The 141,820-nt window shown below is 45.5% G+C and overlaps 7 protein-coding genes across 19 annotated transcripts; 1 reads left to right on the top strand and 6 right to left on the bottom strand.

The window, feature by feature from the left end:
• Positions 1-31,705: 31,705 nt before the first annotated feature.
• Positions 31,706-33,149, bottom strand: LOC121136636 (N-acetyltransferase 8-like). Of its 3 annotated transcripts, XM_040737332.1 has the most exons (3): positions 33,131-33,149; positions 32,923-33,023; positions 31,706-32,565 (listed from the first exon to the last, which is right to left on the bottom strand). In XM_040737332.1, exon 3 carries the CDS (start codon positions 32,491-32,493, stop codon positions 31,810-31,812), a length of 684 nt encoding a protein of 227 aa, XP_040593266.1. In that variant the 5' UTR covers positions 32,494-32,565; positions 32,923-33,023; positions 33,131-33,149; the 3' UTR covers positions 31,706-31,809. The 3 variants fall into 3 exon arrangements, with proteins under 3 accessions (XP_040593266.1, XP_040593265.1, XP_040593267.1); XM_040737331.1 differs by lacking the exon at positions 33,131-33,149 and having other exon boundaries at positions 32,923-33,115; XM_040737333.1 differs by lacking the exons at positions 32,923-33,023; positions 33,131-33,149 and adding an exon at positions 32,644-32,722.
• Positions 33,150-38,472: 5,323 nt separating this feature from the next.
• On the bottom strand, positions 38,473-45,232 carry LOC121136634 (N-acetyltransferase 8-like). 4 transcript variants are annotated; one of them, XM_040737329.1, is made up of 4 exons: positions 43,715-45,184; positions 39,898-40,007; positions 39,690-39,790; positions 38,473-39,332 (listed from the first exon to the last, which is right to left on the bottom strand). In XM_040737329.1, the coding sequence occupies exon 4, from the start codon at positions 39,258-39,260 to the stop codon at positions 38,577-38,579; it is 684 nt and encodes a 227-aa protein (XP_040593263.1). In that variant the 5' UTR covers positions 39,261-39,332; positions 39,690-39,790; positions 39,898-40,007; positions 43,715-45,184; the 3' UTR covers positions 38,473-38,576. The 4 variants fall into 4 exon arrangements, 3 of the variants coding, with proteins under 3 accessions (XP_040593263.1, XP_040593262.1, XP_040593264.1); XM_040737328.1 differs by lacking the exon at positions 39,898-40,007; XR_005873677.1 differs by lacking the exon at positions 39,898-40,007 and having other exon boundaries at positions 39,093-39,230; positions 43,715-45,232.
• A 6,885-nt stretch (positions 45,233-52,117) lies between these two features.
• Positions 52,118-95,409, bottom strand: LOC101829335 (N-acetyltransferase 8-like). Of its 3 annotated transcripts, XM_005071219.4 has the most exons (3): positions 74,271-74,377; positions 53,576-55,387; positions 52,118-52,955 (listed from the first exon to the last, which is right to left on the bottom strand). In XM_005071219.4, exon 3 carries the CDS (start codon positions 52,881-52,883, stop codon positions 52,200-52,202), a length of 684 nt encoding a protein of 227 aa, XP_005071276.1. In that variant the 5' UTR covers positions 52,884-52,955; positions 53,576-55,387; positions 74,271-74,377; the 3' UTR covers positions 52,118-52,199. The 3 variants fall into 3 exon arrangements, with proteins under 3 accessions (XP_005071276.1, XP_012969603.1, XP_012969602.1); XM_013114149.2 differs by lacking the exons at positions 53,576-55,387; positions 74,271-74,377 and adding an exon at positions 95,290-95,409; XM_013114148.3 differs by lacking the exon at positions 53,576-55,387 and having other exon boundaries at positions 74,271-74,390.
• Positions 72,585-74,397, bottom strand: LOC101829072 (N-acetyltransferase family 8 member 2). The gene is made up of 2 exons (XM_040737334.1): positions 74,271-74,397; positions 72,585-73,954 (listed from the first exon to the last, which is right to left on the bottom strand). The coding sequence occupies exon 2, from the start codon at positions 73,879-73,881 to the stop codon at positions 73,201-73,203; it is 681 nt and encodes a 226-aa protein (XP_040593268.1). The 5' UTR covers positions 73,882-73,954; positions 74,271-74,397; the 3' UTR covers positions 72,585-73,200.
• On the bottom strand, positions 88,643-95,421 carry LOC101837324 (probable N-acetyltransferase CML1). 2 transcript variants are annotated; one of them, XM_040737327.1, is made up of 3 exons: positions 95,290-95,421; positions 89,874-90,560; positions 88,643-88,930 (listed from the first exon to the last, which is right to left on the bottom strand). In XM_040737327.1, the coding sequence occupies exons 2-3, from the start codon at positions 90,515-90,517 to the stop codon at positions 88,900-88,902; spliced, it is 675 nt and encodes a 224-aa protein (XP_040593261.1). In that variant the 5' UTR covers positions 90,518-90,560; positions 95,290-95,421; the 3' UTR covers positions 88,643-88,899. The 2 variants fall into 2 exon arrangements, with proteins under 2 accessions (XP_040593261.1, XP_040593260.1); XM_040737326.1 differs by having other exon boundaries at positions 88,643-90,560.
• A 1-nt stretch (position 95,422) lies between these two features.
• Positions 95,423-107,631, top strand: Tprkb (TP53RK binding protein). 4 transcript variants are annotated; one of them, XM_005071060.4, is made up of 5 exons: positions 95,423-95,526; positions 101,726-101,888; positions 104,569-104,691; positions 106,156-106,332; positions 107,314-107,631. In XM_005071060.4, exons 2-5 carry the CDS (start codon positions 101,748-101,750, stop codon positions 107,398-107,400), a joined length of 528 nt encoding a protein of 175 aa, XP_005071117.1. In that variant the 5' UTR covers positions 95,423-95,526; positions 101,726-101,747; the 3' UTR covers positions 107,401-107,631. The 4 variants fall into 4 exon arrangements, with proteins under 4 accessions (XP_005071117.1, XP_012969605.1, XP_040593269.1 ...); XM_013114151.3 differs by having other exon boundaries at positions 95,452-95,526; positions 101,729-101,888; XM_040737335.1 differs by lacking the exon at positions 95,423-95,526 and adding an exon at positions 95,697-96,783.
• An 8,711-nt stretch (positions 107,632-116,342) lies between these two features.
• Positions 116,343-136,763, bottom strand: Dusp11 (dual specificity phosphatase 11). Of its 2 annotated transcripts, none has more exons than XM_040737318.1 (9): positions 136,537-136,763; positions 134,391-134,466; positions 133,653-133,784; positions 128,175-128,298; positions 127,075-127,135; positions 125,555-125,601; positions 125,067-125,142; positions 124,171-124,350; positions 116,343-121,686 (listed from the first exon to the last, which is right to left on the bottom strand). In XM_040737318.1, exons 1-9 carry the CDS (start codon positions 136,635-136,637, stop codon positions 121,503-121,505), a joined length of 981 nt encoding a protein of 326 aa, XP_040593252.1. In that variant the 5' UTR covers positions 136,638-136,763; the 3' UTR covers positions 116,343-121,502. The 2 variants fall into 2 exon arrangements, with proteins under 2 accessions (XP_040593252.1, XP_040593253.1); XM_040737319.1 differs by lacking the exon at positions 136,537-136,763 and adding an exon at positions 135,991-136,427.
• Between the last annotated feature and the right edge of the window lie 5,057 nt (positions 136,764-141,820).

Genomic DNA, 141,820 nt, shown 5'->3' with positions numbered 1-141,820 from the left:
ACCAACCCTCATACCAGGATTCAAATTTCTTCTGACGAACAGTCAGCCTCTCCTTGAGTTTATCCAGAGTTTTGGTTACTACCCCAGTCTTGTCTGCATAAAAACAACATTCCTCTTTGAGGGCGGCACATAAGCCTCCCTCTCTAAGAAATAGGAAGTCTAGTCCTCTTCTATTCTGTAGGACCACTTCGGATAATGAAACCAAAGAGTCCTTAAGGGCTCTAACTGATTTTTCTAAGGCCTGTAGATCCTCATTCATGGCTGCCTGGAGCTGCGTATTCTGATTGCCCTGAAGTAAGGCAGTGGTCCCGGTCCCTATACCAGCCGCTATCCCCCCCAATTCCCAAAAGAAGGGCTAATGCTACTGAAATAGGTTCCCTTTTGAATCGATAATGATTCTCAAAGTATCCTAGCACAGTCTCTGAGGAGTGGTAGGCAATGTGGGGCCATAGCTGGACAAGTACACAATAATCAGCTGTTATGTTAAGAACCGAGACTGAGACACAAGGAGTCAGTCCTGTATTGCAGGCCCAATAAGTCCCATTAGGGCCAGTCAGGTAAGAGTTGCTGGGAGTTTCTGAGACTGTACGGTTACACAGTTTTTGAGACGATGTGGGAATATTTCCAAGACATAATCCTTGTCCAGTCACCTGGGGCAGAGTTAGTTTATGATTAGGTGTTTCGCTGCATCGGGAAGGGGGAGATGTATAGCTGATAAGGTCAGAGTCCAATGCCAAGCCCTCATAATAAGGCGGAGCCGCTGTCAAGCAGAGCCAACAATCCTCCGCCTTATCAGGATGGGTTTCATTTAGGGCTTGGTGGGCTGCTCTGATTAAGTTTAATAGGCTACCAGTAGAGCCAAGCTTTGGTCTAAGGGATAGAGTGGTACAACTATGCCTGGTAGCATGGGTAGGAGGGGTGGTGACAGATGGCAAGGGGTTAGGCTTGTGACTAGGGAGGCTCTGGAATAGCCTATCCTGTTGGTCACAGAGTTTGGCCCAATAGAGGCCACAGATGTGGGGGTTATGGTTCTGGAGATTAGAAATGTGGCTGCGGGGTCCATTCCAGTACGATATAGCCGTAGCCACCAGGCCTTGGGGGCATCCCATGCTGACTGTTTAGCGGCCTCCATAAAAGTAATTATTAGGGGGTTGCATCTTCCTTCAGGGGTGCTACCCTGGAGTTTGGAACTTGAATCATAGCATGGTCCACAATCCTGTCCCCCGCAAGTCCAGGGGCCATCTCCATTATACCCCGGGATAGTTCCTCGCTGGAGGGTGATTAAGTCCCAGGAGGAAGTGGGTTTCCAATAGGTGGTCCCGGTGGTCTCACATCCCCATTCAGCGCAATACCCATCTCCTGGTCCACCACATCTATGTTGGAGCTCTTTATCATGGTTATGCCCTGGGCAAACATATATGTAAAGTTTGCGTGTGGATATGCACCAGCCCACGTGCCAACAGCCATAGCTGGGGAAGAGCTCTTGTTCTGAGGGATCCCATCGCTCACCCACTAGGTCGCAAAGATCTACATACAAAGGGGGAGAGGTTGCATTTATGACACCCCGCGTGGTAGTGGAGTTAGCGATTGCCCCGGTGTCCTGATTGATAATCTTCCAAGTTATTTTATATACGGCATGGGGGCTCCCTAGTGCATCATCAACAGCAGTAATAGGATCAAGCATATTATTGGTGTATTAATCTTATCTTTAAAGGGTTTTGAGAGCGTTGGAGCCTCCATGACTCTGGATTTCGTTGGGCTGGCGTATCGGTGCAGTGTTCTGATCGGGCGGACTTAACGTGTGAGGCGTGGACCCAGGCCACAATGCCGTCTACTTTCACCGCCGTTGGGGTAGTCAGAAGTACAGTATAGGGTCCCTTCCAGCAAGGTTCTAGGTTCTTGATCTGGTGTCTCCGGACCCAGACGGTGTCACCGATCTTAAAGGGATGAGGTATGGAGAGTGATTCTATCCCTTCCAGACCTCCTGTTGCACCAACTGCAGGGTCTGCAGATGGGCCTGCAGGGAAGGGGAAGTGGCAAAATCAGAAATATCAGTATCAAAGAAGGTGATGGCAGGAGCTGGAGCCCCATAAAAATTTTCAAATGGGGTCAGACCATGTGGGTCAGGCCAGGTGTGTTTCTGGCCCGGTATAAGGCTAGAGGCAGGAGTTGTACCCAGTCTTTAGAGCCAGTTTCAAGTGATAATTTGGTTAAGACCCCCTTAATTGTTCTATTCATCCTTTCTACCTGACCTGAACTTTGGGGTCTGTAAGCACAATGTAATTTCCAATCAATCCCCAAAAGCTTGGCCACCAACTGACTCACCTGGGAGACAAAGGCAGGCCTGTTATCCGACCCTAATACCTGTGGCATCCCGTATCTGGGGAAGATTTCTTCCAGAAGCTTCTTGGTGACCATTTTCGCGGTTTCGTGTTTGGTGGGGAAGGCCTCCACCCATCCGAGAAAGTATCTACAAAGACTAGTAGATATCTGTAACCATACATCCCAGGCTTGATTTCCGTAAAATCGACCTCCCAATGATTCCCAGGGCGATGACCTCTGAGGCGCTTTCCTTGACCAATTTTGGTATTCCCTGAATTGACCTGAGCACAGACCCTGCAATTTTCAGTTACTTGTTGCAGCAGCATGTCTTTCTGTGGCAGGTACATGTTCATGGTTCCCCGTTCTAATAGGGTTTTCATCTTTTGCTTGCTCAAGTGGGTTAACTTATGGAGGCTTTCAATTAACTCCTTAGCTGCCTTTATGGGTATTACAGTCTCTCCTTGGTGGGTCCAGCAATTGCGGACTGAGTCATAGTCAGCTCCTAATCTCTGGACGAGGTCTAGGTCCTCGTCCATATAATCCCAGTCAGGGACTGATTTGCCAGTTGGCACGGCGACAATTAACAGTTGAGGCCCCAGCGCCGCCTGCTTGGCTGCCTTGTCAACTCGGTGATTTCCCATGGCCTCGGGGCTGTCCCCTTTTTGATGCCCGAGACAGTGTATTATGCTTAATTTCTTTTGGAGAAATAATGCTTTTAAAAGGGCTAGAATTTCATTTTTATTCTTGATCTCTTTGCCTTCTGAAGTTAAAAGTCCTCTCCTCTTGTATATCTCCCCATGTATATAGCTGTAGCAAAGGCATACCGGCTATCGGTGTAAGCATTGAGCTTCTTACCTGCTGCCATCTGGAGTGCTTGAGTTAAGGCGATCAATTCTGCACTGAGCGGAGGTGCCAGCTGGAAGTGCGCTGGCCCAGATTACCTGGGCGGCGTCCGCTACTGCTGCTCCTGCCCACCGCTCTCCATTCAGTAGATAGCTGCTGCCATCCGTATACCAGGTGAAGTCCGCATCTTTAAGCGGCTGATCGGTCAGATCAGGCCAAGTTCCGTGCGTTTCCGCAAGGATCGGTTGGCAGTCGTGGAATGTGGTCCCTACTGGCAAGGGCAGCAGGGTTGCCGGGTTGAGGGTGACGACTGGCCCAAACTGGATCCTGTCAGGATCCAGGAGCAGCAACTGGTAGTGGGTCAGTCGAGCTTTGGACAGCCATCGGTGGGGAGGCTGGCAGACCAGAGACTCAATGGTGTGCAGTGCCAGGATATTTAATGGTTGTCCCAAGGTTAATTTAGAGGCATTTTTGGTGAGAATAGCAATAGTGGCTACCATCCTCAGGCATGGAGGCCACCCTGATGCAACTGGGTCCAGCTTTTTTGATAAGTATGCAATAGGGCGCCTCCAGGGTCTGAGTCTTTGCGTCAAAACTCCTTTAGCAAAGCCCTGCCTCTCATTGGCATAGAGTTCGAAAGGCTTAGTTATGTCGGGCAGGCCCAGGGACGGGGAGGAAAGCAAAGCTTGTTTAATGTCATCAAAGGCCTGTTGGTGTTCCTCAGCCCAAACGAAAGGGGTATCTGATTTGGTTAGCTTGTAAAGGGGTGCTGCTATTTCAGCGAACCCTGGAATCCATAGCCGGCAAAACCCGGCTGTCCCCAGAAATTCCCGCAACTGGCAGGAGCTTTGGGGTGCTGGGATGCGGGATATGGTCTCCTTGCGTGTGGCGGTTAGCCATCGCTGACCGTTTTGAAGTTCATACCCCAAATAAGTAACTTTTCCCCAACAGATCTGATCTTTCTTTGAGGAAGCTCGGTATCCCAACTGCCCCAGGGTCAATAGGAGAGCCTTGGTACCTGCATGACAGTTCTCCTCGTTGGCTTCCAGGAACACCCTTTGTTTTTCTCCCGAAGTTAAGAGTGCCTGTAAAAGCTGCTGACAATCGTCCCATGTGGGTTGGTGGGTTATAAGGATCGATTCAATCAGGTTCGTGAGAACCACTGGATCCTTGGAAAAAGGGGGATTGTGAGATTTCCAATTATATAAGTCAGAAGCGGAAAAAGGCCAATACTGGTATTGGTTCCCCCGGCCCCCCGTTTGGCGCAAGGGGAAAGCTCTAGAGGTTCCCCCTGACTGGTTGAGTTCCCTTTTCCCTCTCAGCCTCCCGGCTACTGGAGAGTCTGACTCCTCCTCACCCAGTGTGGGGGTGGTGTTATTAGGGCTTTCTCCTTCCCCCTTCCCCCGAACAGCTTGGGTGGGAAGTGGTTGAGCTGGCTGATACGGTGGTGGTTCCTCGGTGAGCAAGTCTATGAGGACTGCATCATCTGGGGGTAGCACAGGTTTAGACTTAAGGGGTTTAGAAGGGGACTTCTTCTCTAGGACTGGATAGAGATGATGATCTGGAGCCAGGACAGGGACCAAGGGTGAAGAAGGGGGGGAGGAGCTGACAGTTTCTCCGAGACCACCTTCAGAGGAGGTCGGAGAGTCACAAATGGGGCTGCCCATGTCGGGGGGCCTGTAGCCAAATTTCCCAAATAACAATGTATGCTATCTGGTTCAGGTGTCCATGAGGTGCCTTATCGAAGACCCGATCCTAAGCCTGTAAGATAATTTCTAGGTTAAAGGTTCCATCCCGTGGCCAGCCCACATCGAAGGTTGGCCATTCAGATGTGGAGTAAAATTGCCATTTTTTCTTTTTGACGTTCATTGACTGGTTAGAGGCACAGATCTGCACTTCATTCCAGTGATCTAAGGTAAGGCTCAGAGGGGTGATTATGGTTTGTCCCATACTTGAATCAGAAAACTCAGAACACAAAGACAAGCTGACAGACAAGACAAATAACACAATTAAGCCACTCACGACCAGACATGCTGGGTGCTTTCGGTGGAGAACCAAAAGTAAATATTCAGACGGGCCAACGTATCCATCGGATACGTAATGAGCTCCAAACAGTTGAGCTCCTGGATCCCTGGCACATCTGCCAGGGTGGCAGGGGAGAAGTCTGAGCTCGTCATCTCCTTCTCTTTTTTTTTTTTTTTTTTTGTTTTTGGTTTTTCGAGACAGGGTTTCTCTGTATTGTTTTGGAGGCTGTCCTGGAACTCACTCTGTAGACCAGGCTGGCCTCGAACTCACAGAGATCTGCCTGCCTCTGCCTCCCGAGGGCTGGGATTAAAGGCGTGTGCCACCATCGCCCGGCCGTCAGCTCCTTCTCAAGCCACCCTAATTACAGAATGACTATGTAGTCAACCTTTCGAATGCTGCACAGAGACCGATCAACATACATATACATAACAAAGAACAAAGTGGACAGGGTGCTGGCTAGCTTACCTCCTGGTGGCACTGGCAGCTCTGGGGCAAAAATCTCGGTGGGACCTCCAAATGGAAAACCTCGACACCGTAGCACCGGGCACCAAACCAATCCCTCTGCCCAAGAACGGGGCCAGACCACTGGATGCAAAAGCAAGAGGTGGTTTATTGAGTACACAGGCACCTGCAGATGCTACTGCAACTTTTTGCTTTTTGGGAAACCCACCACCCAGCTCCCAAAAAAATCACAAATGGAGGCTTATTCTTAGTTATGAATGCCTGGCCTTAGCTTGGCTTGTTTCTTTCCAGTTTTTCTTAGATTATCCTGACTGCCTTTTCCTTTTTTAACTTCTGTATATCTTACTTTCACTCTGACTTCATTTCTGGCTGGATGGCTGGCCCCTGCTGTTCTCCTCTCTTTGTTCTCTCTTAGCTTATCCCTTTCCTCATTTACTCTTCTTTTGATACTCACTGCTGCCAGCCCCACCTATTTTTCTCTCTCCTGCCTCGGTATTGGCTGTTCAGTTCTTTATTAGACCATCAGGTGTTTTAGACAAGCACAGTAACAGCTTCACGGTGTTAAACAAAAGCAACATAAATAAAAGTAACAAATCTTAAAATAATGTGGGAACAACAGACCTTGGCTGGAGACCCACTTCCCCATCAGCCTGGGAGCAGGCAGCTGTAAGACAATGTTTACTAAAAACATGTTTACTAAAACATGTTTACTAAAAACATGTTTACTGAAAACAATCTGGTGTCCATAAGATATGTTTACCAGAGCAATAAGTTCCTGAAAAGGGCACGCCCATGGGAATGCCCTGACCTCGACCTTTTCCAAAGACTAACCGTCTCTTCCTGACCTGCCCACCGCCGCCTCTGGGGTCACAGAGAATCAGCCAGGGGTAAGGAAGGGAGCAGAAGCTTTTCTTGAGGGAAGCCTTTCTTGGGAAGTTTTCTTGAGCCTTCTTGGGGCCTGCTTAAAGTTTTCTTGCACTGCCGAGTGGTCTCTGTGTCATCAGTCCTGACACCCTCCGCACATTCTCAGATACAGGCTGCACAGTGGGTTTGGCAATTGGAGGTCCCACTGGGATCTTGAAAGTGAGGTAAATGGAGGGGGTTGTCCCTTTTGCCAGCGAGGGATGGATTGGGGAGAGTAAGAAAAGCAACGATGGGGAATAGTTCTGGGAAGCTTGAATTACAGTATCAAGTAAAAAAGTTACTTGAAGAACAGGGGACTACAGTCAAGACTAAAACCCTAGAAGGCTTTCTAAAATGGATTGAATAAGCCAGTCCATGGTTCGTTACTGGGGGAAGCTTAAGTATCCCAGATTGGGAGGAGGTTCGCTGTGATCTTCATCGACATTTACAAAAAGAGGGATCTGAGTCCTTGCCCCCATCCACATTCTCCTTATGGAGATTAGTGAGGGGTGCACTTTTGACAGATAAGGTTCGCCACTGCCAGGTAGTTCAGGCCACAAAAGAGGCTTTTTCAGAGTTACAAGAGACTGAAATCCTTTGGGTCTTCCCTCAAGGTCCAAAAAGGATTGGGTCATATCATAGGAGGAGTCCTTTTTTTCAGAGTATGGAGGAGGGTTTCTCTCCCTGTCCTGTCTTTTCTTTATTTGAGTCTTTTTTAGTGCTTTTTTAAGGGCCCTGATCTCAGCAAGTAACTGTTCCTAGTCAGGGTCTGAGATACTTTCATTTTCTAGGTCTGACAGAGAAGGATATAACTGATTCTGACCGGAGTCCTTCTTTTTGGGTCATGCCCCGAGATCTCTACTTGTTTTTTTGTTGTTGCTAAGAGACTCCTCCTCATCCTCACTAACAATGGAGCCTCTAGTTTCGGGCAGGGTCTCTTCAGATGATTCATCCTCATTCTCTGCCCCTGAACTGAGGGAGGCTGGAGTCTCAGTCTCTTGTAACTCTGAAAAAGCCTCTTTTGTGGCCTGAACAAATCTGGGATACTTAAGCTTTCCCCAGTAACAAACCATGGACTCAATCGGTCAGGTAGCAGAAAGAATATTTGGGGGCATTGGGCCTGCGATGCCAGTCATCAAGCAGATGGCTTTTGAAAATGCAAATAAGTACTGTAAGGAAGCCCTTCACCCCTATTGCAACAAAAGTTTAAATGACTACATCTGGATCTGTAGGGACATTGATGGGAACTTCATCCAGTGTTAGCTGCTGCTATTCGACCCCAAGTGGGGAAAGAAAGACCTAATCAGGGAGGGAAAAAACATGTTTCAGCTGTGGTAGGGAGGGACAGTTCCATAGAGAGTGCCCTCAAAATAGTACTACCAGTCTCAAGAGACCTGGTTTATGCCCTCATTGCCGAAGGGGATATCATTGGGCCAATGACTGCCACTCTAAAACTGACCGGGAGGGCAATTTCCTTCCTGCTAATATAATCAGGGAAACTGGAAGAGGGACCCGCCCCAGGGCCCCAAAACCGATGTGTACGGAGCAATGATCCCTGCTCCAGGCAGTGGCAGGAATCATTTTCTCCCCCAGAGCAACCCCTTCATACCTCAGACCTCCTTAGAGCCACCTCAGGGAGTGAAGGATTGGACCTCAGTCCCTCCGCCAGGGCAATCCTAACACCCAAAATGGGGATCCAGGCCCTCCCTACTGGGGTGCATGGACCATTGCCCCCAGGCATGTTCGGACTACTCTTGGGACAGTCCAGTACTATCCTTCGAGGCACCCTGGTGTTATAGACCAGGATAGTGAGGGAGAGATTAAACTAATGACATCAGTGGCCAGTGGGGTTGTTGCCATCCCAGCAGGAGAATGGATTGCTCAGTTGCTCCTCCTCCCTACAGCTCCTTGTTAGGCTCGAAAAATTAAAGGGAATAGGGGCAACCAAGGTTTTGGAAGTACCGGCCCAGCAGTATTTTGGGTAGCCACCATTGCGAACCACCCCCAGCTTACATTAAGGATAGAAAGCAAGTCCTTCTAGGGCGTTTTAGATTTGAGGGAGGATGTTTATGTCCTCTCAGACAAATTCTGGCTCCCTGCCTGGCCTAAACAAGAAGGGACAGCGACCCTCCAGGGAATAGGACAGGCTGTGCCGCAAAAAAGCCTCAGAATTATAAAGTGGCAAGACTCTGAGGGCCACACAGGGCTTTTTCAACCATATGTTATATCTAGCTTCCCTATTAACCTCTGGGGATGGGACCTCCTGCAAGAAATGGGAGTGGTCCTCACTACCCAGGCACTCAAGTCCAAAAACAGGGCCCCCCAGATGATGCAAGGGATGGGCTGGTGTCCAGGGAGGGGACTAGGTAAACTAGAACAAGAAGGTTTGCCCGGTGGCATCCCTCCCTTTGGATACCAGGACTCCAGGGGATAGGAAGGGTTTTGGTCATTTTTGATGAGTGTCACTGTGTCATTAATCCTGATACCCTCTGCACATTCTCGGAAACAGGCTATGCAGCAGGCGCGGCAAAATAATATTCCACCACATCCCATAGTCTATAAGAGTCTATTCTGAGATTAATGCAATCTACTAACTATAATCCCCTATAAAATCAAAATTAAAAGAAAGATCACATACTTCCAACTTATATATTACCATTCCAAAATATAGGAAATGGAAGATAGTGAGAAAACACTGGACCAAATCAGCACAGAAAACCATCTGGGAAAACCTCCATGTCTGATGTCAAAGCATGCTTCACATCTCCAAGTCCTTTTATATGTGTTGACTGCAACACACTTCTTTCTCTTGGGCTGGTTCTACTCCCTGCGGGCAGCTCTTCGTGGCATGCCTCCCATGGCTCTGGCATCTCCAACTTCTTGGGGTCTCCAATGAGATCCAGGCTTTAGTTTCACAGCTTCTCTCTAGGCCACCCCTGCCACACACCTGGCCTCAGCAACTTTCTTTAGTTGCAGAAGGAGATTTCATAGTCAATTTCTTCTATCCTTGATTCTAAAGCCAGAACCACATGGCCAAAGATGCCAAATTCTGCTGCTTCCTGAGGCTAGAACATGACCCCACTGTTCAATTACATCTTCACCAGCTTTCTGTTCTCCATGGTTTCCTTCACTGCCTAAGCTTGGCTGTCCTGAAATTTGCTCTGAGGACCAGGTGGCCTTGAACTCAGAGATCTGATTGCTTCTGTCTCTTGAGTATTTGGATTAAAGGTGTGAGCTACAACACCAGGTTCTAAGCCTTTCTTTAATTCCTTTTCACAAGGTGGAAACTTAGCTGGGTGGGGTCTTACCCTGAGGTCACCATTCCTTTTATGTCACTTAGTAATTAGTTTATCTCCTTGAACACAAGGTTTACTCCATTCCATTTCCTGGTGCCCCCTTTCTCCTCAATCTGTACATTTTGTGTTTTCCTTGCTCAGTTCCCTCCATATATGTATATGTATTTGTGTGTGTGTGTGTGTGTGTGTGTGTGTGTATATATATATATATATATATATATATATATATATATGAGTGACCACTAATAACCACACGACAGAGTCTATATTTAGGCTGTATTGAGATAGATTTCCTCTCCCAACAGAATCAATCTAAATCTCTTCAATTTAGCCTCAGGCAGACTCTTCATACAAGGGCAAAATGCAGCCACATTCTTTACCAAAACACGACAAGAACAATCTCTAGGCAACACACTAAAATTCTTCCTCTCTGAAACCTCTTGATCCAGACCCCTGCAGTTCAAATCATTCTCAGCACCACTATCTTTCACATTTACATGAGGATAGTCCACTAAGCCATGCTTGAAGCATTCCAATGCTTTCCTAATCCAAAATCCCCAATCCATATTCCTTCAAACAAAAGCATGGTCAGGCTTTACCCCAGTCCCTGGTGCCAACTTCTGTCTTAGGGTTTTATTGCTTGACCACAGCAACTCTTATAAAGGAAAAGACTTAACTGGGTCTGGCTTACAGCTAAGAGGATTAGTTCATTATCATCATGGAAGGAAACATGGTAGTATGCATGCAGGCAGATATGGTGCTGGAGAAGGAGCTGAGAATTTTACAAGTTGATCTGCAGGTAGCAAAAGGAGACTGTACCATACCAGGCATATCTTGAGCATATGAGACCTCAAGGCCCAGCAGACAGAGACATACTTTCTCCAACAAGGCAATACCTAATCCTTCCCACTTACAATAGTGCCACTCCCTGTGGACCAGGCACTCAAACACATGAGTCTGTGGTGCAATACCTATTCAAACCACCACAACCCACTATTACTTATATAGTATATATCAGAGAATATAGAAGAATAGAAAGTATCCACAAAAGTGAATCATTGACAGGTGCTAGGGGATATTAGAATTTATTGTATCACTTAGTATGAGATATGTGTTCATTTCAATGGGGGGTGCCAGATTGCAAAGTGCATTGTTAGAAGGAAGATGTATGTATGAAAGATCCCTACCCAGGATCCCCTAGGAAAAGAAAAGCAAGGCCAGGCCGTTGCCTAATGAAAAAACCCAGACCAGGTGCCTCGCCCAGCTGGCAGGATATCAAACAGGATCTGTGGTCACCAGAGCAGTCATGGGACCCGGATAATAATTGCTGAAGCGTGCTGGGGTCTTTCATGAGGTAATACCAGGAAACTTAGTCTGTGGGAACTACCCCTACCCCCAAGATAAGCCAATGAAATGCCTGTTGCTATGCTGATACTTATGTAACCATTAAAACTCTATAAATATTGTGCTCCCTGCAAGCCCGGTATGCTCTGCACCCGAGTTGCAGTAGCATCCGCAGGTGCCTGTGTACTCAATAAATCACCTCTTGCATTTGCAGCCAGTGGTCTGGCCCCGGTTCTTGGGCAGAGGGTTCGGTTCAGTGCCCGGCGCTTTGATGCCGAGGTCTTTCATTGGAGGTTCCACCGAGATTTCTGCCCCAGAACCACCAGTGCCACCGGGAGGTAAACTAGCCGGCACCCTGTCTGCTTTGTTCTTTGTTATATGTATGTATGCTGATCTGTCTCTGTGCAGCATTCAAAAGGTTGGCTACGTAGTCATTCAGTAATTAGGGTGGCTTGAGAAGGGGCTGACGAGCCCAGACTTCTCCCCTGCCACTCTGGCAGACGTGCCAGGGATCCGGGAGCTCAATTGTTTGGAGCTCATGGGCCTGAAAAGGGAAAAACAGGACCACTACTCCTGTTGACCCGTCTGAGTATTTATTTTCGGTTCTCCGCTGAAAGCGCACAGCGTGTCTGGTCATGAGTTGCTTAATTGTGTTATTTGTCTTGTTCGTCTACTTGTCTTTGTATTTTGAGTTTTCTGATTCAAGCATGGGACAAACCATAACCACCCCTTTGAGTCTTACTTTATATCACTTAGGCAGATTTGTGCCTCTAACCAGTATAAACTGCACATCTGAGTGGCCAACCTTCAATGTGGGCTGGCCACGGGATGGGACCTTTAACCTAAAAATTATCTTACAGGTTTAGGATCGGGTCTTTGACAAGGGACCCCATGGACACCTGGACCAGATAGCATACATTGTTATTTGGGAAAATTTGGCTACAGAACCCCGACATGGGCAGCCCTGTTTGTGACTCTCCTATCTCCTCCAAAGGCAGTCTCAGAGAAAACCGTCGGCTCCTCCCCTCCCCCTTCTTCACCCTTGGTCCCTGTCCCAGCTCCAGATCATCATCTACCCCCAGATGATGCTCTTCTCATAGACTTTTTAAATCTTGCAAGGGGAAAACTACAAATAACAAGTTTTGTAAAGTTAATTTAAATTTGTTAATAGGTTTTCATGTTCAGGATAAATAATTTTTCAACCCTGGATGACTATCCTTACAACAGTCTGTTGATAAGATAACTTTCACATTAAGACAGCTGTTGCATGCCAAGTTTTTTATATGTATGTACAATTGGTTGTGTATCTAATATGCCCCAGGTTCAGTAAATAAACAATTCTTTTTATAAGTTGGTCCTATGGCTGAGGACTTTGGCCAAGCCTAGCTAGTCACTGGCCCATCTTATCCCTCTGTCTCTGTTCTTGCCTGCCTATACACGTGGTGCAGGTCAGCGGTCTTCTCTTGCTGCCCTGAACACATGACATGTTGGGCAAAAGTCCCTCCCGCTATGTGCCATGGGTTAGAGCATGCTGCAGCAGGGTCTCCTATCCCTGAGCATGCAGTGAGGCAGCTGCTCTGTTCTCCAGCTGCTGCTGCAGCCCTCACAGCTGAGCCTGCTCCATCCTCACCTGCCTGCCTTTGAGGTGTGCAGGATGTGAGGATGGGGTCTCTCTCTCTCTCTCTCTCTCTCTCTCTCTCTCTCTCTCTCTCTCTCTCTCTCTCTCTCTCTCTCTGCCCCACGCACATGGCATGCTGGCAAAGGAGCCATCTGCCAGCTTTTCCCTCCACCAGAGCTCCCTGCTCAAGCACACAGGGCTGGAGCAGGTAAGCCATTTGGCCAGATCCAGTCTTTCCACAGAGACAGAATGGCCTTAAAGTTATAACTACAAGAAAAAAAGAAAAATGTAAACTGTTTACTATGATGTTTCATTTCTACAAATGCTAAATTTTAAAAATTGATCTCTCAAAAATTATGTATGCTTGTTTTGTTAAAAAGTTCTATCTGTATTTTCTGTCATAATCTAAGTTTTATTACAAGCATAGAGCTAAAACAAAAAGTGGTGCAGGTCGCCACCATTTTACAGTCAGTCACATGCCAAGCTGGCCACATGGCTGGCTGGTAGACATTTTACTAAAGTTAAAAGAGATACCTGATCCACCATCTTGACTAAAGGTGACCACATGGAAGTTATGAGGTATCATCCTATCAACAAGTTTTTATTCAGATTTAAAATGTTAATGCTTTTATACACAGGAATGCTAAGTTTTATAATTTAACAGTCACCCAGATAATAATGATTTTAAAGGCCTAAAATACATTTTAATTTTTAATATTAAAAAACATTAAGGGATTTCAGAACAGTTTTTAAAATGTTTTTAATTTATAAGGTTAAAGATATTTATACTGTTAAAATGTTTAAAGCTAGACCTGACAACATAAAATTCTAGTTTTATAAAGGTTAATAAAGTTTATACTTTCAACAGTTAAGCTTAAGGCAGACAAACCTCTAATACTTCAGAGACCTGCAGAACATGGCATTTAAAATGTTATTTTAAAATTTTATAATATCAGACAGACTGCCAGATCCTAACAGTGACCCAAAGTCTCCAAAGAAGATTACGAGGCACCCAGGTCCCTGCACCTGGATTGTGTTGACGATGACCAGTGAGCAAGATGCTCAAAGGTGACACCTGCTGCTGCCAGGACCTGGCCCAAAATGTGGACAAAGCTGCTGGACACTGGAAAATTGATTGCACCCATTTTGCCGAGACAAAACAAGGTCAGTCTTTTCCATGTCCCTCTTCCACAGAGAGAAAGAAAACTCACCTTACAGGCCTGGTAAAGATTGATGCTGTTCCTGATACTTGTGCCTCCAGTGCTAGTAGAGGAGACTTGGGTATGGCTGTATATGGACTGGTACCTGGCACTTTTTAATAGATTCAGAGACTGTATAAAATTTATTCTTCTCAGATCTTTAAAAGTATTAATGGTTGTCAGTTTGACATCAGGCAGCCAAATCCACAAGACTATAGTCAGCTTGGAAGCTCATTTTATTTATGTAAAAATCAAGCCTTAATATGTCTCAATAAGGATCAAAGGATGTAAATACTTGTTCAATCACAAGCTCAAGGTTTTTAGGTTTATTTTGGTTATCATCTAAGTATAAACTTAAAGGGCTTTTCATCAGGCCAAAGATACCTCTGTCCAATTCATACCTGGCTCCCTGGACAGAAGACAAATGTACACTACTAGCCCAAATCTGTAGTTTCTGCTAGGACAAAATACAGATACCCAGATATCTGCTTTTTCTACAATGTAGATTTCAGTACCAATTGATAATGCTAATGTACCTATAACCTTTATGTCCTTTTGTATAACAAAATTTACATAGGCCTCAGAGGATCAAAAGTCATACAGCTTGGATCCACTTCTCACAGGTCAAAGAGGACTCCAGATAAGTACAGCCAGTTATCCCACCTGTCTGTTCCTGAGAATGAGATTTTCTCTCCTGGTCATGGGATTCCTGACCTTCCTGATCACTAATACTATGGGTCTAAAGAGTTCCAATTAAATACATAAGTTTTAACTTCTGTTCCCAGTTTTAAACATGTCTTAAACAGGTTTCCACTTCTGGCAAACACATCTGAACATCAGTTGCTGTCCACAGCCTGCTCCTAAAGACTGCGAGCCCTAGACTTGCTGTGGATGTGAACCAGTTCAGCTGATGTGGACACCCCCTGTCTCTTCAACACAGTCTGCCAATCAGCTGCTCCTGGATAGATACCCCATTGCCTGAATTCCCTTTTTGCTTTTGACTTGCATTTCAGCCTTCTTGGGTCCCCTAACTGCGCCCCACAGACAGCAAGAAGTAGCATGGGAAGGAATACATCACCCTCTTTTCCCTGGCTGAGATGCTATGTCAAAAGAAAAAATTTCCCTTACATAGGAAACAGTATAATAAGAGAGGGAGGCATATGTGCCACTCTCAAAGAGGAATGTTGTTTTTATGTAGACAAGACTGGGGTAGTAACTGAAACTCTGGATAAACTCAAGGAGAGGCTGACTGTTCATCAAAAAAATTTTTAAATCCCAACAATACTGGTATGAGGGTTGGTTTAACAAATCCCCCTGGTTCGCTGCACTAGTCTCTACTCTTATGGGCCTCCTAACCTTTGGGCCCTGCATTCTCAAACAATAATTCAAGCCTTAGTCCTAACTCAACAATACCAGCCCTCAAACAGACAGAACCATAAGTAAACCTTAAGTAGAGAGGGCTAGACAATAGGTATAAGATTCTACCTATGCACAAGAACAAGGGGGAATGAAAGATCCCTACCCAGGACCCCCTAGGAAAAGAAAAGCAAGGCCAGGCTGTTGCCTAATGAAAAAACCCAGACCAGGTGCCTCGCCCAGCTGGCAGGATGTCAAACAGGATCTGTGGTCACCAGAGCAGTCATGGGACCCGGATAATAATTGCTGAAGCGTGCCAGGGTCTTTTATGTGGCAATACCAGGACACCTAGTCCTTGGCAACTACCCCTGCCCCCAGTTGTGTCTATGATCACCATAGTAGTCATGGGACCCGGATAATAATTGCTGAAGCGTGCTGGGGTCTTTCATGAGGTAATACCAGGAAACTTAGTCCGTGGGAACTACCCCTGCCCCGAAGATGAGCCAATGAAATGCCTGTTGCTATGCTGATACTTATGTAACCATTAAGACTCTATAAATATTGTGCTCCTGCAAGCCCGGTATGCTCTGCACCCGAGTTACAGTAGCATCCGCAGGCACCTGTGTACTCAATAAATCACCTCTTGCATTTGCAGCCAGTGGTCTGGCCCTGGTTCTTGGGCAGAGGGTTTGGTCCAGTGCCCGGCGCTTTGATGCTGAGGTCTTTCATGTATAGTTCAAACCAAGTGGAGTCCCAGGTTGCTGAACTGTTTCCTATGCTTACCCACCTCAGTAGAAATGACCACAGAAAAGCTTGTCATGATTATCTTTGTGTTGGATGGCCCACCAATAGGACTAAGTTTTCCAGAGACTTAAGAAACAGGCTAATGCAGCAGAGCCCTTAGAAAGGGTATGGGGCTTCAGTAGTGTTGCTGAGTCCCTGGTAGGACATGATTTTTTTACATGATAGAAGAGGTTTTGAGCCTGGCATTGGTGGCACACGTCTTTAATCCCAGCACTCGGGAGGCAGAGGCAGGCGGATCTCTGTGAGTTCGAGGCCAGCCTGGTCTACAAGAGCTAGTTCCAGGACAGGCTCCAAAACAATACAGAGAAACCCTGTCTCGAAATACCACAAAAAAAAAAAAAAAAAGAAGAAGAAGAACAAGAGGTTTTGGTGGATCTGAATGATTTAAATTGGCATGTAAATAGAATTGAAAATGAAATTAAGTAATGATCAGGGAAAAGAAAATTAGGTAAAAGAATCTTTCTTGATCAGTTTAGTATAAATAGGGAAGGAATTGTGTTAAGTTGTAATGTGTAAGGAAAAGGTTGGACAAACAGAAGCTTTGTTTGTGAGCTTCTGGAGTACCCTTAAGCTGTACCCAGTCAAGTAGGTAAGCTACCCATGCTGAGTTTAATAAGGGTGAAGAGATGCAAGGTAGTCCCAGGAAAGCATCTGAAGATGAGGCAAAAATGTCTCACGCAGAACAGCTATGGGTGGTAGAGGACCCTTGCCACACATACACAATTCCTGGCGTTACACATAGCACTGTGCTTTTAAGAAAAACATTGTTAAAAAACAGTGGAATGTTTTTGAGTTGTATTAAACCATATGGAGTGTTTGAAAACCAGCTTAGCAGCTGACTCGTCAGAATAACTGGAACTTTTGAGGCTGAACATTCAGAGTGCTTGTGCACCTGCTGCAAACAAAGCTTCATCACATAGTTCTAACATTTGAGTGTCTTAGAGACTTTCTAAGTATCTGGAAGAACAAGAAAAAGAGAAGTAAGCCGGGCGTTGGTGGCTCAGGCCTTTAATCCCAGAAGCAGGAGGCAGAAGCAGGCAGATCTCTGTGAGTTCGAGGCCAGCCTGGTCTACAGAGTGAGTTCCAGGACAGGCTCCAAAATAATACAGAGAAACCCTGTCTCAAAAAACCAAAAAAAAACCCAGAAGTAATTTAAAGAAGGTGCCTGTGTTGGTAAAAAGATACTACCAGGAGCCACAAATTCGTTGAGTAAAGACCCCAATGTAAAGATTTGGTTACCATTCTATAAAATATTGACCATGAAAGTCTCTGAATTCCTATTTAAGACAGGCTAACAGGATCTGGAGAGACGGTTCAGGAGTTAAGAGCACTTGTCCTTGTAGAGGACCTGGGTTTTGGACACAGCACCCATATGGCTGTTTGTAACCTCTTCTGACCTCTGAGGACACAAGACACACTCATGGTTCATATACATACATGAAGGCAAAATAATCAGACATACAAAAATAACCTAAGAATGTTTTTTAAATGATAGACTATTGTCATTGCTGTTTATTTCATGCCAAAAGTAGACAGTAAGCCACCCTTGCTGAATGTACTGTGTGGTTTTGTTATAGAACACGGGAAAATCAGGCTGGAACTAAGCTGAAAAATGTCCCTTCAAGATTTCATTTCCAGATACAAGCTGCTATACAGGCTGCAGGAGGTCACTTGTTACCTATAATTCTGTTATTAGAATTATAGGCAAAATACACTTGATTGTAATGAGTCTTTTTTTCTGTCCCACCAGCCAGATCTCAAATAATGACATGAAAACTCATGGCTAGTTATGAATGCTTGGCCTTAGCTTAGGCTTGTTTTTAACCAGCTTTTATAACTTAAGTTAACCAATTTCTGTTAATCTATGCTCTGTCACGTACCCCTCTTCCTGCTTCTTCCATATCTCCTGGCATCTCCCATGCACCTATATTTCTCCTTCTCTTCCTTTCTCTCCCCAGAAACCCTGCCTATACCTCTCGACTAGTTATTGGCTATTCAGCTTTTTATTACAACCAATTGCAGCAATACATTTCACACAGTGTACAATATCTCATATTTCCCCACTTTTTGTCTAAATGAAGAGGAAATGTTTTAACTCTAAAATTGGGAGAAATTACTCTGTTATCTATCTTACGTTGATGAGTCTAAAGTTTTATAGCTAAACCATTTTTATAATAACTCATATTACCATCCTAAAATATTTTTTAGACTTTAAAATGTGTTCTTAGATAAACAACTTAAGCTTTTATGTTTTTCAGCCTTATACATTTTATAGCTCTTATGTAAGTTTCTTTTTGAATTTGGTTTGGTTGTGCTCTCTCTCTCTCTCTCTCTCTCTCTCTCTCTCTCTCTCTCTCTCTCTCTCTCTGGTGTTTTGAAACAGGGCTTCTTAATGTATATCTGGCCATCCTGAAACTCACTCTGTAAATCAGGCTGGTCTCAAGTTCAGAAATTTGCTTGCCTCTGCCTCCTGAATGCTTGGATTAAAGGAGTGAGCCGCCACTGCTCTTGTTTTTAATTTGGTAACAAGGAAAACTGTAAAACTGTAACTATCCAGTCTTAAACCCCCTTAAAGACTTGAGAAGGATATAGTACCTGAGAAAACAGGAAGTATAGAACAAATTCCAAAACTGTAGAAAAAAACAAAGACAGCTTGCTCCCTATACAGTTATCCAAGATTCCTCTGCAACACTGGAGGATTCATCTTTGGCCTACACACCTAGGATATTTGACAGACTTTTTTATGAAGCAGGAATTTTGAAGGACTGTCCTGTCTATTCTTGGCAAAGTTCAGCAGTAACTTTCTTTTGTGTCCTGCATGTTCAATTTGGACAGCATACTGTTAGCAGTCAAAACCAGGGCAGTCTCTTGCCCAGTAATTAACCTTAGCACAATGAATGTAAACTCCATTTGGAGGTTCTTTGATACCCATCATCCATTTTTTTTAAATAAATTGATGCTGCCATGAACAGAGGAGTCTCACTGTTATGAAAAGCCTTATGTTATTAAAACATGTTAATCACCATATTCTGTGGGTCTCTCAAGTGCTTGAATGCCATTTATTTAAACCATATCTCTGTTTGACCTTGAAAACATATGTAACACGACTACAAAGTTTGATTGTTATTTGTAGTGCCTGCATTACAACACTTCTCACGATTCGGACAAAGGACCTGAGGATTTAAATAAAGACAAGACAGCATGTCATTCTTGCAAGGAGAATGCCATTTATTGCAACAACAAGGGAGAATTATAGATGGGCAGTGGTGGTGCACGCCTTTAATCCCAGCACTCAGGAGGCAGAGGCAGGAGGTTCTTTGTGAGTTCGAGACCAGACTGGTCTACAAGAGCTAGTTCCAGGACAGCCTCCAAAGCCACAGAGAAACCCTGTCTCGAAAAATCAAAAAAAAGGAGAGGGAAGCGTTATATACCAGTCAGCAGGCATGGTGGAAAACTACTGTGGTCAGAAGTTCATGTTCCCAGGCCCCTCCAGCAATAAGGATGGGCAGATAACAGAAACAAGAAGTATTTGCTAGATAAGCTCCTAGTCACAAGCTGGTCAGCAGATTCCTATGGGGGAAGGACCCAACAGATACCCCTTTTTTATATATAAACAAAAAAAGCATCTGTCTTAGGTTGCCCGAGATGTCAACATCTGCTTTACCTGTCATTGAAAAGCCTGCCCAGACCCCGCAGACCCTCTATATTAGGTTAACAGATGTCCCCCGAGACTTACCTGTCATTGATTGCACATTTGTCTTGCAGGCTCAGCCAGGCCTGTACTGAGGGTCATCTGCTGCCAAAGAAAGCATGATTTGCTTTGTTTGAAAATGGCACTGGGCTTGTGGCCTTCCCATGTGGCAAAGGCAGGCTAAGGCTAAAGCTGCAGCACCCAGGGCCGTAATCCCGAGGACTAGCAAACCACTCCATTCCTGAATTAATCTAGCTGTCAGCTGTAGTACCTTTAAGAGGGAGTATCCCAAAAGGGGAGGCACCCTGGTCTCAAAAGTCTTAATTTGGGAAATTTAAGACAGGAATTTGCTTATTAGGATTTAAAGTGCCCAATGGTACTAGAGAATTGATATTATTTTGGGAACTTAAGGCAGAGGCAACTATCCAGTGTGACTGCGGTGGCAACTGACTGAGAGATAGAGAAGCCAGAGACTGTAGCTGCCCTAGCAGCAACACCAATAACAGCCACAGTGGCCTCTGTGATGTCAAAGTCTCTCTCGTGTTGTGTAAGGATGAGCTGGTTCTCTCTCAAGTGTTCTGCTGGCATAGGCACAATACCAGGATCACGACCCAAGGCTGATATTTCACCATTCCAACAGCTTCCCAAGCGGCATGCTGACATCAGGACAGGCAGGTTCCTCACGAAGGCCCAATCGGTCTTCTGATGTCTGTTGTGTCAAATACTGAGAAGGGGCTTTTGCCACTCATCACAGCCCATGCTAGTGTCCAGCTGTTCTAACTGGGTCATTTTTCCCCAAAGGGAAAAACTGGCAAAATGAATTCTGTGTTTCAAGGTATGTCAAGGGCAAACTGCTAGTCATCCAGTTCATTGTCGGCTCCGGGATGAAAACTCATGGTTTTGGGAAGTCAATGCAGTAGGCCTGTTGAGAAACTGGAAATCCAAACTGACTGTTTCCTGTCTTCCTCGGACTGTAGATTCTATGACTCCAAGGGTCAGGAACACGGGTTCAGCGGATCTCACTCAAACTGGCTTGGGCAGGCTCCCAGCATCTCAGGTCCAGTTTTTCTCTGCTTCATGCATCTCACCAAACATTCCGGCAGCCATCAAGTTTTATTCTTTTCCTGCAAGAAAACACAAACATGCCCTTGACTCCAAATTCGGGCAGAATTGGGTCTTCTCCACTGTCCAGTGCATGGATGTCTCCATTTGACCTGAGCAAAAGTCACTCAAGTTCCATCATGCCAGAATCTGTCTGCAGCAGATTGCTCGTTGGCATCCACATTTAAAAAATTAAAATGAAGAGTGCATGACTTAATGGATCATGTGGAGACTGGGGACATTACTCCCCGCTCTTTTTATCTTTTGAAGTTACATTTTCAAGGAGCTATGAGCCTGCTCCATAATTCCTTGTACAGAAGCTTTTAAAGCCTTGAGTGGTATAGGCGGGACCATTGTTGGTTCCCTCTCTGGTATTGCCATGTCTGTTGTGCTACCTACCAGCCACAGGCTGTGTCCAGCTGGCCGAATGCGGCTATGACTGCCTGAGATGCCCTGGTTGCCGCTGCAAGCACCAAGCCAGCAGGTCTGAAAGCCTTTCTGACACTTTGGATGAAAACTCAACACTGCCCTTGGAAACTGGGGTCTCTACTGCCAGTCTCTTTGAGACTGACCTGGCTCATCTGTCTGCTCTTAAACCCCAGATTGAGCAGAAACAGGCAGAGACCACTACCACCCAGCCTAGAGTCCCCAAAAGGACTAAGCAATGACAGTATTAGGGTGTGGTGGCTTTTCCAGTTTGTGCAGTGGCCGTCAAGAAACCTGAATACCTATCAACTGCCATGTGTACATATTTAAACTTGTCAAATTCTGCAGTACAAGTAACAACCATTTGTCAAAAATAACTAGAAAGTAGGCCATGAGGGCTCACTTTTAAATTATTTACAGATAAATACTGTGGACATACCTCATTGTTTGACAATTTTGATGAGCAGTCTCTCTAAACCAAATTGCTTAGACTTCTGCTATTCTGATGATGAAAGTTATGAGACAGAGCTCTCACTACCTGAGATAAAGTGACAAATTTTGTTAATCTATCTGCTGACTCGTTCCCTTTATCCAGTGGGCCGGGAAGGTTTAAATGAGCTCTCATGTCACCCACAAGACGAGGCAATTTTCTTAGATGAATTGTATTTTGAATTTGCTCAAATAATATTCTAATCTGATTATTGCCAATTCCTATGCATTGAACTGTATCTATTACTTGAAGAGCTTTAAAAACATAATGATTATCAGTACACAAATCAAATAAATCATTTACTAGAAGTTGAAAAACCATTGTGACAGCCGATAAGTCGACTATCTGAGCTAAAGCGTAGTTGTTTGCTCCATGTACGTTTTTATCATCTATAACATAAGCTGCTCTTCTATTTGAGGAACCATCAGTAAAAAGTAGCATAGCTTTTCTTATAGGACTATTATTTACTATTTTTGGAAATATAAAAGGATGCATTAGCTCAATCTGTAACAGCCTATGAGCTGCAAAGTGATTATCAATTCTACCTGAAAATTGAGCAAAAGCAATTTCCCATGAATCACTGTTTTGAAACAACCAATAAACTTGTTGCTTGGTATAAGGAATATGTATCATACTTGGTTCTATGCCAAAATATCTCCTAGATTCCATATGGCATTTCTGTATTATATACATGACTGCTTCAAAATAAGGATTTAACACTTTGGCTGGGGAGATGACATAAGCTTCCCATGGTTTTGCGCTGTTAATATAGCTTCTGTTGATGTTGGATTACACTTTGTAATTGAAGAAGAACTTGTCTACCATCTTTAGTTAACTGTCTAGGTGAATTGGGATCACTATCTCCTTTTAGAATCTCATTAAAAGGTTTTATATCACCAGTAGATGCCCTTAAAAAGGGACGTAACCAGGGCTGGAGAAATGGCTCAGTGGTTAAGAGCACTGGCTGTTCTTCCAGAGGTCCTGAGTTCAATTCCCAGCAACTACATGGTGGCTCACAACCATCTGTAATGAGATCTGATGCCTTCTTCTGGCCTGTCTGCATACATAATAAATAAATAAATCTTTAAAAAAAAAGGGGGACGTAACCACTGAATATTTACCAACAACTTCTGAAAATCACTCAAAGATTACAAAATATCTTTTCTAATTTCTAATTATTGAGGCTTAATTTCTTTAGGCTATAACATATGTCCCAAATAACTTTTGAAAATTACTTAAAGTTTGTGAGTAGTATTTTCTAATCCAGCCTGAAGGCCTCATTTGCATCTTAGCTGACATGGCCTAATTTGCATTTCCACTGACACCTTTGTGGGTGGGGTCTAACAGGGCCGCAGTTCCCTGAGGCAGCTTCTCAAAAACTTTTTTCAAATCATGCATTAACTTCTATTCTCTAGATTTTCTTTTTTAACCATAAAGATTTAGGAGGATCTCTGTATCTTCTCCTCTGCTAAACTGTATAGAATCATCCATATAGACTCCCTGTGTTCTTAGGCCATGTTGCAGGCTTCTGCTATTTTTTCACCAATTGGCTCTGAGGACTCAAATTGCCAATCTTTCCTGTTAAGACACTGACTGGCTGGATGCTCCTTTTAGCTATATCCAAAGCAATTTAGGTGGCTTTTAAAACTGTATTTGAAGCAATTTAAGTATCTTTTTAGTCGTATCCAAAGCAATCCGAGTAGTTCACATTCATGCATTTACAATCACATTTCATATTTACTGGTGTGGCCACACCATACACACATCTCTCATCTCTCCTTTTGCCTAGGTTATGATTAGTTTGTTGAAATGAAACATCCTTAATTGAAATCTCTTGTAACACAGCAGCTATAGCCGATCCTTGAATCATGTGCATCCAAAATCTGAACAAATCCAAACTTATCCATGTTGTCTTTCTTCCTCTATAAGGTCTTAAAACAGTTTCTGACTGGCTGTATTGAGAGCATTTTCTAAATATTTGGCTGGGTGTCAGCCGTGGCAGCAGCTCTCAAGGATGTGAGCTTCCTAGGTTTTGGCCTTGGTCTTCCTTGCCTTTGCCATCTGGGCCTGGGTTGGCCTGTTGTAGGTCATCTGGGCCTGGGTTGGCCTGTTGTCAGTCATCTGGGCCTGGGTTGGCCTGTTGTCAGTCATCTGGGCCTGGGTTGGCCTGTTGTCAGTCATCTGGGCCTGGGTTGGCCTGTTGTCAGTCATCTGGGCCTGGGTTGGCCTGTTGTAGGTCATCTGGGCCTGGGTTGGCCTGTTGTAGGTCATCTGTGACTGATTTCCTCTCCTGCATCTCTGGCACCAACCTGGTCCCCGATTTTCTCCTCTGTTAGGACACTGTCTAATCATGTGCCCTTTCTAACCACATCCAAAGTAACCTCTAGAAGGCTCTGTGCCTCTCTTCCTCCCTATGTCTTACTTTCTCTGTAGGAATAACGTATCCTTAACTGAAATTCTTGCCGGCCTGATATCTGAACAAATCTTAATAAACTCATCTGTGTCACTTTCCTTTCTACAAGGTCTTAGCGCAGCCTGGCATGCTGCGTTCTCATAAACTAGTTGTCTCAATCAAAAGTTCAACACCTATATCTCTCATTAGTCTGGATGATGCCCACATTAGCCTAGAGACAAAATTCTGAAATAACTCCTCAGGTCCTTGCCTGCTGTTTATACAGCCTTTAGCCTGTGTCCCAGAGGCTGAAGGCTTGTTCCAAGTTCTCTTAGCAGCCGCAACAATCTGTGTATACACTGCTATCTCCAAACCCAACTGCTGATCTACATCCTCGTGTTGCCCTTCTGTGTCGAGCACCTCACAAGAAACGGGAAGGTTTGCGGCTCCACTCTCCTCAGTTGTGATCTGACACTGCTCTGTAAATTCTGCTTTCCACAACAAATAGCTCCCTTCTGGTAGGCAGGCCTCGGCTCCCAGTTTCTAGTCTTCTGGGAGTAAAGCTTCTACAGCAATGTTCTCTATTAGTGTCTGGGCAAAAGCTGCTGAATACGAGCCATCTTTGGTCCCTGGAGTTGTTTAAATGGCAGTGGTGTACACACCCCGCCTATGATTCCCTGAGCATCCCTAGGTCTATCATAGGAAATGTCTGGAATCTCTGTACATCTTATCCTTTGTCCACTGCTTCTTTAACACTAGCTTGCATTGGAGACACCTGACCCACTTCGACTGTCTGCCAAGACTTGAGGGTGTGCCTGTACCTTAGGCTGATCTATGCTTGATATTGTCGTAGACAAAAAGAACGTTTCTCTGATCTAAGGAAACCTACAAAGTTCTTATCTCCTGTGAGAGCACTTCCACTAAATCTTTCAAGCCTCTTAGCCTCTGTTGAATTTTACCACTAGGTTTGTGCCTCTCTGTATTTTTAGTCAAAAATGAGGGAGGTAAAGAATCTCCATGCTGATACTTAGTAACTCTCTCTTCATACTCATCCCAATCTCTCTGCCCGGTATGTTCTTTACCGTCTAGCCGCTCCTCAGTAGGTGCGGAGGTTTCTGTCACACTGCTAACCAGCTCAGGGGTGGATATTTCTGCTGTTTTCACATATGTGCAGTCAAGCCTTCCTTTCCCCAAGCCCCAGTGCCGCTCTGATACAGCTGCAATGGTGACTTCTGCGAGAGGGGAAGATGCTTTCAGAACTTTTAAACTCTAAAATTTCCTGTACTGGCCTCTGCTTTACTTCAGTTCTCCTGGCTATTAAAATATACCCAAGTAAATATGCAATCATGTGACTAATAATTTTTTGTCTCATATCCCTAATTATATACATTTTCACTCTCAAGGTTAAAATAAAATCTTTAGCTGTTTTTTGCTTAATATTGGTACCTTGTCTCTTTAGCAATTCTTTTATCAATACACCCCTAGAATCTGAGGTACCCATTTTCCAATATACCCTCATAAATCCTTACCTGTGGGCAGCCTCCGAGGGCAATCCCCCTTTCTTTCCCAACCTTGGTGTTGTACGAACACCTGGAGATTTAACTTGGTACCTGTAACTTGGTACCCCTTTTCAGTTCACTCTCATAACCTCCAAGGGCGATCTCTCAGGACGTCCTTGCTTTCCTGATCTTGGTGGGATCTCCATTTGTAGCACCTGCATTGCAACACTTCTCACGGATTCAGGCGAAGGGCCTGAGGATTTAAATAAAGACAAGAGACAGCGGGTGATTCATGCAAGGAGAATGCCGTTTATTGCAACAAGAGGGGAGCATTATATACCAGTGAGCAGGCATGGAGGCAAACTACCAAGGTCAGAAGTTCATGTTCCCAGGCCCCTCCGGCAATAAGGATGGACAGATAACAAGAACTTGCATTCAGGTCTTATCAGAAGAAGGGAAACAAGAAGTATTTGCTAGATAATCTCCTAGTCACAAGCTGGTCAGCAGATTCCTATGGGGGAAGGGCCCAACAGTTATTTATTACTAACTACTAACCTGTCTTTTTTATTATCCTAAATAGATTTCATGGACTAAAACTTTACCTTACATCTTTAAATGAGCTATATAAATACAATACCTTAAACAAGACTAGAAACACATATCCACTATAACAAAAAATAACCTCAAAACTTACATATACAAAAAATTCATACCAATGTAAAATATTTGAGACTAGTACTTGTTCAAAAGTAGACTCAACAATCTACCCTTTTATCCACCATTTTATTCTATAGTCCCCCTTTTCCCTTCAGAAATAGGTCCCTGAATCTAATCTCCTTTGTTCACCTTTTTTCCAGACTGTAAGCAATAATAAATTGTAATCAAGTCTCCAAAACAATGACAAACATCCATGACCCACTGAATGACAAAAACCAAGCACCCTACCTCTTGGGAATGTGGGCGTTGTATTCGCTAGCCTGCTTCCTGTTCTCTGTGAGTGACGGCATCTTAATGGAACCTGAGAAAATTAAAATAATGGTCAAGTCCTGGGAAAACTAACCATAACATTTGTTGTCTAGTTTCTGTGCAATGGGAAAGTGCAAGGCTTATCTGTAGTCCTAACTAGAATAGTCTGCGAAGCTGGACATCTCAGTCAGCAGCCTTAAAGGTGTTCTGGATGCAGGATTCTGGGGAAACTGCAACAGAGGCACTCTGGGAGACTCAAACACCCGGACCACCCATTTTCATTGGTATCTGGTTCCCTAATTCTGACAATGCATAAATCTTTGATGGTAACATGCATATCTACATTAACACATGTATGGAATGTGTAGTGTGCACAAGTCAGCTAAAGATGTTTTCTGTGCTATATTTGAGCAGGTGAAAGGCACCTATTAACTTTGTAAGTCTTTTTGGATCGTATAACCAAACATATATCCATATGAAAGAATGGCATGTAATAAGTAATGGGACTCTGTAGCCAACAAAATTTATCATGTCTCATCCAGTCTCAGAGATGTTCCCATGTAGAGGGATCAGCATACACATCACCTGCCTTGTAGTTTTTCTTGGTTTCCTTTCTCATGTCTATAGTCAAGATTTTCAGGAGGTTCCCCAATCAAATCTGATCTTTGCTAGTTTTGAAGACAACTCTTTGTTTCCTGTAAAAGCAAAGGCACACAAATACAAATGTCTATGGAGACAAAAACATACTTCTATTTGCCAAAAGCTGGAAAATAAGTAACATCGGTTTGCCAGAGGATATTGGGCAGTGGCCTCTGGAGTTAATTCCTGGCAGCTATAGAGGAGGAACTCTTAGATATGGTTGACATGATTTGCAGGTGTGAACTATCTTTTTTAGTTCTTTTATAGGAATCATTGTGAATCTATTATGCAGTCCCCTCCAATTGACATGGGTCATATCATGTAATTGAGTGGCTTCATGTAGAGTTAGTGCCTCTGGGGTGGTCACTGTTCTATCTGCCCATAAGGAACCCTGGGAGGCTGGAGTGCCCCTGAAGATGCTGAAAGTCAATTGGTGCCTCTCAACTTTCTAGAAGGGCCTTACGAGGCACCATGAAGGGGGATATAGGGTTATTATCTAACTGAATGTGTGCTTGTGGAATATGGGGAAGTAAGTTAACCAAATAGAGTCTATCTGAAAAAAGATTGCAGGGCTCAGAGATGTTCTGTAATGCCACCATCACAGCAAGTGTTTCCTTATATTGGGCAGAAACTTGGCAGGGTTGAAATCTTTGGTGGCTTGGTGTTGCTTGGTATCCTCTAAAGGCAACATAGGCAGAGCCTGCTCAGCCCCCATCAGTGAAGATGTTAATGGTGTCCAGGATGGGCTCGGATAGAAACAAGGAAGGTATCTTAAGGGGAGAGTCTCTGTAAAAAAGAGGAGCCCATTTGGATGACCCATAGTGGCAATCAATACCCCCCATAAATCCTTATAAGGTGGGCATTAGCCAGAGCAAGCCATTCAACATCCGCCACCTGGAAGAGGAATAGTGTCACTGGGCTTGGGTCCTGCCCTTTATGATGGCGTCAGTGAGCTGATCTGCTAGAGAATAGATCCAGGGTATTCCAACGGCTCCCCCTCCTGGTTTAGAACCACTGTAATCAGGGAAGCTCCAGCAAACAGCCAGAGGGACAAGGGCCTAGTCATCGAATACCTCCTTAGAGAGCATCTGTCCAAGGCCTTCTAAAAGACAAGGAGGATCTCATGGTGTTCCTTTGTCATGGTTATACTATCATGAGGCACCTTGTCCTTTAGCAGGGCACACAGGAGTACCAGGTCTTCTGTGGGGATAGACACCCAAGGTCTCAGCCAATTAATCTCCCCCAGTCAGTGCTGGAGCTGGGTCAGTGTCATAGATTCAGGCACCTCCAGAACAGGCTTAAGTGGGCTAGTCTGTGTCAGCGTGAGGCATGATCCAAGTACTTGGAAGGGGACTCCTTTTGGACTCTTTCTGGGACAACAGTAAAGCCCCCTTTTTTAAGCAATTGGAGCACTTGTGTCACAAAGTCCTTCAGATATGCTGGATCCTGATGTCCCAAAATTAAATCATACATAATCAGACATTATTGAATCCTTTGACTTTATCATAGGCCTTAAGAGAGTAGCAAGATACTGTTGACAGAAAACCAGGCTATTAGTCATTCCTTTTGGTAGTACTACCCATTTAAAAGGTTAATCAGGTTTGGAATAATTAAGTGAAGGAACACAGAAGGCAAATTTATCACAGTCCTCTGGATGTAGCAGTGTAGAAAAGAAGCAATCCTTAGTATCAATTACTATAAATGTATGTTCTGTGGGAATAGCAGGAGTCTAGGGCATGCCCCTTAAGTGGGTGCCCACTAGTTCCATCCTCTCATTTATCTTGTGCAAATCCCGGAGCATGCGCCAAGCCCCAGACTCATAGAAAGGCAAATATGTCCCAGCCTTAATTGTTCATCCAGGACCTGGTGGAGTGCTAGCAGCTTAGATTTAGTAAGCAGCCACTGCTCCACCCATATGGTTTTCCCAGTGCCCATCTAACAGGTGGCACTCGAGGAGCAGTGGCCCTTATGATTGGGGGTACCCGGATAGAACTCTCAGGTTCCCCCCTGTAGTTGTCGAGCTTGAAAAAAATCCTCCTCTGTGATCCCCTTTAGGTCCTTTCCCACCCTTTGTGCCTCTTTCTCATAAAAAGCCCGATGATCTGTGGTCTCAACAACATCCATTTGGCCTAGCAAGCCCTGTCCCAGCAAATTGTCAGTAAGGCCTTTGACCACTAATGGGTGTATCTTTCCCTGGTCCCTGTCGGTGCTGGTCCAGCGCATTAGGGCCACTGTTCCTCTTGATTGGGAGTTACTTCCCACCCCCAAAACCAAGGGCCCAATTGCAAGCCTCCAGGTAGAAAGTACGTCCTCCTCCAGGAGTACTGTCCTATCTTTCCCTCTGTCTACCAAACAGTGAAACTTCTTACTGCCTATAAAAAACGGTCATTTTTGGGTGAAAGTCCTCCGATCAAGGGGACAGTCCAGTAGGCTTGTGTTGTCGGGGTATGAGACTTCCAATCCTGCCTTTAGAGAGGCTTCCTCCCTTTTTTAATGGGGCCGGAGGCTGTCCCCCTCTAGTTTAAAGGCTTCCCCTCCAGGTCACATTTTGATCTATAGTCCTTCTTCCAATGGTGTCCCTTCCTGCACCAAGGGCATGGGGTGGAGGGGGCCTTAGCCCCTCAAGGGGTGGGTGTTGAGGACAGTCTTTATAAAACGCCCCTCCTGCCCACATCTAAAGCATGTCCCTTTTCCCAGCGGCCTCAAGGACCCTTGACGCTGGGTTGCCATGGCCTGTAAGGCCAGGGCCAGAGACTGGGACTGGTGTTGCTGGGTACCTACATCTTGGGAGGCTATCACCCATCTGCTCAGGGAACTGTCTTTTAATCCCACGTAGGCCATTCTATGGTTCCCATTCATCCCTTCCCATACCAGCAGTCTGAGAAATTGTTCACTGAGGTCTCTGAGCAGCAGCTCGCGCCAAACGCTCTGTCTATAAACTCTGGCAAAGGCTTGCGGGGTTTCTGCCTTACCTCAGCTATGGCAAACTCAGCAGGCCCATCATCCAGTTTAGCCCAGGAGTTCACCCCAGCCTGCCTCACCTGATCTCTGCTTGCTGAACCCCCGTGGAATGACCGTCTCGCGTTCCTGACAGCATAGCATAGGTAGTAGGGATGAGGGGGTTACTTGCCTCAGCTCACATGCTACATTCCTCCTTATAAAAGGCATACAATGTGATAAACTGAGAACTAGGGAAGACTGCCTAGCCACATCCAGCCAGTCCTTGGGGACACACGGATATGTCCTGCAACAGGATTTGTGCCCAAGGAGAATTAGGACCATCCTCCACCATGGCCTTGTGGAGCTCTTTAAGATCCTTGGCCTCCCAAGGATAACAGTTTAGAGACCTGCCTGGCCTAGAGGCTGAGTTTGCCCAGTAGGCTTGGGGCACCCTAATTGCATCCTCCTGTCCCTCCTTGATTGGATAGGCCTCTGCATAAACCAGGCCCCTAGGTCTTGAGCATCATAGGGGTCCAGGTTCCGCAGATTTTCCCTGAGGGTGCAATAGGGGGCCCCAGCTTCCTTATTCCTGGGAGTATAAGGCAGGGGTCTGGAGTTATCTGGGGTAGATGGTTTGGTCCATTCTTCCTCTGCCTCATCTTTGGTAGACCTCTCTGGTCCTTCTCCTTTCTTACTGAAAATAGAGTTACCCATACTAAGGGTCTCACCGTGAGAGACCACTTGGCTTCAGCCGAGGTTTACATCCTTCATGCTCCAGGTTCAGGTGCCAGATGCAGGGTCTTAGCCCAACCACAGAAGGCTGAGCTGGGTCGAAGGAAAGGTAAGTACACTGCTTGCCCATTTCCTAGCCTCCCAGGATCCTGGATTCAAACGGATGCAGCAGGAAGTCTAGTCAAGCAGAAACTCGTTTATTAGCACACAGCAAGCATCTTTTGAAGCAAAAACAACAGGGCAGGAAAACAGCCAGCCAGGGCTTTTAAAGGTCAAGCCTACCACACGCCTAAACATCCTACCCTTTACCTAGTGAAGAGGAGCTGTTCATGTAGTGACCTCATCTGGTTCAATCTATGCAACCAACCATCTCTTTTGTGAACAAATCAGGACTCACCCATCTGACTTCCAGTGAGCACCATCTTTGACTAGCTCATGTGCCCTACAATTATGGACCCACTACCTCCCCAACACATGGCCTGCAGAGACACACACTGGTTCACAGACTAACGCTAGCCAGTGCCGCAGGGACTGCACATGCTAGTCAGGACGGACAGGTAAACTACCCCATTGCATCAATGGCCACTGCTGCCTCTCTGCAGTAAGCACTTCATAGCCCTGGTTCTTTACCTACCATCAAAGAGACGGGAATAACAATGAAAATGACAAAGGCACTTTTATAGTTTGTTCACTACAATATCAGAGTTGCTGCTTCCACAGCACAGTGAGCTGGAGGCTGACAGATACACAGAGGAGGAAGGTCACAGCTCACGTTCCTGAGCAGAGGGGAGTGGGTAGATAAAATGAATCACAGAGATATCCACAAGCCATGTGAGCGTGTTCATGAAGGATTCGCCTGTCTTCTGGAAACCCATGCTGTAGTAGAGGCTCACAGCATCTCGCTGCACAAGGCCAGTCTCAAGGACAACGTCGCTGTAGCCCTGGTCCCGTGCAAACTGGAGGACAGTTCTGACCAGTGCTTTCGCTATGCCCTGTCCTCGATGCTGTGAGGACACAGACAGGCGAAAGAGCTGTAGCTGCTTCCTCCCCAGTGGGGGATCCTTGACTGGCAGACCCCCGACTATGCCCACCACCTGGCCCCCAGACTCAGCCACCCAGAAACCTGAACCACACACACTCAAGTAGGACTTGGTGATGTCAGCCATGTCTGTGTGCAAACATTCAGACACATACTTTTTCCAGGGATAACTAGCAAGGAGCTGCAAAAATCCAAACAGGAAGAAGTTGCATAAAACAGCCAGCATCCAGGATCCAGACACCAGGACTGTGGCAAGAGGCACTCCAATTAAGAGCAGGATGGTCCGGGGCAGCGTCAGCAGGTGGCGGAAGGCATTGGGGATGTGCTCCTTCAGGCCCCTGGAGAACAAGTCCACGACCTGGTCATAATCTCTCTCCTGGAAGGGGCAAATGTGAAAAGAAGCCATGGGAGAACTTGGTCTCAAGTCTCAGCGTCCACAAGAGATGCCCCGATCTTCTTGTATTGCTTCCTTATAGCCCTACATAGGGAGCCAGAAGAGGGCAAATGAGTTTCCCAAACCTCCACTCACCACCCAGCTCCCAGCCTCCAGACTCACAGGTGCTCATTTCCACTGTCACCCAGGAGGCAGCAAAACACCAACACTGGGGCACAGTGTTGGTTTCCAGAACATTATACCCCTGGCTCCTCCCCTGGCCAGTCATGTGACCCTAGACATGCCAACCTCTCTGAGCCTGTGTGCCTTCATCTACAGATCAGGGTAAAGTAACTCCTGGGCTCCAGGGCAATGCTGAGGATTTAGTACAGCGAGCTTGATGCAGCACAGGCTTGCACAGCCCCTTCCCCCCCTCCAGTCTTCAGGACATTGTGATGGTACCTCATGGAAGGAAGATGTGCTGTCCCCAGCTGTGTCTCCTCTTCAGGATTCATGAATTTCAGAATCCCTTGTTCCCACGGCAGGTGTCAGCAAACACTCCCCTAGTTAGGAAGATGTAATCCACTAAGAAGCAAAGGTCAAGCCCCAAAGCACACTACCCTTGAACACCCAGGAAGGCCGTGCACTCTAGACCCAGAGAGAAACCAACCGTGTCTCTCTGTCCTCTTCGCTGCTGCCACAGTGGAGTGTCCAGGATGGCATCTGGAACCCGCTAAGACGAGTTCCACCTCGGGGAACAGAGCCAGGCTGCCGCCCTATTGGCTGGCTCCTGGATAATCATAAACCAGAGTCAAGAGCTGGCAAGTGACAGGAGAGAGCCTTTGTCCATTCACTTTGCCATCCCCATAGGATTGGCATGGAGAAGAAGCTCGACCCAGGATGGTCCTTAATCTGTGGAAGGCTGCCATCTCTCTTCCTGATTTCTTCATGCTACACCATCCCTCACCCAGGATACTTGGCCCTGCCTCTAGCCTAAGACACACCTGTTAGGTGAACCTTGGGATAGTGAGCTCACATAGGTAGTGTTGGGTCCCAGCCCCCATGGGGTATCTGTGCGTGACCCTCGGGACATTCAACATGGGGGCTGGAGGGCATCTAGGAGAAAGATGGGGGACAGGAGATACAAAAAATGGACGCCAAGACAGGATTTTGATCAAGGGGACAACTTTATTTCATCTAACTGCAGATTCTAACGTTCACTTCTTCCCTCCATCGTACAAGCCTATGCCCTAGTGACTAGGCACATAAGCCACAGGCCTGTTTTCTCAGAACTTGCATCCTATCTTTTTTTTTTTTTTTTTTTGGCTTTTCGAGACAGGGTTTCTCTGTGGCTTTGGAGGCTGTCCTGGAACTCGCTTGGTAATCCAGGCTGGTCTCGAACTCACAGAGATCCGCCTGCCTCTGCCTCCCGAGTGCTGGGATTAAAGGTGTGCGCCACCAACGCTTGGCACTTGCATCCTATCTTAAGAGGTGGTATTTCAACAATGTTACCTGGAGCCATGTCTTCTCTATGAGGACGTGATAATGCTATGGCTGAATTATGGCAAAGGCCCCCGACATCTCTGTGAGTTACTTGTTAGCCAATAACCACAGGTGCATCCTGTTTTCTAGTCCTGGTTTACAGCCCCAGACCTGCCCTACTGTCATCAACATCTAATTATGAAAACACGGCCTCTTATACCTGGGGTTTTTCAACTGTGTTGTAAGTCTGTATATATGGCTGCTCCCTCCTTGCAATAAACACATGTGCACTCACGCGCATGCGCACACATACATTCTCTTAGCACAAATGGCTGGACATCTTGTCTTTCATTTAAATCTCCAGGCTTTCACCCAATACATTAGACTCACTACTAGTTCAGGAGCCACAAGTGGAGGCCCCCTGGATCAGGAAAGGAAGAGGACCCCGAGAGATGGCCCTTGGAGGCTGGCCAGCAAATATGGATTTATTGAGAGTGAATTGAAGATAGGTACCTCAAATTCTAAGAATAGAATTGTTAAAGAAACAAGGTATTGGTATTAACCAAAAGACAGCTAAAGATTTCACTTTAACTTTGGAAAAGACAACTCCATGGTTTTTACACGCAGGAGGCAGAGGCAAGCAGATCTCTGTGATTTCAAGGCCAGCCTGGTGTACAGAGTGAAAGAAATAGAGTAATAGTAATAAATAAATAAATAAATAAATAATATAAATAAGCCATGTAAAGTTGGAAGATACACAGAGAGTCTGGATACTGTATGCTATTGTGTTGGTTTTGAATTGTTTGACAGTTGAGGAAATAGCAACAACTGCTGAAAGAAATGCTGCTGGATTAATCCAATTTATATATTTTAAAAATGCCTTGACTTCAAATTTTAAGTGTAAGAATATGTTACTTTGGAAGAGAGATTTTATTTGTGTTTCCACATAAAATGAAATGCTGTGTATTCCTTCCAGACTAATAACTGTTTTATGAAGCAAGACTCCCTGAAGCAGTGGCCCAGGTGATATAAACTTCAAAATAGCTGAGACAAGGCAGCCTTGCAGACCACTACAGCTAGGGTTTCTGAATTTTTTTAGCATCCCCATGGTATTTCAGCAGCCCCAAACAATGGGAAGCGGTTTGGAGAAAACAACACCCACATTCCCAAATTTGTTTATAAATGTTTGTCTTCATTTACATGGGGTTGGTTATAAATGGTTAATGATTATAGTTGGTAGGCCATTTAATCAATGAATTGGCTGGGTCCCTTTTTCTGGGCCTTGTAGCCATAGGACTTACTATCATATGCTTCATTTGGGTAAGACACCTTAGTGCTAGACAAGGTCAGGCTCAGTTTATCAGTCAAGGCCACAGAGAATCCTTCAGCTCAACTATGGTTGAGGCTACAGAAAAGTTAGGCAGCCAATGATGGGCAAGACTAAGGGGATGCCAGCCAACCTAAGACAGGAGGGTCATGCAGCCTGGGTGATTTCTCCATTGATGGGTAAGGTTGGTGTTAACATCCTAGTCACCTAAGACAGGCGCTAATTCATATATAAAGAAGGGGGAGATAGAAATCTCATTGGCTGGCACCTGGATGTCTGATAATCATGAACCTGGGGTGAAGAAGCTGAGTTGTGACCAAGTAGGGGCCAAAGTCCAGCTGATTTTGTGAACCCCACAGAATGAACCTGGGAGGGAAAGGGGGATCTAGGGCAGCTCACGGTTCCTCACCTTCATGGGAAGCTGTGACTCATCTCCTTGTCCCTTTCAGCCTACAGCCTTTGTCCTGTCACATTTGGGCCTCTCTGACGCCCATCTTGATCTCTACATGCACCTGCCGGGAGGAAACTAGAAACTGAACCACTCATCTGAGCTCACTTGTGGAAAGCAAGAATCCGGGTCTATGGGCTCAGGAACAGGAGCCTCATCACTGAGAGTCTCCCTCCAAGTTGTGCCTGCTCCTGGGCAATGGGTCCTGGTGGTCCTTGCTGACCTTCTGTCCCCTTTCTCACCAAGACGCCCTCATGCAATCACCCTCTTCTTAGTCCCAGCATAAGACAGACTTGGACAAGGGTATCTGCATGAACTCTAGGATGCTCAGAGTTTGAGCATCACACCCCATGCCCACCTCTGTGGGCACACAGCACTGTTTAAAATGCTGACTGTGTTGAGATGGTGCACAGGTTAATGGCCTCAGATATTTAATGTGAGAGTCAAAAAAGTTCCACCTACTGGAGACCATTCTTATCCAAACCAGCACCATTGACGAATTTTTGTTTTGTCTTAAAGGAAATTAAAACTCATTAGGGCCAAAACAAACAAAAACAGCCTGAAAACTAGATCAAGCTGAAGGGCAGGACCTGGCTTCCCCTGCCCTCTGTCTCTAGTGTTCTGTGTTCACTCGAGTTTCTGAAAACCCAGTTGATGGGGGAAGTCCTATGTATTTGTCAATAAAGCACTGTTGGGCCGATAGGGAACCAAGATAGGTGGGACTAGGAGTTCAGGAGAACTCTGGGAAGGAGAAACACCGGGAGTCAAGATGTAACGCCATGGGGTAGGAAGCCCGGAAACCTCTCCGGTAAGAGAAATACTTAGATTAACAATTATGTGGTAATTACTTAAGTCAGAGCTAGCCAGTAAGAAACAAGCATGGCCAACAGCTTCATAATTAATATAGCCTCCTGTGTGTTTATTTGGGACTGATGGGGCTCTAGAACCAGGCTGGCGGGAAGGCTTCTCTCAAAGGAAAAGGCTTCCCTTTACACCCAGTAGTCTAACTCCCCAGATGACTCGAAGGTGGGTGGACTGTGGACTCTTCTGTTTACTGAGCACAGTGTGAGCCTCCTTCCACCAAGCTCTCCTGCTACAGTCAAAGCTGTAGCTTCCCAGTTCCCTCTGGTCAGGGCCAGTGACTTTTAGCAGGTCAGTCTTAAGTTCATTTGTATTTTCTGAGGACAGGCAGTGTGCATTTGTCATCTTACAAATGTTCAGTCCCAGTGACACCAGGGTGATGGAGATTCAAGCCATTGTGATCTCAGGTAGCTGGTACTGCAAAGTATTGATGTCCTATCTGGCTGCTTTGTTTTCTGCTCTTCAGCTTGAACTCCAATATCTGTCGCTGGGTTTAATATCCATGCTGCCCCTGGCCCTGATGTATCCATATCAACGAGGAACTGGAGCTGTCGCTGTTGTTCCATAGAATTCCAGTCTCTCTGTCATCTCACTGTGGAAGTGTCTTGCCTTGCTGCCCTTCTCTATAGCTGCCATTTGGTCCCCACTCTCCAGGGCCCATGTGTGTCCTACATTTTAAGAGCATTTCCTTGCTATTGGACATGTATTTCCAGGGATCATTAGACGGTGCCTGGTGCCCATGGAGAAGAGAGCACCATCCCCTGACTGGAGTTAATGTAAGCCACCGTGTGGGTACTGGGAATTGAACCCTGGTGGTCTGCAAGAACAGCCAATGCTCTTACCCATTGAGCCATCTCTCTATGCCCATTTCTCCATGTCTCTGGAGCTGACCCTGGAAGACCTGATCTTAGTGCATGAGGAGAGCAGGAGGGACTTGGGGAGGGCATATCGTACACCTCCCTGACACAGGTCTGTCTTGAGAGGCCTACATTTGAATATGAAGCTGATCTAGACTTCGAGCGTCAATAAGTTACTTGGTTTGGACAGTAGCCTGGGTGGAATGGACAGGGAGTGGGCATGGATGGCTGAGTTGCCAGATAAGCACAGGGTAGGCTGGCCTAAAGGACGGGGTGGGGTGGACCTCAAGAGGTGACTGTAGGCTTGTTGCAAGGTAGTGAAAAGCAGAGCATCGTGTGAGAGGCCCAGAGTGGGGTCCATAGTCCCAGGTAATAAATTACTTGGGTTTAAAACCATTCCATGTAGCTAAGGAACTTCCCGAAGATAGATGGATCTGTGACAAGGACACCGAGCAGGATTACAGTCAATAATCAAATCCCTTGCAATGAAATGACAGGCTGAAAAGTAGCCCTGGTGCGTCCTGGATGTCACAAGTGATTGTATGACACAAACCTGGACAACTGTGATCTCAGGTTCAATCTGGGCTGGAGAAATGCAATGAGAGACTCCAGACACCTATGGTGGTGGAGATGAAATGGCAAGCAGTCTGGCAGGCATTAGTATGGAGCCATATCCTACTCAGTACTGTATTGGAAGTTTGTAGGATGGAATGATCAGGCCTGGGGAACCAACGTGTCTTGAGCCCCCAGACCTTGAGATGCATGATGTGTCCAGCCTCAGCTGCAAGAAGTGGTAGGAGTGAAATTGATCTCCAGTCCCACTTCCTTGTTCTGGACCCACAACCCCCCAACACATGGCCTGCAGAGACACACACTGGTTCACAGACTAACGCTAGCCAGTGCCGCAGGGACTACACATGCTAGTCAGGACGGACAGGTAAACTACCCCATTGCATCAATGGCCACTGCTGCCTCTCTGCAGTAAGCACTTCATAGCCCTGGTTCTTTACCTACCATCAAAGAGACGGGAATAACAATGAAAATGACAAAGGCACTTTTATAGTTTGTTCACTACAATATCAGAGTTGCTGCTTCCACAGCACAGTGAGCTGGAGGCTGACAGATACACAGAGGAGGAAGGTCACAGCTCACGTTCCTGAGCAGAGGGGAGTGGGTAGATAAAATGAATCACAGAGATATCCACAAGCCATGTGAGCGTGTTCATGAAGGATTCGCCTGTCTTCTGGAAACCCATGCTGTAGTAGAGGCTCACAGCATCTCGCTGCACAAGGCCAGTCTCAAGGACAACGTCGCTGTAGCCCTGGTCCCGTGCAAACTGGAGGACAGTTCTGACCAGTGCTTTCGCTATGCCCTGTCCTCGATGCTGTGAGGACACAGACAGGCGAAAGAGCTGTAGCTGCTTCCTCCCCAGTGGGGGATCCTTGACTGGCAGACCCCCGACTATGCCCACCACCTGGCCCCCAGACTCAGCCACCCAGAAACCTGAACCACACACACTCAAGTAGGACTTGGTGATGTCAGCCATGTCTGTGTGCAAACATTCAGACACATACTTTTTCCAGGGATAACTAGCAAGGAGCTGCAAAAATCCAAACAGGAAGAAGTTGCATAAAACAGCCAGCATCCAGGATCCAGACACCAGGACTGTGGCAAGAGGCACTCCAATTAAGAGCAGGATGGTCCGGGGCAGCGTCAGCAGGTGGCGGAAGGCATTGGGGATGTGCTCCTTCAGGCCCCTGGAGAACAAGTCCACGACCTGGTCATAATCTCTCTCCTGGAAGGGGCGAATGTGAAAAGAAGCCATGGGAGAACTTGGTCTCAAGTCTCAGCGTCCACAAGAGATGCCCCGATCTTCTTGTATTGCTTCCTTATAGCCCTACATAGGGAGCCAGAAGAGGGCAAATGAGTTTCCCAAACCTCCACTCACCACCCAGCTCCCAGCCTCCAGACTCACAGGTGCTCATTTCCACTGTCACCCAGGAGGCAGCAAAACACCAACACTAAGGCACAGTGTTGGTTTCCAGAACATTATACCCCTGACTCCTCCCCTGGCCAGTCATGTGACCCTAGGCATGCCAACCTCTCTGAGCCTGTGTGCCTTCATCTACAGATCAGGGTAAAGTAACTCCTGGGCTCCAGGGCAATGCTGAGGATTTAGTACAGCGAGCTTGATGCAGCACAGGCTTGCACAGCCCCTTCCCCCCCTCCAGTCTTCAGGACATTGTGATGGTACCTCATGGAAGGAAGATGTGCTGTCCCCAGCTGTGTCTCCTCTTCAGGATTCATGAATTTCAGAATCCCTTGTTCCCACGGCAGGTGTCAGCAAACACTCCCCTAGTTAGGAAGATGTAATCCACTAAGAAGCAAAGGTCAAGCCCCAAAGCACACTACCCTTGAACACCCAGGAAGGCCGTGCACTCTAGACCCAGAGAGAAACCAACCGTGTCTCTCTGTCCTCTTCCCTGCTGCCGCAGTGGAGTGTCCAGGATGGCATCTAAGATGAGTTCCACCTCGGGGAACAGAGCCAGGCTGCCGCCCTATTGGCTGGCTCCTGGATAATCATAAACCAGAGTCAAGAGCTGGCAAGTGACAGGAGAGAGCCTTTGTCCATTCACTTTGCCATCCCCATAGGATTGGCATGGAGAAGAAGCTCGACCCAGGATGGTCCTTAATCTGTGGAAGGCTGCCATCTCTCTTCCTGATTTCTTCATGCTACACCATCCCTCACCCAGGATACTTGGCCCTGCCTCTAGCCTAAGACACATCTGTTAGGTGAACCTTGGGACAATGTAACTCACTCTGGGTTCACATGAGTAGAGGTCTCATTGGCTGGCACCTGGATGTTTGATAATCATGAACCTGGAGTGAAGAAGCTGAGTTGCGACCAGGTAGGGGCCAAAGTCCAGCTGATTTTGTGAACCCACATAATGAACCTAGGAGGGATAGGGGGATCTAGGACAGCTCAAAGTTCCTCACCTTCATGGGAAGCTGTGACTCATCTCCTTGTCCCTTTCAGCCTACAGCCTTTGTCCTGTCACATTTGGGCCTCTCTGACGCCCATCTTGATCTCTACATGCACCTGCTGGGAGGAAACTAGAAACTGAACCACTCATCTGAGCTCACTTGTGGAAAGCAAGAATCTGGGTCTACCTGGGCGTTGGTGGCGCACGCCTTTAATCCCAGCACTCGGGAGGCAGAGGGAGGCGGATCACTGTGAGTTCAAGGCCAGCCTGGTCTACCAAGCGAGTTCCAGGACAGCCTCCAAAGCCACAGGGAAACCCTGTCTCGAAAAACCAAAAAAAAAAAAAAAAAAAAAAAAAAGAATCCGGTCTATGGGCTCAGGAACAGGAGCCTCATCACTGAGAGTCTCCCTCCAAGTTGTGCCTGCTCCTGGGCAATGGGTCCTGGTGGTCCTTGCTGACCTTCTGTCCCCTTTCTCACCAAGACGCCCTCATGCAATCACCCTCTTCTTAGTCCCAGCATAAGACAGACTTGGACAAGGGTATCTGCATGAACTCTAGGATGCTCAGAGTTTGAGCATCACACCCCATCCCCACCTCTGTGGGCACACAGCACTGTTTAAAATGCTGACTGTGTTGAGATGGTGCACAGGCTAACGGCTTCAGATATTTAATGTGAGAGCCAAAAAAGTTCCACCGACTGGAGACCATTCTTTTTTTTTAATTTATTTTTAAGTTTAAATTTAGATTAGGAACAAGGTTGCTTCACAAGTCAGTTTCAGATCCCTCTCCGTTTCCTTCCCCTCCTCCCGTGCCCTCCCACCTACCCCCCCAATATCCCCTCATTTCCTCAGGAAGGGTGAGGCCCTCCATGGGTGTGTCCATAGTCTGTCATTTCATCCAGGGCAGGGCCTAGACCCTTTCCCAAGAGTTCAGGGTGAGAGTGCCTCTCACATTGTTGGATGGGAGTCCAAAGTTCGTGTGTATACTCGGGATGAGTACTGATCTGCTGCCCAAGGCTCAATAGATTACCTAGGCCTTGGAGACCATTCTTATCCAAACCAGCACCATTGATGAAATTTTTTGTCTTAAAGGAAATTAAAACTCATTAGGGCAAAACAAACAAAAACAACCTGAAAACCAGATCAAGCTGATGGCAGGGGCTTGTTGACTTCTCCTGCCCTCTGTCTCTAGAGTTCTTGCTCCCACCTATCTTGTTCAGGTGATTGTGGGATGGACAGTTAATAGGACTTCAATTTTACCTTAACATCCACAGTTATCTTCTTGGAAGATTATGATGCTCTGACATGGTCTGGAGCTAGATGCAACAGAGACTCTGTCTCTCCTTCTGGCCTGCACTAAACATGTCACCCATGCGCCCTAGCAGCCCTTCCTCAGGCCCTTTCCTCACTCCTACAGTGTGACCACCCTGTTCATACTGACAGCAGTGTCCACAGTAAGAAGCTGTGGGAAGATCTAAACCTCTCTCCCTTTCATGGTGTTAGAATAACAAGCAGAGACTGACTCTCCAAACACAAGTCAAGTTCATGGGGACTCGCAGGGCATTGCAATGGTGTGTGTTATGGCACACAGTGCCCGCTTTCCAATGACCAGAGGAAATAAAGAGGAGGATTACACAACACTTTTACATAACCTTCCTTGGCAACAAAGATAGAATTTGAGAGGGATCAAGGAACAGCATCTAGAACAACACCACTCCCACAGTGAACTGGGCAGAGGTGGTACAAGATTAGGGTGAGCTTTGGGCAAGATGTGGCTCTAGTTGGGTCTCTGGTGAGTATTCCTAGCATTGGGGCTCACATCTCTCCTATGCAATCAACCATCTTTCTTTGCTGACCCATTCATCTGGTGAGGAATTAACTGAGGTGAGTCTGGTAGATTGTGACAACTTGCACAACATTCCTGGGATTTACTGACCCATCTGTGTCATGTGCACAGTTGAGTGCAGTAGAGGACTCTCACAGGGATGTGGGCTGGGGATGGGCTTAGTTCTTTCTGTCTGACCTTTGGTCTCAGTTCCTACAGTGCAAACTTCAGGTAAGCCCCATCCAAGATTGGGACAGAATCCATCTGGAAGAGGCTGGCTGGACAGGCTTCCCTGCCTCCTGGGAGCTGATAAATTCTTCCTGGCCTGAGTTTCTAATGATCTGGAGTTGAAGTCAGGTGTGCATTGGGGAGAACAGGACCCCCACATAGCCACCCTTGGGAGTCCGGAATACAAAAACAGAGCAGAGAAGGTGCAGCAGTCCTGTGTTTTCTCACTGCTGGGAGCATCCTCACCCCCACTCTGCTGAGCTGAAGTCCACTGTTCATAGTTTTAGGTTGTCAAAGACCCATTAACTCTAGCCAGACTCCGCATCTCTAGTGAAGTTGTTACGCCAAATTTGAGGGTCACTTTCTGGACCGAATCATTAAGATCTGTGATACCAAAAAGGCTCAGTTCATTTGATCTTTTACTGGTTTTGACCCCCCCCAAGTGGGTCTTTTTTTGCCTCTTGGAATTGTGGAACAGATACGGTTGTGTGTCAACTGAGCATTTTAAGCATGTGCCCTTTTGAGAAATCCTATTTGATTTCCTGATTTATGGTTTGATGGTAGGATCTATATTGTCCCTGCCTCAGACGCCACACAGCCAAGCGAAATGATGAGGGTGGAGTTGGAGGAGATAAAGACATCACAAAGGAAGCCCTCTAGTGAATGTCTTCAGCTCCCAGGACCCTTTTCCACATGGGTAGTTGTGGAAGCAGCTCCCCCTGGCTCTGGAGACTGTTCCCCAGTCCCTGAGAACACAGCACACACACGGGTTTGGTCTTGGGCTTTTTGAAATCTTCTCCTTCTTCTTCTTAGATGCTAAATGTTCTCAGGACAGGTACCGATCTGTGTTCTGACAGCGGCTGCTCCTTGTTTTTTGTCTCTGTAAGCCGGGGTAACCTGGGCTACACCCAAGCTTTCAGCAAGGTCTGGTCTAGATCTCCAGGTTTTGCCTCAGTTCTCCTGGCTCAATTCCTGTTTTTCCCCCACGGACTTTTGGGCAGACTGAGGGACCACAGAGTCTTCCTGCTGCTCTTAACCCACCACGTGACCCGAAAGCACAGTCTCCTCGTGCACACACGGGTGCCAGACCTGGGCAACACAGGCCTCTTCTGTTGCCCTCCAGAAAGAGCTGAGCTGGCCATACTGAAGTATAATTTGGTCCCAGACCTCTTGGAGGATGCGCCACCCAAACAACCTAAAACTGATCTTATGTTTCCAGAAAAACCCAAATCATGTCACTTACCTTGAGGACTGAAGATGCTTAGTATCCTCTTCCGGGTTGAACAGACCACAGGCAATATGGCAGCTGGTGTCGGGGACAAGGCTTTCAGGAACGCAGGGCTAAATAAACAATGACTGCCACGAAGCAAGTTGGAGAAAGGAATGTGTCTGGTTCAAGAACTGGCAATCCTCTGCCCTTGAAGAGTCCGTGCACCGGAGAGGCCTTCTGCACACTTGCCCGACTCTAGGGACTGAGGAGCTCGTTCCCTGGCCTCTGAAGTCCCCAGAGAACTTCACTGAGGGCAAGAGGAAGGCCACTTTGTCCCAACCAACTCCCAAGAACCTGCAACGCTGTGATCGCCGCCCTTGTACTCTAAGGCTTAAAGGTGGGAAGCTGCCATGTCAGGGTCACCTCCAGGCAGTCTCTGGTAGGTCTCCTGCTGCGTCTCCAGAACTTCCTTTCAGGCCCAGAGGCGCCTGGGTTATGGGGGAGTCGGCTGCAGTAAAAAGTACTCAACACATGGTGGCGCTCTTCACAAAGAAGACGAACTGCCCTTCCGAGCTGCTCCTGCTCTGGGATGCCAGTGTGGGAAGAACTGTTTCCTTTTGCATTTTTCTCAGGAAATGCCTTTAATGCTACCTCTATTTCCAGACGATGAATAGGCTTTAAGATTGAATAGACAGGTTACAAAGAAAATTCAAGTTACCGACAAGGGTCCACATTCACAACTTCCTGTAGAGAAGCAATGGGTAGGTGTTGTGCTGGCGCTTGACATCACTATAGAAAAAGTTGAAAACATTAGGAAGTAGTTTATTATCGCAAATTAGCCTGTCAGTGGACTTGCAGAAGGAAGGTTGCTAGAAAAGTGTGATATGGATGAAGGAATTGAACCTATAGGCAAAAACCTGCGAGAGAATGTGGCATTGTGATTTTGGAGACCATTGCAAAAGCAATACAAACATCGTTTCAACTCTGTTCTGCAGGTTGTGTAAGAATAAATGCAGCGACTAAGAGATGGCTCAGTGTTTGCCATGCAAGTGTGAAGACAGGAGTTTGGATGCCTAAAACCCACATAAAAGCTGGGCAAGCATGCTGGCTGACAAAAATCCCAGAATTCAGGAGGCAAGGGACCCCCAAAACAAGCTGGCCAGCCAGAACAGCCAAACCGATCAGCTCCAAGGTCAATTAGGGACTCTGCCTTGATAATTAAAGGTGAAAGAGATTGAGACACGTGTCTGAAAGACTCTGGCCCAGTCTAACAGGCAGCTGAAAGCTGAGGCTTATGGAAAATTCCGTTCCTCCACAGCTGCATAGTCATTGCCTATCAAAAGGAAGCTCAGCCCAAGGACACAGGCTGCCTGGTGGCAAACACAAAGATATCTGTGGGCGGCCGGACGGCCCGCTCAGCAAGGTTGAGCAAACACAAAGATATCTATGGTCGACCAGATGGCCCGCTCAGCAAGGTTGAGCAAACACAGAAACCGATTGTTCCTCGGACAGGGCCAAGACTAGAGTTCCAAGAAAAACCTCAATTGCCCCGAACCCTAGCCTCATTTAAATTGTCCAATCAGGGTCCTGTTACTAAGCTTCTCACTTCTGTCCTGCGCTTTTTGCTATAAAAGAACCTCTGAGTCCCCAGCTCGGCGCGCTCAGTTCCCTGAGACTGAGATGCCCGGGTACCCGTGTGTTACCAATAAAAGCCTCTTGCTGTTGCATCCAAGTTCGTGGTCTCGCTGTTCCTTGGGTACGGGTCTCCCTTCCGTGAAAGCATCTCTTCGGGGGTCTTTCAGTGTCAACTTCAAGCCTCACATGCATGCACACACATGTGCACAATCACCTGCATACACATGCCAGGTGAGCTTGATAGTTTACCTGTAATCCTGGTGTGTGAGCAGCAGAGATGGGATCCCAAGATTGAGCTAGCTAGGTAGATTCCCCAAATCAGCCAACCCCAGGTTCAAGTGAGAGAGTCTGCCTCAGCACACAAGACAGTGTTGTGGAATAATCTTTTTGTACACCGTGTAGAAGTACCACTCTGACTAGTTTAATAAAAAGTTGAACGGCCAATCCTAGGCAGGATTTCCAAGCACAGAGGATGCTAGAAAGAAAGGCAGAGATTCCAGGAGACACAGAGGATGCAGAGCAAGCAGGATGGGCAGTAGGGAGATGAGGCAATAAAGTCACAAAGCAGAAAGGAAATTAATAGAAATGGTTAAGTTATAAGCGCTATTTAGGAACAAACCTAAGCTATCAGCCAAGCTTTCATAATTAATAATAAGTCTTTGTGTCATGATTTGGGAGTTGGCTGGTGGAACAAAGAAAGACTCCATACAAGACAGAGTGTAATTGAAAAAAAAAAAAGGCATCTAAGGATGCCAACATCTGGCCATGCCCACACACGTGTGTCTATGCATGCACTCCTGAATGCACTAGACATTCAAAAATAAAACAAAATACCACACAGACAGCTCTGGGTAAACACAGTGGGTCACAAGATAAACTAAAAAAGATGTGGTTCTGGGGAAGGGACTTGTGGGGAGGAGGGAAGGTCGGTAAGACTGAAGGGAAATAAAAGAGGGTAGGAGGAAAGAATAATCAGAATAAACTACATACATGCGAGAAAATTGCCAAAAACATAAGCCTAATTAATCTTTTTTAAAGCACAGCATAAAACCTGGAGATCCAGACCAGACCATGCTGAAAGCATGGGGGTAGCCCAGGTTACCCCGGTTTACAGAGACAGAAAACAAGGAGCTACCGCTGTCAGGACACAGGTCAGGGCGTGTCCTGAGCATATTAAAATTTGAGGCCTGCCCCCTTCTGAAAAGAAACAGATGAGGAGTGGATGGGGGAGGGGTGGCGTGGAAGTGGGGCAAGGAATGGGAGGAGGAGAGAGGGGAAACTTCAGTAGGGATGTAAAATAAATAATTTTAAAAGATTAAAAATAAAGAATAAAAACAAATAAGTTACTCAGAAAAAAAATACTTTTAAAGGAGGAACAAGAGTGGATTTTATTAACGTTTCCAGGTGTATTGAGATTTAGCCTCTGAAGAACACTTCTTTCTTTCTTCCTCTCTCATATATTACATTCTGACTGCAATTTCCCCTTCCTCCATTCCTCCCAGTCCCCTGAACCTCCCCTCTCCCCCTGGTCCACCGCTCCTCCTTCGGAAAAGAGCAGACCTCCCAGGTACATCAACCAAACACGGCATAACAAGTTACAAGACTAGATACAAACATTCATGTCAAGACTGGAGAGGCAACCCCGTAGGAGGAAACCCACGCAGGCTCCGCAGTTGTCACTTCAATCTCTGTGAGCTCCTATGAACCCTGCTTAGTTGGTTCTGTGAGTCATGTTCTTATGGTGTCCTTGACCCCTCTCACTCCTACAATCCTTTCCTGCCTCTCCCAAAGGATTCACTGAGCTCCCTCTGATATTTGGCCGTGGGTCCGTATCTGCATTTACCCCCATCAGTTGCTGGATGAAGCCTCTTTGCTGACGATGGGGCTAGGCTCCAGTCTGTGAACATAGTAGGGTGTCTGAAGCACACTTTCAATGATGCCTTCACCTTAAGATTTAGAAATACTTGACCTACTTGGCTGGGTGTGGTGGTTCACGCGTTTAGTTCCAGCACTCTAGTCCCAGAACTTGGGAGGCAAAGGCAGGCAAATCCGAGTTCAAGGCTAGCCTCAGAGAAACCCTGTCTTGAAACAGTTCCCACCCCCCCAAAAAGATTTAGAAATACTTTATATTAAAGTTCCATCTTCCCTCCCTCCTGGGAAACTTCAATTACCATGGACTTTTCAAAAAGAACCATAAAAGGCTTCCGGTGTACAGCTGAGATCTCCGACTGCTTCTAAGCACCTCCCCCCTTACCTCCACCCTTCCCCTTCCCTCCCCTCTGGTCTTTCTAGTTCAACTCCTTTGCTAGGATTATTTTGCTAGGCTGAGAGCATGCCAAGAGGAAACCTTTCATGAAACAATTGTGAATAGCACAGTTCATTCCAAGCAGAGGCTGAGTTTAGGACTGCAGCTTCCCTTGAATAGATTTCTGTGTCATGATGTGCATTTTAATGACATCTTGGTTCACAATAACAACAGCCCAGGGATGCCTCTACTGTGAAATGTTTGAATTTTTCCAGATTGTTCCCTAAAGACAACTTTGTAAGCCTGCCTGGTTGTTCATGGTTTATTTTTTTCTCTCATTGGACTTTATCATTGTTTACTAGTCTAAAGAGTTCTCAAGAAGCCCCCCAAAGACCACCAGTCATGATGCAGTCAGCAAGAGCATTTATTATACCATAAGCACGTGGGATCAGATACCTATACAAAATGGTGACAACCCCAAGGGAATGTGTAAGCTCCTTTTAAGCTATGGGAGTTTTAAAAGCAGTGTGACCATTCTACTTATAATTGGCCTGCATAAGTGGCAATAATATTAGTATGTTTCTAATTGGCTAGGCTTAGCAGGGGTTGGCTAAGGCTATAGGTTTTACATTATTGGGCAAGTCCCAGGCTTTGAATTACTTGGTTATCACACGTGGTGGGAAGGGGCGTTGGTGATTGACTGTCCCTTGTTTGTGAACTGCGGCATGTTTCTTAACTGAGTTATCAGGGGCCTGTCATATGTCATATGCCTGGCCCTCTCAAAAGTAGCATTGCCAAATAATTCCTAATTTTCCAGTAAATAATAATAATCACAATAATAAAGAAATGTAGTTAGAATTTTTGTGAAGTTCTAGGCCAGCCTTAGTTATTAGAGTAGCTTTAGCGTTGTTCCTCCTTATTCCAAATGTGGCAGTGGTTTCTTTTTTTAAATTTTCTATCCTCTTCAATTTTTACTCAATTCAAGATCTTAAGATATGAAAGCTAGACACTGGGATTTCTGCCTAGCAGGCATTTTTGTGCTACTTGTTTATTATTATAATTTTCATTGTACATCAAAAGGACATGGCTACCTTCTGTTAAATATGTACTTAGTAGATATCAAAAAAAGAACTAGGAAAAACTGAATTTGTATGCCTCTGTGGGTGGGAAAGGACACTCCCTGTAGCCATATGGTTGTTGGATGAATATCCCAGTGTGAAAGTGAGGTATAGGTTAGGAGGTCTGTGAGTCTCCACACAATACAGGCTATTGCCACTGCTGTAAAGAGAAGCCTTTTCCTTGAGAGAAGCCTTCCCATCAGCCTGGTTCTAGAGCCGCATCAGTCCCAAATAAACACACAGTAGGCTATATTAATTATGAAGCTGTTGGCCTTGCTTGTTTCTTACTGGCTAGCTCTGACTTAAGTAATTACCCCATAATTGTTAATCTAAGTATTTCTCTTACCGGAGAACTTTCCGGGCTTCCTACCCCATGGCGTTACATCTTGACTCTCTGTGTTTCTTCTTCCCAGAGTCTTCCTGGACTCCTAGTCCCACTTATCTAGATTCCTATTGGCTCAACAGTGCTTTATTGACATAATCACAGGACTTCCTCAACACACTGCGATTGGTTACATATTAAAACTAGATAGTGAGTCCCTATTGCTGAAGATTTTGCACATTTCTTGTAAAAAAGACATGGAAAAAGTCAGGGCGAATTGAAGTTTCCTTCCCTTCTGGTTAACATTTATAGTGTCAGAAAAGGGCTGTTCAAGACTGGGGGAGAATTGTCACAAATGGCCTTGTTATCAGCACATGACCTGCTAGTTAGTTCTGCTGGTATGATAGTGGCAGGGCTGTGGGTACAACTAACTGCTTTCTGGTTGGATGTAAAGCCAACTTCACAGGGGAGAACCCAGGTTTGGTACTATAAGTGAGCAAAACCCTTTGGCAGGGGAGTCACACACAGGCTTTGGAGGGGAGTCTACTGCTATTGTGTTAATTTGATGTACATGTCTATCAAATGGTCTTCTAAGTATCCATACCCAAAGCATGCAGCTTCTGTCAATCACTGTTGTGAAGAGGAATTTCTCATTTTTTCAGTGGACAGTGGTTACTGTGGAGACTCATAGCTAACCAAATTGCTAAGAAAATGTGTACTACTCTTGGTCTATACTATTGACATCTACATTTCTCTAGTACATGGCTCAGGGAACATTTCGAGAGTTGTTGTGTTTGGATGTAAGAGCTGGAGGAAGAGGTGGAATGTTGTGTAATTACTTACTCCAGATTGGAACATTCCCTTGCTCGAGTGAAAGAGACACTCCCAAAACTGTCAAGAAAGCTGAAAGTCTCAAAAGTCCCTTCCCCAGGGTTACTTAAGCAGTTAATGATTACTTGTGGTTAGGAGCATTTCGATGATGTAGCTTCTTACAGGTTGCTCCAAGAACCCAGTGATGCAGACTCCATAGTCATTACCCATGTCAAGGACTGATGTGGGATGTCCATCTGTATATATGTTTCTCTTATTGGTTGATGAATAAAACACTGATTGGCAGGAAGTATAGGCAGGGCTACCAGAATTCTGGGGAGAAGATGCAGAGAGGGGCTGCCATATAACCACCAAAGGAGTAACAGTTCCGGGCATTCTCCAGTAAGTCAAGACCATGTGGAGATACATAGTTTAATAGAAATGGGTTAATAATTAAGAGAGAACTAGACAGTAAGAAGCCTAAGCTATCAGCCAAATAATTTATAATTAATATATAGTCTCTGTGTGTTTATTTGGGGCTAAATGGCTGTGGGACCAAGTGGGACAGAAACTCCATCTACAAAGGTGGGCTTTCAGTCTTCCACAATGAAATAAGTAAGCCATCACCTGTGCTGCCATAAACAATTCTGACGAATTCCTTGCCTTATCAAGATAGACTAGGGGAGTCATTTGTTTTCTTTATCATTGGTGTGATATATGGAGGTAAAGATACCATTGTTCTACGTCTTCCCCAAACAGAGACCCTGGCCCTAATTAGGAGCTCACCAGTGAGAAGCTGGAGTTCGCATGGGGTTACCATGAGCCCAGGACTCCCATAATCTCACAATAAAAAGTTGTTGTTGTCCCAGTTACCCCATCTATACCTGTCGTCAGGTTCTGCCTCTTCCGTCTGAGCAGTTGACTTGACATAGCCTGGATCCATCTTCTGACAGAGTCTCAGTTGAGGGACTGCCTAGATCAGGCTGATTTGAGGGCACATCTGTGAAGGACTCTCTTAATTTATGGTGGATGAGGGAGGACTGAGCCTACTGTGAGCAGCAACAGTCCTAGACAGGTGGGCCTGTGCTGAATAAGAAAACTAGCTGAGCATGAGTGAGGAACCAGCTAGTGATGGGGAAGTCCTGTGTATATGTCAATAAACCATTGTTGGCCAATAGGGAAGCAAGATAGGTGGGACTAGGAGTTGAGGAGGATTCTGGGAAAGAGAGACACAGGCAGACATCATGTAGCCACCATTGAAGTAAGAGAAATACTTAGATTAACAATTATGAGTTAAATACTTAAGTCAGAGCTAGCCAGTAAGAAACAAGCAAATGGCTAACAGCTTCATAATTAATATAGCCTTCTGTGTGTTCATTTGGGACTTATACAACTCTGGAACCAGGCTGGCAGGAAGGCTGCACTCTACATGATATCAAGCAGCAGCCTCTATGGTCCCTGCTGTACTTCCTCGCTGTGAGTAAGTTCCCTAGTTAGAGCTGACACTGCAAGGGCTAGCAAGCACTCCTGCCTTGAGTTCCTGGCCTGACTTCCCTCAATGATGGACTGTGGCCTCAAAGTGTAAAATGAAATAAGCCCTTTCTTCCCCTAAGCTGTTTTTGGTACAGTATTTTTACCACAGCAACAGAAAAACACACAAGAACAGGTTTACAGAATCCAGAGTCCATGTGTGTTCTAGGTGAGGAAAAAACTATTTCTGCACTATTGTATACACATTACAAGGACAGCAACTACCTGAAAACACCCCTTGTTTGTCCCCAAGTGCTTCTGGCATTGCTGTTGTAATCAGCAGGCCTTCTGGGTTAAGGATGTCCAGTGTGAGACAGTGTCAGACCTGTATTAGCATGTCAGTGCTAGAGATGAAGTTGCAGAAATGACGAACAGTCTGGAAAACACCAGCACACAGCTCTGTCTTAATTCATCCATGAACCTTGTAGGATGGCATGGTCAAGCCTGAAGCACCTAAATTTCTGGAGTCCCTAGTCTTGGCACTGAGACAACTCCAGCCTCGGATCACAAGGTCAATAAATCTAGGACCCTCTAATCTCAAACCTTCTTTCTGGACCCACAGAAACACTCCATACATGGCCTCTACTCAGTCATGTTGGCCCACGAGACTGGGTCTAGTCAGTGTCAGCATGGGCCACACATGCTGGTCAGGCCATGAAACTACCCCCACTGCATCAGTGGTCACTGATAGCCCTCTGCAGGAAGTAGATTTTGGAAGAAATGGATCACTCCATTGTCTCTGTTCTTCACCCTCCATCAAATATACAGGATTCCAATGAGCGTGACAAATATGGCTTTATGATCCACTGCAACATTAGGATTTGCTTGTGATAGCACAGTGAACTAGAGGAAATTAGATCAAAACTCAAGTTCCTGACCCGAAGGGAGTGGATAACTGAAATGAATTGAAGGGACAGTTAGTAGCTTCGCTACTGTGTTGAAGAAGGACGTGCCTGTCTTCTGGAAGCCCATGCCCTTGTAGAGGGTTACAGCATCATGCATCAGCATAGAGGTACGCAAAACGACGTCACTGTAGCCCTGGTTCCGTGCAAACTGGAGGACAGCTCTGATCAGCGCTTTCGCTATGCCCTGTCCTCGGTGCTGTGAGGACACAGACAGGTGGAAGAGCAGCAGCTGCTTCCTCTTTAATGAGGCATCCTGGACTGGCCGAGCAGCCGCCAAGCCTACTACCTGGCCCTCAGTCTCAGCCACCAAGAAGCAGGAGCCAAGGTCACTGAGGTAGGACTTGGTGATGTCAGCCAGGTCTGTGTGTAAACACATGTTCACAAACTTCTTCAAGGGCTGTCTGGCAAGGAGCCACAGTAACAGGAGTAGAAAGAAGATGCACATAATGGCCAGCATCCAAGAGCCTGACACTAGGACCAGGGCAGTGGGCATCCCAAGTAAGACCAGGAGGGTTCGGGGCAGCATCAATGCATGGTAGAATGAGGTAGGGATGTGCTCCTCCATGCCCCTAGAGAACAAGTCCAGGACCTGTTTGTGGTCTCTCTCCTGGTACTGGCGGATGTGATGAGGAGTCATGAAGAGTCTTCTGGGTCTCAAATTTGCATCCACAAGGGACAGCCAGACATGCCAGCACACCACCCCTAAGCTCTGCAGAAGAGAAAGAAAACCACGTGAGTCCTCCGAGTCCTTTCAACCATGCTCCAGGCCTCCTAGGAGCCATGTAAAATTTACACTTGTGTGTTTTCTAGTGTCACCCAGGAAGCAATAGGGCATCACTGGAACCAAGTATGAAGGCACTAACCCTGACCACTCCCTTGGATTCTCCCTCAGTTTCTCCCTCTACATCTTTGTGATTTAGTCATGCCGTTCACCTCTGGGAGTCTTTATGCCTTCCTCTGTAGAATACAATAAATAACACTCGGTTTCCTGCCTAATTGTGAGGATTTAATATGGTGGCCTGTGTATATTTCGTGTGTTTATAGTCCCTTCCCCACTGCTCTCCTTACTCAGTTACAGACTCTCTGAAGTTTTGGTGCCCCGAGACAGTTCCCTGTGGCAGGAAGCCTGGTATCAGGCTGTTTCCTCTTCACGGTCCATGCATTACACAATCCTGTGCTCCCAAGCACAAGTTTCAGAGAAACGTCTTCCCTCTGATTACAAGATTTAATTTAGTGAAAAATAACAGCTCAAGCCAAAACCATGCCTTCCCCCAGTGAGTCCCCAGGAAGGTTGAGGAACTCCAGGCCCACAGAGAACCCCAGCCTTACCTCCCTGTTCTTTCACCTGATAGCACAGAGCAGAGGATCCCAGGACACTGTAGACTCCACAATCAGAAGAACCTGCCAGGACCTGCCCCTCCTCCAGGCAGAAAACTTGGCTGGTGTCTCATTGGCTGGCTCCAGGGTAATCATAAACCACAGGCCATGAACTAGAATATGACAGGGGAGAAAGGGCCTGTCCACGCACTTTGTGATCCCCATGGAGCTAATCTGGGAGGAAAAGCAGGTCTGATGTGATCCCCGGGTCCTTAGCTTTGTGAGAGACCCCCCCTTCCTGATTTACTCAAGCCACACTGTCTCACACAAGCACACTTGGCCCTCTCTGAGGACATCCTGGTGCCATGTGAACACATTTTGGGCAACAGTGCAACTCACCCTGAGCTCACATGAACAAGAGTCCAGGTCCATTGGCTCAGCAGCAAAGTCCTCTGTGGCATAGTTTCTCCCTGTCTAAGCTTGCCTGCACCTGTTCTAGAACAAGGAATGCTTGAGGTCTGCAGTAGCTCTGGGTCTTCTCCTTCAACTACCATGTGGCTTTTCCTGCTATGCTGCCTTTTCAGCCCCAGAAGTGCCACCTTCCAGATGACAGGCCCTAGACAATGGCCAGGTGTGTTAGCTCTGGGGGCTACTGAGAGCCAGGAAGACTACTCATCCATGTCACATATCTTAGCTGAGTTGTCCTGGTAAAGGCAATGCTCCTCCTCTGTCCCCAGCCATGACCTTCAGGCTTGTGGAGGTCCTGCTGTCCCCTCCCATGACTCTCTGCACAGGTGGAGAGGAGGCTAGACAGAGTTCTTACTTAGAAGGAGTTTCACAGGAGCTTTGGGGCCAAGGAAGAGTGAGACACTCTCACTGCAGTGACAGGGACAGGGACCGGGGAGGGGTGGATAATGCTGTAAAGTCGGGAGATGGGAAGGATGGTTGGTGTCCTGAGCAGTGAGGGCAGCTGGTCAGAAGCAGGGATGCTTCTGAGGCAGGACCAAGGCACAGGGTAAGGGTGGTCTGCAAGGGAAGGAATGGCTGGTACTCGTAGAGACCCGGTTATACAGGACCCACATGCCCGCCAAGTAGTACAGACATCACATTCCAGATGCACGCGAGGCTGTGATTATGCTTTTGGTTGGGATGATAAATGACAGCTGCAGTGGTGAAACCACATTTGTCTTTATTCACTTGGAACACGTGTCAGTCATGGCAGAAAAAGGTGCTGTGCATACAGGTGTGTGGATGGTTCTAGCAAGACAAGGGTCCCCCAGCGTGCAGGCTGCATGCTGCATGCTGTGGTCAACAAGATGACCTAGAAATTAACACTCAGGGCTGCCTCCCAAGAGGAACCGTGGTACAGAGCTGAGTTGGGGGCAAGTTCAAAGGATATTTTTTCATTGCTAAAGGGTCTAGTTTGCCCACAATGTTGTGGACCTAGTGGCTTTCTTGTTTGCAAGGGAGCCTTGTTCAGTGTTGGCTAAGACATCAGCAAAGGTAGTGTGTCTTCTGGTCTGTCCATCGAGACACAGGTCAGACAGTGAAATCTCTGCAACCTTGAGGTGCACCGGGGGAAGAAGTGACAAGAGTCAGCACCACCAGACAGCAATGAGCAGGGGGCTGGCCTCAGAGATGCAGAGAGGGCACAGCAGAATGCCTTAGCTCACGTAGGGAGCGGCAGGGATGGTCTGGAAGTGCCGCCTGCAGATTCTTCATGACAAACCAGAGACTGGAACCCAGGTCCTTCCTGGTGGAGGCTGTGGCGATTCAGGGTGTTTATCTTCAAGATAGGGTTCCAGGTTAACCATTCTCATGATGCTTGTGAGAAAAGTGGGTGTTAGTGTAACAGTTTCCAACACAGGGTGTTTACAGGGAAGCAACATAATGAAATGCTGCAAAGGGAGGAGAAATACTCCACTTGCCAGGAGCAACCCAGGAACTTCAGGAAGTCCCTAAAACTGACCAGATTGACTACTGAGAGACTCAGGCCTCAGCACAAAGACCTGAGCAGGATGCAGCCCCACCCCAGTCAGTGGGACTCAAGGTCTCTCCTGCTCTGCTGTTGCATCAGATGGACAGAGAGGTTCAAGTTAACTCGCAATAAAGACTCTCTGGCCAGGCGTTGGTGGCACACGCCTTTAATCCCAGCACTTGGGAGGCAGAGGCAGGCGGATCTCTGTGAGTTCGAGGCCAGCCTGGTCTACAAGAGCTAGTTCCAGGACAGCCTCCAAAGCCACAGAGAAACCCTGTCTCGGAAAAAAAAAAACTCTCTGTTTTTGCACTGGATCAGTTCTCTTGGTGGTCTTTTAGGGGTTCAGGCTTTGGCACAACATTTGGGTGCTCATTCTGGATCCCCAAGCCTACCATGATCACCATCTACTGAGTCTTGAAGCACCAACTATCAAGTACTTTCTCAATTCCCCAGGCAAGCTCTGTACTCTGTTTCTGGTTTATGACTATTGGAGCTCCTTCTGTGAAGACTGTTTAAGATCTAGGCAGACACGCTGGAGGATCACAGGCTAGGAGACCAGGGGATACCCCAGGACCCCACTGGTGGGCCAGGGTACCCTTCTGGGGGGCATTGAATCCCCCTAGTTCCTTTGCAGGAACTGAGTGGGTGGTGGCTGCATACCGTTAAACCGGTGTCTAACTTTCATGTCTGTACATGGCTGCCTGTTGTCTGTTAATTGTGTGTGCATCTTTGTGTTTGTCCTGTTTATGTGTTTGGAACATCCTGAAATCATGGGCCAGATGTCCAATCGACCTCCCACCCCCCCTAAGCCTCTTCCTTGACCATTTTAAAGATTTTAAAGATTTCAGAGACCATGCTCAATGATGGGAACACATAAAGGCCAGCTGACTCCAGAACCTCTGTGAACTAGAGTGGCCACCCTTTAGACTAACTGGCCCACAGAAAGCACTTTTAACCTATCTGTCATTAGCAGGGCTGAGATATCATCTACGGATGGCCTGGACACTCAGACCAGGTTTCCTACATCAGGGAGGACCTGGTTGCAGACTGCCCCCATCCCGACCCCACCCAGCCCCCATCACCTCAGTTAAAGCCATTTACTCACAACCAACTCAAGGGACCCTCAAAAGTGTTCACCTTAGGAGATACCAAAAGCATCCCCCAAGGATCCCAAGCCCAAAACTGCCCTGGTTCTCCAAGGGAGATTGGATGAAGACCTCCTAACCACACCCCCACCATATCTTCTTCCCCCTCCTATTCAACCCCAGTCTGGGCGCTATCTCCTAATATCACCAAACACTCCAGGGGAGGCTGAGCCCATCCACGGAAGAACACTCCGGGAAGGTACTGCCTATGAGGCAGACTCTGCTGCCCTACCCCTTCATGCGATCAAGGCAATGAGGTTTATCTGTACTGGCCCTTTGCCACTGCTGACCTGTACAGTTGGAAAAAAAACGAGAACACCATTTTCTAATAACCCTACGGGTCTTATTAAACTTTCGGATTCTGTCACTTTCACTCATCAGCCTACATGGGACGACTGCCAGCAGCTCCTAAAGATCCTTTTCACTACAGAAGAAAAAGTGAACATTACTGTTGAGGCCCGGAAGTTGGTTTCAGGCAATGACATCCCATGGCCAACAAGGCCCAGATTGATGCAGGCTTCCCTTTGACTGACCCCCAATGGAATTTCAATTCACCAGAAGGTAGGGAGTACCTCAAGGTCTATTGCCAGATTCTAATGAGGGGTCTCCAGGCAGCTGCTAAGTACGCAACTAATTTGGCTAAACTTTATAGTGTTAAGCAGGAGGTTAATAAATCACCATCAGCCTACCTTGAGATTAATGGAGGCTTTTAGGGCATACTCTCCCATGGACCCAGAGACAGCCAACCATAGGTTAGCAATGGTCCCAGCTTTTGTCAAACAAGCAGCACCAGATATTAGAAAAAAAAGCCCCAAAAGATAGATGGCTTAGATGGTAAGTCGACAAATGACTTGATGAAGATAGCAGCTAAGGTATATAATAATAGAGAGACTCCTGAAGAAAGACAAGCCAGACTGAGGATAGAAAACAAAAAAGAAAGACAGGAGAGGATTAGAGCAGTAGAAAGGAAAAAGGAACTAAGAGCCACAGCGGCTACAGATGAAAAATGGGCTCACAACATGGTTTGAATACTGTTAGCAGCATCGGCTGCAGATCCAGAGAAAAAGCGAAAACAAACTCCAATGCCTGGTCCAGTTCAGGACCTAAGAGGAGTCAATAAATGAGTCATTGACATTAACTTCACAGTGCCAACCCTTATATATTACTGAACTCATTGTCTCCCAGCCTAGAGTGATACGCTAGACTTAAGATGCCTCTAGCTTACCACTTGTAGTTGGAGGTTTCTGTCCCACCTTGTCCCACAGTCGTTTTGTCCCAAATAAACACACAGAGGCTTATGTTAAATATAAACTGTTTGGCCAATAGCTAAGGTTTCTTATTGGTTAGTTTTTTCTTAATTATTAACCCATTTCTATTACTCTATGTATCTTCAAGTGCCTTGGCTTACTGGAGAATGCCTGGACATCCTATCCTGGCAGTCTCCTTGACTCTGCCTACTACCTTTCTCGATCCTTGTTTGGATTTCTTTCCTGGCTATATCCTGGCTGCCCATGATGCTTTACTCATCAACCAATAAGAGAAGCATATATTTACAACACACAGAAAGACATCCCTCATCAACCACTGGCTCCTCAGAGCCAAGCCTACTTCACCTTTGAATGCCATGACCCTGAAAAAGGAGTCAACAAACAGCTGACCAGGACCCAACTGTCCCAGGGGTTCAAGAACTCACCCATCATATTGATGAGGCACTCCATGAGGACTTGGGGGCCTTTTGGACTGAACACCCCAGGATCCCTCCTATAACATGCAGATGACCTCCTGATTGCCCCTGCCACTGAAGATGACTGCAAGGTAGGGACAAGGGACTTGCTTCAGACTCTGGGAACTCTGGAGTATCAGATTTCAACCAAAAAGGCACAGATCTGCCAGGAAAAAGTGACATATCTAGGTCATATTCTAAGAGTGGTATTGGGGAAGTCTTATGCCAATAAAGCACTGTCTGGCCAATAGGAATCTAGATAGGTGGGACTAGGAGTCCAGGAGGACTCTGGGAAGGAGAAACACAAAGAGAGTCAAGATGTAATGCCATGGGTGTAGGAAGCCCGGAACCATTCTCCGGTAAGAGAAATACTTAGATTAACAATTATGGGGTAATTACTTAAGTCAGAGCTAGCCAGTAAGAAACAAAGGCCAACAGCTTCATAATTAATATAGCCTACTGTGTGTTTTTTTGGGACTGATGTGGCTCTGGAATTAGGCTGGCGGGAAGGCTTCTCTCAAAGAAAAAGCTTCTCTTAACACAGAGTGGGGCCACGCTGGCTGCAAGAGGCAGGCAAAGAAACTCTGTTAAAAAATGCCTACTCCAACCAACAGGAGGCAGGTTAGAGTTCCTGGGATCAGCTGGCTTCTGTTGTCTCTGGATCCCAGGCTTTGCCAAAATGGCAAAGCCCCTATATGGAGCCACTTAGGAAGGCCAGCCCTTTGAATGGACGGGTGAACAGCAGCGAGGGTTTGCCCAGATTAAAGTGGTCCTATTGTCAGTTCCAGCACTAGGACTTCCCGATATCGCAAAGCCCTTCTGCCTATATGTAGAAGAAAATAAAGGAGTAGCTAAAGGAGTCCTAACCCAGAGGCTTAGACCATGGCGATGGCCAGTGGCTTACCTCTCAAAAACACTGGACCCTGTTGCCTCAGGGTAGCCCCATGCTTGAGAATCAAAGCAGTCATTGCCTTGCTTGTCAAAGATGCAGACAAGCTCACCCTAAGGCAAGAACTGGCTGTGACAGCACCTGATGCAGTAGAAGGAATCCTCCAGCAGCCTCCCAAGCACTGGTTGAGCAGTGCAAGTATGATCCACTACCAGACTCTCCTCTTTAACAGCCTGTGCATATGTTTCTCCTCATCAATGGCCCTAAAGCTGGCCACCCTGCTCCCTGACCCAGACTTGGATCAACCAATTCATGACTGCTCTGAGATACTCAGCCGAAGCCCCGGGACGTGGCCCGATTGGAGAGGCCAAGCAATGCCAGAAGCTGAATTCACCTGGCACACTAACTGGAGCAGTTTTGTCAAAGACAGACAAAGGAATGTGGGCACAGCGGTGGTGATGGAGGGAGAGGACATTTGGGCTGAGGCTCTGCCCCCAGGAATGTCAGCCCTGGCCAAGGTTTTATAATTAGCAGAAAGTAAAGACTTACTGTACATAAGGAGAGCTGCTATGCATTTGCCACAGAACACATGTGTGGTGCTACAAATCAAGAAAGGGGGATTCTGACAGCCCAGGGAAAGACTGAAAAATAAGCAGAAACCCTGGACTTGCTGAAAGCCCTATGGCTCCTGGCTAAGCTGGCAACCATTCATTGTCCAGGACATCAAAAAGGGGACTCCATAGTTGCTTGGAGAAATCAGTGGGCAGACAAGGCCACTAGGGTGACTGCAGAACAAGTTGTCTCAATACTATCGCTATAGCTGCCACACTTGGGTCCCCGAGAGCTGACAGACAAACTGGCATATACTGCAGAGGATGTGACCCTCATCCACAGCCTATGGACCTGGCCACCCAAAAGGCAATAAGAATGGTGGCTAACAGGAAGTGGAGACTAATCCTGCCTGACAAAATGCCAACACACTTGTCTAGACATAGCCACTAAGTTACCCACCTGGGCCCCTAAAAGACTGAGGACCTGCTCAAATGGTCTCATTTCAAGGTATTTGGCCTCTGAGACAAGGTAGAACAGGTAGACTCTAAGTGCCTGGCTTACAAACTAACCAACACCAAGCCCTCTGGAGGGAACCTGGGGTGTGGGTGAGAGGAGACTGCCCTGGGCCTCACTGGGAGACTGATTACACTGAAGTAAAGTCAGGAAAATATGGCACAAATATCTGTTTTATAGATACCTTTTTAGGCTTTCCCTGCCAAACATGAAGCTTCCCAGAGGATGATCAAGAAGTTACTTGAGGACATCATTCCCAGGTATGGTATCCCCATTCTGATTGACTTGGACAGTGGACTGGCTTTGCAGCACAGGTAACTCAGGGTGTACCTAAAATACCTGGGGCAGATTGGAAATTGTGTTGTGCCTATAGGCCTAAGAGTTCTGGCTAGGTAGAGAGCATGAATCAGACCCTAAAAGAGACCCTTACCAAATTAATCTTGGAAACTAGCAGTGACTGGGTGGCTCTCCTCTCCTTTGCCCTACATCGGGTGCAAAACTCCCCTTACACCCTCGGGCTTACACAACTTGAGATCATGTTTGGTTGACCCCCTTCCATCCTCCCCAACTTGTGGTCTGACTTACTGAGTTTAATGATGTAAACTTGCTTGCCTCCTTAAACACAGCAGTCTCAGTGTTCAATGATATCTGGCTGAGGTTGCAACAGGTATACATCAGTTCTAGCCTGGAGACTGGGTCTGTGTCAGGAGACACCAACACAAGACCCTAGAACCTTCCTGAAAAGGGTCCCATGTCGTGATCCCGACCACCCCCACTGCAATCAAGGTTGATGGAATCGCCGCCTGGGTACATTACCCCCATACCCACATGGCTAATCCAAAATCGACAAAGCCACCAAAACCAGCCTCAGAAAACACTGGGCCTCACTGGAATTGGACTGTAAAACCTGGCCCTAACAACTCTCTGAGACTCAAACTTAAGGTCAGATCTCCCAATGACTATGCCAATACCCACTCTGCTCCTTGTCATACTAATGCTAGACAGGGCCACCAGTAGCCTAAACATCAACCCCTAAACCTTACTTGGCAGCTCTTAGGCACCCATGGAGACCTGTCCAAACAGATTTCTTTTTCTTTTCTTTCTTTTTTTTTTCCTGTATTGCTTTGGAGGTTGTCCTGGAACTCGCTCTGTAGACCAGGCTGACCTTGAACTCACAGAGATCTGCCTGCCTCTGCCTCCCAAGTGCTGGGATTAAAGGTGTGAGCCACGGATGCCCAGCCCAAACAGGTTTCTAAGGTAAAATATGGGGTATTAGCATATGCTATGGGGCCCTCCCAGGAGCCATATTAATACTTCAGTTGATAGCCATGGCCCCTGTCCCCTAGGGGGTCAGGGTCCCAAAAGATAGGGCCCAACAAAATACTGGCTCAACCCTACCGCCCTTTTCCCCCAACAAAGCAGCGGATGCCCCCATGCTGACTCAGTCTCTCCATCAGGTTTCTACATCCCTAGACACACTGGGTTCCCCACCACATTGCCTGCTCCAGTCAAACTAGAACCAGACCCCCATCTTGGGGTTGCTGAGGCCTCTTACCAGGTCCTGAAAGCTACTAAATCAGATCTTTCTCACTCTTATTGGTTGTGCCTTGATATCATCCCCCCCCCCATGAAGGGATAGCCACAAAGGAAAACTATACATAATTTGACCAGCCCTCTCAATGTCATTGACAACAAAAGGAGAAAGCCAGGCTCGTGTTACAGTTAGTCGTGGGATTTGGCCTTTGCCTAGGGACCATACCTCATACCTATAAACCTCTATGCAACCAGACGGTCCAGACACCCCCCTAACAGGTATCTCTTACCCTTGGAAGGAAGTGACGACTGGTGGACACGTTCCTCCAGGCTGGCCCCCTGGGTTCGTGGGCAAGTTCTAAGTTGAACTAAGGACTTTGCATACTAGTATACCTGGTCCCAAATATAATTTATCATACAGAGAGATATACCAAAGACTAAAGGGACACACAACATGACTGAAAAGGGAACCTATAACCACCCTCAGGTTAGGCATCCTCCTGAGCCTTGAGATGGCCAGTGCAGGAACTGGGATACCATCTTTGGCAATGCAAGGCAAATATTACAGTAATTTATGAACTACCATTGACCTAGACATAAAAAGGCAAGAAAACACCATCACCCACCTACAGGATTCACTAACTCCCTGGTTGAAGTGGTGCTGCAGAACAGATGGGGATTAGATCTAGTATTTTTACAGTAAGGTGGGCTCTGTGCAGCCTTAGAGGAATATTGCTTCCATGCTGATCATTCAGGGATGGTAAAGGAATCACTGGCCAAAGTCAGAGAGGAACTAAAAAAAAGAAAAAGGAAATGTGAACAATCTCAAGGATGGTTCCAATCTGTTTAAGGGCTCTCTGTGGTTGGCTACCTCGGTCTCCTCACTGCTAGGGCCCCTGCTGATCCTAATGCTCTTTCTTTGGGGCCCTGTATTTTCAATAGGCTGCTTGCCTTCATTAGGGAAAGGACTGACACAGTGCAGTTAATGGTGCTACAGTCTCAGTACCTCCCATCAGAGACCCTTGGAGAGAACCTATGATTGGATCCTCTATTTCTAGAGAACCGCAGCCATGGCACTAAGACCTGAGCAGGATGCAGCCCCGCCCCAGTCAGGGGGGGCATGACTGCCCCTGACCTTAGCCCTAGTTACAGGAAAGACCACGAACACCTCCCCCGCAGGGAGAGGCCAATCACAAATGGACAAACAACTCCGGATCTCCTTCTGCTGAGGCTAAAGTGTTGTCTGAAGTGTAGTCTGCTGAGACCAAACGACCCTAGACCAAAAATAGCCAATCAGCTCAGTCCAAATAACCCTAACCAGGGCTTCAGCCAATCCCAAGTCTGTAACTATGCAGTTTTGGAATCCCCCAACCTCCCTGGTCCTTGTCTAACCACAATAAAAGCCCCCACCCCATGCTGCTCAAGGTCTCTCCTGCTCTGCTGTTGCATCAGCAGGACAGAGAGGTCCAAGTTAACTTGCAATAAAGACTCTCTGCTTGTGCACTGGATCAGGTCACTTGGTGGTGTTTTGGGGATCCACACTCTAGGCACAACTACACTTGCATCCTTCAGCGTATAAGTCTATGTGAGCAGTAAGCAGATTGCTGAGAGACTCTAAAACAAGCTGAACTGCCTGGGAGAAATGGAGATTAGACAAGTTGCCTAGAAGAGATTTGGACCCAATGAGATGCCTGGAAAGAAACCTCTCCAGCCAGCTGAAGTGTTGGTATGAGATTTGCTCAAGTGTTCCTGTTTTTGTGACCTATCACCCGTGATGGGGTGGGTTTTGATGATGCAGCTCTTTCTGAATCATTCCTGCTCCTGTAAGTAACCATTCACCAATAATTCTGTACATGGCCCAATAAAACTCATTGGTTCACTAAGCTGGACTTTGATGGTGTCTGTACTTTGTTCTGACATCAGCTCTGTCCATGGTAAGTAGGGGTGTGTGTGTGTGTGTGCACACGCGCGTGTGTGTTTAAGGGACTCTAGCCAGTCTGAGCATGACAAACATGACTCTGGCAAGCTTTGCCCTTGCCCCCATTATCACTGCCTTGCTAAAAACTGTTAGATTTTCCAGACAGTGGTGGCGCACGCCTTTAATCTCAGCACTCTGGAGGCAGAGGCAGCCAGATCTCTGCGAGTCTACAGAGCGAGTTCTAGGACAGCCAGAACTACACAGAGAAACCCTGTCTCAAACAACAATAACAACAAAAGAATAAAAAATGTTGGATTACATTCCTAAGGCTAGCCACCAAGGTCCAGTCCCTTATGTGGCCACCCCCTCCTCCTGAGGCTGACGATCAGGTTCAGCTATCTAAGTACCGAAGTCCAACAATCAGAAGCTCCCCTTGTCTCACCCAATTAACATGCCGAATTAAAATTAAACACCCCATCCTAGCATGGGGTTTCTCCTTGTATCTTTATAAACCATCGTTCTCCTGTGGGCTATGTCTGTCTCCACTCTATCCAGAGTCCCCCTCTGGGACTTCTATTCCTGTCCCCTATCCCTTGTTCCCTTCCCCTTCTCCCTTGTCCTCTAGTCCTCCGTCTCCTGGCTTTCTCTTATTCCCTGCCCTTTGTCCCTCTGGGACAAATAAATTTCCTTTGTGCTGAGAACTGGGTCTTGGGAGTCCTGAGCCAACACCATTCCCTTACAGCATTGTGTCTTTCCACAAATAATGTCCCACAACAATGGATCACTCTGTCTCAGGATATTGTCTCTAACATGTGACTGGTTAAGCGGAAATTAAGCTAGGGGCCCGAGGTGGGGACCAGGGGCTGTGACTGTGGCCATGTAGATTCTGCGTCATATCCCACCAGCTGGATAGTGAAAGCTTATGCCCCACAATTCCTACTACCAGACTGTCTTAATTATTGCTGTGAAGGGATACCATGACCACAGCAACTTTTTTCTAAAGGAGAGCGTTTAACTGGGACTGGCTTACAGTTCAGAGGTTTAGTCCATTATTGTCATGTGGGAAGCATGGTGGAGTGAAGGCAGGGGCATGCTGGGAAGGAGCTGAGACTTCTACATCTTGATCTGCAATCAGCAGGAGGAGACAGCTAAGCATCAGGCCTGGCTTGACCTTCTGAGACCTCCAGTGACACTTTTCCTCCATCAAGGCCACACCTCCACCAACAAGGTCACACCTCCTAATAGTGCTATTCCTAATGAGCCTATAGGCCCATTTTCTTTCAAACCACTGTGGTTAGATGGTCAGTGTCAGTGTTAGTGTTACGCACTCTTTAAAAAAGTGAGTGTACTGCCAGGCGGTGGTGGTGCACGCCTTTAATCCCAGCACTCGGGAGGCAGAGGCAGGCGGATCTCTGTGAGTTCGAGGCCGGGCTGGACCGACAGCCTCAGAAACAATACAGAGAAATCCTGTCTCGTAAAAACCAAAAAAAAAAAAAAAAGTGAGTGTACTAATGTGTGTGTGTGTGTGTGTGTGTGTGTGTGATAACAGGGCCCCAAGACCTTAGCACAACTGTCTCCATAATGGAAGTGTCATTCAGGCTGTAAAACCTAGCACATAGACAGCACCACCTGCCAAAAACCAAAACAAAGACCTAATCCACTACAGTCCATATAGTTCTGGGAAAGTCTCAAAGTGTACTAACCCTGTTTTTTAACTTCTGTAGTTTTGCTTCTGGGTAACTGTTCTTGCTAACTAAAGTAAGTCAACACAACATGTTTTTCATGGTTTTGTGCTTATAAGCTCATTCTGAGAAAGGCTCAGAACTACTTACTTTTGCAACACACAGTGTTGTCTCCGATTGACAAATAGACTTTCTATTGGCTTAAGCCATGTCTGAGCAGTCTTCCCTGGTGGACACCCCCAACACAATAAGAGTCCATCTCTGAAGCTCACTCGTTCATTGCAGCCGAAAGAAAACCCACAGTGGTGCTTCAGCTGCAAAGAAAACTGAGACCAGACAAACTGCTGAGAAAAAGCAGAAACCAGCTGAGCTGCCTGGAAGAGGTTTAGACAAGAGTCACTTGGAAAGGGCACTCTCCAAACCTGTGGTCCTCTAAGTAGCCCTCACCCATATTCCTCTAAGTAGCCCACAATGAAACTCAATAGTTCATCAAGCTGGACATTGGTGGTATCTATCATGAACTCCAATATCTGGGACGAATAGAAGTGTATTGTATCTCCCCAGGAAAAGTTGTGTCATACAACAGATAAATCTAAGAAACCCTTCTCCCTGCCTCAGCCATCAGAAAGCACAGTTTGGCATGACACACATGTACTTTGCAATTGAAAGAGTTAAATTCCTCACCTGGATCTGGCCTGATTCCCAGTGCTTGCTAAAAGATTGCTTAAATCTCCTTAAGTAAAGCAGGAGATAAAGCATTTGCCTTAGAGATTATAAAACATGGATATGTAAAGCCTGTCACAGTGGGGTTATAACCTTAGAGATGGTTAAGTATGAGGTAGTAAAACCTGTCACACTGGTGATTAACACACAACACCAAATGTGTGCTAATCTTAAGCTTGTAAATGTGCTGCCTGTTCAAAACCCTTAGTTAAACGCTTTTGTAAAGGTTCAGTTCTGCTTTTGTGATTTTTGTGAACGTTTCGTCTGTCCTAATTGGTTGAAAACACATATATTGCATGTGTATTCCAATATTGCTGCCACTCTTCTATTCCAGTTTGGAGTGAGTAGCATGATGCCGTGATAAATATTTTTTTTTTTACTTTTGCAACATTACTGCCTCTAGGAGTTCTTTGATTTAAAATTGGGGATACAACAGCAATGATGGGTGGCTCCCCATGAACTTCACTTATTTTTGGAGAAAATGCCTCTGTGTGCTCGCTTACCAAGATGAGAACTAAGAATCTCAGGTTAGCCCTTTCCAAAGCATCTCAATGTGACATCACGGTCACAATCTCGGCTTAGAGTGAGGAAGGGGCCTACCAAAGGGTTGTCAGAAATCATAGGCAGGACTTATGGTCAGGGTTAGAAAGAGGTCTTTCGGTCTCTGGCTCTAGGTGTTTTCAGAGCTGCATGGCCTTCCAGGAAGCCAGGGTAACCATGGAGTTCAAGGCCCCACTGGGGTTCTTTTAACAAGTGTATGTGTGTTCCTCTGGAAATGAACAGGATGAGGGACACAAGCTGGACAGACACTAGCCACTCAAGCATGTAGCTCTGGCAGGCCTTGTCCTTCTCCCCCATTCCCTCTGCCTTGCTAAAAAACCATGAGATTACATTCTAAAGCTAGTCACCATGGTCTAGTCCCTTATTTAGCCATTTCCTCCCCCTGAGGCTGACTACCAAGGTCCAGCTATGACAGTATTGGTGCCCAGCAATCAGAAGTCCCCCTCGGCTCACCTAATTAACATGCTCAGTTAAAAGTAAACACCTCACTCTAACACGGGTTCCCATTTTACCTTTACACACCACCATTTGCCTATGTGCTGTGTCTGTCTCTTGTCTATGCAAAGGCAGCTCTTTGTTCGTCTGGGACAAATACTCCTGCTCCCTTGGCCTTTTCTCCTTCTCTCTTGTCTCCTAACTCCTTTATCACCACATTCCAGACCATTCTGATACAGACCTCCCCTTCTTCTCCCTGTAAGAAGGACACCTTGCAAGGTCATTTGCTGCTGTTTTCTGCCTGAATCAGAAAGCGGCTACTTTACTTTTCTTCCCTGTTTAATAAAAGATCTGTCTGTGAAAATAGAAGTTTGGATGTAGTTCTGCTTAACCTGGGGTCCAGAAGAAGGCGGTTCCCCTTCACAAACTATCTCCCTTATTTCAGTAGTCAATGAAAAATTCATTGGCGTTTGACAGTTTCTTCATTCTTTCTGAGCACCCATCACTTTAACAATCCTTCTCTGTCTTTCTCTTTGTTGTGTTTAATTCCACAAGACAGCTGAGCAGCAGGACTCAGAATATTTGGATCCCAGGGTCCTGCTTTTGTCAAAGTTTCTTCCCAAAGCCACACATGTACACTATGTAGCACGCATTCTCTCTGGCTGTGGATACTAGGGCACTCTGGTTATAGGTATTATCAACCCCAGGAGTCTTGGAAATAAGCCCATACATACGTGTGTGTGTGTGTGTGTGTGTGTGTGTGTGTGTGTGTGTGTGTGTGTGTACACTCATCTGTAGAAGTGTATGTGTAGAGGCCAGGAGTCCATACTGGATGTATTCTTTAGTCACTTCTCCACTTTGTTGAGACAATGTTTCTCACTCACTGACTGGCTAGACTGAGTGGCTCCTATGCTTCAGGGATCTGCCTGTTTCCATTTCCCCAGCGCTGGCATTATAGTTATGTGCTGCAGTGCTTTTTTATATGAATACATGGCTGAGCTCAGGTCTTCATGTTTGTGCAGGAAGCACTTGCCAACTCAGCCATCTGCACGTTTTGTGAGGACTGTGACTACATATCACAGGAGGAGCCAGAATTAATTGAGTTTTCTTACAGGCGCCCACATCAGCACAGAAAATGATTTATAAAAGCTGCATCATTGGACGTCCCTGAACAACAGGCCAGTAGCTCCATCACAGCTCACCATCCTCAACAACGGTTTATTACTTATGTAGCCCTAGAGAGGGGCCCCGTGGGCCCTGTTAAGTTTAATCTGAGAGGTCTATTCCCACAGATAGAAATACAAAGTGTCTTTGAATTCATGGATGCTGGCAGCAGTAACAACTTGGCCATCTCTCCAGCCCCAAGGGAGGTTTTAAGGAGCATGGGGATGGTTACATAAGATCTAGAGAATCAGATGTCCTTGATCACAAACTGTAAGATCTAAGCATGCTCAAGTTCAACTATCAGAACATGGCCACTCCTACCTTGAACTAGCAGTCATTGGCAGGTGGCCTGGCAGAGGAATTCACTGTGCAGGGTGTGGCTTTTGAAGGGTCCTTGTTGATTACATCCTGCTTTAGGATACTCATCCATGAGCTCTTTTAGTCAGAACCAACCAGTTTTCTCCATTAATTTATTTGGTTAGAGACTGATGAAAATGACAGCACTGACTCTTAGAACTTGCACAAAATACCTGGAGTTGACTGCACGACCGTTTTTGTTGTTGTTGTTGTTGTTTGGTTGTCTATTATATTTTTTAAAGTGTATTACATTTACGTGTGTGTGTGTGTGTGTGTGTGTGTGTGTGTATGTGATATGTATATGGTGGTCAGAGAATAACTTGCTGGAAAACTCCTTCCACCATGCAGGTCCTGGAAATTGAACTCAGGTCACTAGGCTTTGCCACAAAGGCCTTTTCCTGCTGAGCCATCTTGCCGGTCCTACAACCATTTTAAAGTACATAATACAAGTGTCAAGGACATCTACACATGGGTGAGAACTGGCTCTTGCACTTCCCTTCCTTAGTCCTTCAGTTCAGCCTTGAGTCTGTGTCCATTGGTAGAAACTTGCAGTTGAACTCCAAGGGATACCCAGGACTGAACAAAATAATTGGTACTAAAATAAACGACACAATTTATATGAGGAACAGGCTCAGTGGGTTTTCATGCCTCAGTGAGGGGACACAATTCTCCCTGATTTACTCAACCACCCACGTCCAGCTACAGCCTTTAAGCTCAGGCCCCTGTCAGCCTTGCACTGGTTCTCCCAGTGAACCAGGTTTGAGTTTGTAAGTTGCTCTCCTGAATGCCCCGCTCCATAAGCCTAAGACATATGCCGAGGACAGAGATTCTGTTGAGAAAATCAGATGTTTTATATTAAAAGAGATTAGTCTTCTCAGCCTGGTGCCTCCATTTGTGTCTTCACCTGTTCCTGAGGCGGTGGGAGTGGATTCATTCAGTCAGAGCCAAAGTGGCCGCAGCTACTCCATTGTTAAGAAAACCCCACCGACACTTTGCTCTTTCTAACCTTTGAGATCATACCTCTGAGTTTAGACATTTCCAAATGGGTCTACATCTTTTTTTTTTTTTAGATGTAAGGTACACGGTTACACTGTAAGATTCTACGGCCTTTAGTCCATCAAAAGTGTTGTGCCGTAACCATATGTCTCAAATCCCAAGCATTCCCAGCAGCCCAAGGAGCAACTTCAGCTCCAGAAACCAGAGCTTCCTGCTTCTGTCTCCCCAAACCCTGGCCACCTCCATTTTACCACATTAACTTGCATTTTGGCTCAGATCTCATGGCACAATTTCCTATTTATCACGTGTGCTTCCCAAGTCTATTTCACCAGTGCTCAACTACAACTCAACAAGTCTTCCTTCTCGTCTTAGCCCACTCTGACTTAGTGATGTCAATCCTGTGCACACAGATATGCAGCCATCAGCACAGAATGGCCCCATTCCTACATCCTTCAGGAGGAGATGGAGAAGCCTTGTGTGAAGTTGGTTCAAGAACACTGAGGGCATTCCTTCCCTTCCTCCTGTAGAAGGCTCCTTGGCACCTGCTCAAGGCACTGTTCAGGATGAACATTTAAGTGCTGCTATTAGCCATGAGGGTGTAAGGAGCTCCATGTCCCCTTTTCTATTTAGCAGGCAACATGGCAGCTGATATTCCCTCCCACCACCCCATGGGGAACACAGGTCCTGGAGCAAACAAATAACTCTCTATGGCAGCCAGAATACCAATAAGACAAGTTTCTTCTTTGCTCATAGGCCATCCTTTTCTCTCAGCTGAAGTGTAGTTGCTGAACCCAAAATGATAATGGCGGGGGGGGGGCAGCAGGAGAGTAGAAGAATGTCAGTGGCCATCATTGTAGCATGTTCAGATGCTGCCAGCAAATTTTACTGTCCTTGAGCTGCTGCCATGTCTGGAGAGGAAGGGCGGGGACGGGCAGCTCTGGTGCTATGTTTCCAGGATCAGAGTCTCTGAGCAAGAGAGATCCCCAGGATGGGTTGGAGAGTCGCACAGCTTTCCTACGTGCCAAAACTTGCTGATTACCTACCGTGGCAGTCTTTCCATCCTGGACCTACTTGGCCTCTCTGTTCCTGTCATTTGCATGAGGAATGGCTTACTCAAGTGGGCACAAGAGGAGAGTAAAAGCATCCTTTTGTCCCTATGTTAGTGTTTTGTGTAAACAGACATCTATTCGCACTATACAGGGCACCAGGACAGACCACAGAGACGATGCTACCCACTTTGGGTTTGATGAACCAGTTTACTGAAGTCACTTGCAGGAACATGGGTGAGGGATTGCAATGGAGCATAGGGGACCCAGGCAGCTGCATCAGTTGAAAGCCCACCATTGCATGGGTAATGACACATAAATCTGCAACACTGGAGTTCCTAAGAGTCTTCTCTCTGCTAGGAAATGTTTACTACTGAGGCGACTTCAGGGAGAGCTCGTGAGGGCCCTTTCCGGAGTCTCCCAAGCTTCTGTCAGTCCTCCGTGGGAGGGTGTTTCAATTCAGACCAAACATGCCACCTGTTGTGCCCAAATTCTGAACCCCAAAATCACCAAGAGACCCATTTCGATGCAAAAGCAAAGAGTCTTTTATTGTAGATGTTTAACGAGCTAATAACCCCATTAGCTCGGGCCCTTCACCCTGCCACCATGGCAAATGGCTGGAGAAAGACCCTGAGCAACCTCGAGGCAGGGACCTTAAAGGGCAGCGTAAGGGGAGTGTCTAGGGGTATGAAACAGTCTCAGGATTGGTGCACTTCCAGGTTTGGGTAACCCACCCTGTGTTGATTGGTCAACTGGTTGTTATGACACATAGGCCCTCCCAGGGCGATTGCTATGTTCTGCACGTCACTGTTGTGCACTGTCGGTAAAACACACCCAGAGTCGTAAAGCACAGCCCCGCCAGCTAACTTCTGATTGGTTCCTTGCCACGAGGAGGGCATCTGACCTTAGTGACCAGGACAGGAGCGGCAAGGTCATGCAAGCACATGTTAGCCTGTCATGGCTGCTAAAATGGTCACTACACACCCACTCCACATCTGAAATCTTTATGTGGCCTCTTCCGCAGCTCTCCTAAGCCTTGGAGCAGATGATATACACATCTAGCTTCTTCCACTATGACTCATAGGAACAGTCACCTATTCTCAGCAACTTGACAAGTTACCAGTTTCTGATGTAACCACCACCCACTGTGAAAGGTCTCCCTTCACGACTGAGGCTAGCACAGAAGTCATATATAGGTATAAACACAAATGTTTTGAAGGCAACTTGACACATTATACTTGCCTAATAAAAAATAAAAAAATGTCGAGCCGGGCGTTGGTGGAGCACGCCTTTAATCCCAGCACTCAGGAGGCAGAGGCAGGCGGATCTCTGTGAGTTCGAGGTCAGCCTGGTCTACAGAGCTAGTTCCAGAACAGCCTCCAAAGCTACACAGGGAAACCCTGTCTCGAAAAACCAAAATAAATAAATAAATAAATAAAATAAAAAAATGTCAGGGTGGTCTGTGTAGCTTGGGTCGGTTGATGAAAGAAGGCACTCCAAGATGAAATTTTAGGGCCTACGTGGCAGCAGGAAGGTCCAGCCTCTCTGATGGACTGAACCCAAACAGCCATAAAAAGATGTACTTGTTGATCATTACCCAAAGTATTTCCTCATACCAAGGCCCCTCATCTAATTTACATATCTTACTAAGGACAGTGTCACATACCCTCATAACTTTAGTCCATTATTATGGATTGTTTGCAATACACAATAAAACAAGAGCATCAGGTATGCCTGAGGAGTCCTGTGACCAAAGTCACAGGAAGGCTGCAAAACGATTCTACAAATCACGGAAGACAATCACTGTTTGCCACCAAGATTCTTTACTGTTTACCACATGATTCTTCAAGGTCAAAGTACTTCTAGAAAACAGCTGTTCATTCTAATGTCTACCCCTAATACAGTGACTCTGCTAAACAACTACAAGATGACAAGTTATGAGTTTCTGATTTAACCACCACCCACTGAGAAGTCTCCCCTCGCAACTGAGGACAGTGCAGCAGTCACCTATGGGTATGAACAAAATGTTTTGAAGGCCATTCAAAATTGTTCTCACTGCATCAGAGGTCATCTTCCTCCCCTTGGCACAAAGGTGGCTCCTTTCTGTGTTCACTTTGGCCCCTCTGCAAAGATCCTACATCCTGACTGGGCTGCTGGAACTTGTGAGACCACCTATCTGAAACTGATAGTTACAGAGTCACACATGAAATGAATGCAGTGTCAGCTCAGGGTGGGTTCTGTGCTATACTACTTCAGCACTAGAAAGATGAAAGGGTGCCACTTAAAACCCACAACTCCCCACCAGCAAGGCTGGATCTGAAGGAATGAAACATGAGCTCCGTGACTGGCATTTGTAAAAGAGCAGGGTTTGCTTGTTCCTACAGCAGAGTGAACTGGAGCCCCACAGACGGACAAAGAATGGTCACATCCCCGGTTCCCAAGCAATAGGGAGAGAGTAAGTGAAACGAAGGACAGAAAGAGCCATCAACCTCGTGATTGCACTGACGAAGTACTCATCTGTCTTCTGGAAGCCCATGGCCCGGTAGAGAGCCAAAGCACTGTACTGCACAATGCTGGTCTCAAGGACAACGTCGCTGTAGCCCTGGCCCCGTGCAAACTGGAGGACAGTTCTGACCAGTGCTTTCGCTATGCCCTGTCCTCGATGCTGTGAGGACACAGACAGGCGAAAGAGCTGTAGCTGCTTCCTCCCCAGTGAGGGATCCTTGACTGGCAGGCACCCCACTATGCCCACCACCTGGTCCCCAGACTCAGCCACCCAGAAGGAGCCATGTGCATTCAGGTAGGACTTGGTGATGTCAGCCAGGTCTGTTTGCAAACATGTAGCCACATACTTTCTCCAAGAAAGCCAGACAAGGAGCCACAGGCAAAGGAGTATGAGGAGGCTGCATGCTGTGGCCAGGAGCCAGGAGCCACATACGAGAACTATGGTCACAAGCACCCCAAATAAGGACAGGAGAGTCTGGGGCACTGCTAGCATATGGCGGAAGGCAGCAGGGACATTCTCTTCCATGCCCCTGGAGAACAAGTCCAGGACCCTTTTGTGGTCACTGTTCTGGTACTGACGGATATGATAAGGAGCCATGGGAGACTTCTGGGTCTCAAATACCAGTGATCAAGAGGGACAGTGAGACCTTCTTGCTCAGCTTCCCTGAGCCCTGTAGGAGACAGAGGAAGCCATGTCAGCCTCCCAATTCCCTCCCAGCCTGCCAGAAACCAGTGAGACTCCACTCATGGGTGTGCCTCTGTCAACACCCAGGAGGAAGCAGAACACTATTACTGTGTGAAAGCATCAGGTCAGCATCACCCGTCGACCCATTTCCTCCCTTTTCCAGTCATGTGACCCTGGGACATGTCCCTTGACCTCTCTGAGCCTGTAGATCATGGGAAAACACTTGGCTTCTAGGTTGCTTTAAAGATGTAATACAGCAAGCCATGTGCAGACCCTCCCCTCTTACGCTCCGTATCGCTTACCAGTTATCTGACTTTTGGTATTGAAGTGGTATGCTCTGGAAAGATATGCTGTTCTCAGAGCTTGGTTTCCTCTTCAGGGTCCAGACGTTTCAGCAAATCCTCTTTCCAGCCATTGGAAAGATTCAGTCTACAGAAAAGCAAAAGGCCAAACCAAAAACACTCCATCTGGGGGTCCTCAGGAAGTTGTGGGACTCCGGACCCACAGAGACCCCCGAGTCTCACCTCTCTGTCCTCTCACCTGGTACCACAGATCCAAGACTGGCCAGGATGGCCTCAGCTTCCAATGACATCCAGCAGAGCCTACCAGGGCCTGAAGAATGCCTAGGGAGTAGATCTGGTCTGGCTGACTCCTGGAAAATCATAAGCCAAGGACAAGAGCTGGAATGAGACACGGGCTGGGATCCTCATCTGTTCATCTCCTGACCCCCACAAATTTCACCTGGAGAGGAAGCTGGGTCTGCCTGGCCCAGAGTTCCTCACCATTGGGGGGTCTCCCCATCTTTCTGTCCCCTTCATAACACAGCATCTTTCTACCCAGAACACTTTGCCTCCTCTGGCTCCCCGCCTAGTCTTTGGCACACAGCTGCTGGGAGAGGCTCATGGCAAACTGGGCTTCTCTTTCTCTCTGAGCTGTGGTTGGTCCCAGGACAATGGATCCTGATGGTGCAAACGACTTCCTGCCCTCCTAGCCATCAAACCCTCACCCAGCCACCGTGTTAATGCAAGGGTTTTGCTGGACGCGCCCTTTTCAGTCCCTGCAGTGCTTGTCTAGATGACAGACCCCACACAGTGGGCAGCTTTGTGAGCTTGGCGGCTCTTTAGAACCAAGACATCATACTCCTCATGCAGATTAGTTGAGGAAGTACCTCAACCAGCCAGGCAAGAGCGACGCAGAGGGGCACTTTTCTTGCAGGCGACGCCTGTGAGATGGACGCTCTGACGCCCGTGAGATGGACGCTCTTTGCCCCAGTCCTAACCTACAGATCAGTGAGGGCCCTGCTGTCTCTTCTCACGGCCTCAGCTGTAAAGCAGCCCTCGTCTGATGCAGTTAGCTGGGGCCTATTGAAGGCATGCCAGTAGGCTCTCCAGAGAAAACACACATACAGTTAGGTAGGGTGGAGTCTTACATCCTAGAAACCCCTCAGGAGTCATGTATGGCAAAGCTGGGGAGCCTTTGGGCACGGCGCATAGGCAGTATGAGCAGGGTCACGAAGGTAGGGATGATGGGTACAGCCCGGGTCATGCTGTAAGCTTACAGTGAGTTCTAAGGAGAAAGACCGGAAGCAGCCTCCGTGGAGTCTTACATTGGGGAAAATTCTCAGGAGCATTTTGGGCTTCGGGAATAGGTAGACGCCTTCAGTTCAAAACTGCAATAAAGACCTGAGGATTCAGGGGAGGGAGGGAGAGGCAATGCGGTTTTCCAGGGAGGACTTGGGGTCAAGACTCTAGGAGACGTTAGTTAGCCTCTGCCAGCCGTGCTGGAAGCTTCTCAGGCCAAAGGGAGAGAAATAGGGGTTCCCCTGAGCAGAACTAAGGCACAGCTTGGGCGGAGTATGATAATAGCCTGTGGGAAAAGGAAAGACGCCTTACATGGATTCTGAGGGGGTAAGAGTGGGATGCAGAGAGGAACGTGGGAGGGACGGGAGAGAGAGACCACCGACTTCAAGTTTACGTAGCATGGATCCTTACAAGGAACAGATAGATATCCTTTTAACTAGTGAGATGCTCTACCTGGGAGAGAAATTGGAGGCGTCCGGAAGTGGCAGGCTTGTTTCCCAGGGGGAACGATCTTCCGGTACTGAAGGTGCGTTCCGCTCTCAGGGCCGGGCGGGAGCGAGTGAGTGCTCCTCCTGTCAGGCTGGCAGTGTTCCTGCGTGATGGCACGCAGATCTCCCTGCCTCAGTTTGCTGCACTCCCTCCAAGGCAGGGCTGGAGATCACGCGAAAGGGGTGCACAGACTCAGCGCCGCTCGGCTAGGCTCCTCATTCCGCGGCGCCCCCTGGAGGCGGGAGCAGGGAGCCCAGAGACTGGCCTTGTGCCTGCAGGAGACCAGGCGTGTCTACTGCCATCTAGGCTTCATGCTTAGAAGCCACTCAGCCTTTGCCTTCAATCACATTATTAAAAAAAAAAAAAAGGCACATCACAGCTTTAAAGTTTATAAGTCTGTGTATTACAATGCCTGCTGAGGTCATGCTTTGAAACTAGTCCATAAGAATCATGAAAAAGTCAAACAACTGGATTAGTGTTAACCCTCACACTGAACATATTCATATGTGTGAATGCCGCCGACTCTGTGTAATCCTTTCTATGCTCTTTGGTAGATTGTTCACCCGTGTCAGATGTTTGTGGCTACCAACAAAGGACTTTGTCACTATAATCCAGGAAAACGAAGACAAAAAGTCTACTGAAAATGTGTTCGACCATTTGAAGGGGAAACTAGTATCTGAAAAAGAGGAGGAAGGCAGGTTAGGAGCTGCTTCAGACATAGAAAACACCGGTGCCTTGTTTTTGTTTTGATATCAGGGGTTTTGAAAACTACCTCAGCAGTCAAGCCTTCAATTCTGGTAACCTTGAAGAGCACCGGGACAAACGATACCTAACAACACCTCAAATAAAAGGTCATTGGGTTCCTCTAAACCTTCCTGAAATAGCAAGTGCCTGAGATGTCAGAAATGTTACGGGCTGGAGAGATGATGTGGTGGGTAAAACTCTTGCCTTACAAGCATGAGCACCAGGGCTTGGATCCAGTACCAAGCTCCCAGTAACAAGCTGAGTGGAAGTACCAGCCTGCCTGTGATCCCAGTGTGCGGGAGGCAGAGCTCTGGATTCCAGAGCAAGAAGGCTGACCTGACTAACTGAATTGTGAGCTCTAGATTCAGCCTTGAAATATAAAGTGGGAAGTTTTTCGAGAAAACACTGTCATCTCTGGCATCTGTACACATGCCTGCACATATACTTATATGCAAACACATACCCCAAAGGCTTTATAAATCTGTATTTTCATAACAATAGATGAGAATTATGCTGATGCTGTTTATTAATAACCAGGGACTTATTTTTTGGACTCTTATTTAGCATACAAGATAATCACTTATGACATACAGGTTTATCACTGGATTTTGTTCAGATTCACTCCCTAAAAATCTCTTCTGTACTTGAAGAAATTCAAGAAATATTAACGCAATTTTCAAAATTATGTGGAAAAATTACTTGGGGTATTTATATATAGAAAAGAATCGAGAGGTGCAGGTTTGTGTAAATATAACAAGAAATGTTAGTTGCAAGCATTCTGTACATTATTCATTAAGTTTGGGTTGTGTAGTGATGTAATATGAAAATATCTCTTTCTAAGAGAATGGAACTTTTGCTGGCCCTCACAGCCAGGGTTAATTATATACCTTGAGGTCACTTAAGACTGACATTCTACTGTGTATTCAACTGTTTGTATAACCTGCCTTTAAAAAGATGATGTTCAAGGCCAATCTGTGGGTTGAGACCATTGGAAAACACTTATTTGCGGTGGTTTTAGGAACTGAGAAACTGCTCCGTAGCAAAATTATAGTTATGAAGCAGCAATAAAATAAATTTGTGATTGCAGGTTCCAGAGACCATCGGAAATAACATGTTTTCTGATTACCAAGAGCGACCCTCATGTTGAGAACGTGCAAAGTATCCCATGCCTTCCTCTGTGCTGCTTTTATGCTGTTCATGCATAGAGTTAAGTCCTTTGTGACGGACAGACGCACAAACACACATAGCTCAAACAACACACATACGCAATCTACAGACACATAGACAGAAGACACAGACAGGGAAAGATTACCAAGAAAGCCTCCAGGCAGCAGAGATCCAGACTTATGCAACAGAGACACAGGACAGAAGACACAGGGAGCAGGAAGTAGAGTTCAAATCCAGACACAGACTTGCTTAAATGACTCCAAGGGAAGTGCTTTTATTTCTTTCCCTAGTGTGACACCTGTGCATTATCTGCAACCTGGAGTCAATCACTAATGTATATAACCCATACAGGGCTGGAAAGATGGATAAGGGCACCGCCACTCTTCCAGACAACCTGGCTTGCACTCGCAGCATACACATGCTGGCTCGTAACTGTCCATAATTCCAGTTCTGGGGATCCGGTTCCCTCGTTTGCCCTCCGTGGACACAGTAAGCACACCTATAGTATACACATGTAAGTGCAGGCAAAACAACACTCATATAATAAAGCCAAAACATAGAAGTCTTTAAAATAAATAAATATTAAACTTATAAAGTACTTGTAGAATGTGGTTTGAAGTTGGTATCTAAATGTGTGTTTTAAAATGGAGTCAAATAGTTTTGTTGTTTTGTTTTTGAGACAGAAATTGAGGTAGACAAGCTCAACTCGAACTCACTATGCAACCAAGTATGGCCTTGAGAGCAGGTCAAATTTGGTTTCTATGTTCAGAAAATTTAGTTTCTTATGCTCATAACTGTATTTTGATGGAACTTTTAGCAGGAGTGATGAATTGCTACCTGCTTTAAGTATTTTTAAATTATATTTATCTATCTATCATATATTATGTTGTGTGTGTATTGGTCTTGAGCATTTGTGCGCCAGAGCCCATATGTAGACATAGACTACAACTTGCCACACTCAGTTCTTTCCTTCTACCACGTGAGTTACAGGAATAGGTCATCAGGTTTGGCAGCAATCGTCATCATTACCTGCTGAGCAATCTGGCTGGCTCTGTTTTGAGAGTTTGATCATTTGTAAATGCCTACCATTTACCAAATAGTTAAATTATTTCACATATAAACACTTGTATAAAACAATTAGCACATAAATATATCAGCAAGCCACAAACTAACATTCTGCCTCACAGACGTATAAACTGTCACCACAGAAGACACTATTGAGAAATTATTTGATGTCGTCATTTGTAGAATGTCAACAAAAGAGGTTTTGTGAAATCTCTGAAAATCTGGCAATTAAAGAAAACATTGACTTTTTTTCTTCCCTGGTTATAAATTTAATATATGTTCATTATATTAAGGTTTGAAAAAAGAATAGTATAAAAGAGAAAGACTACTGTCAGTCCTACTTTTACTTTAAAGGTTTATGTTGACTTTCTTTGTATGTCTGTGTATGCAAATGCTGACAGAGGCCAGATGAGGGTATCAGATCTCCTGGAGGTGGAGATGCAGGCAGGTGTGAGCCCACCTGACAGCTTTCAACCTATTGTCACTCCAGTGCCAAGGATGTGATGCCTCCTGCTCACTGCACCACCAGGCACACACACACACACACACACACACACACACACACACACACACACGCACGCACACGCACACACACAAAATACATGGCTGCAGAACGCTCATTCACCTCAAGTAAAACAAATCTTTAAAAGAACCAGTGAAGTGGGATGCTAGCATATGCTGACAAGTGACAGTCCCCAGGACTCTGATACCTCATTGGCTTTTCCTTCAGGCTCCCTGTGCTCTGTGCTTGTGCTAGGCACTTGGTGTGCACTGTTTAGTCTTCACTGTAGCTCCAGGATGCCAGAGGAAGGAAACAGATTTGCTCTTTCTTGACTTTAAAATAAATTTCAAACTAGACATGGTGGAGGACATCAGTAATCCTAGAGCTCAGGAGCCTGAACAAGGGGGGATTGAGAGTTTGAGGCCAGTCTGGGCTATGTAACAAGAGACTGTCTCAAAAAGATTGTTGCCCCCCCAAAAAAAAACTACAGAATGAAACAGAGGAAAAATATCTGACAGAGTGTCTTGTAACTTTCACACGAGCTCCCCACTCTATACTGACTGCTGCTTGCCTCTGGGGCTCTTCCACTTACTGCCTGCATACACCCTGGTGCTTGGCTTTCTTTCTTTTCGTTTTCTTTCTTTCTTGTTTTGTTTTTGTTTTTCGAGACAGGCTTTCTCTGTATTGTTTTAGACCCTGTCCTGGAACTGGATCTGTAGACCAGGCTGGCTTTGAACTCACAGAGAACCTCCTGCCTCTGCCTCCCGAGTGCTGGGATTAAAGGCGTGAGTCACCAACGCCCACCTTTGGTTTTCTTAAATAAGATGCTCACTTCATGGCACTTTCTATACATTGCTGGTAGTTGTCATGTCTCTTAGAACTATCCTTTAAAAATGTAGTTGAGATTTTTTTAAAGATAGCCCTGTCTTTCAGGACTCCGTAATTGGTTGATTCAGAATTATTTGGACCAGTTTACTTATGAGTACAATCAGTGGAAATGTCTTGGGACCTCAGCACACAGTAAGCTCACTTCCTCCTTTGCCTCTCATTAGAAGGTGTACTCTGTTCACTGGTTCCATTACGGGTGAATCAGGTTTTAGACACTTGGTGGAGGGGATCCTGGTGTCTCCACCATAAATAAAGGCATCTCCCCATAGCTGTGTACAGAGTTGAAAAATCTCTCAAACTCTATGGGCTATACCAGAGTTAAGATTCAGATCTGATGAAGCCTAGGTCCAGTGACCTCAATAAAAAATTCAGATCTGAGCAATGCCTAGATCCATAGATCTCAATAAATACCCAGCACCACCACTTCCCAGACTCTCAAAAATTTCCAGGTGCTGGGGTTATGGCTGAGGACCACCACACCCAGATTCCTCCTAAGAAATTTATTGGGAAGGGGGTGGCTAGGGAGCTACAGCCGGTATGTGCATGTCAGAGAATTGAGAATTGGTTCTTTCCTTCTAGTGTGGGATCCTGCCACTGAACTGCCCCACAGGGGCAAGAAAGGGAAGAAGAAAAGGCACAAACTCTTAGTGGATTTTGGTGTGAGCATTTGTTTGTACTCCTAATGCCAGTGCACAAGTTAGGTTGCTCCACAGTATTCTATTTCCTGTACATGGGGGAAGCTGCCCCCATAACACTCCTAATGCCAGTGCAGAGATGAGGCTGTCCCACAGCAATCTTACAAGCAATGACAGTTATTAACACACTCTCTACTTTGGACTGCTGTGCTGCTGAAGTCGGTGTATACGTTTGTTTTTTTAAGAAGATTTGTTTGTTTGTTTATTTATACAGTGTTCTGCCTGTATTCCAGAAGAGGGCACCTGATCTCATTACAGATGGTTGTGAGTCGCCATGTGGTTGCTGGGAATTGAACTCAGGACCTCTGGAAGAACAGTCAATGCTCTTAACCTCTTAGTCCTCTCTACAGCCCTCGGTATGTTTATTAATATTCATGTTACAACAATGATTTGTGAAGCTTTTTATTCTCTCCTTGGGATGTTTTCAATCCTTCTGAGCCTCTGATGAAGAAAACGAATAAATTATTGCCATTTTCCAGGCCCCAAACTCCAGCGAGCTCAGCTTCAGGCCCCAACCTCCGGCAACCCCAGCTTCAGCTTAAGCTTCAGTGTCAGCATCCCCAGCTTCAGCTTCAGGAAGGAAGGAGACCAATGGAGATGAAAAGACCCCACCAGCACCCACTGGAAGAAGAGATGGTAAGAATACAGAATAAGAGCTCACTCAGCAATAGAAAGACCAACATGACTCCACCAGAATCTAGGGAACCAACACCAGCAAGACCTGAAAAGCACTACATAGACGAAGCAGAGGAGACAGACCTTAAAAATTATTTCATGAAGATGATAAGGACCCTCAAAGAAGAAACAAGGAAATCCCTTAAAGAAATAGAAGAAAAAACAGACAAAAAAATCTATGAAATGGAGGAAAATTTCAAGAAATAAGCGGGTGTAGCAATCCTAATATCTAACAAACTAGACTTCAAATTAAAATCAATCAAAAGAGATGGAGAAGGACACTTCATATTCATCAAAGGAAAAGTCCCTCAAGAAGAAGTCTCAATTTTAAACATCTACATCCCAAATACAAAGGCACCTACATTCATGAAAGAAACATTACTAAAGCTCAAATTGCACATAAAATCTCACACACTAATAGTAGGAGACTTCAACACTCTGCTCTCACCACTAGACAGGACCTCCAGAGAGAAACTTAACAAAGAAACAAAAGAACTAACAGAAGTAATGACCCAACTGGGTTTAACAGACATCTATAGAACATTCCACCCAAATACAAAGGGATATACCTTCTTCTCGGCACCACATGGAACCTTGTCTAAAATTGACCACATAATAGGAAACATAGCAAATCTCCACAGATACAAAAAAATTGGAATAACCCCCTGTATTTTATCAGACCACCATGCATTAAAATTGGAATTCAATAATAACACAAATCGCAGAAACCCTACAAACTCATGGAAATCAGACAATGGACAATTGCACCATCCCTGGGTAAAGGAAGAAATAAAAAAAGAAACTAAAGACTTCCTGGAATTCAATGAGAATGAAGACACAACATACATAAACTTATGGGACACCTTGAAAGCAGTGATGAGAAGAAAGTTCACAGCACTAAGTGCCCACATGAAGAAACTGGAGAACAGTCGTACTAGAGAATTAATAGCACAGCTGAATGTTCTAGAACAAAAAGAAGCAAACTCACCCAGAAGGAGCAGATGCCAGGAAATAACCAAATTGAGGGCTGAAATCAATCAAGTAGAAACCAGGAAAACATTGAGAAGAATCAATGAAACAAAGAGTTGGTTCTTTGAGAAAATCAACAAAATAGACAAACCTCTGTCCAAACTAACCAAAAGACAGAGAGAGAGCATGCTAATTAACAAAATCAGAAATGAAAAAGGGGACATAACAACGGACTCTGAGGATATCCAGAGAATCATTAGGGCACACTTGAAAATCTTTACTCCAAAAAATTCGAAAATTTAAAGGAAATGGACAATTTCCTAGATAGGTATCACTTGCCAAAACTAAGTCAAGAGCAGATAAACAATCTAAACAGACCTATAACCCCTAATGAAATAGAAGCAGTCATCAAAAGTATCCCACACAAAAAAAGCCCAGGCTCAGATGGCTTCAGTGCAGAATTCTACCAGAAATTCAAAGAAGAGCTAATCCCAATACTCCTCAAAGTATTCCACACAATAGAAGCAGGTGGCTCACTGCCAAACTCTTTTTATGAGGCTACAATTACCTTGATACCCAAGCCACACAAAGACACAACTAAGAAAGAGAACTATAGACCAATTTCCCTCATGAACATCGATACAAAAATACTCAATAAAATACTCGCAAACCGGATTCAAGAACACATCAGAAAAATCATCCACCATGATCAAGTAGGCTTCATCCCAGGAATGCAGGGATGGTTCAACATTAGAAAATCTATCAATGTAATCCAGCATATAAACAAACTGGGAAAGAAAAACCACATGATCATCTCACGAGATGCTGAAAAAGCCTTTGACAAAATCCAGCACCCCTTCATGATAAAGGTCCTAGAGAGATCAGGGATAACAGGAATATACCTGAATATAATAAAAGCAATATACAGTAAACCAACAGCTAACATCAAACTAAATGGAGAGAAACTCAAAGCAATTCCTCTAAAATCAGGAACAAGACAAGGCTGTCCACTCTCTCCATATCTCTTCAATATTGTACTTGAAGTTCTAGCTACAGCAATAAGACAACAAAAGGAGATAAAGGGGATACAAATAGGAAAAGAAGAAGTCAAACTTTCACTATTTGCAGATGATATGATAGTTTACATAAGTGACCCGAAAAACTCTGCAAGGGAACTCCTAGAGCTGATAAACACCTTCAGCAATGTGGCAGGATACAAGGTAAACTCAAAAAAATCAGTGGCCCTATTATATACAGATGATGAAGTGACTGAGAAAGAAATCATAGAAACATCACCCTTTACAATAGCCATAAACAGCATCAGATATCTGGGGATAATGTTAACCAAGGAAGTGAAAGACCTGTATATCGAGAACTTTGAGTCTTTAAAGAAAGAAATCAAAGAGGATACCAGAAAATGGAAAGATCTCCCATGCTCTTGGATTGGTAAGATCAACATAATAAAAATGGCAATCTTGCCAAAAGCAGTCTACAGATTCAATGCAATCCCTATCAAAATTCCATCACAATTCTTCAAGGACCTGGAAAGAACATTAATCAACTTTATATGGAAAAACAAAAGGCCCAGGATAGCCAAAACAACCCTATACAATAAAGGAACTTCAGGAGGCATCACCATACTTGACTTCAAGCTCTATTATAGAGTTATAGTCCTGAAAACAGCTTGGTATTGGCACAAAAATAGTCAAAATGGAACAGAATTGAAAACCCTGATTTTAACCCACACACCTATGAACACTTGATTTTTGACAAAGAAGCTAAAACTATACAATGGAAAAAAGAAAGCATCTTCAACAAATGGTGCTGGCATAACTGGGTACTGGTATGCAGAAGACTGCAGATAGATCCATGTTTATCGCCTTGCACAAAACTTAAGTCCAAATGGATCAAAGATCTCAACATAAATCCAGCCACACTGAAACTTTTAGAAAAGAAAGTGGGAGATACTCTTCAACGAGTTGGTACAGGAGACCACTTCCTATACATAACACCAGCGGCACAAACACGGAGATCCACAATTAACAAATGGGACCTCCTGAAACTAAAAAGCTTCTGTAAGGCAAAGGACACAGTCACCAGACTAAAAGGCAGTCCACAGAATGGGAAAAGATATTCGCTAACCCCACATCTGACAGAGGGCTGATCTCCAAAATTTACAAAGAACTCAAGAAGCAAGTCTCCAAAACACCAAAGGATCCAATTAAAAGGTGGGGTGCAGAACTAAATAGAGAATTCTCAATAGAGGAGGCTAAAATGGCCAAGAGACACTTAAGAAAGTGCTCAACATCCTTAGCCATCAGGGAAATGCAAATCAAAACAACTCTGAGATACCATCTTACTCCTGTCAGAATGGCTGAAATCAAAAACACCAATGACAATTTATGCTGGAGAGGATGGGGAAAGAGGGGAATATTCCTCCCCTGCTGGTGGGAGTGCCAACTCGTACAGCCACTTTGGAAATCAGTATGGAGATTCCTCAGGAAAGTGGGAATTAATGTACCACAAGACCCAGCTCCACTATGTTCATAGCAGCATTATTTGTAATAGCCAGAACCTGGAAGCAACCTAGATGCCCCTCAACTGAAGAGTGGATAGAGAAAATGTGGTATATTTACATAATGGAGTATTACTCAGCAGAAAAAAAAAACAATGGAATCTTGAAATTCGCAGGTAAATGGATAGCACTGGAAGAAACCATCCTGAGTGAGGTAACCCAGTCGCAAAAAGACAAACATGGTATGTACTCACTCATATATGGATTTTAGACATGGATCAGGATAGTGCCAGTCTGCACTTCCACTGATAGAGAGTCTGGGAAACAGGAAAGAACCTAAAAGATATACATAGTACCCAAGAAAAGAGGATTGAGTCAAGATCCTCTGAATGGATGGGGAACACGGCTGGGGGGGGAGTGGGAGCTGGAAAGAAGAGAGGGGGAGAAGAGGAAGAGAGAGTAGGTCATGGGGGAACAGGAAGGTTGAGGGGGGGTATAATAGGGGGAAGAGGGAATCATAGGTTAGAAGACAGATCAGGCACCAGTGTGACCTCTAGTGATCTAAAAGGATGACACCAATTGGCAAGCTAAGCAATAGTGGAGAGACCACCTCGAATGCCAATTCCTGATAATGAACTTGATGTCTATAACCATCCGGGAGCCTTCATCCAGTGACTGATGGAAGCAGAGGCAAACACCCACAGTTAAACACTAAACTGAACCCAAGGAACCCAGTGACAGCGAGAGAGGAGCGATGAGCAAATTGGCAAAGAACGGGCTGGCAAAACCAGCAGAGACAGCTGATCTGAACAGGGGAGAGCTCTTGGCCCCCAGACTGACAGTGGGGAGGCCAGCATGGGACTGATCCACACCTCCCAATGTGAGAGTCAGTGAGGAGGTCTGGGCAACCTATGGGGCCCTGAGCAGTGGATCAGTGTTTATCCCTGGAATACAAACAGACATAGTGTGTCCCTAACACAAAGAGGGATGCTCTCTCAGCCTGGACTCTTAGGGGAGTGCCTGGACCCTACCCTGAATGAAATGGCAGACTCTAGATATCCCCTATGTGGAAGGAATTGGCAATAGGGTGGGAGGCTGGGGAGGGATGGTGGGGGGGGTGCGGGAGGAGGGGAGGGAGAGGGAACTGGGATTGACATGTAAAACAAGCTATTTAAAATTAAAAAAAAAAAAAAGCCAGGCATGGTGGCCTACCCTTGTAACCCTAGCTCTGAGGAGGCTGAGACAAGAGGATTTTTAGGGCTCTCTGTCTAGCCAGTGTAGCCTAACAGTTGAGTCTCAGGTCCCAGTGAAAGACTCACACACACACACACACACACACACACACACACACACACACACACACGCACGCACGCACGCACGCACGCACGCACGCACGCACGCACACAGTGGGGAGAATGAGATAGAAGGTATGGTTTCATGAGTCACATGTGTTTGACCCTTGGATGAAAACCCAGCAGGGGTGCGTGGAGGAGTTGCTGTGTAAACCAGTGTCACTGTTGCTCACCAGGCTTGGGAAAGACAAACAAGGCTGAGTCAATATGGAGGTGGTTTCTTTGGCACAACCCACCCACCATTCAGAACCCAGCCTGCCCTAAGCCTCCAGCTTCATTTGAGGAGAACCTGGTGGCTCACAGGCTCTGTCTATGGCCTCCTGCTTCAGCCCGTCCCAATCTGTGCCTGCTCAGTCGCCTGGAGCTGTGCTGGCTCATGGCCACTCCTGGTTTTCTTGTTTTGTTTTTCTGGGTTCACTGCAACTTCATTTAGTTACCATGGAAAGCAAAGAATGACCTTCTGGGTCAGTTGCTTTGGGAACAAAATTTAGATGCATCACGTCTGCCTGTCCTAGATGCCTTCACAGCCCTTTGTGCCTGGGCCAGCACTCTGCCCTTGTCCCTTCTGTCCTAGAGGCTGGCTTGCTGTACTGCCAGAGCCAGAGCAGCAAGAGGCCACTTCTCAGCCTTCACTTGGCTTTGGAGTGTGGGGGATGAGAAGGGAGGCCTGGAAGAGATTGGGGGATGGGGGAGTGACTGGTGCTTCGCTTGGGACCTCCCTGAGGGCAGGGGCTAGTCCCAGCTATCCAGATTCCCCAAACCTTGCCCCCTTCTTGTCCTTGATGACTTCAAACTTCTGCTCATCCCGTTCAGGCCTGTAGCCACAGCATTCTGGCTTCAGAGCAACCTGGGTGTGAGTCCTGTCCCTCACTGTGCTGTCAGCTTCTCGTCACTGTCATCGCTTTCCTGAGAGAATTCACTTGCAAAGTGGAAGGTTTGTTTGGGCACAGGGTTTTGGAGGTTCTAGTCCAGGACTAGACCCAGCTGCATTGAGGGCTGGCTTTAAAGGAGGGACACAGGTGACTCAGACACTGGCTCAGGAGATTGTCCTTCAGACCCTGGGCTTGGAAGAGATGAGTCCCAGGTGGGCGGCCTCTGGATTTCTCTTAACAGAGCACCACACTAGGTCCAGCTTGTATCACAGTCAGGGCTGAGCAGCCCTGCACTGGCTGATGGGCACTGCAGTAGGGATGGACACCTTGGTGAGGAGAAGCTAACAGGCTGTTCTCTGTCTGCTAGTCAGAACTGAGTGCGCGGAAGAATCTACCTGAGAAGTCCTGGGTCCAGACGCAAAGGCAGTTCCTGGACAGAGGCCTCCCTCAGGCATGGCTCAGTATGTACGTGGTCACACAGACCAGAGCCTTCATCCTCCCAGAGGCCCAGTGAGGCACATGCTTCTGGGTTCCTAGCAGGTGGGCAACTGTCCTTGTGGGGTAGAGGACACCCTGCAGTGCCATGACAAGAGGTAGTGACAGCATTTCCATTTCCATGGAGCCAGTGTTGAGACCAGACAGGCTGGATTCATGCATTTGAGAACAAAATCTTCCAACTCAGAAGGCCTTTTGGAGAAGGAGACTAAACACCCAGGGTTGAAGAGGGAATTCCCTGGGGGGATGACATCACTGCATTTAAATGGGAGTCTCCCTGATGTAATGAAACTTCACAGCCAACAATTACACCCACCCCATTCTCTCGAAAACAACAGCCCTTGATGGAGGACAGCACTCCCCTTGATCCACCAGGGGGCACCTACCAAACTGTGAGAGACAAAGCAATGAGACTCACATCTTTATGACAGAGGGTAGGCGCCAACCCCCCCCCCCAGCTGTTTCATCGTAAGAGGGCACCCAGGCGCGCTTGAGAAGACAGTGCTAGTTGGCAGCTTGCAGACAACTGCTAACTCTTCAGGTTTCTACACACCTCCAAGGAGCAGAGGAGACTTTTACAATGACAAGTATTGTGAGGACTTTCCTACAGAAATACAAACAAATGTCTGTACCCCAGATTGAGTACTAACAGACACTGGAGTCTAGTTTAGGTGAATTACTGAGTTTATTGAGATACGTGTAGGAATCTGAGCAAGGAGTTACTTATAGAAGCATGGATGATACAAAGGCAGCTTCACCACTGAAAAGCCCAGCCCATCACAAAAGATTCACCCTGCGGCCCTGTGCCACTTGGAATCTTCTCCCCAGCAATTGCTGCTTACCTTGGGGTAGGCCTCAGCGATCATTTGTCTTCCAGGTGCATCCTGATCTAGCTGTCTTCCCTCCTGGGCCTTGCATTTCCCTTATTGCCCGAGTCTCAGGAACCTTCTTTCTCTTTTTAGAAAGGAAGTAATGTTTCATTGCATAGGAAACAGCTACACAGCAGGTTTACTGAAGACAGCACTGCTGTGATATAATTGTTTCTAATTTCCAAATAAGGAGACTTCAGTGACTGCATGCACAGGTGTGTGTGGCGTGTCCTGGGTGCGTGCATACCCATATTCTATTTCTGAGAAAACAGCTCTCTCTGCATGTGGATAACAGGACTTTTGGGCCCCAAATGCAGGTGGCACTTAGAAATTTACTTTCCCAGAAGCCCTAGGGTAAGAACTTTATTATTTTGTATACATCTACCTGTCTGCTTAAAGAAAGTCTCCACTTTGAGGACATGAACATGAGCTAAAACAGCTCGAGGCCCTGGGATGCTAGTCTTTTTTTCCCAATAACCCTTTGACACTTGCATCCAGCACCTGGGGGCTCCTGTCTTGTTCCTGGACTGGGCCTAACTGAAATGAAAACCTGTGTAAGTGAAAACAGTGCAACACAAAACTCAGTGTACACATATATAAGATTGTCCAAGAATTAAAAAAAAAAAGTGGACTCAAGGTATCAGCCACTAAGTCTGAGAAAGTCAATGGCCACAGGCCAAAGTTTATGACTTCCTGAAACACAGAGACTTCCAAGTTCATTTTCCACACATTGTTTCTAATGCAACAGTAATATGGGGTTAGGTATATGAAGCACATGTACCCCAGAAACCCAGAGAACAGCAAAGCTCCCAATGTCCCCCCAGCACCCCTGCCACTCATCACATGCATTAGAATCTGGTGTGTACCAGCAAGGAGCTTTTATTGGTCACTACACTGACATGACAGGGTTCACTAGTTCCTGTAGAGTGCAGCAGGGCCAGCAGCTGCACAGGAGCGTAGGTCCCGGCCCCACTTCCTAGGCAGAAGGGAGGGAATACTTTAATTGAATTGTAGGAATATCCACTAACCTCCAGAACACACTCATGAAGTACTGGCCTGTTCTCCGGAAGCCCATGCTCAGGTAGAGGGTCTCAGCGCCATGCTGTAAGACACTGGTCTCAAGGACAAGATCACGGTAGCCCTGGCCCCGTGCAAACTGGAGGACAGTTCTGACCAGTGCTTTCGCTATGCCCTGTCCTCGATGCTGTGAGGACACAGACAGGTGGAAGAGCTCCAGCTGCTTCCTCCCTAGTGGGGGATCCTTGACTGGCAGGCACCCCACTATGCCCACCACCTGGTCCCCAGACTCAGCCACCCAGAAGGAGCCATGTGCATTCAGGTAGGACTTGGTGATGTCAGCCATGTCTGTGTGCAAACACTTGGCCACATACTCCTTCCAGGGCTGTCTGGCAAGGAGCCGCATGAGAAAGAGCAGAAAGAAGATGCATATAATCGCTAGCAGCCAGGAGCCAGACACCAGAACCAGGGCAAGCAGCACCCCAAGTAAGAGCAGGAGGGTCCGGGGCAGCGTCAGCAGGTGGTGGAAGGTGGTGGGGATGTGCTCCTCCATGCCCCTTGTGAACAAGTCCAGGACACTTTTGCGGTCACTGTCCTGGTACTGGCGGATGTGGTAAGGAGCCATGGGAGACTTCTGGGTCTCAAATCTCGGCATCCAGGAGAGACAGCTCTACCTGCCTGCACACCTTCCCTGAGCCCTGCAGGAGAGAGAAGCCATGTGAGTCCCCTGACCTTCCCCCTCCCAACACCCATGTAGGCCCTGTTCGAGGGTGTGTCTTTTGCTGTCACCAGAGCGGAAGCGGACCCCGACACTGGGAAGAGACATTGTGTCAGCAGCACCTGATTACTCCCCTGCCTCCTCCCCTTTCTAGCCCCTAGCCATGGGGCACTGGGTATGTCCCTTCTCTCTGAGCAGGTGTCTCCACCTGCAGAGCAGGAAGAAAGAAGATCCGGTTTTAACTCTGTGACTTGTAGGCAGCACACATATGAATGGCTCCTTCTCTGTTGTTACCCAGTTACAGGCTCTTTGGTATTCAGCACTGAGACGCCACGTTTGTGCAGGAAGATGTGATGTCCTGAGAACTGTGTTTCCTATTCAAGCTCCCTACATCACAGTGCTGTCTTCCCGAGCTCAAGTTCTAGCAAAGCCTCTTCTTCCCCTATAGATCCAGTGAAAGGCAAAGCCCCAAGAACCCCACCTTTAAATATTGTGATATAGGCCCAACCTTGTTCTCTTTCTTCTGACCTGGTACCACAGAGTCAGGAGTGTCTGGAATGGTTCCCATCTCTGAGTAGCACTAAGTAGACATTGTCATCTGCCTTCCCTCTGGTCAGCAGACCGGGGTAGGGACCTCATTGGTAGCTCCAGAATAATTGTAATCCAAAGGTCAAGAACTGGAATGTGGCAGTGGAGGTGGCACACATCCATTTTCCTTGTGACCCCATGGAATACACCCAGCCGAGCAAGCTCTGGCGTGACACACTGGGCCCATGCTTGAGAAGCATGCCATCTGCTCGCGGTTTCCTCCACTTTCAGTGTTTGTCTCCAATTCCCAGCCTGACTGCCTGAATGCACCTGCTAAAGACAGTGGTTCTCAACCTGTGGTTAGGGACCCCAGGGGTATTACTGAATGACCCTTTCACAGGGGTCTCCTAACACCATCGGAAATATCAAATATTTACATTATGATTTGTAACAGTAAAATTACAATTATGAAGTATCAGTGAAAATAATTTTATGGTTTGGGGTCACCACAACATGAGGAGCTGTATTAAAGGGTTATAGCACTAGGAAAGTTGAGAACCACTGAGCTAGGAGGAACCTGGGGTCTGGTCACTTGCTATGCACTCATACCTCCCGGCTCAGTAGGGTCTTCATAACAGGGCTCTTTCCTGCCTCAGCTGTACCTGCTCCTACTAAGATGGAGCTGTAGTCCACACCGACATCTGCACTCCTTATCCATCATGTGGAGGACACAACTGTTGTGCCTTGCGAGCCCTTTTCAGTCCCAGCAGATCCATTTTCCAAATGACAGTCCCCAAGCAGGGCGGCTGCTGGAGCTCAGAGCCATGCTCACAGCCGGGGATCTTCTCGAACCAGCTAGCAGCAATACCACCTCACGATACAGGAAAGAGTGGCTCAGCCTGCTCTCTTCCCCACATCAACATGAGAGTTTTTAAAGAAAGTATGAGAATATTTGTGTCAGGAAGAAGAGAAAGGGAGTATTTTATTTATTTGTATTATTTATTTTTCTTTTTATTTCCTTTTTTTTTTTTTGGTTTTATGAGACAGGGTTTTTCTGTATTGTTTTGGAGGCTGTCGGTCCAGCCTAGCCTCGAACTCACAGAGATCCGCCTGCCTCTGCCTCCCGAGTGCTGGGATTAAAGGTGTGCGCCACCAACGCCCGGCTTGTATTATTTATTTTTCAAGACAGTGTCTCTCCACATAGCTACATAGCTGTTCTGGAACTCACTACATAGACCAGGGTGGCCTCAAACTCACACAGGTCCACCTGCCTCTATCTCCCCAGTGCCGAGATTAAAGGCGTGCGCCACCATGCCAAATGAAAGGGAATATTTTAGATAATGAAGGATTTTTGGATGGTAAAATAGGATTTTGCCCTGAGTAAAATGACTGGGTTTTTCCAAAATGAAAAGGAAAGAGAAAGATAGGAGGGCAAAACCCAGGAGCTGAATGAGTAGCGAAGGGTCACAGTGAGACACTCGGTCTCAGGCGCTGCGGTCCTGGGCTGTTCTGGGGACTCCTTAGGTCAAAACTAAGTACATCCACACAACGTGTTCACTTTTCTCCAAAGTCATCGTGGTCAGTATAACTCATTTGGTATTCCTATTATTTTACCAGCACCATTCAGAATTAAAAACCAAGCCAAACCACAATCTTGCCATTTTGGCAGTCCTGCTATTTAAAATCCTGTCCTATATGTCTTTACCTTGACAAAAGACATACCTTGTTGCTGTATACATAATTCACTTACAACATCTATGTGTGATCATTAACACTGTTCCCCATTATTGGTCCAAAGTTTATTTTTAAATAGTGCTGTAGACCTAATGCCCTAGCCAGCTACCTAAATTTTGCTACGCCTTTAATCCCAGCACTTGGGAGGCAGAGGCAGGCGGATCTCTGTGAGTTCGAGGCCAGCCTGGTCTACAAGAGTTAGTTCCAGGACAGCCTCCAAAGCCACAGAGAAACCCTGTCTCGAAAAACGAAAAAAAAAACCCACTGGACAGGTTGATTGATATCTATATCTATATATATTTATATTTATATATATGTGGGAGGAGGGCACTTTGGCTTTGTGTAATTCTTCCATGTGGTGATGCTAACTGTTGTTGGCTCCTTTACATATATTTATGCCTAAAACACATCAGTTAGGAAGCACTTTAAAAACTGTTTTCCTCCAAAACAAAACTGTTAATATGGCTAAGTGTGTTCATGAAGTCCTATATTTATCGACTATTTTAAGTAAGGATAATTCAACATGCCCTAACAGTGTACATTCTGAGCAATGCTTCCTAATGTTTAAGAGGCATTCGATAATGGGATTTAAATGCATTAGATAAATAGATTTAAAAGCATCTATAGACAAGAGTGCCATGGCTCAATTGGAGGTTAGAGAGCAAGTCTGTGGAGTTGTTTCTCTCCTTCCACCTTAGGTGGGTTCCGGAGATTTAAGCCAGGCTTCAGGCTTGCTGGGCTATCTCCTGGACAAAATACTTCATTTTTAAGTTAGTTTTCCCTGAGTATTTGCTCACTAGTTTTGTTTTGTGTTCTCCTTTAAGAATTATATGGCTATTGTCTGCAGACATTCTGCAAAAGTACAGTCTCTAATGGGGGAACTCCTTTGGTGTTTTTGGAGATGCTAGACCATCAATAACAAGAAAAACAAAATGTAAAAAAATAGACTCCAGGTAGGCCTAAGAGCCAGTCCTTCTATACCTCTTAGCTGCCTAAAACTGGTCACAAAGGGTTTTATTGGCACTGATTCCTTCACATCTGTCACTTGTTCCCACCCTCAACACAGAATCAGATCAATCCAACTGGGACAGGTCTCATCCCAGGGATGAGAGATACGATCAAACCACTACAGTCAAGAGAACATTCTTCAGAGACGTGGAAAGGTGTCAGACTCAGAATCATGTCACTTGAATAAAAGGGCTTACACTTGGAGAACAGTGTCCTCATGGGACCCAGAAACAAAACCAACAGCAAGAATGGAGTCACTGGCTTTCCAAAAGTAAAGTCAAGAAGTTACAGAGAAATGGCCCTTATGCATGGTTACCTGAGACTGTTTTCCAACTCTGGTTCACACTTTTATTATTTATGTTTGTTTTAGACAAAGGAATGTTTCAGAAATTCTCACTCCAAGTCATAGCTGCTCCTGCTACATAGGGTATGCTCTCTAACACACATCTTTATGTGCTAGAGAATTCTTTTGCAAGTAAGAAGACATTGCCATGGTGTCAAAATGTCATCTTTCCTATAATACAGATCTCAGAGTTCCTACTAGTAATGAAGAATGACTGTGGACAGATGGGGACACTTTCATATTCTGTATTAGGAAGACACACTTGCACTCCATACTGTAGACATGAACCAAAATGAACATATTAGATTAGCATGGGCACACTCTCGTTTGTTTTTAACTTCCCAGCCCAGCCATCCCTGAAGGAGTGTAAGGTTAAGATCAGTAGACTCCGAGTTTCAAAAAGTGCCTGAGTCCAAAGATCTGTAGATGAGGAACGAGTGCAAAGGGTAACGAAGCAAACACGGATAACACCTCTCAGAAACGTAGCTAACCACCCGACCGGGAGGCAAAAAGGAGCTCCAGGAAAGCTGGCTGTCTTTGCCGCCAGCCCTATCTCCTCGTTATATAATCTGCTGCCTGGAGATGAGGTGGAATGCATGCCTCCAAGATAATTAATCTGCTTTCTTCTTGGACTGCTGGCTCTCTGGATAAACCGTGATTTTAAGATTCAATCCCTTCCTCTATTTATTGGGTTCTCTGGCAAGTAGCACGAACCAAAATCTGGTTTCACCTTGGTGGCCATCCTTCCCCAGGAGTAGCGCCCTGGTCTTGCACAACTGCCTGAGGCGGATAGCTAGTTTATGGGAACTTAGCCCCAGCATCCTTTCAAAGAAACCTTATTATCCTCCCGTGTGCTCAAAAGACTTGCGTCTTTCCTCTGCCACAGCTGTGAGTGTCCACTTTGCCACTCAACCTCCAGGCACTAGAGGAGCTCCTTCAATGTGAGACTCCATCACACTGCACCCCCGTCTTCACCCCCGACAGCACACTCAGTAAACTGAGTCTCAAAAGCTCTGAAAAACTGTGGCTCACGTCCTGGAAGAACCCGAGGCGGTTAAGCACAGGCTAAGAACAAAGCCGACACTCAACACCATACCTCAACTTCTGGGCCCGGCCCGTGGGTTCTTTGCACTCCCGACCCTGGGACCAACTCTGCACAGCGTCCGCAAGCAGCTGCAAGTAGTGACAGGAGTGCGCGCCAAATTTAGACTTGGACTGGGCCACGCCCACCAGGACCCGGAAACGGGGGTGGGTCGGAACCATGGGGCACTTCCGGAAGTGCAGAGCGTTGTTTCCGAGGGGACGATCTTCTGAAACGGACAGCAGACCGAAGGTGAGTTCCGCTCGGTGCGAGCGGCAGCTCTTTCCGCGCGGTCACAGTTTTGTGGGCGATGCGTGCGTCTCCCGTCGCCAGTGTTTGTCGCGAGTCCTCCCAGGCTCCCAGGTGGAGAGCGACGCAGCCTCGGAAGGGGAACTCGGGCCGGAAAGCCGCTCGGCTGAGCGCTCCGGGGCGCCCCCTGCAGGCGGTGCCCGCGGCTGATGCTCGAGGAGCCGAGTGGGGACCTCACAGCCACTGCGATGCCCAGCGCTGGGAAGGAGGCGTCTCGGAGAGCAGACCCCGACTCTCCCCGCGCCAGCGGCCTGGGCGAGAGGGACCGAGGCAGAAAGCCCCGAGGACAGGGACGTCCCTTGGGAAGCCTGAGCTGCGGAAGCTGAGGGCAGGCCATCGGGGCGGGAGAGGAGTCAGGCAGGGTTCAGATGCTACATGCGGGGACTGGGTGACATCAAGTTAGGGCTTTAGCTTCAGCTCTGACGTCCTTCTGAAGGACCCTGTGACCATCTGGATAGGTTACAATTGCATAACTGGTGGACAGGGCCTGGATGAGGATGCTCTTGAGCTGCTGTTGATGAGTGAGTCAGAATTAAGATTTGGGCACTGGACGTAGTGTAACAGTGAGAGGTATCTGCCTTAGACCACCTTCTGTTGCTAAAACACTTCATGGGGTAAAGTAACTTGTTTTGTTTTTCGAGACAGGGTGTCTCTATGTAGTCCTGGAACTCACTGGAGACCATACTGGCCTGGAACTTAGCCTCCTGCCTTCCTGTCAGGGAGTAGGTTAGAAGGATAGGAAAACTTGAATTCATAAGAGAATCGTTCTGAAGATATAAACCATTATTTTGATAATCCTACTACTGGATTAAAGAATTTTTTGAGTGCAAAGTCCTAATTGCTCTGGAGATAAACTTTATAATGTGGATTCATGATTTTTTTTTTAGTACAAAGTCCTAAACACCTTCCGAAGACTCCACCTGTCCCCAATTTTTAATCTCTCACATTTGGGAACTAGATTTCAACATGAATTTTACAAGTGTCAAAACAAGACCGATATTAAGTGATGATTCCAAAGTTTCTAGCCTAAATGACTCTTACACTAAACAAGAACAGACTATTCTGAGGCTAGGAGTTCTTTTCCCTTACTGTTAAAAATCAGACTAGGTGTTTGATTCCCAGTGTCTACACTGCACTTCACAAAAATCTGTAACTCCAGGTACATTGAATTCTGTGCCTTCTGACTGCCACAGGTACCAGGTAAGAATGTAGTACACAGACATAAATGCAGACAAACACTCATGTGAAAATATTTTTTTTCAAACAGATACTTGAAAAAACCAGGGAACGTCATTTTCTTCCCAGTTATAAGTACTTATGTTTTGTTTGATGACTGTAGAAAGTTCAGAACACAAGATATTTTAAGATTACAATAAAAATCACATAATCTCAGTACTCAAGATGTCTGCATTTTGTTGTTTCCTACATTTTTTCTGTTCATGCTTTTACATAACAGCATACTAATCCTAATGTACCATATCCTTTCTCAGTTAGATGCTAGCATGAAAAAAGACTGTATCAGGACATTATTTACAAAAGTTTTCTTTTCCTGTAACAGAAACCCTCAGACGTAATTCTAGAAAGTCAGAGATAATGCTCTATTATATTTAAATTTTGTGTGTTTTTCAATTTTTAATATTTATTATGTGTGTGGATGTTTTGCCTGTATGTGTGTATGTGCACCTCACGTGTGTCTGGTACCAACGGAGGTCAGAAGAGGGCATTGGATCGCCTGGGACTGGAGTTGCAAATGGTTGTGAACCACCATGTGGGTGCTGGGATTCAAGTCCTGGTCCTCTGCAAGAGCAGCCAGTGCTCTTAATGGCTGAACCAACTCTCTAGCCTGTTTGTTGTTTTGTTTTCTGAGGCAGGAGCTCATGAAACTCATGCTACCCTGGAGCTGAAGCTGTGTAGTCGAGGATGACTTTGATATTTTTCCAAATGAAACTGTAACTTTATACACATTGAATAGGATAAAATAGGATGGGCATAAACTAAGAAGGTACTCAGGAGAAAGAGTCAGTGCTATTTTGTTTGCAGGGAAGAAGGAGTCAGAAACTGGAACAAACTAGGATGTTGAGGAACACATTCCAAGACTGCCTCCAAAGTAACTAGATAACATAATATTAGGATTCAGGTGCCAAAGTTAATCTGCACATGTAATAAGGAATCCAAAATTCTGTTTAGTATGAGCAGTTTTGCATTAAATATGTAGTAGTTGTTTGCTTTTCAGAAAGTGATAGGGCAACTTTCAGAAGTGGTTTCTGTTATGCAAGTACTAGGAAATCTCAACTACAGTTAACTAGCTATGCTGTTCTCAGCACCATTAGGCTGCTTCAGTACTAGGAAATCTCAACTACAGTTAGCTAGCTATGCTGTCCTCAGTACCATTAGGCTGCTTCAGGCAAGTGTACCTTTCAGTGTAATACAGAACTAACATTTCAGGCTTTGTTGTTCTGGTTGTGGGCCTAGCCTTTGCTGCTTGAGCCACCTCTCCAGCCAGCATTTTGGGTATTTACATGGCAGCAGTAATTATATTTTGGGTTTTATTCTTGATGCTTACTATAGTTTTGTTTTTGAGGCAGGGTTTTACTGTGTAGCTCTGCCTGTCCTAGAACTCACTGTAGACCAGGCTGGCCTCAAACCCACAGAGATCCACCTGCCTCTGCCTCCTGAGTGCCGGAATTAAAGGCGTGTGTCAACATGCCTGGCTGATGCACACCATAGTTAAGACAACAGCTGATACACATAAATGAAGATGGTTGGATGTTAATGATAATCATGGTATTCTTGAAATAATGTTTATACAGAATAAACCAGTATTGATTAATTGGCATTTTACACACATCAACCAAGAAAACGAAAACAAAACCCCAACTATCAAAGGCAATCTTCCCTGTGTAGACTATGGTAATGCATTGAAAATGAATGTCAAAGTAATATAAAAGAACACCATGGTTTACCGGGGAGGGAAAATGACTGTTCCAGCCTTGTCAGTCATCCTTAGCAGGATGATAAGACATCAGGTTTCCAGGACTGTTGTAGCAAAGTCAGTAAATCTTTGGATGGTTTAACATCTGTAAAGCCAGGATAAGGCTACATCTTGAACTCTGAAGATGGAGCAGCCCTCCTTCAGCCATGCTGCCTGGCTCTGGAGGAGCTTCATGTGTACAGAGTTCAACTGTGTGTACAAATACTTGACCTCTTAGCCTCAGGAGTAGGTCTTTATAGTGCTTAATAATTTGTACCAAGATAAAAGTAGGCATGGTGTAATGGTAACTAGAGTTCCAGGTGTTGGTATGTCTGCCAGTCTGTCAGTTCCTTGGTGTTCTGCCCACTGATTTCACAGAGGTTATGTTGAACAAGGAAGACTGTCAACAGGACTGTTTCTCACTGTGAACGAATTTTTACGCTTTTAAAGATAAAGTGAAAATGTTCACTACGATCCTTAGGCATAATAATTATCTGTTTGGAGGGTATGTCTCAAATAGTCATCTTACTAATCATCTCTCTCAAGCCTTTTTGAGTACCTTGTGTACCTTATTAAAGCCCCATCCCAAGGAGTTTTCACCATTTATGTGGTCACTCCTTGTCCAAATCCCATACCAGCCAGTGAAGAGTTACCCCAACTAGCTGAACAGATGGACCATCATTGTTTGATTTCAGCCTGAGCCCAAGTTTTCTGTCCTGACCACTATACAAAATGACTTCAGGGATCCTTCATTTAATTCCTGCTCTACAAATTCCAGCATCATTATCTTACACTGTTGTCACTGTATAGTTCACATGGAAGGTCTTGTTACCAGCATCCTCTGAACTAGTGTTCCAGGGACTGAGGCCAGAATTACACGTTTCTCCTCTATATGAACTTAGTCTCATGTATTTGGAAGCAGCCTAAATATGATTTAAGATAAATATTTCTGTTTTGAAAGATGGGAGCAGAAGCCTCTGTCGAAATGGCTAGGCTGGCAGGGCTGCTGGAGAGGCAGTTTGGGCTTGGATTACTTTGTCTATCTACAAATATTCAAGAAAAGGGTAAAACCACATTTTTCTTTTCAGGTATTTCTAGACCACCTCCAGCTTTGAATTTCTGGTCCTCCTCTCCTGATTGCCTTGGGTCTGGATTGTAGATGAGCACTGTCACACTGGTTTTATCCAGTGCTCAGGACTGAACCCAAGCTTTTGTGCATGCTAGTCTAGCCCTCCACCAACTAAAGTTCCTCAGCCCCTCTTTTCAGTATCTTTTCTTTATAAGCAGCTTTTTAATTGTTTTAAGATTTTTATTTTCAATTTATGCATATATGTGTGTCTACATATGTATGTGCATGTTTGGGGGTGCCCTGGGAGCCGGAAGTAGTTGCGAGCCACCTGATATCGGTGCTGGGAACCAAACTCAGGTACTCTGCACGAACAGCAAGTGCCCATAACTGCTCAGCCATCTCTGCAGCTCCATGAGGAGCTTTTACAAAACCTCCACAGTTAGGCTGAGCATAGGCTGAGTGTGAGGGAACACGCTTGTGACCCCACTGCTAGTGTCTTAAGCAGTAGGGTTGGGAGTTCCAGGCCAGCCTGGCACAGAAAATGAGAATGACAAAGATTAAAGTGACACAGTAGCCATATTTTGCTTGTTTTTTTTTTCCCTGTGGTTTTGCTTAATGTTATTACTGCTTTGGCACATCAGCACTACAGTACTGATTTTGTTTGGTTTGAAGGCTGGGGCTGATGTGTTGAAAATTGAACTTGGCCTAGTACATGCTTGGCAAGTGCTTGATCCCTAAGCCATTTTTCCTGCAAACATGATGGCTTTTCATGGCTGGACCGTTGTTCTCAGCCTTTCAAGGTGATAAAAGGACATCTCGTTTTCTCGTTCTCAGGGTTCCAATTAGTTCCTTGAGAAATGGATCCTCAGATTGGCCCACCAAAGAATCAGGAAGTCTTCAGTGCTGGATCTCAGTAGTGGAGAGTGCGCTTAGCCTTTGTAAAGTCCTAACTTCAATCTCCCACTAAAAAGAGTGGTGGTTGAGATTGTTTTTAAATCATTTTTTGTAAGTATAGCTTGTCTGTCATACCTAGGACATCATTCACAGTAGGTGAGCCCTCACACTGAGCATATCCTATACTTATCTTACATCTTCCTGGTCAGCAGGAAGGTGTAGGTGGTGAGCCACAATTGTGTGCTTTCTGTCAATGCCATGTTGGAAAATATATCTTTGAGTGTATTGTGTTACTTATATTAACAGGTTTTGTTAAAGTATAAAGTAGATCAAGAATTTAGGAAGGATATGGTAAGTTAAGGTCTTACTAATGTCGTAGTAGTCTGAGATCCATCATCTGGCTTCCTGCCCTAGGTGTCTGCTAGGCAGTAGCCTCTTGACCATGCACAGAAGCTGCTCATCTTGCCAAACAGGGCACTGTGCACTTCCTTGGCTTTTCCCCAAGAATGGGAGAACTAGAAACAGCACGCACAACACAGTTAGGAACACTCCTTATGAAGGTGCCAAAGATGCTTTGGAAATGGACTTCCCTGCTTTAACAGTTCTATAGTTTATGAGGTTAATTTGTCAGCTCTAACCGTCAGCTTGACAACAGCCTTCAGAGTCACCTGAGAAGGGAGTCTCAATTGAGGAATTACGCAGATTGTATTGTCTATTGACCTATCTGTGATGGACTGCCTTGACTCTTGATTGTTGTGATGTAGAAGGTCCTAGCCCACTGAGGGCAACACCATTCTCTGGGCAGATGGTCCTGGGCTGTAATAAAAAGCTAATTAAGCAGAAGCCAGTGACTGAGTCGGCAAGCAGTGTACCTCTCTGGTTTCTGCCTTTGAGTTCTGGAAGTGTAAGACAAATAAATCCTTTCCTCCCCTAAGTTGCTTCTGGTCAGAGTGTTTCGTCACAGCAACGGAAATGAAGCTGGAACAGAAACGGGAAAGTAGATTGCAAGGGTTTTGTTAAGTTGGTTACAGCTGAATGTATTTTCACATGCAATTCTGGGACCTGGGGAGTAGGGGCAGGAGGATGGAGGTACAGAGCGAGCCTAGGACAGTGAGACTATCAGATGAGAGAGATGGGAATAACCGGGTGGGGAAGATGGGTACAATCTTTTACATGTAAAAACCTGCTGGTCTTTTGCTTTTGTCCAGTAGTGTCCTCCTTGTCTATGAAATGCAGTTATCACAGCAGTTGGACCTGTTTCCTGAATGCAGAGTGACCCTTCTGTTATTTAAAGATGTAAAAAATGCAGGAGACTTGAAAAAAAAAGCCATGGAAGGATCTATCAATGGCTCATTGATAAACCCTAATGTGGTAAGTACAAAATATGAGAATTAATTAACCATGCCAGGCATTTAAGAATATGCTAATTTTACCCTAATATTCTCTTATAGTCAGGTAAAAAGTGTTTGTTCATGACACACTTGGTGCTTTCAATTTAAAACAGCAAATAGAGTCGGAAGGTCTGTGGCCTAGCTGTGACCACTTGTATTTTGGCAGATGCTTGAGTTTTGTGCTTCTCATATGTGAAGTAGGAGCCTGCAGAAGAGTCATGGTGTCGTCTGTTGCTGTGTTTATAGTGTGGCTTATAAAAGAAAACAGCTAACCTGCTTACCATTTCAGAGGGTCAGTCTGGGACCGTCATAGCAGGAAGTGTGGCAGGAGGCAGGCAGGAGTGGCCCTGGGGCAGAAGCTAAGAGCTTACATCTTGTTCCCAAGATAGATACAGAGAATGCAACAGGACCTAGTGTGAGCCTTGGGTTTCAAAAGCCCATCCCCAGTAACACCTCAAGCCCAGTGACACCAGTGAAACCTCAAAGCTCATCCCAGTGGCAGACCTCTCCAACAGGACATGCCTCCTGTAATGGCTACTCATGGTTGTCAACTGACAACATCTGGAATGAACTAAAACCCAAAAACGGCTGGGCATACCGTTGAGGGAATTTTTGCGTAACTGGATCATTTGAAGTTAGAAGATACACTTCTAATCTAGTTCTTTGAGGTGGGAAAACCCACCTTTACTCTGGGACACCCCTTCTTCTTGGAAGCCTATATAAAGGACATGGAAAAAGGAAACTTTTTCAACTGTGGGCTCCTGTAAAATAAAAAACTAAGTAATGTTTTACTTCAAGAGAGAAGAACCACAGCACAGTCACAGTCAAATCAAAGCCAAGCCAAGTTCCAGCTGTGTAAACAACACAATGTCCAATGCCTGGGATCCACTCATGGTCTTCTGGACTCCCACAAAGGGCTTGGGTCTTCTCCAGCTCCGCCCTCTGCAGCACACACAGCTGTCTTCTAGGCTCTGACAGGCTCCACTCTACCGCTGCTGCTGTTCTCAGTGGCCCTGCATCTCCAAAATGCTACGGTCTTCCACAGCTGGGCCACACCCTCACAGTGGCCTCTCACAGTCCCGAACCTCAGCTGCTCTCCATGACCCCTTCATGGCTTCAAAACCAGTATGACCTGGGTGACTCTTACACTGCCACATTTGACTGCCTGCACAAGTACAACCTTGACTACATCTGGAGCACTGTATGCTGTCAGGAAAACCTCCCAAAAGATTTCCCCTCAGTGATACTGGTGTCTTGTTAACCACCGCTAGTTTCTCAGTCCCAGCTAGCCAGCATCAATTGTCCCAGTGACTCCAAGCTTTCTTTTCAATAGTGCTGCGCTCTCGTTAATCATGGCTGACTCTTCAGTCCCAGTTTACCAGATCCCACAGAGTTTTCATACAAAAGACCAGGGCACAGAGTCTTTGCTTCCCTCTGAAACTTCACAAGACAGGGCTCCATTGTCTGTACTGCTCTCAACATTTGTGTCTTCCAAGCTCCTACGGGACAGTGCACTGAGTTCTCAATACCCGGTGGCTTCTCTAGCCCAAAGTTACAAAGTCTTTCCACAAGCCTCTCCAAAGCAACATGGTGAGGTCTGTGACAGCACAACTCCACTATCCTGGTGCCAACTCCTTTCTTAGTTAGGTTCACAATTGCTGTGATGAAACACCATGACCAAAGCAGCTCGGGGAGAGAAGGGCTTATTCAGCTCACACTTCCACATCACTGTTCATTATCAAAGGAAGACAGGACAGGAGCTCAGACAGGGCTGGACCCTGGAGGCGGGAGCTTACACAGACGCCTTGGAGGGGTGCTGCTCAACCACTTGCCCCAATGGCTTGCTCAACCTGCTTTCTTATAGAACCCAGGGCCACTTGCCCAGGGGTGGCAGCACCCACAATAGACTGGGCCCTCTCACACCAATCACTGGGCCTATCGCCTGATCTTATTGAGACAATTTCTCAGTTGAGGTTTCCTCCTCTCCAGTGACTCTAGCTTGTGTCAAGTTGACATAAAACTGGTCAGCACACTTTCCAGTCCTTCCTAAACAACCACCAACCGAGAACCAAACATTCAAGTATATGAACCTATGGGAGCCACTGTCATTCAAACCGCCACAAATGGCAAAGTGGTTAATAGTCACATTAAGGCGTGAGGCTCCCACTTAGTGAGGAAGTCACAGCCATCTTTGTATGATGTGTGCTCCTGTTGTGTGCATTGTGCATGTCCTAACAACAGTCCTGCAAGGTGAGGACTGTGCATTGTCTCCCCTGATAGGTAAGACAGTAAGCAACTTGCCTCATTCCCCATGTGGTAAGCAATAGTGCTGGGATTGACCACCGCCGCCACCACCACCCCAGCATCTAGTTACCTCATCTGTTACACTAGCAACACTGACTTCATTGAGTATGGGGGGATTAAAGAAAACAACACTGTTGTAGTTTAGGATGTGACCTGTTCTGTATAGCCTGCAAGAATCTTGAGCTTTAAGGTTCTATAATGTTTTGTGTTGTCTAAGCCATTGAGGCCATAGTTTAAAATGCCGCCCATAGGAATGGTGAACAAATAAACAGCTGGACCAGAGTTACATCAGGGGGGCACGTGGTTCAGAAAGCTCCTGGTTCTCTCTGTGCTAATCTCTGTTTTCTCTCTGGTAGATCGTTGATCCATTTCAGATTCTTGTGGCAGCAAACAAAGCTGTTCATCTCCACAAACTGGGAAAAATGAAGACAAGGACTCTGTCTACTGAAATCATCTTCAACCTCTCCCCAAATAACAATGTAATGTGGTGACTGACTTTATTTCTGTTGGTCTTGTCACTGTAGAATGTGCCCCCCCCATAGTACTGGGTCGCAGGTTCCTCCAAGCCAGCTGTTAGTGCTAAGCCAAAATAGTTACGTAGAGAGGTCTAGACAGAGACATTTAGTACTGCAAGCAGTTGTGGATTCAGCTTCCTGGTCAGTCAAAGTTTAAACTACATGAGGCTGGAATTAATCTGCTCTGCCCATGTTATGTTAAGTAGACCCCTTGAGCAATTTTGCTTAAGAAACTGGCAGAAACCCACACGATAAAATGTGAAGTATAGATACATTTTGTGTCACTCTCCCTGTAAACTCCTAGAGATGGGATGTGTGTCTTTTTTATAGTCAGTACCAGGAACTTTCTGTGGCCTGGTAGAGCCGTTGATGCCTGCTCACTCACACACCAGGGCGTATAAAAACTCATAGTTTGAAATCTTCATAGGAATGTACCTCCCCTTGGGGGGGGGGTGTTGTGTGTGCATGTATTTATGGTTGTGTGTATGCAGATTCATGTGTGGGAATATGGGCACCTGGGTACCACAATGAGATTGTGAAGGTCTAGAGGATGACCTCAGGTGGATGACCTCGGGCGGATGACCTCAGGTGGTCCTTGCCTTGTACCTTGTTCCAAACAAGATCTCTTTGTTTTTCACCACTGTGTACGCCTGGCCTTCAAGCTTCTTGATTCTTCTGTCTCTGCCTCCTATCTTGCTGTACCAGCACTGGGGTTATAGACTGTCACTGTTGTGCCTGGCTTTACATGGGCTAGGGATTTGAACCAAGATCCTCATACTGGTGTGACAAGTTCTTTAACCACTGAGCCATCTCCCCAGCCCAAGAGTGCTTTTTAAATGGAAGTTATTGAGGTGATGGCATTCTGTGTGTGACATAAGAAAAAGATGTCTGAACTCAGCTGATGAAGTTCCAGCATTACTACTGCTGTTAATAACAACCAGGTACTAATATCAAAGGGAAAATTTGGAACCCTATGGCAAGAATTAAATCACACTTGGTTGCAAAGTTTATAAAATGCAGTCAGCATGGCTGCAGAACTCCCCATTAATGGAATCATTGGAAATAATTGGAGATATTATTCCTGCTCAAAATGCAATTCTAGGGGCAGCAGAGAAAAGTGTGATCTTGAGAAGCAGATGACTAAGACAAAAGTTAAGCTGCCCTAAGATAAATGACAATAGGAATACAAATTATGGTCTGGAAGGTCACTTGGATATAGAGGCAGGGGTGGTAATTGCAAAGCCAAGAAGTCTGGGCTTGATCCGGAGGAGAATAGTACAGCTGTAATCAGGGGACAGGGATAGTAGGTGCTGGATAGAGATTGTTAAAGAGGAAAGTACACTGAGAAACTGGGAGGCTGACTGAGCAGGTCAGGAGTATTCCAGACAGAAGATGCTGACTCATTTACCATTGTTTTTTTTATCATAGATTTCAGAGGCTTTGAAGAAATTTGGTATCTCAGAAAGTAACACTTCAGTTCTCATTGTTTGCATTGAAGAAGGAGAAAAACAAATACACCAAGAACACCTAATATCTCAAGTGGAAGGCCAGCAGGTACCTTTGGAATGTCTTCCAGAAATAACAAAGCTCTCAGAAGTCAAAAAGGTTTGTAATGCACGTTACAGTTTGTTAACAGTTCAGTAGATGAATTATACTGATGCTGTTTGTTCATCATTGTTACAAATTTTGAACTATTCTATTAACATTTTAGTTAGCATACAAGATAATGGTATTCATTTCATTTTCACAAACCCTATTATTGCTTTTACTCATATCTGCCCCCTCTCACATTCCCTATACCTTTTGAACTTTAAAGAAGTAGTGTGGGACTGGAGAGGTGACTCAGCAGTTCTGAGTCAGCAGTTATTCCAGAGAACCCGGGTCTGAGTCCCAGCAAGTTCATAGCCATCTGTAACTCCAGTTCCAGAGGATCTGACGCCTGCTTCCGACCCTCGTGGTAACTGCACATGCATAGTGCACATATACAGAGACAAAACATCTTTACAGGCAAAATAAGAGAGGTTTAGAAATATTAAAATAATTACAGATACTTCATAAATGAAAAGAACTGGGACTTACAAGTTTGTGGAATGTAATTCAGAAGGGAATCACTGAGAACTGTGAGAAAAGGGATGTCTTTTGACATTCAGTGACTGTATGAAGTTAATATCTAGGTGTGGACTCCTAAAATTGATGCAAATGTGATTTGTATGTTCAGGAAATTTGGTTTTTTATATTAATAATTACATTTTAAAAGAATATTTGACTGTGCATTGGTGGTGCACGCCTTTAATCCCAGCACCCGGGAGGCAGAGGCAGGCAGATCTCTGTGAGTTCGAGGCCAGCCTGGTCTACAGAGCGAGTTCCAGGGCGGTCTCCAAAACAATACAGAGAAACCCTGTCTCGAAAAACCAAAACAATAAAAAGGATATTTGACATGTATGACAAAGTACCACCTACTTTGAACACTTTAAATATTTGCGATTTCAAATCATTAATTCCATAATCAAATGGCAATGCTGCATGTTAATGTAATAACAGTGTATTAACATGCCAACACTCATAGATTGTCATTCACTTTTACAGATATATAAACTGTCATCACAAGAAGAGAGTATTGGGACATTATTGGACGGTATCATTTGTAGGATGTCAACAAAGGATGTTTTATAAGATGCCCAAAACATCAACAGAAAAATCTCAGAGTTACTCACCAGCTGGTTTTTTCCTGGTTATAAAAATTAACATATCACTGAAAAAGGGAAAAGTAAACCTCTGCTAGCCCTACTTTTTTTTCACTTCTTAAAGATACCCCTGTCACTGTTTTTGCCATTGTCTTCCAGTCTGTTTGTATTTCAATACATTTTATTTTTGTACAATTGGAATAAAAAATGCAAGCACCTAGCTGGGAGGTAGTGGTGCACACCTTTAGTCCCAGCACTCGGGAGGTAGAGGCAGGCGGATCTCTGAGTTTGAGGCCAGCCTGGTCTACTGCTCAAGTTCCAGGACAGGCTCCATAGCTACAGAGAAACCCTGTCTTGAAAAACCAAAAGAGAGAAAATGTGCAAGCACCTACTGAGGGCTGCAGTGTTCAAGGCTCTTCCTCAGTTAGTGATCACCAGTTTGCATCTTGCTGTGTGCTGCTGCTTCTCCATGCTGCTCTTCTGATCCTTAGTATTTCATGAGTAAGAATTTGATGGGGAATGTCCTTCTGTGTATATGCTTCTCTTATTGGCTGATGAATAAAACACTGATTGTCCAGGCAGAAAGATAGGCATGGATGGGAGCCGAGGAGAATTCTGAGAGAGGAGGTGGAGAGAAGTTGCCAAAGAAACTAGAGGTCAGGACCCTTCTCTGGTAAGATAATACCATGTGGAAATACTTAGATTAATAGAAATGGGTTAATAATTAAGACAGAGGGGCTGGAGAGATGGCTCAGAGGTTAAGAGCACTGACTGCTCTTCCAGAGGTCATGAGTTCAATTCCCAGCAACCACATGGTGGTTCACAACCATCTGTAATGAGATCTGGTGCCCTCTTCTGATGTGTAGACATACATGGGGGCAGGGTGTTGTGTTCGTAATAAATAAATAAATCTTTAAAAAAAAATTAAGACAGAGCTAGCCAATAAGAAGCCCAAGACACCAGCCAACAGTTTTATAATTAATATAGGGTTCATGTGTTCATTTGGGGTTAAATGGCTGCTGGAAGCTCTGCAACCAGAATTTCTTTAACTCTAACCCCGGTATGATGACTCACTCCTACAGCCCAGGTACTCAGGGGGCTAAGGCAGGAGAAAGTCACACGTTTGATGTCAGCCTGAGATGTGCCACAAGTGCCAGATCAGCCTAAAGTACCATGTCAAATGCTATCTCAGTAAATGAATAATAAATATTTACTTCCTACAGCCACCTAGTTAGGTGGATATGTCTTTGGGCCCACTTTATACACGAGGCAACTAAAAGAGTGTAGCAATATTAACTATCCCAGTCATGTAACTAGTATAAAACCATATTTGATCTTTCATTTTTCTCATTTTATTTTGTATTTCGATTGTGTCAATCAAGATAGGCTTGGTCAAGGGTCAGCAAAGCTCTATGATGAGCCAGATAAGCACTTTTCTTCTCAAAGCCCATCTGGCTCCTGCTACAGTTACTCAACACCACCTCTGCAGTCTGAAAGCAGCCACAGAGGACACATATGTAGTGATTGACCTCTGTCCAGTAAATCTTGACTTGAACAAGTGGTGTGCAGCGCTGTAGCAAGGTTGGGCTGTGGACTTGGGCTTATTTAGGCCATAGTGACAGCCAGTCCCTAAAGCTCACTGGCTCAGGACAGCAGAAGCAGCTGTTATCTTCATTGTAGTGGGGATCAACGGGAAAATCCATAGCAGTGCTTTAGGAGCCCTGTCTGCTGAGCCTCTCAGCCTGGGCTTTTAGCTTATTCCACAACTGGACAGCAGCTCTGGGAATGGCGGAGCAGCTTGAAAGGATACACATGGAAGTGACAGGTACGATTCACCTGATTTCATTAAAACAGCTTATAGTGTAGTTCTGGGGTTGTTTTCTAGGTACCCCATACTCAGAATTCCCTTCTGAGTCATACTTAAGTACTTCCAGGGACAGGGGATGATGGAGAGCAAGTGACACTTGCTCAAGATTGTCCCAAAGGAAAGAAGTCTTGATTCCTCTTCCAAGTATTATGGAGAGATGAGACATGGTCTCAGCATTCCTGCCTCATGTCACAAGGGGCCACACTGAGTGTGCAGCTGGAAGCTCACCTCAGGAGAGTGCATACTCCTCTGGTGGATACTGGTGGGCTTTGGGTAATGGAGGTGGTCTCCCCGAAGCCCAAGGAGGCTGACCTAGGTGAGGATGGACAGAAATCCTACTGTGGGGACCATTAAGGCAAGAGTCAAGGAGAGCCATGGAACAAGAGTGAGGCATAGAGTCCCAGGAATCAAGTCACCTGTGTTTGGAGTGACATAGCAAGGGCTCTCTGTAGTTGAAATTGGTCCATGACAAGGTTTGTCAGGACGCCTCTGGAGTTAAGTCGTATCAGAGGTAATGCCACAATGAAACAGGACCCCATATTGCACAAGTGTCAGGGGTACCCGGAGCTCTGTGATCAGCAGTCTCTAGGTTGGGAGACACAACAAGATGCCCCACATCTCTAATAGCACCCCAGTGTTACAGATGAACTAGTTGAAAAAGAGGGACAGCCTTGCATACAGAAGCACCGGGCCACATCCCATCTCAGCCTTGTATCGAGTTCGCAAGATGCCCCGTCAGGCACAGGCACCTGTTTCCGGAGTCCCTGATCCTTTGAACTCAGGCTGGGTTCAGCCTCAATTCCAGGAGAGCCAACTGTGCTTCCATCCCCCTGAGCCCTCAGAAATGCAGAGCTGTATACGTGGCCTCCTTAAGTGGTGTGACATGTGGGACTGTCCACAACAGCCCTACAAGACTGGCCACTGCGAGGTGTCGTTTACACCCAGGTCTTCTCCAGAGCATCAGCCTCATGCTATCCTAGCCAACTCCTTACTCTGCTATGACAAAAGCAAAAACAAAAAAATCTGTGTCCTTCTCTCAGTTCCACATTCAGCTTCTGGTCTGTGACTCTACAGATGTTGTAAGCACAAAATACGTTTGTCCCGGAAACTGGAATGTTCTGCAGGTACCACCTACAGTGTTCGGGACACCTGCCTTGCCTTAGCTTTGGATGCTCTGCAAAGCTCTTGAGCCTTACCCAGCTGGCCTGTGGAACAGGACAGCACACAGATACCTGGCACTTCAGCCAACTGAAGCTGGGTGAGCTGCCCCCTCAGCAGAAACTTCTGATCCCCAAACTCAAAAGTGAAATATGTGCAGTAGTATTTTGCATTGTTCCTAACACAGCATTAATGTTGGGTTCAGTAAATAAATCATAGGCATCCCAGAAACCCAGAGTGTATCAGAGCCCCCAAACCCCCACCTACCCACTCATCACATGCATTAGAATCTGGTGTGCAGCCGGGCGTTGGTGGCGCACGCCTTTAATCTCAGCACTCGGGAGGCAGAGGCAGGCAGATCTCTGTGAGTTCGAGGCCAGCCTGGTCTACAGAGTGAGTTCCAGTACAGCCTCCAAAACAATACAGAGAAACCCTGTCTCGAAAAACCAAAATCCATAACCAAACAAGCCATTCAAAGCAACACACACACACACACACACACACTCACACACACACACACACACACACACACACACACACACACACACACACGAAACACCTCACCCCCATGAGGTGTTGTGGTATTAGCAACAGAAGGTGGTCTAAGTGCCCAAGTCCTGATTTCTATCTCCAAATCTTAATTCTGACTCACCCAACAACAGCACCCCAAGGGCGTCCTCATCGAGGTCCTGCCCACCGGTAATGCAATTGTAACCTATCCAGATGGTCACGGGGTCCTTCAGAAGCCCTAACTAGATGTCACCCGGTCCTGCATGTAGCATCTGGGCCCTGCCTGACTCCTCTCCCGCCCCGATGGCCTGCTCTCAGCTTCCGCGACTCAGGCTTCCCAAGGGACGTCCCTGTCCTCGGGGCTTTCTGCCTCGGTCCCTCCCTCCCTCCCAGGCCTCTGGCGCAGGGAGAGTCGGGGTCTGCTCTCCAAGGCACCTCCTTCCCAGCGCTGGGCATCGCAGTGGCTGTGAGGTCCCCACTCGGCTCCTCGAGCATCAGCCGCGGGCACCGCCTGCAGGGGGCGCCCCGGAGCGCGCAGCCGAGCGGCTTTCCGGCCCGAGTTCCCCTTCCGAGGCTGCGTCGCTCTCCACCTGGGAGCCTGGGAGGACTCGCGACAAACACTGGCGACGGGAGACGCACGCATCGCCCACAAAACTGTGACCGCGCGGAAAGAGCTGCCATTCGCAACGAGCGGAACTCATCCTCAGTCTGCTGTCCGTTTCAGAAGATCGTCCCCTCGGAAACAACGCTCTGCACTTCCGGAAGTGCCGGATCTCTGACCAAGTAGTGCTTCCGCCCGTGTGTGGGCAGCTTGTGGATGCTAAGGAAGCTTCTGGAAGGGGAACAGAATCTTGTCGGAACCTTTCTGTGGAAGGGTCCATGGCATGGGTGGAGGCTGGAAATTGAGGTCATGTTTTGAATCTACTAAAGTGGCTTTTGAGCGATGTCCCACTTTCTTCTGTGATAAGAAAAGTATTAACCTAAATGAAGTGAGTACACCTTTCGACTATTAGAGACGCCACTATCGGAGCTCTGCTTTGTGCTCTCCCAGCAGTCACTAGCATCCCTGGATCCCAGAGCCCTCAGCGATTTGTTTCTGAGACTTGCCTAACATGAGGTACGGTCCCTTTCTTTATCTAGAATAGTTTAGGAAGGTGATGCGTAATCCTTGAGCCTCCCAGCTAGACTAAACATGCCATAGCTTGTTTTCCGTTTTCCTTGGTTGGCGTTGATCTTTATACTTTTCTTTGCTTGGAAGGTGTCTGGTGACATGTGCAGTCAAAACAAAGGCACGGTGGGAATGCTAGACTGCCTGCGTACTTTCCTAGTTAGGATGGTGAAGAAAGCACATCAGAAAGGACCATTTTTGAATCGCTGATTGCGAGTGCCTTGGAGAGCAGCACCTCAGACAACAATTAAAGAATCCCAGCACTCAGGAGGCAGAGGCAGGTAGACGTCTGTGAGTTCAAGACCAGCTTGGTCTACAGAGCAAGTGCCAGGACAGCCAGCAATCCAGAGAAACCATACAGCCAAAGAAACCCGTCTCAGAAAACAAAAATAAAATCAACCAACAAAGAAAGGAAAAAAAGAATTCTAAAACAGGAAGCTGGCTTTCAGGCTTACATACATTGGTGTCTGTAGGCACGCTCGTGTCTTCTCTAGTTTTGGGGGTGGAACCCTGGGCTTTGTGCCAGTAGCAAACACTACCACTGAGCTACAACCTCATTTTGCTTTTAATTTTAAAATTCATTATGACCCAAGAAGACTGGCATCCAAGACCTGGTGTGGTAGTACAGGCCTCTGAGGTCAAGGCTAATCAGCTGTAAACAAGACCCTGTCTTGAAAAATAATAGACTGACATCCAGATGTATGTATGTATGTGTACACACACACACACACACATACACACACACAAATAGTTTAAAAAGTAGTTAAGAATAAATTATGAATGCCTGACAAAAATATGTTTAAGGAAAAAAATAAAACAACCCATATAAGAAGAGTCTCACCTTTAGTCATGGATATAATCCAAATTCAAAATAAGGAACAGCCTTATATATTACAGTTCTGTATGTAAAATGATACAAGCATTTTATAAGACTTCATACTGCTTTAAAATATTGATGTGAGTCACTAGGGATGTAACTCAATTGATAAAGTGCTTGCCTTGTGTCGGGGCTGCAGGCCTGTATCAGTCCTACGCTACAAGGGCCATCTATTCTGGACTGATGTCTTTTGGGGCTGCTATCAGAACCAGCTCCAGGTCCGATCCTGAGTTGGGGAGTGTGGATGAGGTAAGGCCTAGCTACCCAACGACATTAAGGATGAGATAGAGACATCTGGTCATAACAGTAGGGCTCCTAGTCAATACTGGAGAGCACAGTTTATTCCAGCATCATCTCAAATAGCTTTCCAAAAGCGGGGTGGGGGGGTACTGGCAGAAGACATTTATTATCATGTATAGAGCTGATCAAATATTTCCTTTAATCCTCGAGAGACTCCTAAACCACAGAAACTCACTAGCCTTCAGGGTGGGTGTAGGCTGTCCCAGGCCTAGGTCTTTTGTTACACAAACTAGGAGCTGTTCCCCACCGTGCACAGCCCCCCCCCATGTCTAAAAGATAATAGGAGTTCTGAGCTCCTAGAATTTTGTGGCTGAGCGGAGGCATATTTCTGAAATAGTACATTTACCCACCCCCAGCCTTGGAAAACTGAGTTGGATCTCTAGAACCCACACTTAAAAAAAAAAAAAAGACTTTGTAGTGTTTCATGCTTGTAATCCCAGCTCAAGGGAGGCAGAAACTTTGTTGCTTCCCAGCTCACTGGCCATCCAGCCTAGCTTACTTAGTCAATTCCACACTACTCTAAAACTTGTCTCAAAAAGAGACTGGGACTGGGTGTTCACATCTTTAATCCCAGCACCCAGGAGGCAGAGGCAGGCAAATCTCTGTGAGTTTGAAGTCAGCTGGGTCTACATAGAAAGTTCCAGATGAGCCAGAGTTACATAGTGAGATGCTGCCTCATACATCATGACACAAAAGATGGATGGTTCCCAAGGATGCCATTTGAAGTTGCCCTCTAGTTTCCATGTACATGCACAAATACACAAAGTGAAAACATTCCCAAGCCAAAGCGTGTGTGAAGCAGGTTCACTGTGCATTGGTTACCAATTTTTCTAAGTCAAGTGGGACAGAATGTCCCCATACAACTACAAACAGGCAATGACATGCTGAGGCCTGGAATCCACTGTGAGCTGGCCTCCCAAGACTCAGAAAAGCTGCCCAAAGTGGAAGAAATCCTGCTTATTCGTGCCCCCACTTAACCTGTTGTGCCCAAATTCTGAGACCTCCAAATTACCAAGACCCGTTTTGATGCAAAGCAGAGTCTTTTATTGTAGTTGTTTAATGAGCTAACCCCTTTAGCTCGGGCTCTTCATCCTTTCTTCGATGTGGATGCTTGAAGGACCTGAGAAACCCCGAGGGGGTTTATATCGGGGAGTGTCTAGGGGTAGGCAACAGTCTCAGGGCTGGTATGCTTCTGGGCTTGGACGACCTGTCCTATGTTGATTGGTCAACTGGTTGTTATGGCCCATAGGCCCTCCCAGGACGGTTGCTATGCTCTGCACATCATAGTTGTGCACTTATAAAAGCACAGCACGGCCAGCTGGCTTCTGATTGGTTCCTTGCCATTAGGGTATCTGACCTCCTAGAGAGTAGAACAGGAGGGGCAAGGTCAAGACTGCTAAAATAGGGGCAGGTCCTTTCACACCACAGCCAAGTGGGCCAAGAAAACACACCTTGGGTTTTTATAATTGGTGTATATGACAATATAATCCTTTGGGCCAATATATTAAAGGGCCTTCTGTTACTGATGAAGGCTGGACCAGAAGCTAGGCTCTTCTGGCATTCCAGGCCGCTACAGTACTTACTGTTCATCCTGTGACAGGATGAGCCCACTGATGTTGAATAACCAGCAGCCGGACACGAAGAGTTCACACTGACTCCATTTATATAAAAATTTATAATGCCTTTGGAAAAGGTCTGGATGGAAAAGGGTTACAGATATGTTCTAATTTCATTGTGGTTTATACATAGATACATGTAGAAATATACCAAAGCAATTTAAACATGGATAGTGTATGTCAATTTTATCTTTTAAATTATTTCAAAAAACACAATGAGACACTTTTTTTTTTTTTTTTTTTGGTTTTTGAGACAGGGTTTCTCTTTATTGTTTTGGAGAATGTCCTGGAACTAGCTCTTATAGACCAGGCTGACCTCGAACTCAGAGATCTGCCTGCCTCTACTTCTTGAGTGCTGGGATTAAAGGCATGCACCACCACATCTGGTTCGAGACAACATTTTTATTTAATCAAAATTGCTATGGCCGGGCATTGGTGGCGCACGCCTTTAATCCCAGCACTTGGGAGGCAGAGGCAGGCGGATCTCTGTGAGTTCGAGGTCAGCCTGGTCTCCGTAGTGAGTTCCAGGACAGCCTGTCTTGTAAAACCAAAAAAAAAAAAAAAAAAAAAAAAAAACCCTAAAATTTGAGTTAGATATTGCAAGAGGATGGGGAAGTGGGGACAGGTGGATCTCTGGGCCCGGCTGGCCAGTCAGCTTATTCAGGCAAGCTCTATGCCAATGAAATACTCTGTCTTAAAAACAAAGCAACTGTAACAACAACAAAACCAATGTACGGCTTGGTATGGTGGAGCATGCCTTTAATCCCAGCATTCAAGAGACAGAGGCAGGCGGATCTCTGACTTTGAGACCAGAGTGGTCTACATAGAGTTCCAGGACAGCCAGGGCTATACAGGGAAACCCAGTACTGAACAACCAAAAAAAAAAAAATCCAAAAACCCAACCCCAAATCCCAAACCCACCTCAAACCCAAGGTGGATAGTGCCTCTAGGAATAAACATCAGAGGTTGTCCTTGCCTTACAAACTGATGGTAAGGACTCAGGCATTATGCTGGCCTGCCTGTCACCAGGCAGAATGCACTCAAAGCAGTACCCCGGTCAGTCCAGGATCCCATAGTTGTGTAGTCTACACGCAGGTACAAAGGACCCCTTTAAAAGAAAGACCCCCTCCCCCCCCCCCACTTAGGCTTTCTTTCCTGCTGTTCCCCTGGGGCAGACAGGACTTTTCCTGTCTCTCTCTTCTCTTCTGTCCTCTCTGTCTCTTTACCTCTTCTCTCCTTCCTTACCCCCTTCCCTTTCTAATAAAACTTCTCACTTAAGCTCTGTCTGCCTAGCGTGTTTGTCCCCTGGCCTCGGTCACCCTCGCCTGCCATGGAATCCGCCAAGGTTCCCCTTGCACTTTACTAATTGTTAGTAAGGGTGTAATTGGAACACTCCTCTCTTCTTGGTGGGATACAAAGTAGTAGTACATCCGGGAAAGTTTGACAGTTTATTATAAAGTTAAATATACACGGCAGCAATCTCACTATCCCACTCCAAGGGAAAGAGATGTTCACATAAAACTCTGTACATAAAATGTCTATGGCAGGTTTAGAAGAAAACTACACACATACTCAAGTCTTTTAGCTGGTAAATGAATAAACAATGTGCAGGACAACCATATAATGGAGTAACTCGGCAATAGAGGGAAGTAAGCAGCAGATCCATTGTATAGCACAGGCCTCAGAAGCAGTTATCTAAATGAAAGAACCCCACCCAGAAGTCTCTATGCTAATTCCACCTGCACAGCAGTTTAGAAAAGATGAGAGGAAGAAACTAAATTAGCAGTTGCCAGGGGCTGGGTTGATGGGAGGAGCTGAGAAACTGGAGGAATTGGGAGGGTGGAGTTGAGGCTGTTGTATAGTCCTTTGTCAGGGGGCATGTAAGTGTATATACAATGAAATGCATTTTAGTTTTTTTTTAAAGGCATCTCAGAGCTATGACCCCTCTTCCTGCAGATGCCAGAGACCATTACATAGCAAATGCAAGTTGGTTTAAAAGGCTTGGCAGTGTTATGCTGTGAGGTGAACTTGCATAAACATTCACAATTGCTCTTGTGTGTTAAATTAAGTATAATCTTTTTTTTTTTTTTTTTTTTTTTTTTTGGTTTTTCCAGACAGGGTTTCTCTGTAGCTTTGAAGGCTGTCCTGGAACTCACTTTGTAGACCAGGCTGGCCTCGAACTCACAGAGATCCGCCTGCCTCTGCCTCCCGAGTGCTGGGAATAAAGGTGTGCGCCACCAACGCCCGGCCAATTAAGTATAATCTTAATCCCCATGTCATGCAAATACAAACCCAAATGAAATTTATTGATAGTTACCTTCAGTGCAACTGCTATTGGTGTTCTCAAAAGATTGGAGTGTCTGTAGCATGTTAAGTCAGTAGAAGAGCCTAGGTGTATCATTTCGTGTAAGGTTAAACAATTTTAAGAGCTCACGACTGCCAGATCTATAAAACACCTGAGGTCCTCTAGTAAGCAGACCCTGAGGCAAGAATTAAGTATCTGGTATTTTCTGATGTACACACAGAGAGATTAGGAAAAGGTCTTCAGCAGGGTACAAAGCCATGAGATAGAATGTGTTTGTTGCCCAGCTTTAGTAAGACGAGACACAGGCAGCCTGGCATGGGACTCTTAGACTTCACTTTCTCTGGAAGGCTCATTAGGTGAAAACTATGCAAGTAATCCACAGAAGAGGCCTGTTGGCCTGCTAGGCTCTTCCTATCCTCCTCAAGGGGACTGGATTTTACTCTCTTCTGGATCATCACCTCCCCCTCAGGCAGCAGCTCAGGAAGACTGATCCTATGGCCTATTGTATACCATTCCCCTTTAAAGTGGGGCCATAAAAAAAAAAAAAAAAAAGGACTCAGTGTGAAACTAGAGGTACCATGTAGGCCCAGAGTCATGTGTCCTAATTGGCTTGGAAATCTTTGGTTTAGTTTGTTTTTTTGAGACAGGGTTTCTTTGTGTAGCTCTGGCTGTCCTGGAACTCCCTCTAGACCAGGCTGGCTTTGAATTCAGAGATCTGCCTGCCTCTACCTCTGCCTCTGGAGTGCTGGGGAGGCAAAACAGGGTGTACCCTCCCCTCCCCTGCACAAAGGGGAACTGTCATCCAGGATGGGGTCAGGGACTCTGACATGGTGGCACAGAACCTAAAGGAGCATGATATATGAATTAAATAATGGCAATACAGTGTGTAGAAAGAGATCATTCATGGGGGTAGGGTTAGGGAGAAGACTTGAGTGGTTCATACAGTTGAGTACGAATGGCTAGCAGGCTCAGAGCCAAAGAACAACTTGAAAGATAAGACAGTGTATGACCTAGTATAACCACAAAATGGCTAGCATTCAAACAGAGAGGTACACAATACACCACAAAGGACTTGAAAGTCAGCTTCTGGCCAGATACAGAAAGCCTTGACAGGGAGAGCAACATGGAACCCCGAGACCATAAGCCATTTCACACTTCCAAGAGGAAAGAACACATATGGACTTGTTTTCACAGGACAATTCTGGGAAGCTGTTAGCTTTACTAGAAAGGATGTTTAATTAGGATCCCTCATAATGTGAGTATATTAAAGACATAATAGCCAAGATATAAAATGTAGCTTGTTTTTATTATTAAAGAGCTAACTCTTAGAAATTAATATTTCTAAGCCTGTACCTGTGTACCACTGTTCCAGAGAATGGGGCAAGATTAATTGAGCCCTGGAGTTCAAGGTCAGCCCAGGCAACATACTGAGACTCTGTGTCTGTTTTTTTTTTAAGCATATAGATAATATATTTATGTATCAGAAAATGTTTTCTTTTATATTTTTATTGTTTATATAAATCATTTAGATATATAAATCAGAAGGGGACTGGAGGTATAAGCCCCTGGGTTCAATCCCAGCACCCCCAGCCCAATATATCAGAAAAAAATACTAGAAAAAGAAATTAATGTGAAAAGGTTAAATAAAAATATATAACTTAATCAGAAGTTTCAGGAAAGAAAATCAAAGTCCAACTAGAAGTTGCCCTAGGGTTAGGGGTTAATGCTAATACAATATCATTAAATAAGATGTCTCAGCAGTTAGAGCAATGGCTGCTGTTCCAGGTCCCAGGTTCAGATTCCAGGTCTGACATGGCACAACTGTTTATAACTCTAGTTCCAGAGGATCTGACACCCTCACACAGACATAAACGCAGGCAGAACACCAAGAACATATAAATCTTAAAAATTTTTTCTTGCAATTTACCAGACTGAAAGGGCTCACTTGGTATATATCATTGTAGATAGAAAACACATTATAACATCTGAGATAAAGAAGACTCTAAGCCTTCAAGAGAAAAATCACAGGGCACAGACAAAGGTTCTAGATCAGAAAATACAGGATTTGAGTGAAAGTCCAGAACAGAAACAGATGTACTGAAGTGCCTACCTGAAACTGTAGCTATAGGAGCAGAGAAAGAATCGAACATGTATTTCTGTGATTCAGCCGCTCAAACCATTTACATCCCACCCAGCCCTGAGAAGCTGATCAAATGGGAAATTACAGTCACAAAGGTCGTACCCAGGGTCCAGGTCAGGAGCTATGTCCCAGGTGTGACGAATGGCAATGGGCTTGCTTCCTTTGCATCCAGTTGTGTTTCCTCAAATTCCTATATTAAAGCTCTAAGCCCCAGCATCTGAAATACCACTGCATTTGGGGACCAATAGAGTGAGCCCTGATCTAATGACTGACATCCTTGAGAACTATGGAGTACCTCAGCCTCACATCATCTGTGCCTGTCACAGCACATCAAGAGAGGGAGGCAGGGACTGAGTGGGAAGAGATGTAGTAAGACAGAGACCACATGAAGACAGTGAGGCACCAGCCATCTACAAAGACCAATTCTTGCTGACTCCTTCATTCCCACATCCAGAACTATGAGAGACAGAAAATTCCTGTACATTGCATTGCCCATCTGATACTTCACCATGGCAGGCCTACCAACTGAACTTGGAACCTAACTTGAACATTTAAGAAGCTCCAGGAAAGGAGTCAAACCAAAAGGGTCCATTACTCACAGAGATTGTTTATAATACTATCAGATATGGAGGATGAATTTGTGACGTATCAACAGAAAATGGCCAAACGAATGAGGCAAAAATGTGAAGGAAAGGGAAGACTTAAAAGAACTCACAACCAGCCGGGCATTGGTGGCGCACACCTTTAATCCCAGCACTCGGGAGGCAGAAGCAGGCGGATCTCGTGAGTTCAAGGCTTGTAGCAAGAAGCACTTCGAATCCGTTAAATGTGGCAAGTACAGAGAAACCTTAAGAGCCATCATCACTTGAGCATAGAGCAATCATTATCAAGAGCAAGTTAGCCCAGGCCAGAATAGTTGAACTGCTGAGCTTTCTCAGGGTCAGATGCCACAGGTTCATACACAGAGAGAAAAGAACTATCATGTGTACCATCAGTTGGTCAGTTTTACAAATCCTCAAAATCAGAGTTTTTTTTTTTTCAAAATCAGAGATTTTAAAGATGGAAGCCAAGGGGGCTGGAGAGATGGCTCAGAGGTTAAGAGCACTGACTGTTCTTCCAGAGGTCCTGAGTTCAATTCCCGGCAACCACATGGTGGCTCACAACCACCTTGAATGGTGCCCTCTGCTGACATGCAGGCAGAAGACTGTATACACAATTAATAAATAAAATTAAAAAGAAAAAAAAACTTAAAAAAAGATGGAAGCCAAGTTGCCCAGGCATTTACCAAACACTTGTTGTGGAATGACGTGCCACGATGAGCAACTTCCTGAGTGAGTTCTACAGATGAAGTAATTAGCACCTCTAAGTAGCCTGAAGTATGTTCCAGAGGAAGAGCACCATTATGATGTAGGAGCCACTGAACAGAGGTCCTCAGGGATAGCACCACCCTGATAACCAAGGGTGTATGGTCATTCTTAGTTTGTTTAACCTTTAAGATCTACAGAGGTTTCCCAAGCCTTCTGGACAGTTCTACCCTGTCAGATAAATTATAATTTAACCAGCACTCTGGTTACTTGACCAATTTAACAAATTTCTCTGGGTTAAATGGCTAACCTGGCAGTTCAGTAAGAAACTGATCAAATTTCAACGCTGACCACCAAGGAAAGAAAGAGCGTTAATCATAGGCCCACAGAGTAGGTGACAAAGAAATTGTCTCCTGGCTAGATTTTTAGTAGAAAATTTAAATGGTCCGGAAAAAAGAAATGTGTGAAGACTGTCAGTAACAGAACATGGTAAAACACTATGAACCTTTACCTACACATATGTATTATAAGCATGGGCAGAGGAAATATACAGGGAAAATAAAAGGCAATTAAAAAATTTCATAATAGTTTATCCATTCAGAAATCTTTGAGAAAAGCTGAAGCCTGGAATGAGAAGAGCTCTGAGCTACTATAATCACTGTGCATCCACCAGCAATGCAATTCATCTTTAAACTTAACACACATTAAAGAATAAAAGATTTTAAAAAGTTAAAAAATGTTTAAAAAATGTTTAATTCCTTTGACCTGATTTTATTAAAATTCATCCAGCTGTCTTCTGTTCAGCTCTGATCTCAGATGGCCCCTGTAACAGCCCCCAGGTGGGCCTCACTGAGTCCATCCCCAGTAAGCTGGGGAAAAAGGTCTTTGGTAACTACTAGAAGTCCACTTCTTATTCTGGGTTGCTTGACTGCCATTTGGCTTCAGGTTCCAGAAGAATCTTCTTTGCGAATAGTCCTCTCCAGCTGGACCAGGAGGAGGGATGAGGCCTCTCTGGTTTTGTGAAAATTTTCTTAAACAAGAAGTAATAATCATTATTAAGATTAACAAACACAAGGGGGGGGGTTGAAAAAAAAAGATTAACAAACACATCATAAGTTTGTAAAATAATAGAGATATTCTGATTTTACTCTTTCCTACCCTGGATAATCTTATCAGATAATCACTTATCTTTCTCTTCATTTTTTACAAGTGTGAGGACCTGGGTTGGCTACCCAGAACCCACAGAAAGCTGAGGAACAGTAGTAGCATGTGTCTGCAATCCTTATGACGAAGCGGGAAGCAGAGACAGGAGGATCCTGGAAGCTCAGGATAACTGGCCTAGCACATGCAGTGCAACCACAGGAGGCTTTATCTCAGACACACTGAAAGGTGACAGTGGAAGTTATCTTCTGGCCTCACACACAAGTCTTCCTTCCTCCCTCCCTCCGTCTCTGTCTGTCCCTCTGTCCCTCTGTCCCTCCCTCCCTCCCTCTCCCTCTCTCTCTCTCTCTCTCTCACACACACACACACACTCTCACTCAGTCACACTCGATTAGCTGTTTCTTTGGTCTCTATCCCTTTCATCTGTTTGACTGTTGTTACAGGAAGTTGTGAGCAACCATGCAGGTGCTGGGAACCAAACCTGAATCTTCTGCAAGAGCATGCTCCAGCTCCTGCTACTGCTTTTTATTATTATAAGCAACCTTTAATTTCAGTGGCTTTAAAAATGTCACAGCAGCCGGGCGGTGGTGGTGCATGCCTTTAATCCAAATATATATATATTATTAGTAGCTATTAATCTGGTTGTGGTTTTTATGAGCATTTGAGAGTCATGACTGTCAGACCGGGTCTGAATTTGTCTCCTTTCTAGACATTCTCACTGTGTGCAATCTTGGGTAGGACCACATCTCTAATTTCCATTCCTCAAGGTGGAGATTTTAAAATACATAACCCATAACTATGGTTGCTGCCTGCTACATCTGTTAAAGCAAGCCAGTAAATTGCTATTTTTTTAAAAGATTTATTTATTATGTATACAGTATCCCTGCAGGCTAGAAGGGGACACCAGATCTTATTACATATGGTAGTGTGCCACCATGTGGTGGCTGGGACTTGAACTCAGGACCTCTGGAAGAATAGCCAATGCTCTTAACCTCTGAACCATCTTTCCAGCCCCATTGTTACACTTTCAAAAAGATGCTGCTGGTGATGCTGAGAGTGGGAATAGCCCTTTTGAATCAGTTTTTTTTTTTTTTTTTTTTTTTTGGTTTTTCCAGACAGGGTTTCTCTGTGGCTTTGGAGCCTGTCCTGGAACTCACTTTGTAGACCAGGCTGGCCTCGAACTCACAGAGATCCGCCCACCTCTACCTCCCGAGTGCTGGGATTAAAGGTGTGTACCACCACCGCCAGGCTGCTACTAATAATCTTACAAGATATGATATTTTAGGTAGCGTCTTGACTAGGGTAAGGAAGCTACAGTTAGTGAGGCATTATTTTTGCATCTGTCAACAAGAGTGTTTCTGAAAAAGACTGAGGGATGAAGAGCACACTGAGTAAGGAAGACATGTCTTCCATGTGGACAGGCACCAGCCACCTGCCTGGGATTGCAACACAGCTACAAAGGCAGAAGAAAGGCAAACTTACCCTCGCTCCTGCCTTCAACCCCTCCCCAAAGCTTCTCAGGCCTTTCCTGGACTCCTACCGAGGATTGCTACGTTCCCTGGGTCTCCCTCAGGCTTACAGAGGGCTTGTTGAGGGACTTCTCAACCTACAGTCACACATGCTAATACTCTAGTAAAGGCCCCTTCTCACCTACCTGCCCACACTCTCTCCCTTTCTCTGGAGAATCCTAACAAACTATTTTAACTGAAGTGAGGATTCTTCCATTTTCCAAGTGAAATACTTTTATGATTTAATCTGTTCATATCATTTGTAACTATCTCTATCAGGATTTTACTATCTTTCAAAATTTGCTTTCTTTCTCTGATTTTGGCTTTTTTTGGTGTGTGTGTGTGTGTGTGTGTGTGTGTGTGTGTGTGTGTGTGTGTGTGTGTGTGTGTGTGTGTAAGAGTCTTTTGTAGTCTAGACTGACCTCAAGCTTACTATGCAGCCAGTGATGAATTTCTAATCTTCCTGTCTCTACCTCCCAGCGTCGGGATTACAGGCACCCACTAACTATGGAGCCTAAGAGTTCAGGATTCTTAAAACCTAGGGATGTGTCTCAGAGGTAGAATCTTGGGTCTAATTCCATTCACACACACAAGAATGTACAATTTTATTTTCTAGTAGCCTATCTAACTCTTCCTGGATTAAACTAAATTTAAAAATAATTAAAATTTCCTTTCTCCATTTCCTCTGAAGAGCACATTTCCCAAGCAGTATTTGATTTAAAGAATGGTATGGGCCCTACTGGCTGACAGTGAGGAAGAAAATACCAATTGCTGGTCATTATCACAGTATGCTTTCCTGGTTTGAAGTAGTTTCCATCTCAACTCTAAGGGAGAAGCACAGGTACCTGAACGACTGCTGTGTATTCTGGGTCTGGGTATGAAAATGCCGATAAGGTGGTGGACGGCCAGCAGGCTGGTTGTTCCGAGGTCCTTGGCTCATAGGCTTGTTGGTGCTGTGAACTTGGTCCATAAGATGTGCTGAGTCTTCAAGATCACCTGACCTAGATGTACTAACATTCCGGTTCCTAAAAGAGAAGTGTCTCACAGTGTCACCAGATTCCAGTTCCAGTGGCCAGCTTAGTAACTATGTACTTTGGCTTGTGAAGATAAGATCTCAACTCCTCCATTCTTATTTGTTTAGGTTTTACCCAGCAAGTGAGCAAGCAAGATGTCTTGAATCATATAAAAGCACCTTTCCAAACTGTGAGCATCCAGGCACACTTTGGCCCCACCCCTTGTGGTGTAAGGCAAGCAGTACCCTGACTCTGTATGCATTTACAAAAGAGCCCTTTAAGAGGCAAGCTCCAGCTGGGCGTTGGTGGCGCACGCCTTTAATCCCAGCACTTGGGAGGCAGAGGCAGGCAGATCTCTTGAGTTCAAGGCCAGTATGGTCTACCAAGCGAGTTCCAGGACAGGCACCAAGACAATACAGAGGAATCCTGTCTCGAAAAACAAACAAAAAAAACCCACAAAAAAACAAAAAAAGGGCAAGCTCTGCCTACTCCCATTCTTTTTGTCGCTGTTCCTCTGAAGAAGCAGGCAAGTCTTTGCCTCTCTCTTTTTTCCTTCTCTCTCTCCCCGCTCCCTGCCCTTCCCTTCTTTTCTTCCCTCCCCCAGTAAAACTTCCCATGTAAGTTCTGTCTGTGTGGCATATTTGTCCCTCACCTGCCGCAGGACTACCTGCCAAGGTCCCACTTATAACACTAACCACAAATCTCACTTAGCAAAATGGAAGACTTACTTTCTGACATGACGATTCTGTAGGTTTTCAATGTAGTTCTGTCTTTCTATGCAGTGCCCCCGGCACCTGTTGAATACTAAGGAGTGGATGAAGATAACAGTTAGAAACAGTTGTACAAAAAATCTTACCCAGAGAAAGCAAACCAAAGCTCATATTCATTGACTAATCATTAGGCCGTTACATCCGGCATATCGCTTGCAGATATGTTCCTTCATAAACTTTTGGCAAAAGACTACCTTATACTACTATTATTATTTTTTCTTTCTTTTGGAACTGGAGATCAAACTCAGGTTTCCACACATGCTGAGCAAGTGCTTTACCACTGAGCTACACCTCCAACCCCAAGAGGTAGCTTTCCTTCCTTCTCTCTCTTCATTTTCTTTTTGGCATCTTATAAGATTTTTTTTTTCCAAAAATTGAAAAGCGGCTCTACACTTGCACCTTTAGCTTTTACAGGAAGGGAAAAACAGTGACAGCCCCATACTTACATTCAATTGCATCATCTGGCCTCATGCCTTCTACATCAATCAAATATCTAACAAAACAACATAATTTGGGTCACTTAAATATACGAAAAGAAAAACAAAAATCAAAACAGGTCCAATTTCACTTACAAGTGGAGACATATAAATCCTAAGAAAATACTATATATCTAACCCAATAGTTACAGAATAACATGCCATGACCATAGAAAAAAACTATCCCAAGACTGATCAACTTTAGAAATTAACAAAGGTACTTTTACATTAATATAATAACTAATAAAGGAAGTTCATGACCAAACTGGAAAATGCTTAAAAGGCAAATTCAGTAGTCATTTTCATCAAAAGACTTTGTGAACTAAAAAACAGGAGGCTTCCTTAATATTACTGTGTATCCATCAGGAACCAACAACATATAGAGCGGCTGGGAAAAATAGTAACATAGTAAAAATGCCAACTGCATGGGTCAGAAACAGGAGCTACCATCACTGTCACCCACTCCTCCCTCATCCTCACCTTCCATCTACCACCAGGGTCCTGACAGTGATGACCACATCTGACCTCGACATCCTGGTCCAAGTGACCATTACTTCAATTCATTCAAAAACCTAATTACTCTACCTCTCTAGAACATTCTTTACTCAGCAGAAATAGATGGGTTTAACAAACCCCAAAAAGGTTCAACCACAAAACAAACAGACAGACCAAAACCCTGCTTTGCGTGCCTAACTCTGGCTTCTGCTGCACCCGCAGCTCCATTTCTGTGCCGTACTTACTACACTGTGCACCTCTTCCAATGAAGTATATGCTATCCTAATTTAGGGTCCTGGCTGAGCCTTACATCCACAGTCTCTGCAGTGTCCCTACTCAGCTAGTACTAGTTCAACTTCAGATAGTCTCTTTGTAGAAATGTACTGTCTTCTTGATAAGTCATGGCCTTCCCATCATGGTACCATGTTCCTGTCCTCTTCAGCACTTGACAGTGATAGTTCTATATCTTATTATTATTTTTATTATTATAGTCTTCCTTACGTCTTCAGAGGCAGGTTAAATTTCTTTACCTGAATGGGCAAATGTAACACCACACAGCACAGCAATGCCTTAAGAACCATCAGACTGCATCCTAATTCAGAATCTGCATGTCAAGTGAGATTACTGCTAAGTCAGTGATATGTGGATCCAAAGATGCTCACACCACTTTGATGTTTTATCATACCCCAAACTTCTGATTTACATGTTTATCAGAATGCAAACCAGTATAACCTTTAAAAAAATAAGGTCTCCAAATAGTTCCACAGGAAGCTACCTACTGCATATTAAATTGTAACCCTAAATGTCTACTGTACTTTAAGCCATAAAGCTGAACGTCTATCTGCATCTGTGAAGTCTACAATGGTATTACTGATGGCAGTCTCTGAGTGGAGACAACACTGCTCTATACTTCACCCATTTCTATGTAAGTTTACATTACCACTGTAACCAGACAAACACACTAAACACATTTGGCTTTTGGGTTGGCAACTTACCTGCAAATGAGGTAGCCAGTCCTGTTTAAACCATGGGTGCAGTGGACACCAATAAGTTTGTCTATAAAACAAGACATGCAGAATTAAGTAAAGGAAACAAGATACATCAAAAATAAGTTAAAGACAATTTTCTAAAGAGTAACACAAATTAGTAAAGTGGCTTTAGAAACACGTTATTGAGAATCACCTACCAAAATCTCATAGTTGTGGAAATTTTCCAAGTACTGGTTAGACACAATAATGCAAACTGTAGAAGCACCCATCAGGTTAATGCTGCATTAGACAAAGCCATTTGTTTTACCATGAAGAGGAAACTGGAATGTATTTATGTGTTTGCAATGCTGAAGTCTGAACCTGGACCTATGCAAGTCAGGCAAGTGCTCAGCAATTAAGCTACAGACCTCAGCCCACCTTCATTTTTGCTGGTAAATAACAACCACAACTTTATTCAAAATGGAAAAAACAGCAGAAACACCTGAAGTATGTGTGGCAAAGATGAAATTCTGTTGGCCTACTTGTGCTCTGATCTCCTGGGAGACTGCTTCACTCCTAACGTTGGTCTTCTAGGAGACTGACTCACTCTTAACCTTTGTCTTTTATTGTCTCTTTATGTAACTTGAAGACCCAGAGACTATCTTCTACATCTCACCCCTTAGCCACAGGAAAAGGGAAACACTCCCATGATATTATACATTTACATTTATCACTCAAGTCTTGTTTCTGTGTGGCCAACACTTTAATACTGCCAATTGACGTTCTCAAAAACAACAGACCTAACATAGAATATTAACAACATCAAGAGTCTGAAATATCAAAAGTTTGGAAACTGCACTGGAGAGATGGAGGCTCAGTACTTGAGAGCACATCTGCTCTTGAAGAGGGCACAAATTCAGTTTTCCATCACCCATGATGTATGGCTCACAACTGTCCATAACTTAGTTAGAGGGAATCTGAAGCCTCTGGACTCTTGAGTACCTGCCTTCATATGCACATAGCTACAAGCACATACACACACAATTAAAATAGATTTTAAAAAGTGTTCAAACCTATTCAAAACGTGTAAGTCAGACAGAAAAGAAAAAGAAACCACAAGGACTCACCATTGTCTTTATTTTTCTTTAAAAATTCTTTAACTGCACATTTGAACTTAAAAATAGTGTTGTTGTCAGGTACCTGATGGCCAACTGTAAGAATTTTTATGTAAGAAATAGTTTCTGGCAAATCCTACAAAGCAAAACAAAGAAAAATGTACATTATTTCATTTGTAGGTACATATGAAAGGTTGAGGAAGGAGCATGAATATAAACTGACAATAATAAACTTACTATGGCAGCAATTCTGACTAAAGAGCCATAGCACGTGATCTTCATTAAAACTACAGGACAGTCACTAGGTATGCAAAACACGCCAAATTCCATGTGAAAGAGGGCATATATGGCGTGACTAAAAATTATGTGGACAGTTCTATCTAATTATGTCACCTTTCTGTGCCTTCACAAAGTAGTAATGAGCTGGGCAAAAGGAGCTGTGGATAACAGAAAGAAGGGATATGTGAGGGGCTGGAGAGATGGCTCAGTGCTTAAGAGTGCTTGCTGCTCTTCGAGGACGTAGTTCAGTTCTCAGCACCCATTCTGATGGCTCACAACAGCCTGTAACTCCTGCTTCAGAGGATCCGGACCTCTTCTGACCTCAGCAGGCACCTGCACACATGTGGCAGAGACACACACACACAGACACAGGCACACACACACACACACACAAAGAGACAGACAGACACACACACACACACACACACACACACAAAGAGACAGACAGACAGACACACACACACACACAGAGACAGACAGACAGACACACACAAAGAGACAGACACACACACACACACACAAAGAGACAGACAGACAGACACAAACACACACACACACAAAGAGACAGACAGACAGACACAGACACACACACAAACAACAAATCTTAGGGAAAAAAAGAGACGTTAGGTGAAAAATACATAACTCTGGATTTAAGTGGAAAGCATTATCATTATTTTTATACACAAAGTTCCACAAGAAAAGCTTCAGAACAATGTCAGTCTATTGGCAATGAATATACCTGACACTCATGTGCCTGAAAAATTACTCCCACTGAAAGGAAACAACCCCTTCTGCAAAGGTTGAGTCAGGCTGGGGAGGAAACAGTTAAGATAAGCCTGGAACTCTTTACCACAAAGTGATCAGGATACGTCAAAAGATTAGGACTGAGGCCGGGCGTTGGTGGCGCAAGCCTTTAATCCCAGCACTCAGGAGGCAGAGGCAGGTGGATCTCTGTGTATTCGAGGCCAGCCTGGTCTACAAAGGGAGTTCCAGGACAGCCTCCAAAGCTACAGAGAAACCCTGTCTCGAAAAACCAAAAAAAAAAAAAAAAAAAAAAAAAAAAGATTAGGACTGAAAAATGGTTTAATCTAGATCAGGAGCTTTGGCAGCTGAGAGCTACCTGGGAAGGGGGCATCAGTTTTCTTCAGGGGTGTGACCCTGGGCAGTTGGTCTTGCTCCAGAAGATGGCTTTGCATCCCTGTGCACTTGGGCAGCACTAATTTTGAACTCACCGTGGCATTGGGTAGGGTAGAGAAATGGCTCAGAAGGTTAGAGCTTAAGAGCACTTGCTGCTCTTGCCAAGGACCTGTGTTCAGTTCCCACATCAGGCAGCTCACAACCACTTGTAAATCCAAGTCTAGGGGATGCAATACCTTCTTCTAGCGCCCACATGCACTTTCAAGCGTGTTGTGAACATACAAAAAAGTGGGCAATACACATAAAAAAGAAGGGGACATGACATTGGGAGTGCAAACCAGGGGGATAGCTGTGGTGTTGGGAAGATTGTGAGTAAAACACAAACTATATATATATATATATATATATATATATATATATATATATATATATATATATATGAAATTCTCAAGAATATTTTTCAAGAAAGGTTTTAGGAGCCAAACTGACAAAGTGCCAACTATCTAAAGAGAGGCCCCCACCTCTCCTCCAACTGGAAAAAGCAGCTGCAGGGAAGTTTGTAATGATAGAAATTCTGATTACGAACTACTGGCAGGTGTTAGGGACCTAAGATATTACTCTGAAAGCTGTTAACCCAGAGGAAAGAATCCTGTTGACATCACTGAGTAAATAAACAAGCAGAAACTTCATGAAATGAAACATGAATGATAACATTCACCTTGAATAGGCTGGTATGGTGGCATACACCTGTACGTAATTCTAGACCCTGGGAGGTTGAGGCAGGAAAATCTTGAGTTTGAAGTCAGCCTGGGCTACACAGCAAGAGCCTGTCTCAAAAAAGAAAAAAGAAAAAAGAAAATCAACTTTTTGAAGCTTCAAAAGAATTAATAAATTAGTCATCAATAATTACTAATTATTACTATACTAAGAGACAACCACTCATTATATGCCCCTAATGGAAGGACACATGATCACACATGAAAATGTCTCATGTCAGGCATGGTGGCACACCCTTGTCGTCCTTGTGCCCCAATAGGCTGGGCAGAAGGACCACTTGACCACAGGAGTTCAAGATCAGCCTGAGTAACATAACAAGAACCCATCTCAAAATATACAGACACAATGGAAATTGTCTTATTAAAAAGAAAATCAAGATAGCCAGAGGAATGGTTCCCAGCTAAGAGCCTTTACTGCTCTTGTAGAGAATGAGAGTTCTGTTCCAAAAACCCATATAGTCACTCCAGCCATCTGAATCTCCAGTTCCAGTGGATCCCACACCCTTTTCTAGCTTCTAAAGGTTCCAGCATGAATGTGGTGCACGTAAACTCATGATAGTGCACAAACATACACATCAAAACAAATAAAGGCTGTTCAAAAAGGAAATCAATGTGGGTGTGGTGGTCCATGCCTGTAATCACAGCACTCGGGAGGTCGAGGCAGGAGGATCAGGAGTTTAAGAGTATCCTCAGCAACTGAGGACAGCCTTGGCTATGAGAGACACTATCTCAAATTAATTAAAAAAAAAAACTCATGGCAGGTGGAATACTATACATCTTTAATTCCAGCATTAGAAAGATGGAGGCAGGGAGAGCATGTGGTCGGCCAGACTCTGTTTCAAGTACCAAACCCCCCTAAAAAACAGTAAGGAAGAGAGGGAGAAGAATGGGAAAGGGAAGAAAAGAGAAACCAGGGGCTAGAGGAACAGAAGGAGGGAGAAAAGGAGAAAGGAAAAGACGTACAACTAACATTTAGAGAGCGCAGGCTGGCTGGATCTCTCAAATTCAAGAGAGGGACAAAAATAAAGTGAAAGAGACATGGACAGCAATCTTTAGACTTTAAGCAAACTTGACAACCAACTTCAAACTGAAAATTTTTATGGCATTTAGGAGCTATCAGATTGCAAATCTGACATCAACGAACCGATATTAAGGAAAAAGTATTTTATTTTACATATACACACATACCAAAAATGTAGAGATAAATTCTATACTATTTGAAGGTTCCTTTAAAATAAGACAGAACATAGTGGGCATGGTAGTGCACACATTTAATTCCAGCATATGGGAAGCAGGAAGGAGTAGGCGGATCTTTGTGGGTTGGAGAACTGTATATAATGAAATTCAGGTCAGTCAGGGCCACATAGTGAGACTTTTTCTCATAAAAAAACAAAATAAAGAACACTCCCCCACAACACACAAACACACTGAGAAGTGGGGGATAAGGAAGGCAGAATAGTATGAAATAGATAGGAGCCATAATGAAACACAGCATGTACACATAACTTAAATACCGAGCCTGAAAAAAATTCTGGCATGTGCTTCAATAAACACTGGAGACATAATTAATGAAATAATTCACACAAAGACAAGTATTGCACGATACTGAAGCTGGAGAGCACTGGCTGCTCTTGCAGAAGACTCAGGTTTAATTCCCAGGACCCACACAGCACTTCACAACCTTCTGTTATGCCAGTTATAGGAGATGTAATGCCGACTTCTGGCCTCCACAGACATTAGGCATGTCTGTAGTGTACATATATACAAGCAGGCAAACACTCATAAAACAACAGTAACAAAAAGACTTAAAAAAATTACTGGAGCCGGGCGTTGGTGGCGCACGCCTTTAATCCCAGCACTCGGGAGGCAGAGGCAGGCGGATCTCTGTGAGTTCGAGGCCAGCCTGGTCTACAGAGTGAGTTCCAGGACAGCCTCCAAAGCTACAGAGAAACCCTGTCTCGAAAAACCAAAAAAAAAAAAAATACTGGATGGGTGGTGGTGGCACTTGAGAGGCAGAGGCAGGTGGATCTACAAACGGAGCTCTAGAACAGCCAGAGCTGTCACAGAGAAACCCGTCTCAAAAAAAACAAAAGAATCTCCAGGTAAGTATAACTCTCCCACAACAATACTTTTTTCCTTCTACAGCACACAGATTATTACAAAAAGCCACAACTAGTCAAAATGCAGAGAAGACTGACTGAGCTGCCAGTCCCAGCTGATACATCTAAAGCACAACCCTTACATCTAAGGCACCTCAGAAGAGGGAGGGAGAAAGACCAGAGATGGTCTTTTACAGATTCCACAGGGAAGGTTCTACCCATGAAATTTCAACAATATGGGGACTTAAACAAGATCTGAACAGTAATACCAGTTGATATGCCAACATGGATGGGAGCAATTGCAGAGGGCTCTACCCCTAGATGAACTACAGCAATTAAGAACTGCTGAGAGAGGGAGAATTAATCTTCAGATATAAGCATCCTAAAGTGGTCAGCCCTAAAAACACATACATATAAGCAAAACCAAACAGACTCAGGTTACATTTGTATATTTATTTGCAATATACATGTAGCAATAATAAAGAGTAAGAGGTTATGAATTTGAAAAGCAGGGGTTGGGAGAGGTTATAGAAAGGAGAGAAATGATGGAATTAATGTTTTAATTAAATTTAAAAATTTAAATATCTGGCCAAGCGGTGGTGGCACATGCCTTTAATTCCAGCACTGGAGAGGCAGAGGCAGGCGGATCTCTGTGAGTTTGAGGCCAGGCTGGACCGACAGCCTCCAAAACAATACAGAGAAACCCTGTCTCATAAAAAACCAAAAACCAAAACAAAATATCTGTTACACTATGCTATTTGTATGAGATACTAAAACTGGGAAATTCAGATAATAAAGCAGGTGAGGTTATTAGGGATCTGGAGTGTAGGAGAATGGGGCATGAATGTTCAGTGGTTACAGAGTTTTTGCTAATGAAAGAGACTTAGGTAATAATCAGTACATATTACAGTTCAATTCATGTCTCTGAGTTGTGTGTGTATTGTTGTTAAGATTTAACTATATAGTCTAAACTGGCCTTGAACTTGTGATCCTCCTGCCTTAGACTCCTAAGACCTGGGATTGTAGTCATTCACACTATGCCTGGTCTCCAATCTCAGTTCAACATGAAATTATGGAAACTATTTGCTTTTCCTTTAAAATTATTAGTACCCATGAAAGAAACTTAGTTTTCACATCAGCGCAGGATGGAAACTATTAAATTACTATGAATTTTTTTTTCATTATGAGGTTCTACTTACCTCTGCTTTATAATAGCGCTGAGTATATGTTAAATCAATTATCAATCCAAGTTCTTCATTTTGTTCTTGAATTTTATTAAAAAGATCCAAAGGAGAAAAGCATTCTTCTGGCATAAGCTTTGCTTCATATTTCTGTCAGAGAGTGAGGCAAGGGAGGGAAACGTGCTTCAAGTTCTGTACCACACTATGTGTGTATCCCAGTCCCCATGAGATGAGCTCACAATGAGGTGCAAAGGGCTGTTTTGGGCTATTCTAGAAGCTCCTAACACTTCTTCTAGTGGTAGGGAAAAAAACAGCTCACTTTGATATCCATATTTCTGGGCTTGTGTTCCCTTGCCTGAATGACTTCAGAATGTCCTAGACAACATTAAATAGGTAGGAAAAAACAAAAGCCTGTTCCTATCTGTCTAAGCCTTAGAACTAAAATGCATTTCACAAATAAGCCAAAAAAAAGTTCACCCACAAATTCTACTGACTTAACACAATGAATACTGAACTATGCAGTTTAGTCAGGTGAACACAAAATACAACATTATAATTACTCTTCATATTATAGTTAGGGGATTATATTCTTTTCCTTAAAATGAGATATGAATGTAGACTCTATGGATCAGTGAATCTCATTTCAGGTTAATAAAGTGACATAAAACAGGAAATCAGAGAGCAATCAGGTCAAGAGCCAGTGTTCTCCATGGGGAATTTATATTTTTGAAAAATACTGGATTAACTTTCACTTACCTTTTGCAAAGGAACTTTGAAAGCAATGAAACGAGTCCCAGGCATCCGCTGTCCAACTGGGAGATAGTCTTTCCACCTGTGACAAAGGGTGTCTGCTAGTCAAACTGTATGTCAGCCTTGCCTCCCAACAGAATAAGGCTCCAAGCTGGGCGGTGGTGGCGCACGCCTTTAATCCCAGCACTCGGGAGGCAGAGGCAGGCGGATCGCTGTGAGTTCGAGGCCCAGCTGGACCGACAGCCTCCAAAACAATATAGAGAAACCCTGTCTCGTAAAAACCAACCAAACAAACAAACAAACAAAAAAGGCTCCAAGACAGTGGGGCTCCTAGCACACACAGACCGTCCCTTGGCTCTGCTCTGCCCTTTGTCAACCTATTCATTTTCCATAAATAAACAACCTACACTTTCTTCTTCCCGTTCCCCCATCTTGAAAACAGATATAAGACAGCACAAACAAGAAATGTCTAAAACTAAGAATTGCCAGAACTTTCATAGCCCTAATAAACCCAGCCTAGCACCAAATACCAGTGTGATGTGTCAGACATGGGGGCAGAAGGGGGACTGTGTCAGAGGAAGGGGCTAGAAGGAGGGGAGGTGCAACAAGCAGCAGAGAGGGGGAAAAGTTATATGTGGGGGTAAGAGCAAAGCATAATGACATACACGCACAAAAATGTTACAATGAGACTCGGATTTTGCAAGGTAACTAAAAAATACTACAAATACCTACACAATGGCTGAAAGAGCTCAAATTCAGTGCTTTCATGGCACAGTGTTTTGAGTTTCCACACGAGTGACATCGATTTAATGTATAGAAGCCTCCCAGTTATATGAATGAACTTCAGTCATGCCAGGGTCATCGTGGAGAGTAAGAGCTGAACTGGTCTATGTCCATCGATTACAAGTAAGCAGGGTTCATTCAGTACACATGGAGCACAGAGAGTGAGGACTGAGTGGCAAGAGCCTGGGCTGGAGGCACAGAGGAGCCCAGAACAGTGGAGCCTAGTGTGCAAGCCATGACAAAGGGTTGGCTTTCAAGTTTCTTTAATTCTTTAAGATTTGTTTATTTACTATATAGTATATAATATATATAGTGTGCAGGCCATGACAAAGGGTTGGCTTTTAAGTTTCTTTATAAGATTTGTTTATTTTCTATAATATATATATATATATATATATATATATATATATATATATATTGTTCCGCCTGCATGTATGCTTGTACACCAGAAGAAGGCACCAGATCTCATTACAGATGGTTGTGAGCCACGGTGTGGGTGTGGTTGCTAGGAATTGAACTCAGATCTTCTGGAAGAACAGCCAGTGCTCTTAACCTCTGAGCCATCTCTCCAGCCCCGGCTTTTAATTTTTAAGTCAAGCTTTACCTTAAATCTATGAGCTGTCTCCCAACTACTCCTCGAATAATCAGTCTAAATAACTAACGATATAAAAGTATATTTAACGGGTTAGAAAGAAATGAGAGTAGTTAAATGGACACCTGTCTTCTGCAGCACCAACACGTCAAGCAAGTTCTGCACTGGGGTGATGAAGGAGGAAATGCTGACAGACTCTGAAAATATTCAGGAGCTAAAAGAAGTGCTTACTCAAGTCTGGGAAGGTAGAGAGGGCGAGGCGGCCATTCAGCTCGTTTGTGGGGAGGAAGTGCTTACTGAAGTCTGGGAATGGGGAGAGGGCAGTCTGTCCTTCCTGAGTTTTAGGTATTGCTTATTTGTGTAGATAAGGCAACAACTTGTTGAATTCTAGTCAGAGAGGCCAGTCTGGCCGCGCGTGGCTTCAGCTACTCCTTATTTGTGGAATTCACAGCACCTGTGAGCAAAATCGTAAACCTAACCATTGGCACAGGCAGGAAAACTCCCTCAAACGACACCTCCGCCTCCGGAGTCCTGGAAGCGACCTCTCCGGCTGGTGGTGGGGGCAGGGTGTCTCCGGCTCAGGCCGGCTTCCTCACCCAGCGCCCCCGCTCCTCCAGGCGCACTTCCGCGCCGGCCCGAACTCCACAGGCAGAGCCGGGTCTGGTCAGACTTGAGACTCTAGAATGCGGGGGTTGGGAGGGTTCGGCGCGGAGGACTCTGGGAGGCGGAAGGGAGCGAGGCAGCCGGAACGACCTGCCCGGATCCAAAGCGCCTTACCTTTCGGGGATGTGGTTTTTGACCTTCTTCTTGGGTGGGGCACGGCAAGCGAAGTCTCGGCCCCGACCGCGACCATTGCGGCCATAATGCCACTGGTTCATGTGGGCGCAGCTATGCCGCCCACCCAACGCCAGGCGAGCCAGAGCGGCCAGAGTGGCGACCTCGAGGCCTCCGGAAGACGCCGCGGGATCCAGAGCGCCCACGTAGGAACGCGCTGTGTCCGATGCCTCGCTAGTTCGCATGCGTCGTGGCCCGCCGTGATGACGTCACACGGTGCGTGATGAGTTGTCAACCAGCCGGTGGTTCCAACAGTGCCACCTGTCGCTGGAGGCCGGTATCGCACCTTCGCGAATTACGACCTGCGCCTGCAAAACATCCCCCCCCACACACACAACACACACCCCTTCCCTGCGTTCTTCACGACGTTGTCAGTCGCTTACATTTTGTATATTGTTTTTGGTATTTATTCTCTCATAAGGTGTGTCCCTTTTGCGACGAAAAGAAATATAGCAAAGGTTACATACAACATCTATTCGTATTTAAGTATATATTTGTGTTCTTTCTACCTTTAAATGGCTCAGGACATTTAGTTGATCATAGTCAACATAATTAAACGTACCAACATTTAACCATTCCAAAATTGAAATGCCTCCACCAGTTTGGAGTTTCTTGCTTCTTTGGGTCATGTTCTTGATTATCTGTTACAGAAAACGCTGTGGCCTGAACATTCCTATAGGCATATACTATAAATTCCTAAACAGGGAATTACTGGAATGAAGGAAGCACATGTGAGCACTTAAAAACAATACTCTCTAATTGCCAAAATGCTGTCAACCCACTTTTCCATCCACAGCCAGTTTTACTGGTATCCACACCAGGCGTCATAATAGCTGTGAACACCATGGCTTTATATTTTAGCAAACAACAAAAATAACTCAGAGATAAAAGAGGAGCTCCAGTCCAAAATTGCCACACAATATCAGACATAAAGACCCGTGCCTAAGCCGGGCGTTGGTGGCGCACGCCTTTAATCCCAGCACTCGGGAGGCAGAGGCAGGTGGATCTCTGTGAGTTCGAGGCCAGCCTGGTCTACAAAGTGAGTTCCAGGACAGCCTCCAAAAGCTACAGAGAAACCCTGTCTCAAAAAAACCAAAAAAAAAAAAAAAAAAAAAAAAAAAAAAGACCCGTGCCTACTGGGAAATGTCTGAATTCTCCAAGTGGAAGACCAAAGTACAGGACAGCTGCAGTCAGAGTAGTGGCCTAAGTCCCAGGTTAGACTTTTATGTTAGAAATTTATAATAGCAAATTTTAAAGTAAGTTGTAACTTTTGGTTTGAAATTTCTGAAAGTAGCTTATAGTCACTGCAATAATTGTAAATCTGAGTTAGCTGACAGATCTCAGGTGTAGGAGGTTCAAGTCCTGTGCTTCTCCCTAAAGCTTCCTGCAGTCATTCATCTTCCCAATGTATGCAGCAGGTCTTGCTGGGTATAGTCAGTCTTGATTCATGGAAATGTGTTCAGGGTTCTGCAGTGCTCCACTGCTGGGCAGGAATGTACACTGGAGTCGCATGTACGCTGCTGTTCATCTGTCTGCTGGGCTGTTCCGTGTGCTGGTGTTGATGGTCTGCAGAGGGCTGAGCTGCTCTGATCCAAACATTTCTCTGTTTTAAGATTTTATTTACTTTTATGTGCATTGGTATTTTGCCCACATGTGTGTCAGTGTGAAGCTGCTGTTACCTGGACTTGGAGTTACAGACAGGTGTGAGCTGCCATGTGAGCTGGGAACTGAACTTGAGTCCTCTCAAAGAGCAGCCAGTGCTCTTAACTTCTGAGCCCCCGAACATTTCTAAAACACCAGGTAACGGTAGCTTATTACTTGGCATTTTGTGTTGTCTAAAATGTCACTGAATTCAGGTGATCTTCAGAAACAAAACAGGCGGCTTTACTCTTGGTTCGGATTCACTAGAGACTGCCGATCAGCAGGTGTAGTGTTTACTGTCAGCCTTTCCTGGGACACAGAATAGATGTGTTGGCAAAGCCACCGAATAGAGCTATAGATGACAGGTTAGTGGGTACAGACAATGAAGGTGTATCAAGATTTCAGGCCTGTGAGATTCCGAGTCCATAAAGTGCTCTTCAGGCGGCATGAAAATCCACGCTCTAGGCCCAGAACCCACGTGTCACAACCCTGCTGCTGCTGATATCGAAGGAGGGTGGTGCACACCTGCAATCCCAGCTCTGGAGGGAAGGGACAGGCTGGCTGCTGGTGCTTGCTGGCCAGCAAATGCCACCAGATTGCTGAGTTTCAACACCAATGGAAGACTCTCCCAGAAAAAATAGAGTAGACCACAACTGAAGATGGACACTTACATTTGATGTTAATGCTCCTTCCCTCCCTCCCTCCCTCCCTCCCTCCCTCCCTCCCTCCCTCCCTCCCTCCCTCCCTCCCTCCTTCCCTCCCTCTCTGTTCCTCTCTCTCTCTCTCTCTCTCTCTCTCTCTCACACACACACACACACACACACACACACACACACACACACAAAAGAACAGTAGGGTATTGGGGATATTAGACTTAGCTGTTCTGAAAGACAGTTATTTGGTAATTTAATAAAGGTATGGTGACTTCTCCATAGCTCTCAGGATATCTGGGGAGAGTGGATTCTGTGCTGCAAAATCAGACCTCAACAAACTATGTTTTTGAACTCTCCATGCTGAGGATACTTTTTTTGTAAGATATTAACTATAAGTCTAAATATTTTCTCTCTTCACAAGGCCCAGAATGTTGCCTTCTAGCATGAGTTGAAATTTGAACAATTGTCTAGTGATTTCACTGAGGCGGATTCTGCACCAACTAGGCTATTGGTGGCTGATGCAGAAAAAAATCCCTGAGGAGAGAGGCTCCAATACATCAGGGTCATCCTTGAAGACTGTAGACTATTAAATAGAAACCCCATCTGCCAAGCCACTACAGGTACATGACCTAGAAGACGCCTATGAAGATGTGACTCATGCTGGGGAATGTACCATTAAAAAAAAGATGTGGTCCCAGTACATCAGCATCAACCACTGATGCTGTACAAAGTACCACTCAAAAAGATGTGACCCCCCAATAAGCATCAGCCACTCAGGGTAAAGAAATGCTATTCTAAAATATTTGGCCTCCAGCATATGAGCATCATCCACTCAGGCTGGAAATGTGTGATGCTCACAAGGCCAGGTAAGTCACCTCTGGCTCCTGAGTTGGAAAAGCCTTGTGGAGAGGTGATTCTCTCTTCATCTTCGAAGCTGTGAATTCAGCAACCCACACATTTACAAAGTAAAATGGAGGGATAGGAGGAAGGTATTCAGTTCCATTTCAGAGGGGAGAAAAACCATGAAAGGGGTGACTGAACCTAGCTACAATCAGAACCTTGTTGCTGTGACTGTGCTGGCCTAGTCTACCAGCTGCTTATAGTTGGAGTCTCAGAACTGCAGCTTTTCCAGGGAGCAGGTGCTCGCTGATCACCCCACAGTCCCAGGTCCTCAAGAGGTCATGATATGCCTACATTTCCATCTCTGAGACAAGTCTCTGCATGGGGCCACAGGATGACAGCAACATTCTTTAATACCTAAGTTCAGGGATGCACCTAGAGGGGCTGGCCTATATGACTGAGCATTCCCACCACAGACATTCTCCAAGGTGAAGACTCAGGAATACTGGTAGCTTGGTTCTGTCCACTTTTGAAAGGTAGATGCCAGAGACCAGAGGACTTGAGGAAACACAAGTCTACAACCCAGAGTCCAGGAGACCTGGACTTCTTGTGGTCAGGGTTTCTGTCCAGTTCGGTCCCACCACCCTTCAGTCCCAAATAAATACACAGAGGCTTTTATTAATTATAAACTGCCAATGGCTCAGGCTTCTTATTACCTAGCTCTCTCTTAATTATTAACCCATTTCTTTTAAGCTGTGTCCTCAGACTTTTCCCACTTGTCCATGGCAGTTCACAGTGTCTAAGACTTGTGCCCTCTGCTTAGTCTCCATGAATTGTGGTCTCATTTCTTCATTCTGCCCATAAGAACACCACAGAAAACATTTGAAACCTGGGGAACACAGGTAAAGAAGTGAAAATTCCTTCCTGAGTTGAGACTGTTTCCTTCTTTGATTCTCAGAAAAGATACCCAGAGTCTGACTCTGTACAGATCACTGGTTACATTTAAATTAATGACGTAGTATTTGGATGTTTTCAGATTTGGATAAGTCCCTTCAATTAAACTCTTTGATTTAATGCTACAGTTAGAAATGATTCATTCTATTTCAGATGGGTAGCACATGGCAGTAATCCTGGCCATTGGGGATATGAGGCAGTAGGTTTCCTATAAGTTCAAGGCCAGTCTCAGATACAGAGTCTTGAAGAAAAGGCAGCCAGTTTGGCTAACTTAATTCTAAACTGAGCAGGAAGACTCATTTTTCTGTATGTACCGTACTTTGTGCTGAGCCTGGGAATATAATATATGTAAGGTCTAGGTACATGTCCACAAAGTGTGCAACCATTATCAGAGACAGTAGATGCCCAAGAATGAAGAGGAATGCTGAGAAATGTGTGAAGAAAGAGCTCTAGGAACTGTGATGAAGGCAAAAGCCTTCCTCACTGCCCACCAAACCGGTAAGTGACGTGGACAAGACCCCACCCTGACCTTAAATGAGGAGACCGGAACAAGAAAGATGCTGTAGACGTGTCAAAAAAGGATGGGCTTCTCTACAACGCAGCTCACAAACCCTGAGAAGACCCATTTGGCTGTAGCAGGGAAGATCCTAGGCCCCGCATGTGCTAAGAGGGAAATGTGTGGCTCATCTTAGCATCTGTGTGTTAGAGAGTAAACAAGAAAAGCCCATTCTTTTTTTTTTTTTTTTTTTTTTTTTTTTTGGTTTTTCGAGACAGGGTTTCTCTGTGGCTTTGGAGGCTGTCCTGGAACTCACTCTGTAGACCAGGCTGGCCTCGAACTCACAGAGATCCGCCTGCCTCTGCCTCCCGAGTGCTGGGATTAAAGGCGTGCGCCACCAACGCCCGGCCAAGAAAAGCCCATTCTTGTCATTGTTTTTAGTCCTGGATCACAGCCCTTTCAGGCCTTGCTACTCTGAGGAGCAGAGCACACTCTGGGTAGGAAAAGGACACAGAAGTGAGGGCTACGAGAGCCAAGAAGCCACATAGCAGGGACAGTTAAAGAGGGCACCAAGCTCTAGCATGAAGAGGACATGGGTCTCCATTTGGAGTTGGGAGCTTATTGTGGGTTTTGCTTTATTCAA

This window comes from Mesocricetus auratus, unplaced genomic scaffold (assembly GCF_017639785.1).
Source record: "Mesocricetus auratus isolate SY011 unplaced genomic scaffold, BCM_Maur_2.0 Super-Scaffold_100676, whole genome shotgun sequence".
Lineage (NCBI taxonomy): Eukaryota > Metazoa > Chordata > Mammalia > Rodentia > Cricetidae > Mesocricetus > Mesocricetus auratus.
Note: the sequence above shows the minus strand (reverse complement) of the source record. Positions and strands in the feature narration are given on the sequence as shown.

What these genes read in the sequence shown, in the direction of transcription:
- Dusp11 (XM_040737318.1), bottom strand. Translation starts at nt 136,637, where the DNA reads ATGAACCAGTGGCATTATGGCCGCAATGGTCGCGGTCGGGGCCGAGAC. An exon ending in AGCGCTATTATAAAGCAGAG is followed by an intron (nt 128,299 to 133,652) that starts GTAAGTAGAACC and finishes TTTGCTTTGTAG; the next exon opens with GATTTGCCAGAAACTATTTC. An exon ending in ACTGGCTACCTCATTTGCAG is followed by an intron (nt 125,602 to 127,074) that starts GTAAGTTGCCAA and finishes TTGTTTTGTTAG; the next exon opens with ATATTTGATTGATGTAGAAG.
- Tprkb (XM_005071060.4), top strand. Translation starts at nt 101,748, where the DNA reads ATGCAGTTATCACAGCAGTTGGACCTGTTTCCTGAATGCAGAGTGACC. An exon ending in CATTGATAAACCCTAATGTG is followed by an intron (nt 101,889 to 104,568) that starts GTAAGTACAAAA and finishes TCTCTCTGGTAG; the next exon opens with ATCGTTGATCCATTTCAGAT. An exon ending in AGCTCTCAGAAGTCAAAAAG is followed by an intron (nt 106,333 to 107,313) that starts GTTTGTAATGCA and finishes TCACTTTTACAG; the next exon opens with ATATATAAACTGTCATCACA.
- LOC121136634 (XM_040737329.1), bottom strand. Translation starts at nt 39,260, where the DNA reads ATGGCTTCTTTTCACATTCGCCCCTTCCAGGAGAGAGATTATGACCAG.
- LOC101829072 (XM_040737334.1), bottom strand. Translation starts at nt 73,881, where the DNA reads ATGGCTCCTTATCATATCCGTCAGTACCAGAACAGTGACCACAAAAGG.
- LOC121136636 (XM_040737332.1), bottom strand. Translation starts at nt 32,493, where the DNA reads ATGGCTTCTTTTCACATTTGCCCCTTCCAGGAGAGAGATTATGACCAG.
- LOC101829335 (XM_013114149.2), bottom strand. Translation starts at nt 52,883, where the DNA reads ATGACTCCTCATCACATCCGCCAGTACCAGGAGAGAGACCACAAACAG.
- LOC101837324 (XM_040737326.1), bottom strand. Translation starts at nt 90,517, where the DNA reads ATGCCGAGATTTGAGACCCAGAAGTCTCCCATGGCTCCTTACCACATC.